We start from the raw sequence: 144,179 nt of genomic DNA on the forward strand, positions 1-144,179 counted from the left end.
TATTTTTATTATTTTGGCGAACGCTGTCAGAAATAAAATATAATAGATAATTATTTGTATATCACACTTTTATATGAAAAATAAGATATTTATAGATTTTAAATGTCGGTGGCAAAATATTCACTGACTCGCTTATCACGAGATTTTCGAAATAATTGGATCTATGGACTTAAAATTTGGAAGGCATGTTTCTTTTGCTAAGTGCAGATCCACTTAGAACGGGGTTTTTTGAAGACTCCCAAGGGAAGTTGCTATTGTAGTTGGATATTGTTGGTAAAAATCTCACATTTTGCTGTCTTGTTTTTATTCGAACATAAAATTCAATTAGGTACAATAAAAGATGGAGATTTCCTGTTAAAATTTCGTTATAAAAAAAATATTAGTAGATTATTAAAAATTTGTACTCACAAACAAAAACTTTATTTTATATTTGATGTTCCCTGATTCTTTTCTCATCTGGTGATCTACACTCGTGACGTGATGTGTGGTATATTACATTTATTATTTCTTACAGTATCTGTGAGCAGCGGCGACCACTTCCTATCAGGTGGCCCAGCTACAAGTCTGATAATATACTATATATATTTAAAAAAATAGATGTATGAGCAATACTTTAAATTTATATATTTACAGAGAGAGCTCCGTAGTGGTATTATTTTTTGTCGAATTAGGAACATTCCAGTTTACTTGTCTCAAATTAAGCTCAAGATATTAAATATTCAATAATAGGAAAGGTAATTGTTTGAATCTACTTAGACCAGTTATGTTGGTTCTTTAAATAAATCTCAGTTCTTGTTTTAGTTTGCACAATAAGTTGAGGCAAGTTCAAGAAATTCCTATCATTGTTCCGTTTATAACATTTATTTAATGAATTACATTCAGATGAATCTAAAGGTTTGTATTAATTACTGACTGTTAAATATGACTATTATTATAAAGCCAATCTTCACATCAAAACTTAAGCTAGGTAAATCATAATTAAAAATTCAAATAACAAATATTTAGACCATGTAAACGCCGTTGAGATATTATTTATTGCAAATAGTTCGTTTATATTTCAATATAACGGTAAAAATTAGTTAGAATATACTGATATTATAAAATATGAGTGATATGAAGGAGTTTTTAAGCCAACGCAATGCAAAACCAAATTCTAGGTTGTGGAATTTTCTAAGCTTACTCAACCTGAATATATCAGATACATAAAGATTGTATTTGAGAGATTGTTTAACAAATAGGCATAAATTAACGATAAATTTATTTCTGACACAGTGTTAATTCAAATATAATGTTAATCTTAAGCGTTTTCTGTTAATAAAATACACTTTTAAGCTGCACGTCAATACTTTAAATACCATTACAAGATATTAGACGTAAAAAGGCATGATAGAAAACCTCGCTGTATAACTTATCTAATTAGCAGAGTAGGTATGTACTGGCGAAAAAAAACTTCTGGTTGGTTAAGAATATTACTTATATATAAAACACATAGCCCTTAATTTATTACTTATCCGGGTGAAGTTGGAAAAGTATATTATAATAGTTGAAAATGATATCACCCATTCTCAATGTAGATATTTAGATTTGAAACGATTATGCTACAAAATGTCAAAAAGCAAAAGCACGTAGTTTTTAGGGACGGCGACCGCGGCTTGTGAAGGGAGGAGGGAGAAGAGGGGTAAAGGGGAGCATGGACGCCAGTTTCTCGCCGACTGCCGCGCCGCGAGCACGCCTTGTGATGCGCCCCGCGTTTTGACGCGACATGGCCTCGTCGACGACCGGCAACATCGTAGTCGAGTGGTTGCGTTCGCTCCACCTGGGCCAATATTCGGAGAGTTTTATAGACAACGGATATGACGATTTGGAAATTTGCAAACAGGTCGGTGAACCCGATCTGGATGCTATCGGTGTTCTCAATCCAGCACACAGACAACGGCTGCTGCACTCAGTAAGAATTTTGAGAGAGGAGGGTGCAGCAGCCGTGTATTTTACTCTAGAGGAAGCTGCTGCCGCTCGGGACTCTTGTCGATGCGAGGAGGAGACCCGTAAAGAGCAAGCAACAGTGTCTGTCGAACCTGCAAAGTATGCTGATGAATATGAGGAAGGGAAGGCTGAATTGGTGAAAATACCGCGAATCCAGCTGAAGCGCCTGCTTCGTGAGCGCCTTGCTCAAGACGGCATCCGTTTGAGTCTCCAGCCATATTCAACCACGGTCAGTGTTTATTATTTGTGGCAACGGCATTGCTTCTAGCGGTTAAAGCTCGTGATTGGTGAAAGTGTCATATAAAATTTTAAAAAATAAATAAAAGTGTACATGCAGTGTGAATAAGTAAAGAGAAATATGTTATAATACGATGTGAGGCATCCGCTTAGAGGCACTGCCCGCGTCTTGTTATTTCTTTTGATCGGCTTGTGTGTGGCATAGCATCTCGGGCGCTCCGGGCGGATCACTTCTCGGACGTGTTGCTATAAAGTTTTTTGCGTGCGTGATTTCCCTGGAGATGAGAAGTTTGCGCGCCTTCTCTGTCGTGAGAAGATTGTAATCGCGTGCCTCCCAGCTCTAAATTAGGTTTTGCGATAAATCTCATAGCCTGTTTTAGTGGCCTTAGGCGATAATTAGATGTTCAATATATACATAAAGTATTACTTAAAAAAATGTTTAGAAGGGTGTGGACCTACACTATATTCTTATAAAAATACAGAATGAAACCTAAGTTACTTAATCTTATAGCAAAGACTAACAAAATACTTATACACTCTCTTTTATGGCCAAATGCGAATAGAACTTACATGAAGTATATGTTTTAGTCATCATACGTAAACGTGCAGATAAACATGAAATGATAATATGTATTTATTAAGTGGATACTAATCATTGTGAATCTAGTATAATATTAGTACATACTCAAGTTTTCTAGATATTATCAAATCGACACCTACAATTTATACTACGCTAACTCGAATTTTAGTGAAAATCGTTTTTTTGTGCCAAGTTGCTTAAAATATGTTATTTTATATGTATTAATAAAATCGTGAACAAATATACAAAATTAACGAAGTTAAAAATTTATACAACGCTAACTAAAGGCAATTTTTTAAATCAATCGATTTATATTACGCTTACAATTATTAGCGGAGTGTGCGCACACTTTCGAGTTAGCGTAGTATAAATTTTTGGTGTCGAAATATCAAAATGTTATGGTGAAATAAATTTTCAAATATACCACACAAATGTAACAAAATGCATACAATGCAAAACTCATTCTTTTGTCGAATTTAATAGTATTAGAAAGAAAGTTACTTTTTTATGATATTTATAGCAAAGACCTAAAAGCATTAAGTTATGCCAAGACTACATATATAAAAACTCACTTAGAAAGATTGTCTTTATCACTAATATAGCTCCTCGCACTAGTAAAAATTGCACAACGGTCCGACGTACGTATTTATTTGTTAATTTTTTGTCGCGTTTCGATTCAATTCATTTTATCAATTCAATTCATCATTAACAAGATCTAAAACATCTAGTAAGCTATATGGTACATATACATACATATAAGAAACGATCGACTTATTTCAAGTTAAGTTGAAGTAAACTTCTTCAACAAAAATATGTGTTATGTCTGTGTTCAATATAACAACACCAAGTATTATAAATTATATATAATTTATATGTAGGCGAATATTAAAAGAGTAATTTAAATGAAAATCTAAATTTAAAATTTGAAACGTTAATTGAAATAGAGGTTCTATCACCGCAAAATCAATTTAATTGATAAATTTCAATATTCTTTTAAATAAGATATTGTTGGAAATATTTCGATCATATTTTTATTAAATCCAAATGATATTAATCCGTTCATATATTAATGTTATTGGTATTACGATATTAAAATATCAAAGTAGACACGTAAAAAATATAATCGTTGTAATTATTCCCTAATTGCTTGTTGAGGTTGGCATATATTATATTTAATTAAAATTGTATTAATTATTCGGGTAGGTGGTCAAGTTCTTAAGAAGGCGGAATAATTCGAAGAACCACGCCCATTATTGTCAATTATGACTTATGATATCTTCTATCATTTTATCATTGTCGTAATAAAAGTGAGCACGTCTGCCACGTGTTACGTAGAAAGATAAATAGACAAACGTTCTAAACGATATAACTTTAACGTTTTAATTATCATTCAAATAATAAAAATAACATATATAATAAACTATAATTATTATCATTTGCACTAATAAATTGCGCAGATCAAAATCTTAAAACTGTATTTAAAAAAAAGGTTTTCACGTGGAATATCTAAACAAATTCCATGCATTTGTCTTAAAACTTAAAAATATGAAATGTACATTATTAAAACAATTCATAATGTACAATTATAAAGGTATACTTATAATCAATGGTGTAATATACCAATTTGTTTCTACTATGCTTCACATATATAGTTATAAGATTTATTTTTAGATTCATCAAAATTCTTTAATTGTATTATAATAGCAAAACAAAAAACTAAAATACTTAGTATTGTATCTGATAATTTAATTTAGGAGTTTAATTACACAACTAACACAACGGCGTCATGAGAAAACCTGTAAAAGAAAGCGTGCTATTATCACATAGCTTACTTCCTGGGTAACACGCAAAGCACTCAAGCAATCTACCGCGTACTTCTTACTTTTTACTAGCTTACTTCTTTGTTTTGAATCCCACACAATACCCTGTTTCTAATAATTTTGCTAACGAGAACTTGGTAATGGCGTAGCCGTGCCGTGAATACATTGTGGCTTGTACGAGCTAGGTTTTGAAAGGAAAATAAATGTGACATGGTCAGCGTGATTTACTGCCAAAGAAAGGATGTCCGTATTGTATACACTTCACAGAAACCGAAGCCAATAAGAAGTAAAATTATTTAACGTTACACGATACATCATATGCACATAAAAGTGTTTCCCGGGATGGAACTTAACGTCGTGAAATTTCTCAATCGTGAAATAAAATATTAAATCTAACGATAATTAATGTGTTATGGATAGATGTGTCCATTTTGCACTTTAATTGGTTTGTTGTTCGTTTCGAACAACATTTTCTTTTTCAATTATAAATACTGTTTTATCGTGTACTATATCAAATCGTAACCGATGAGTCTACCGTAATTGCCTGGGATGATTTTTACCGGTTCCGAGCTTCGAGCTTGAAACCTGTTTTGAGTTTAACGTTGAACACCGAACATGTGGTATTAGTATTAACTTACAAAGATGCAGATATTCTTACTTATAATAAGTGAAATATAGAATAAATCTGTATTTACAGTTACCAATATTATAAAGAGATAATATATAAGCAAATATTTCAAATCAAACATCTTACGCATCCTCTCAGCTCACTGCTGACGTCTCATTCTCTCAATATCATTTACAATTTCAATACGTAGCCATAATAAAGTATGTTTACAAAATTTTGACAGTCAATAAGCAAGTATAACGTATTTATTTTATTATTATGAATAAAAGTGTTGACTTTGACTTTGAATATGTTCGTGACGGAATAAGTCGGTATGAGTATAGCCTCTGTATACAAATCTGTATATTCGTAGATTTTATACCCTTTTTTTGCTTTATTTAATTTAATACTAATTTAAAAGCAAGCAAGAGCGCTTTTTATTAACTAACTTAATAGCTATAAAAAAATAACTCCTCTTTGTCTATATATTTCAAAAAATAATTAAAACTAGATTAAAATATAGTTGCCATCTATTAAAACACTTCACATTGGTAGATTCGGTATAGGGCATTACGTGAAACTATTTGAAACGTTGTTATTTTTCTTACATAAAAATTATATCTAACTATATACTTTAATAATTGTATATATATTTTTGACTTGCATTTTAATTCTTAATTTTATTACCTAACTCGTATAGGTTTTACAGAAAAAAAATGTTCAAACTGCTTATTGTGGCGCCTTAAATCCGCCATTTTGATTATTTTTGACATAGGATACGTCATTTTATGTCCCAAGTATATTTTATGAAATTTGTTATCTTTCGCTGTATTGAAAAAAATGCACAAAACAAGATAGAATCTTTGTTATAATTCAGATTTTTTTTTTTAATAATATCTTATCTTAGTAATAAAATAAAATTAGGGTTATGGATTAGGGTAAAATGTTATTGTTGTTTGAGCATGAAATAACTATATCTCTCGTGCAAATTTATCAGTAAAGTAGCATCTTATTTTAATAATTATCCTCGTGCTATTTGTAAAGTGTTACAGTGTTCGGATTCAATATCTACCTGGGTAGTTCCTTTAGATTATTCCAAACAAAGGCGTTTTTTACTATAGTTCATTCATGGAGCGGTTTCTGCCGGAACTACTCACAAAGGCCCTGACAGATTCCATTGCCGTATCGATATCACAGTTCCGACTATTAGGCCAATATTTATGTCGTGTTGACGGGCATTGTATCAAACATATGTTACTACTATTGAAAAATAATTTTGCAATTGCACTGATGCAATCAAAATTACTATTATGATCTTTCTCATCAGTATTTGACATTATTGATAATTGTATTAATGCTAATAGTAATAATAATATTTTTCATACTACGTGATAACTGAATCTTGACTTATGATGATTGCGAATTTGTGTAAATCTAGAGAGCAAATCAAATGAGTACGAGTTCCTAAGCGCAACTAATACATCGCTGTTTCGTATGCTATTATGATCTATCATTTCCTCTATGTTGCTAATTCCGTAATAGAGGGGTTTGTGCACGGATCCTACGGATCTAGACACGCGGTAGCGTGTCAGCCAAGTTCAAGTAACAGAACTGGCGAGCAGCACCGTGTGTAATATTACACGAACCATTTGGAGCCACTTTTGACCTCCTCATAACTCAAAAACTATTTGTTGACATGAACGTGTCAAAATACTTATAGTTCCTGTAATACTGTAAAAAAAAAATGATGTAAGAACCAGCAATCAAAACTTATGACAGCCGGTCTTAATGTGGATTTGAAGGTCTTCACGTGAATATATAATGAGTTGAATACCACCCTTAATTTTTTTTAAATCCAAATATTTCCGTTTTAGTACGATTTTGAGTATAGTCGGCTTTCGTATTTATTACGTTATTAACTGGCATTTAGCGCACATCAATGGTGCAAAATCATTATACTTTAAAAAATAATAATAATAGGCATTTCGGTACACGGCGCGCGACGCGACGCCGGAGCAGCGGGATAGGAGCGTTGCGATAAAACCTAGACGGGGACGTGTCCGACCGAGTGGAAACCGCGCTCATAAGAATTATTCGACTGCCTTCCGATGGAAGCTGCCTAGTCTATTGATTGCATATTCTTTGTTTGAGTATTAGCCAAAACAGACCTTAGGCTACAATATATTATCCTAAATTATAAGAAGAAATGATATTTTATGAAGTTATAAATAAATTTCAGGAAGGACCATTGAACTTGGCACCCATTTAGATCTCACTTCTTTTGTCGTTGAAGTCAACAACCAAGGTATATATCATAATATTAGACTTGGCTCTCATTTTTACATTTATGTTTTTGATGGGATTATATCGACGTTAACACCCTTTAATGGATCGAGTTTCTATGCCACTGCATCAATGACAAATGCTTTCTTGTTGAATAAAAAAAAAAGTATAAAGTAACCATACAAATTTGCCGGCAAAATTAATGGTTATCGTGACTCCTTCATTCACCATTTTTAATTACAGTTTTATTATTCTAAAAGTATCTTTGTAAACTAATCAATATTTGATTCTTTGAAATATACGATTAAAACTTTGTCATATAGTTGTCCCCCTATAACATAAAAAAAAATCAGTAGATTTTTTTTAATGTTATATTTATGCAAAAGAGCAAAACCAATTACTTTAAAAAAAATTGCACGCTTTTAAAGTTCGAAGGTCCAAATCATACAGTTTAAAGAGAAAAAAGGTTGAGTGCTTCAGAACTCATCAAAATAGATTTATGCAAATAGGATAAGCTACGTAAAGGTCAATCGATGTTTAATCATTCAATTGAATTGGACAAGAGGTTGGTTACGTTTAGTATTCATGGGCTACTTTTATATTAACTCTTATTACTTTTAAATGATTGCACGCAAACTAAATGTAATAACTGTTTTAGGGCTCTTAAATGTAAGAAATCCGTTTATAATTTTTTATCGCCCTAATAGCCTATTAAAGAATTATAATACGTTTAATCAGTAGTGACTGAATTCAGGTGCTTGTATAAAAATAAAACATTTTTAGGTACATTAGTCAAAGTTTAATTCTTGATAGATTGCTGCATATCGAGTTGTCGAAAAATCATTTAGGTATTTCAAAGTGAATTAATAGTTTTGTATTTACAACGTCGCTCACTCGTTTTTCTGCTTCAACAACGTCCCGTGTGTTCATTAATCATAAGCGTTTGGAAGCGCTTGTTTAATATGTTTATTATTATTAGTTCTCGGTTCGGTCTTTGATTTGTAAATATTCTTATAAACCATTTATTTACATATGTTCAAGTATATAAATACGTCAATGTAATTGAACCTAAAATTGATCGATTTTAACATTAAGTTTTTTTACTTTCTGGATTTTACGAAGGTTATGGCTTGAAATATTGTATGATCTACATTACTTATCCAAATGCACATTTTAATGGACTCGAAAATAATTATTCACACAACTATGATATGTTATTGATAGATAGTGTTCCTTCGCAATTACAAGTTATATGTATTAAGACTACTGACGTTCTCCGGCGGTCACAGCATAGTTGAGTAGTGAGTACAATTTGAAGTTTGTCAGGTGCAAGACGATAAAGTTTGTTCGAAGTGTTTGGATATTTGTTTAGGATATATAGACCTAAAGTTGTAATTACTCTTTGATTCCCAAATGTGTTACAACTTTCTCATTTTCACCTTTCCTTTTAAATTTGTCTTTTCGGAGATGTTTATTGAGGAGGACTACTTATGTGCCTTAATATCAAATAACGGCTTTCTAGGTACATAATTATTGTAAAATTTAATTCTAAAAATGTATATATTTAGGTACCGATATTTGAGTTTATCGAAGTCACAATGTTCAGTGAAATTTCGACAAAGTGCGCTAATAACTGAATCAATTCGACATGCACTCCCTTGTTCAGCAAAGTTAAATTTGCAGTGATAGATCCGCTTCAGGCCTTCGGGAAAGTGATCTATGCAATCTATATTAAGAGGTTCTGTGCAACTAAACTTTTCCTGGGCAGTACGAACTTCGTACAGCGGACTTCGCTAGTGATTTACTTTGTATCAAAAGAAGTAAGACAGATATGAATAATGAATAATAATTATTTATAAATTATTCTCTTCTTTTAAACTTGCTCATTCGTATTTGAAATTTTTTATTTACTGGAATGTTTTATCAGTTTTTTTTTATTATATAGATAGACGGCCAGGCAAATGGGCCACCTGGTGGTAAGTGGTCACAACCGTCCATACACAATAGCTGTGAGAAATATTAAACATTCCTTGGGATCTAAGATGTTATGTCCCTTGTGCTTGTAGTTACACTGGTTCACTCTTTCTTCAAACCGGAACACATCAATACTGATTACTACTGTTTGGTGGTATGATGAGTTTGTGGTACCTACCCAGACGGTCTTGCATAAAGGCCTACCACCAAGAATTTGTGTTTAGTTTAAGCTATATTTGTAACAGTTCCCAATCAAACGAATCAATCTTCCAAGAAAGCAAGTTTCACAATAAACTTACGGAGATTTTGTTTTGGCTTCTTAGGTGGCGTACTGATATAGCCGTTATCTTTTATTACAAACAGTTTTTAATATAACTAACTGCTATACGTTTATTAATATAAGCTCCAATATGTTTAACCTTTTTACACATCTGGTTATTGTTTCATTCAAATATGTTATGGTTTGATATTTGGTTCTATTTTACTTTTTTCAATTTTTTATCTCGTGTTATCGTTTTTATATTCGTTAAAGGTTTTTTTTTAATTGCGTTATTTTATTAAATTGACTCTTTGGTCCTAGATAAAAGCTTTTAATGTCAAATGAAAGTTATTGAGTTTGTGCACAAACTTACCCCGGAAAGAACATAAAGCCGTTGCTCCTGCCTATTCTCTCTTCACAAATGTTAGATTGCCGTCCCATCGGACTACAAGTATGAGGGAGAATAGATAATAGTACATCTGTGTTTGTGTAGCACTTGTGCACTTTATGCCATTAGGCAATAAATGTTAATTAGGACAAAATTTATATATAAAGGAAGAAAACGTCAAAAGGAAAATTAAAAATAGTTAACATGCAGCGAAATTCATAAACGATCCGAAAACTCTGCGCTAAGCCATCGTTTCACACTTCGTGTTAGCTTTAATGTTTTAGTCGGACGATTCAGTAGCTCAAACATTGAACTGTAGCTAACATCAAATAGATTACATAAAGTGGTCCGTTCAAATTTGTCGTTCATCGACAAATGGATCGTACGATTCCAAAAAACATATTTGTATCAAAATTTTCTGAAAATAAAATTTAAATTTCGAAATATCAAATATGAGGTAGCACTAAAATTTCTCAATTATTGTGACTATAACATGATATGCCATTAATAAATAAAAACCGTGAATCAATTTGCCAATATTCTGTATTTGAAATCAGAGGATTCATCGCTGTGTTGATATCATTTTGTCTTCTAGGAAATGAAATAATTTTCACAAATTTAGTTACAACGTAAGTTACAAAATTTAAGCGAATTCCTTATTAAATTATTGTCTATTATTTGGACAACGTGTGAAAAACGTCTACATTACAGTTTGCATTTGTAATCTCGGATGCGAAGTGCATTTTAACTTAGTTTTGGTTCAAAGGTTGCAAAAAGAATGAACTCGTTATGTAAATTAAGGAATTTATTCATACGTGTAAATATGAAACAGTGTGATTATAAAAACTTGTTCATTCTAAATACAATAACCTTTTTTCTTTTGGAATACAAAACTATAAATGTTAAATAAACTTTATTTTCGATTTTTTTTAATAGATTAAATTTATCACGAATAATACGAGTATGTATTACAATAAGCTTTCGCTGACAGGTTGGTAAAGCATACCATCCTTTTTATTAATTCAATTAAATATCTTTGTCGGTTCTAGTATTTATAATTTATATTTTGTCTCCTAATCTCCACAGAGGTGTTGTGCGTGGCTATGGTTTATCATCTTATTTCTTTGAGTATAGTAGTTTGATGTGTTTGTTTCTAGTATCATAATCACAATTTTTGGATAGCCATTTAGTTTGGCTTCCGCTTGAACCCTCCGAACTTAAAGTATACCCTCGTATTTAAAAAAAAATCCGTTTGTTGAATCTTGTAACTTTTTTCGGTATTCATAGTATTATATAAAATTTCTATCAAAATTATATCAAAGAAAAATATTATAAATTTAAAAATATTCACAATTCCAAAAAATGTAACGCCATCGTTCAACCTTCCAAGTAAGTAACGAAAGATACTTGGAATATGTCGGAGGAATAGATAAAATCGTAATTTATTTCCAAATATTGTGACTAATGATATTGAATGAAATGATATGTATAATGTTTCGTATATATATTACATTTATATACGCACTTCTTATTTTATGTGGTATAAAATAATACTGTTTTTTATAATCGAAATTTCAAAGTTTGTTCTATATGTATAATCAATTCTCTAGATTAATTATTCAGATAATGAAATTACACAAATCACATAATAATTCCATGTATAGTCAAAACTAGTGAAGCTCGAACCCGCAACTATTTTAATCATGGAATTTCAAATTACTCCTCATTTGGTACTCCATTAATTTCCGTTCAGTGATTGCAGTGACCTACTCCAATTTAGCATTTAAGCGCATCCAAATTACATTTCCGTTTGTAATAAGCGACAAGCGAACTCGATTATTTTCATATTAACTCTATATTGATTCAGACCACTGAAAAAATTACTATCCCGCTTAAATAATGATAGGTTTCCGGTCGTAATCATTGCAACCTACCTGATCATTTTAAATTACTTTTGGGATTTCGAAGATATCATTATGTTCCTTAATGTTGCCTGGTTGGTTCATTTTTTTCGTAGAATTTAAATAAAAGCAACGCTTCAATAACAATTAAAATAAATATTGCTTTTTTATCCTTTGGTTATTTGACTGCATTTTCACCTGATAAATTGAGTAGATTTGGATAAATGTTGTTATATTTTTCAATTCTACTGAACACAAAAAATATTCTCCATAATATATTATATTATATTGCTAATGCAATTGTATTAATTTTATTTACATATTTCATAGGTGATGACTAAGAAATTTTATCATCGAAATATTTGCTTCATTGGCCGTTAGATGAGCGCTTACATTTTTTTCCGTAAATAAAAACATAAGTTTCGTGTCTTACACAAACGATTTATAATATTTTATTCATTTGAATTTATTATTTTAATAATCTACTAGTTTATTTAGATTTATTGAATAACCGTTTTCACCAAATGTTGGTACAACATCGTGTCTTGTTATTGCTATCAAAAATTTTTTGAATTTCGTACATTTTTTTGTAAAAATATGAAATAAAAGTTATAAAAAATTATAACCGGCTAACTGACCGGTAACGGGTAAACTTTTTGAACCAAAAAATTCGATATCGATAAAATATTAAAATTGAGTATTTGATTTCCAGATAAAATATAATAACACACAACTATCAGTGTAATTTTGGTATAATGTCAATTACATACTCGTATAATATAGCATTTTCTACCGCCAAAAAGCAAAACTTAGTATTCTGTTTTTAAGGCAAAGTTTTGTACTGGTATAAAGGGTGAATGACCCAGTGTTACTACATGTATAAGGGCCGTTATATATTATATCCCTTTGTTGGCGGAGTATTTATTAAAAATGGTTAATATTTCTTACAGCGCGAATGTCTATGGGGGGCAGTATTGACCATATACCTCTACCAAGTGTACCAACTGAAGTGTATCTTATGTAACTTAAATTGAATCTTATTAAATTTTCACGATAATTATAATAATCATCATCGGTCCGTATTTGTCCACTGCTTGAGATAGATCTTTACTACGCCAAACCATAAGCTCTTCCGTCTTTTTTTTCCAACGTTGTCAGTCATTTTACGTATGGCGTGGAATGATGACTGAAAACTAGTTTGAGGACGATCTTTCAACACGACTTCCTATCTGGAGTTATTTTGTTTCTAGAGTTCTACCATAAAATAATACGTACAGTTGTTTGAGAACGACTATACTTTCTGCTGTGATTATAAAGAGTGCATAAGAAAAGCCGAAGATCCAAGATACACCCTGGGATGTCACCCTATCTAATATGTATACGAGATGTCTCAATTTAATAGCTCTATTATCTTCTCTCTGTCTTCGGTTTTTCAAATACTATTATAATATTTTTTGACCTTCTAACTGCGGAAAATATTTGTCAAACTGTAAACTGTACATCAAACCTATGCAGAGTTAGTTACCTATGTTTTATAAGTGTTATTCAATGCATAGTACTGAATAGTTTTGCTAACCTTGTTACTGGATTTTATAGCAGTGTATTTTAAAATGTTAATTATAATTTAATCAAAAATGGTTTTTGCGAACTATCTTTAATATCGTTGTTTAAGTCTTACAGTGGGAATTGGGCATTGGGAATTGGGCATTGGGCATTGGGTATTGGACGCTGGTAAATATGTAAATAAAATAAACAACAATACGATGAATATATCACAGTCTAAAAGAATCTTGATGTTATAGCGCACTGGTATGAATGGGGCGATAAAGTTACAGAGTTAATAGCGAACGTGGGTTGGCTACGCACGTACAGGCAGGTTTTTTATACGCGTCAAGCAAGGCGCCTGAGGCTCGATGCTTCTCAGCGGGTGTCAAGCAAGTACTGGGACCATGATTCATTTAATTTATTACTTACTTGTAAATTGTCTACCCTTTTTTGTCCCGACTTTCCAATTTGTTCTTCTTGGATATTGATAAAAACATCCAATTACTTGACGTTACTTACGCGATGTAATTAATATTTAAACAATTTCATTTTTAACTCTGAAAAAATGTTTTTTTTACCCGGAAATCTGATTAATATCTAAAATTGGTCTTGTTATCATTAAACATTTTTTTTTTCTGAATTAACTGTCAATTTTACTTAAGTATGTTATAGGAGAAATACGCTGTAAAAACTAAAAAAGGTAATTAGTTGATCAGTAATACATAACGCATATATTGGGTTAAATCCATGAGGGTTGAAATCATATGGTTTGAAAATCCATTATGATGATGTCGTTCATTTTGTGCATTGTTGCGAATTATATCAACGTGGCTAGAGATAAAATCGTTGACCTGTACCACATTTAGGTTTCAAAAATTAGAATAATATAATCGCAACTTTACTTGATTTAACTGTGACCCTATCCTACCCTCTCTATGTACCTACTTAATCATGTGATTTTTTTTTTTTTTTTTGTGAATACTATTTTGGTTTTATCGTGTTATTTGTACTAGTAGATTTAGTCAAATTGAAAAAAAAAACACGGAAACTTTCTATGTAAATGTATTATATATTAAATAAAAAAAAAATCTTTGCATAGAACCTTACATGCGAAGTCGGGGCTGATTTTAAATATAACGTTATTCTTTATAAAATCTCCGAAGATTGCTTCAGATTGCCAATTTCATATAACTCACAGAATTAAAACTCTCTCGATATTGATTAAAGCGAAACTGAAAGGAAATTTTTCTTTAATATTTTGTTAACTCATTTTTTAAGCGTAATAAGCTTCTTATTTCTTATTGAAATAATAAAATAAGATGCTATTTTTATTTGTGTACAATAAAAGCAAATTATTCCGATAAAGACCGTTTGAGGAATTTTAAACTACAAAATTATACATATTTTCGTTTTTATTTTTTATATACGCATAGTAAAGAAATATTAACGGGAATGATGGCAACCTTGGGAAGTCAGGTATTATATCCCTTGTGCCCTTAGTTACATTGGCACACTGACCCTTTAAATCACATCACAATAATAATAAGTATTGCTATTCGGCGGTTAAATATATGATGAGTTAGGCAACCTACCCAGGCTGTATTGCATAAATGTCGACTACCGACTAAATTTTTATGTAGTACAATATACATAGAAGTCTAAATCAAATATCATGAGTCATAGAAAATTCTTATTTTAAGTGACATCAATAAACTCTGAGTCAGGAACGAAACAAAATATAGACTTTTTTTATAACCGGGGACAAAATAACAGGAACAATGCATTCCTGCGTTGTTACGTTCGGTCAACAAAAACCCTCAACACAGCTAAGGTTTTTTGTCGACAACCTCCGCTAAATTAAACATGGAAGCTGATTTTATTTTAGTTTCTGTTTTTATTTCGCACACCACGAATGCCAGGCTCCACGGGAATGAAAATAGGTGTAGATGCTTTTAGAAAAGTGGCTAGCTTTGCAGTTTTAAACAAGACGCTACGTTTTTCACAGTTTAAACAACTACGACATGAACGTGAGCGGAGTTTCGGCTTTTCAGTATTATCATTATACGAAATTAGTACTTTTAAATGTATTAAAGTTAAATTAATTTAAGAAATAAACAATATTGGATTTCTAGTATTATTATTTCCTACATTTTGTAACTTAAAACATTTTATTAGAATACATTTGTTATATATTAACTATGGACGTTTGGTAAAGAGTAAGTTGAACAAAGACTGAAATCGGTATTTATATTTGTCTTTGCAATTATACAAATCACTAAGCAAACGTTTGCTAATGAACACACGACACCATAATGGTTTAACCACTTGTCCCAATGACCATTCGGTGATAGCATGTCTTAAGTGTCCGATGTTGACCCTGTCGAAGGGTTCAATTAACATTCCACGCTGGGTACGATCGCCTCGGGACGAAACCAATCTGTCTGAAGCTCACTTAATTGTTTGCGGACATGATTTTACTGGAAAATTACAAGGTTGATCAATGCTAAGATTCCAGTGTCTCGAGTACCATTGATTTTAATATAAGTAATATTATAACTTTCTTAAAACGTTTTAACTTCACAGTCACGATTGGTAGATGAAACATTCTTTACTGGTTTATTATATTCAACTCTGTCAAAGAGTTTTCAATGAAAGGAGAACATCGATGTAATTTTCTATCGACTTGGATTATGTTATAAAGAGCCGATATAAAGCATATTAATTTAACGGCTGTTAATTAACAATTTAGATGTACTACTGTTTCTGAAGTTTTTGGTAGCTTTCTCTTGTAAGGCACACATTTAAAAAATAACAAAATACTAAGATGTCACATATGCGTGTGACTATAGAAGGAAGGGAGAGCGTGATTGAAGTTTTGAATTCTTATCCTTAACAGCCGAGGGGACCTTAATCACGCCGTAAAAAATTACGACATTTGTTTAGAAACTGTAAAATTAACGTGAATGCAAATTCACTTTAATGTATTTCAAAACCGCGCTTCTAAAGTTTGGGATAGGTGAATGGAATTGTTTTGCAACTCCCATCGATCTTGTAGTTCCACGCACCGACCATGATATATCCTATGCAGTGCGCCTTAATCCTACAACGACCGTTGAACAACAAAACTCATTACCCTGCTATTTCTGAGCGTGGTACCAACTAGTTTCCTAGCAAGCTATAATTAGTGAATAGTCAAATTTCTAATTAGTTAAAACTGAGAGGAGACTAAGCTTTATCCGCAAATACGACTAAGTTCGAATACTGCTTTTATACTCTATTATACTGTTATCAGACTTCTTAAATAAAGATTGTTGTGTTACGAAAAAGAGAAATAAAATAATCCCATCCCCGTTGTGACTAAAAATAAATTTTTACTCACTATGGTTTTCTTATTACTTTGTAATGTCGTGTGATTATTAGGTAGTACAAATTTTTGTGGCTTATATTAATACGTCATTAATATTTTGGATATTATTTGCGACAAAATATAATGAAACTGACGTTCACTCCATCTTGTACTAACAATAATATTACAGTGCTAATTAAATTAAATTTCTGAGGTTAAAACGTATTCGAATGAGTCGTTTGAAAAGTCAAAGTAGTAAGTCAGTTTTTTATACTAAAGATCATGGTTTTATCTGATAACAGTAATATATTCGATTTAGCTTACCCGCGCCACTAAATCTAACAAACTTTCCCTTGGCTTGGGGATTTTTAATTATGTCATTAAACTAACCCGCGTGCAACCAAGAGATTAACAAGGTTTATCGCTATATAAGGGCACGCTTTGTTGTTATTTATAAGGCAAGGTGGCTTATGCGGCATGAAACTTGTGTAATATGTGTGCCGTACGATGACGTCTTTCAAACAACTCTTGGTTTTGGGGAAACATTTTAGTGCCAACATATAGAAGCCAAACTTGACGTATATTGTTATAGAAGATATTTAAACTATTTCGCGTCGTATATTCATGCTAATTCTTAAGTCCCGTCATTTATGTATATGAAACTATTAACGTCGCTTAAAATGACTATTAAAATGTTCTATTTTTTTTTATTATGTATTCGAAAATTGATTCTGTTTGAAAGTAAATTTCAAAACTGGATAGTAAATAATAAATTAAGCCCGAAATAGTCATAGAATTTAACTTTATGGCTCGTATAATGGATTTTAATATAGTTTTTTTCGTCAAGTATTGTAAAACAATAGATTAAAAGCTTTTACGAGAAATAAATTGCTAATATCCATTTAGTAGAGGATCCTATAATCGGCTTAAATCTGGTTAAATCTTATGAACTTTTTTGATAAACCAGTTTCAACTATCATAATAATTTAAATGGATTTTGATGAGTAATAAAATGTAAATGACTTTTAATAAAATTTTATATTAATGTATTCTGCTCCTAGGAAATAAAATACTTTTGTTTTCTATATAATGTTATAAATAAAGCATCGTTTATTTTCAACGTTTCGAATGAAATCGCGTCCATGCACATTCGCCAGAAGAATAAATTAACCCTTTCGCGCGAACACATGAGCAATTGCGCACCACGTTAATATCTGAAGTAACATTTTAATATAATTAACGTAACTGGTTCCGAGCATATGCTGACCAGGTGAATTGACACCTGCTACGTTTTCGTCGCGAAACTTAATACTATGAGCTAATTATGAATCCTTTATTTAAAAAAAAATGCAACCCGATAACTCGTGCGACTGCGGAAGACAGATGAGCCACTTACTTTATGGTCTATTGAGTTTTTGGATTAAGGCTGTGTTAGTACAAAGGGTGTAAAGAAATCGTCCCGAGGCTTCAACTACACAATCTTCGAACAACAATTGATTATATTAATATTCACCAGTGATTTGAATAAGACATTTTTTTGTAAATATTTACTTCGTGATTCAATTCATTACATGAAAAAAGTTATTAAAAACGTAAATTTAAATTAAGTTTTTTAATAAAAGTTTTATTTAACATGTCGTCTAATTGCATTTTTCATATTATGCTTAGCAATACCATCAAGTGAAGATGCTCGACGATCAATTAAATTTATATAGAATACTAGCTGTTACCCGCGGCTTCGCTCGCGTAGAATATGAATATATTTACAAATTAACTTAAAATATTACGTAAATTTAAGAACTCTTTGTATAGCACATTGGTGTGTATTTCAGCCCTTAGGGTAGAATATCCAGAATCGTTTAAATGCGAATCAATTCATTTTTGATCGGTAGCCCAAAAATAAAATTTCGAGCTTGTAACTTCGAAATCACATACATTAGTCTGATCCCAATGTAAGTATTTATTTCAACCCCTTAGAGGTAGAATATCAAGAAACGCTTAAACACGTATCTACTCATTTTTAATCAGTATCCCAAAAATAAAGTTTAATTTTTCTAACTTAAAAAATTACGAACTTCCATACAAACGTTCAACCCCTATTTCACCCCTTTAGGGATAGAATTTCCAAAATTCGCTCTTTAGTGGGTGTCATGATATGTTAGTTTATAAGTATACAGACTAAAATATAAGTTTTATGCTTCTAGTTCTAAAAATGATTCTTTCAACAACTTACAACCTTTCATCCCTCTTTTCAACCCTTTACAGCACTTTTACCAAATAAAAAGTAGCCTATGTCCTTTCTCAGGCTCTAGACTATTTGTGTACCAAATTTCATTTAAATCGGTCCAGTAGTTTTGACGTGAAAGCGAGACAGACAGACAGACAGAGTTACTTTCGCATTTATAATATTAGTATGGATGAGGAACCTAAAAAAAATATCTTCCAAGATGTTTCTGTACATATTTATAAAATACAACTTAGGGTGGAATCATATATAATACAGCTTGTGACAGAAAATATATCTCATTGCTTGGTTAACTTATTGTCAAAGGTGTAATGCTTTTTTTTTTGTTTTGCGAACAAAGTGGCACCGAGTCAGAGTTAAGGGAAAAGAAAACTTTCATTTTTACGCCGTCTAACGGATTCAATATCGAAACTGCTTGAATGAGTTCGAGGGTGGAAAATCGTTAATCATCCCTTTGTTGGATTTTTGTTACAGCTTAACTCTTTGCTCGCTTGTTTGGCCGCCATTTTTCCTTTCAAACAGAAGTAGGGCCGCTTTCGTCTTGACGAATTGTTTTTGTAGGAAAACGTCTATCCCATTTGAGGGTTAAGTATGTATTGAAAACACGACTTGTTGTTTTAGATTACATTCACAGTCAATCTTACTTTTGTTTTTTTTTTTAAACATTCAAAGTGTATTCCTATATGATATTGTCATTTTGATTCCATAATACATACTTAATTTATTATGTAAAAAATATGTTATGATATTGTTAAAAATACATAAACTTCAAAAAAAACTTTAACAACCAAAATAAATAAATGATGAAACGAACTTCCGAGTGAAGTTTGTTTATTATGAACCACATTATTCGAAAATGTACAGGAAGATACATGTAAGACTTATATGTAAGTATTATTTCAATTATATATCTGATACAGTTTATTTACTAAAGTATTGAAATATAATATATGAATGTATTTCGAGTCAAAATGAGTAAATCAAGCAGACTAGTTAATATAACAGTTTAAAAAAATAAAATAAGTAGCGCACCGGTCGTAGGTTATCTCCGACACCAGTTTACACAGCACTATTGAACCGAAATCAGAGTTGGACAAATAAAATGACACGTCCAATATCGCTCGTAAGTAAAAAGCGCAAGCGTTCTAAATCTGTAATGTTTTGAGCGATTAGAATCAAAAAGTAATCTGCTTACGTACAATATTACAGATTAAAAATCGTTATATGTATTAACTAATCTGTGGGCTTTACAAGTTTCTACGTGGACTACTGCGCGGAATGCTTGTTAAACCGGGCTAGTATTTTAAAATAGGTATGATAAATTGTTTTTTTTTTTTTTAATACTTGTACTTAATACTTTTTACATTGCACAAAAATAAATATATCGTAAAATGTTAGACTAAAAGAGTCCTCTAATCAGGCTCCCCTTTGAAGTGCAAGTAAGAAAGTTTCAGGTGTATATAAAGAAAATGGGTTATTATACAAAAAAAAATAAAAATAGCTTACGCATATACATATGTATACAAACATAAAAATATATGACTAGCTTTATTCAACACTTTTGGAAATTCGATACATAAAACACGCAATATTAATATGAAGTTAAATACTTAAGTAAGAAGTAAAAATAATTTCTTAGATTTATTATTAACAATGCGTTAACTATTGGATTTAATCTGATACGTATGTGTGTGGTGTGCTTGTGTACGTGACACACGTACGTGTGTACGTGTGCCTACAATTTATAGTAAAAATATCCAATTGTAGTAATGTGTACACATGTGCACATTTTAAATTTGTGACAATTATTGCTATGATATTCTTTCGTCCGAACAGGCTGAAAGAATATCATAGCGCAAGTTCGCCTAGATCGGTAAACCTAGGCCAACCTGCGCAATGATTAAAACTTAGTTTTAGTAGTTACTTTTTGTAGTTTCGCTTAAAACTTGATCTCAGTTTATCCAACACAACTGTGTCAACATTGAAGATATAATTCGGATACTCGATGAGGAATGTGTTTCTTATCTAGCGGCCGGCGATCGGTCGCTTTGATGAACTTGTAACGGACAGCGTTTGATTAGGTACATAACGTCGGATAACACCTAATCTATATACGTTAAAACTGGTTACTTCGTTAGCGTTGTGGCGATACTACCTTTAATATGTCAGTGTTACTACTGGTGTAAGGGACATGACATCTTTGTTTCCAAGGTTATATACAGTGCCAATATTTGCTTAGTGGTGACCACTAGTGATCCATTTGCCAGTCAGCCCTTTACTGTATAAACAATAAAAATACGTTTCTTTTGCTGTGAAATAATAAAAAATATTTGTAATAAATCGCAAACATTTCATCCAACATTGCTATTTTTATGAGTAAAATAAGAACTAAATGTTTCTGTTAGTAACACGTCTTGGACGCGGGTCTACACGGTTGGCGGAGACTTATACTATTCGCTTGGAATAAAATCCATTTTCATTTATCGAATTATTTTATGTGTATGCAAAATATAAAAAATCGGGACATTAGTTTGATTTGTTGAGGACAACAACGCGAACTTTTGTATGTAGAATTTCATTAAAACACTAGTAAAACCACTTAAAAAGGTTTTACTAAGTTTTTTTATCCATTTTAAATAAGTGTAAGAAGAAGTTGTAAGAAGTAAAACAAGATTTAGTACAGCCCTAATGGGATAATTACATAATATGGCGTTGCGTAAGAAATTCAACACCTGTAATGATCTATGCAAAGGTCAACGATCTCTTGAGGCCAAGTTCAAAGCCTCACCGCCCTGCACGTACAGTATTCATATCGACTACGCCGAGGGGAAGACCTTGTAAATTGCGCTTAGTTTGAAGTATTTTGTTTGCACATGCGCTGTGTAAAAAAATATAAATAGCACACACTTTTGTTGAATTTAACTTTAAATAAGAGAAATGTTATCCGCATTAGTTGAATGTATAGAGTGTTGTACGGTATTCTAGGTCAACGCTATTTTGTAAGACAGTTTCATTAAAATAAGAGCTAAAAACGTCAACTTTATAAAGCTAACAAGGGACGGAATTGTAGAATAAGGGAAATGAAAGAAGCGTGACCGTGTAAGAATCTATTTAAATAAATACCGTAGCTTTAATTAAATATCAACACGATACATATCTAGTCAATATATAAATTTTTATATACTTAAATTCCAAAAAAAAATGCATTTGTAAAAATATTCAATGATCGATACAAGTATTTAATAAAATGTCTAAACGAAAAAATGAACGTTTCTTTGTATAAAAATATAAAACAATCCGTAAATTTTAACGAGAAAACAATTCGATCCTCGATATATACCTACAACCTATTAGCTTTTAGTTTTCAACCGTTCACTAAGGTTTATTTTTTCGTTTTTTCGCACGTAACCGCAGGCTATTGTCCCCGCGTATCTGGTATAGGATTTTGCGCGCTTATATTGTATTGTATGCGTACTAACTGGTTTAGATACGTTTGATTGGCGTTGGCTTTACTATTCTGCGCTTCACTTTTACCAAATGGATATGGTGCAAAATAAGATTATTCTTTGCACCATCGCCAATAACTTGATTTCGTTCTTTTTTCCTTATTTCTCGTTTGTTGCTTTATTCTTGTTTTCCGTTATTTCAACTGGGCTCTGCTTTGTAAGCGTTAGTTAAAATGAGTTTTGGTTGAATAAATTATATCCAATCATTCGGTACTAAACTTTTTTTTTTTTATAAAAGTTAAGCGGAAAGTAAGAGGTCATACGCCCAAATACCTTGGCGCTGTAAAAAAATGTAAAATAACAACTTGTTTAGTCCCACTGCTTGGCAAAGGCATCCTCTCCCCTTTCAAGGCACGGTTTGGAGTTTTCTCCACCGTGCTACTACAATGGTGGTGATGTAAGAAATATTAAACATTCCTTACATTACCAATGCACGACCAACCTTGGGAACTAAGATATCTTGTCCTTTGTGTTTGTGATTGGCTCACATAACCTTCAAACCGCAACATAATAACACTAAGTTGTGATATTAGTAGTAGAATAATGGGTGATATCCATCCAGACGGTCTTGCACAAGCCCCCACCACCACGAACATCCTCCTCGTTTCATGAATAGTATAGGTATAATTCATGTATATCTTATTAACGTGTCTGTTTGTCCAGCGTTTACAAAGCTAATATTCTGTTAGTGTAGTCCTTCATGACTACGCAAACAATACTTGACGGGATACGTTTACAACCGTTTGATTGGTAAATACGTCTTGTAAGTCTGAATGACGATTTAAATAATGTGAATAGAAATCTGAATACTATGATAATGAAATATTAACATAATTAGGTTTTAACAATTGTTTGTATGATGTATGTCATCTCATCGTCACAATCAGTCAGTCAGATTTTTTTTTATTCCTGATGTTTCGTTGGAGTGGCTTGTTGTTATTGCCGCGGATCAGCGTGTTCTGGTTTCAATCTTCAGGTTTTCCCTCGAGCAGTTCCCAGTAGCAGCTCGGAATGCGGGAGTGGTTATAGTTGCGGGCATGAAAAAGAACGTTGGACGTGCGTCTGATCTCTTTCTGATCGTGTTGGATTTCTTCGCTTCGGATAATGAGTGTCAAGGAAGAGAGATTTGTGTTTGCGCACAAGCTTATGCTAATCTCTCTATGAAATACCACTTAGACCAAAATTACTCCGGAGGACATTATTTTTCACCATCGTCAATAATTACTAATTGCATTGGATTAACAGATATTGAACCTGTTTTAATTTTACAAAGAGAGCTGTCTGGTCTATTTATAATCTAGGAGTCTTATCCTAGACTTCCCTCGGGATATTTTAACAGAGTAGCAATATTTACAGTTTGCACATTATATTTACAACAATGTTATGTATAGTCACAATAACATTGAATATTTTGATAGAATCAGTGATAAGTATTGTACGAATACGAGAATAAAGCTAATCTTATAACCCAAAGTTTCCGACTCTGCAAAAACAATAAATCCTTCTTGGGGCAAGTTATTCGGTAACTTTGTAAATTGCCAATTCTTAAATTAAAATCGTTTATTAAAAAAAAATTAATTGTATTTGAATGACTTTGCATTTCAAATGTTGAAAAAGAGTAACTACCAAGTATCTTGCTAGTTCTTGTCGGTAGATTCGATAGTTTTACTTGAATACAGTCTATTTTGATTTTTAATAATGAAAGGAATAATTTACAAATTAAATTTACCCGAAATGCTTAATACTACGTATTATATTGAAATCGTATAACGTAAAACCCAAGTTTAATATTGCTCGAATTGCTTACTGATTGCCTTTATAAAAAAATAGTGCCTACCTAACAACATAATTCAAATCAACGTTGGGCATAACAGTTAGGAAGTTTGTGTGGCTATTTTGTTTTTGTTATTTAAATTTGACCTTTATTTTCAGAAAGACAAGGGTTATTTTGGAATATATAAATTAAGCGTGTAGGGCAGGTAAGAAGCATCCCACTCACGCGATAGGAATATAAACATGCCACTGAATGGAGCAAAGCCTCGGAACTCTATAATATTTCCTAATAGATGAACGCGTATATTCTGTTAACGGTCAAACTTTTGCGACAAGTATAGTTGTGAACTTCTCAAAACTTAAACTGCTCTATATTTTTGTTGGCACGATATTTAGTAATGGTTCGCTAGTGCTCGACGTGTTCCTTTAAAATATCACTAAATATCAATAGTATATATACATACATATATCTGTGGTTAACGTGATATATATTATATATACAGAAAAATTTTAATATGGATTTCAAGCTATTGAATTGCATTGGTATCGCTCGATTAGTTTTAATTTTAAACTAAAGCATGTTGTATAAAACAAACCAGATTTATAAAAATACCCGATGTTTGAACATTAGCAGGAGTAGATTTAAATTAGATAGGAGACCTTTAGCTGATGATCATATGAATGTTCATTAAAATCTTTACATAATTGATATTCCAAATTAATTGATTGATAAATTATTCACTGAACTATTTTAATAAAATAATTTCAATTATAAAAGCAGAAAAACACGCTTTAATATGTATCATAGCAGTTCTGGCAGTGAATGTTATATTTTATTCGTTTTCGAATCGATTTTGAATTTGAGTGTCTGTCAAAATTTTCATATCTCTCAATATTAGGTATACTGGCAAATACAAACAAAAAAAACAAAACAAATAAAAAAATATATTGTGGATGTTCTGCTCATAAAATACATACATATTATGATTGTTTGTTTGTCACAGTGTCCTTGGCATCGATGTAGATACTGTCAATAATTTCATGTAATATATATTTAGGAGATTCTTTAAGGATTTCTTTTGAAGAAAATAGCGAAAGTTTAATTTATTCGTAACATAATAAAGCATACAACGCAAAGCGTAGTATTTTTTTCAATTTTCTAGTTTATTCTGGAATGAAGAATCCGGTTTAAGGTTCATTGGCTGTTTTTCTAGCCCGTATAGACGTGCTTCTTGGTTCTCACATTCATACATTTATCGTATACATAATGAACAAATGCAGAGATAAAGAGGAATATCTACCGGTAATGTATATGTAACATTAAAATTACTGAATCACTTTGAAAAACACGTTTTCGATATTATCGTTATCGTTAGTTCCAATTATCGAAATATTCAGATTTTATTGATATTTAACTCGATTTACATAACAATTATTTGTAATTTCACCTTAATGAAATTCGAATAATGGAAGTTAAGGTGAAAACATAAATTATGTTTACTATACGTCCATAACAAATATACTACTTAAATATGCAAACTGTTACTAGGTAAAAACTATTACAATAATTAATAAAATCGAAAAGAATTGCAAAAACACCGACAACCAAACTAGAGTTAAAAATAAATATTGTAAGAATTTATGCAGAAATTTAATAATTCATTAATTCTTAAAAAAAAATTCTTTAAAATCATAAAAATAATGAATAAATTGATGTATAATATATTCCACTAGCATGAGTAACGAAAGAACAGAAGATCTTTTCATTACGTCACCTTGATATGTCTTGAAAAGATAGTGATAATCTTTTTGCATATCCTAGCTTTAAATCTACACCACAAAACCATTATCTACAAAAAACAATTCTGACGTCACAAATCCACTTCAAATTCACATAAAAGTTTGGAGAAAAACTTTGACCATATTTCAGCAATCAGCTATATTTTAATATAAATTAATACTTACTTAAGTACAAGTGACTATTTATAGAACTATACTGACTCCTTATTATTGTCGAATCATTGTTATTTCAACCATTAGCCTTTTTAGCATATCTAAAATGCTTATAATATGTTTTTATAATTCTCATTAAATTGTAATTAATAATATTGTTACTTTATTAATACTTTATTTTTATTTCAGGTAAGTTGCTGATTGGATGTTAACGACTTATCAAAAACTTATTTCGGTGGTATGTATCTTATAACTAAATAAAATTAATAAACATCAAAGTAATAAAACAATTGTTTATTTATAATTAATTAACGTAGAGGGCGATGACCTTACATCGAATCTTATAATATAAATTACCTATTAGTTCTTCAGTATCGCACGGAAAAATTAGGGTTTCACAATTTAGCGCATTAAGATTTTTTTAGTCGGTTTCTTTTTTTTTTTTGGTATATTACTTAAGCGCTTCTTCGATATCATGCGATCCTGGTAATTAAAATAATATTTTATGTTTTATTTTTTCATTTAAAAATTAAAATTTTGTTTTACTAGACTCCTTAATTTCGAAAAGTTACAGAAGATAAAAAAATATAATTAAAACAAAAGTTCCCGAAATAGGTTCTTTACTCTCACGATCCAACATTCTAAAATATCTTGATAAATAATAGTTATGACAATACGTCGTGTAATTGTTGCGAAACTTTACAATATATCTGGATAAAAAATGTAGTAGAAGTCAGTTACTGCTAAAGCAAGACATGGAAAATCTATTTAGATATGAATACATTATAAGAAAACGTCTGGCTTGCATGTTCGACATGAAAACCGTCTCCTTTCGAGTAGGTTAAAAGTTTGGTACATGTCTCGTTACTGAAATCGTTTTTCGGTTTTTGTAAAATAAAATAAAAAAATGTTCTTAAACCTTTATTCCTTTTCGATTCGATCTCCAGAATATCATTCGAATGCACAAATCCTGAATGGTACAGCCATCAGCTTCAAATCAGATTCAACGGTAAGTATTAGTTAGTAGAAATTGGTATTAGTTTCCAGATAGAACCTACTTCATTCAAGAATGTCTCTTGGATCGTAATATTACAAGATGAAATTAAATGTAAATAATTTACTGGTTCAAAGTTGTATGTACATTCTACCGAGACCAACTGTAAAGAAATTCAATTGTTAGTTTTTCATTATATAAATTAAACACATATATATATATGTTAGTATCATATATTCACGTTTAGACTTCATAAGAATAAAATTCGAGTTTTACTTCACGGTATTATTTTTATATGACAAGCTACAAACAAGTATTCCTGAACGGCCCATGTCTTGTTCTCACGCGAATATTAAATTGCAAGGTGTAAACAACAATTTTCATTTACGGCCGAAATTACAATCGAATTTATTTTTATAGAGATTATAATTGTGTGATTGATCAATCGTCTAAACTTATTATCTAAAAATATAAATGGTTACCGCGTCTTCTTTACTTAGCAGATAAGATAGATACAAGATTTGCTCCAATGTTGGCGCAAACATTTTGTGGAGATGTGCTTATAGTGTTGGCATAACATTTACATTATGAGATATGATAAATTAGAGACATTGGTTGGTAAATTTATCAAACATTTTGTGAAATCACTTATCTTTCTGTTGTGGTTCTTTGGGCTATGTACGATAACTGCAATCTTTATTTGTAATTTTTTTATTCATTATCATTCTAGTGATAATACTTAAATAAAGTTAAATGTAATTTTCCTAAATATTAAGAAACAAAACCTGTCTGGATACCGAATACCCACAGCGTTTTCTGAGCCCCACAATGGCACAGTTAGAGTTACCTCCTGATTAAGCTCTTCCTCGAGGCCTCTTTTAGTGACCACATCTTAAATGAGGCCGTCCACCGGTACTTGTCGCTGTGCATGAGCATGACACTTACAAAAATGGACAGCGTCTCCAATTTATTCAGCAGAAAAACGCGCTAGTAAATTTATTTATAAATAACAAGGTTTTTTTAGTACGAAAAACAAAATTAAAAAACAAAAAGTTTTAGAATTTTGGCAAATATTTCTAAAAGAACAATTTGCAAAACACAATCTCTCTGACTCATTGACTGACTGACGGAGTGACTGATATGCATTGCAGAATTATCGTTCATTCGGTCGATGATGTTGTGTACTATTCACGAAGAATTAAAATTCATTCATAGAATACGCTACCAATGATACGTGTGGATTCTCCTTTGAGTCTAGTGAGGGGTTCGTTAAAAGGGTAGAGCGGTCGTCACATTGTTTATTCAGTCGGGTCGGCGGACAGAAGCCTAATCCAAATCGATCGTCCTGTGGAATGTTTTGTACCGAGTTTTCGCGATGTAACGTAGTTTACACCAAACTTTTGCAGTAGTACACGAAACCTGAAGAACTTCGCCGGCATTAGTGTATCCGTATGGCGAAGATATATGAAATATTATGTTGCGAATATTTATCGACGTCGATTAAATCGATCTGCATTTCGTTTCACACAGAAATATTTAAAATTGTATAAGAAATATTTATATTAAAATATGTTTACAATAAGGTAATTTTAATATTTCTCATAAAAAAATTATTATTAATGCCAATGAAGACAACAACAAACAAACATACCTAATGTACAATTGTATGATAGTTTTGTTTTCTCATAATTGGACTATAATAAATACTTATAATTTGCAAATAAAATATGAATTTAGAGCTAAAACTGCATTTAACAATCAAATATATCATTTATATGACTACCTCGTTGTTAAAAAAAAATGGTAAATTTATTAAAACGAAATTACTGTTATTTATTTTAATTTTATCAATTTACGTGTCTTTCTTAAATTATTTTGAAAAGGTTTTCGGTTATTTAAAGTTGTCTCTTAGAAAACTATTTTAATATAATATTATTTCGAATTTTGGTTGGCCCTGCGCCTTAACTATTTCAGGAGATATTTTATAGATAATAATCTGACGTATATAAATTGCTGGTACGCTTTTGACTCTTATGATTTACCGATTTTATCTCAAACCTGTTGTATCTCAAAGGACAGTTTAATGCAGTTTAAATTATTTCTCTATCATTACTGTAATGGTTAGTTGATAGGTCCATTTGTTTTGTCTTAACAATGGTGGCTTGCAAAACTGGTATCGATAAATTTGATTGCAAATAACAAATAATTCTAATAAGCTTCCGAGCATCTTATAATTCATAGTTACTAGAATTATCCAACAATGACTTTAATAAATGGCAATGGTGTTTTACTTGAGCTTATAATAATCAATAGTTCTTACAAATTAGCCAATATTTTAAATAGAAGGAATTATATATGTATAAAGGTAATTCAATCTGTCATACTCATTATTAAAAGTAATGGCAACACTCGAAGCGGACATTCAAATAAAAACATCTCTAAACAGAAGCGGTCTGGAGCAAACGTGGTTAAATTTGCTAAAAGTTACGAGAATTAGGGGACTTCTGAGTAACATATTACTTACCTTTAAATTCTCCGGGTTAACAAAACCCTTTATAATTTAAATACCCAACCCGACTTCATTATAATTTAAACTTTTTAAACAATATTTTTTATAATAACTGGAAATGTCAGATTTTTTTAAATTAGTAATTTCTATTATATAATTAAACTCTAAGGGACAGTATAGAGTCAGAATCGAATTTGCGATCACAACACTACAGCTCGTAGAATGTTGAGAGATATGTATATGATGACAAATATTTTATTGTATAATCAATAGCGTGATAAGAAAACCTTTTAGAGTCTTATGACAATCGTAGGAGCACATATGTTCCTAGTTATACAAAAATTTCAAACAAATATTATTGGGCAATACTTTTGTATTTCAATGAGAAAATATTAAGTGCTAGTCTATTTTATGACTAGCTTTTAATGAAATCAGTTTTAAACAACTTCATGCTTTAATATTGTTTTGTTGTGAGTGTGTGGATGAATATTACCATGTAAAAGTCACCCCTGACTGTTGAGAAGGAATCCCTTTGATCTCTCATTGTTCTCTTGACCGTTGTTCAAAAATTTGTTAGCAAGAGAACACCCTAGGGAAAAGTTTTAGTGTAAAATATTCACTAGAATTATAATAAGTTACTCGCTGTGTTCAGTTTAATATTAATGCGAAAGGGTCTGTTTTTATTTTACATTCCTCTTCTCCTAATTAAATGTATAGTAAGATTGTTTGTTCAAATACTTCTTCGGTTGGGACGAACGAAGATATGGAAGTAAGATGTCGGTCACCTCCGTCAGCGGTTCTTTAAAGATTAAGACTTCTAATCGTATTCTCGTCCCACGATAAAAGGGGAGCTTGCGGCAAGATAAAGTACCGTCACAAGAACTCCTTCAAAACTCGCTCCCCTACCATTGTAAGGTGCATATTAAACCAAGGCGTCTTTCTTACGAATTTCGCTGATTGAACTTTTCTTTGGATGCGAATTCGTTGGTACCGAATTTAAGAGTGTTCTTATATTACTATGAATATGAAATCAGAATAGTTATGCAAAGTGGATTTGTAAAACCGTAGGTATAAAAAATATTTGATCCAGTACACAAGCCGTCGAGTAAAATTTAGTAAAAACATTTTCCTCTAGCAAATTTCACGCTTTGCATTAATTTTACCGGTATATATAGTTAATGAAGTCAGTACGCCTGCAAAATATATTTCAAACGTCGATTTCAACTTAGATCTAAATGTCGTATGGATTCAAAACTTTGAAATAATATGTAATTCGAATACTAAGTATCTCTGGCGATAGTGATGACTTTGGAGCCAAGAATGGATATTTAAACTTATCACATAATTCTTTGTTTGGTTTGGTTTGTTGTCACATCGTTTATGCACACTTTTTATTATAAATGACTTGCTTAGAAGAACGCGACCTTTACTATTCTGTTGACGTGAACACAGAAAAACTCGTGTTAAATATAAATTAGCATTGACACATACTAAAAGAAAATATATATAAAAGTATTGCGAAATATATCTTTAATCCAGTGTTCGCTAGTTTTGAAACAGTATCAGTCATATCGGATTAGTTAAAAAAGAAACAAAAGTAAGAGTATTCAATTCTTGCAAACGTTCCACAAGATAGAATCCGATACATGATAGCCACCTACGTCGAACGCTTGCTTTTTATTTTTATTCGTCCAGCTTGGACAAAAAGCAATCTATGAATCGGTCGTCGCTAACCACAAACGCCTTTGCTATTCGAGAAAAAATGAAGTTCTTACCAGGTTGATATAAGGTTTAAAATCGATGGAATTAAGTTTTTTATTACATTCGTAAGACAGTGTTTGTAATACGATATTTGCGACCATGAAAGGTAGTGTCGATAAGCTTCGTGTATAAGATTACCCACTCTTTGCGGTTTGTGGAGACGCCACGAGCGCTGTGGTTAAAGTGCTTCTCACGCTATGACTGTGGTTCTAGTTACTATGTTTAAATTGTACGCTCCGTGTCTCGTAGCGTATAAATGTAAATTGATTTTTTATCGAGGTAAAACTTACCAACCGATATATCATGTTTTTAAAAAATGTTTTTTACGAATACACCTAAATCTAGCTAAACAAGTTTTCGTCATTAACCCATTTTGTATAGCAAGTAGGCAGCCATTGTTTTGAAAGTTGTTTAACTTCAGAATTTTTAAGCAAACGCTAACTTTTTGCACATTAGATGCATGCAAGACGCAATATTTTAAGTAAAATTGCCATAATATAGTCGTTATTCTTTTGTCTGGACGTTCACTATGCCGTCGGGTGTTTTAAATCAAGCCTCTATAGAGATACACAGAGATTGTGTGCACTACTCTCGTGGTCTCGGCTGTCTTTAAATTTATTCGTTCCCCAAAGCAGTGCATCACCAAAGAGTTTTCACTGTAGCCCTCGAAGTGGGCGGAACGCACCATTGTGACAAAATAATGTCTCCAGACTTTGGCCTTCTTTCGTTTTTATCTCATAGAAAAAACAACCTTATTTTTGCAGTAATAAGAACAAAAATTGTACCGAGAAATAAAACAGATGGTCCGCTGTGATACTGCTGAATAATCAACGCTTAAAACGTCTGGAAAAGAAAGATACGGTAATGTTATATGAATAACAATACGACGGAGATGTATTCTCATTTAATTCTTACTCTCAACCTACAACAGAGTTTTATTCCACATTAATAATATGATTTTAGTGTTAGTGTTTGGTATACATTCAAAAATAAATCGTTTCCGAAATTGCTTTATGTCTTTAACATGTCGTCTAATTAGATAATATTTATATATAAATATAATATCAACATAGTTGTTCATTTATTTGTTGGCAAAATAAATGGTTTCAATTCATCAATTAAACGATCAGCTAACATGAACATATACTTATGCAATCTGTAAATACAAAAAATGTATATTTTTTAATTACACACAATATGTAAATAATCGTTACTATGTACGTTTATAATAAACGTACACAGAATAAGTCTTGTCTTGACAGTTCTCTAATATTTGTTGGTTGACAATATCGTCGAATAACATATTTGAAACGTTGAACCCTACTCGAATTGCACCTATTTCAAAGTAACAATTAAATTTTCTTTTACTTTTCTTCAATGTGTTATTTAAAGTAACAGAGTACTTACTTATTTGTATTGTAAGTAGACGCGGATAGATAATTTTATAATTGTAATTATTACTATTTTTATACTCAATATAACCTTCTGATAATTGTTATTTACTTTCGAAATGTCTCGGCTTAGTAGCTAGGTAATGAGACTGCTTCTCCTGAGGTTATAATCCTAAGTATAGTATTGGACAACTAGTTATTGGTTTATTTATAACTATATTCTGAAATATAAGTTGACGTTGTGTACAAACCTGGGATTCGGAAAGAAATTAAATCGTTGGTTCCTCGTTTACCTTTTTCTGATTGTGTGGGATTTGCTGTAGTTGCAGATAATGAGAGCAAGGAAATAATGAGTGCACTTGTGTTTGCGTAAACAATGTACACTATTATATCTCCCACACATTAAGCTAGACTCAGCTTAGAATGGTCGTCGTGACCGAAATCGGTCAAGAGGTCATCATATTTGAAATGATAACTATATATATAAATATTATTTTCAACGATTACTATAGTAGTATGTATAGTATATATGTGTATTTAGCTTTAAAATAAATGTCGAGCTGATCTATGACATGAAAATTTTCGATTCTTATTATTCGTCGGTATGTGAGCTTTTTTAAATTTTACTTGGTGTTAGGGCTTTGTGCAAGCTCGCCTGGATAGGTACCACCCACTCATCAGATATTTTATCGCCAAACAGCAGTACTCGTATTGTTGTGTTCCGGTTTGAAGGGTGAGTGTGCCAGTGTAACTACAGGCACAAGGGACATAACATCTTAGTTCCGCGGATTGGTGATGCTTACATCACTATTCCTTAGGAATGGTATTATTATTAATAATATTTCTTATAGCGCCATTATCTATAGGCGGTGGTGACCACTTACCATCAGATGGCCCATTTGCTCGTTCGCCTACCGATACAATATAAAAATAGTATAAAAAGTGTAAACTTGAACATGTTAAATTTGTTTGAGCGCCACGAAATAAATACTGGACCGATAAGAGGACTAAGTAACGAACTAAAACCTACCGATATCAATGTATGAACCTCGCAATTTCGAAGACAAACATGTTTGATATTGTTACACTGTATCGGTTTTTAATTGGATGTAGTATGTACACAGTGTTCCTTGTTTTAATTTACTCATCTTAAATAAAATCTCAGTTTCGATCTTCGTTTAAAAGTTGTTAATATTTTCAAAGAAAACGCATATTAAATCGCACAAAACGTTAACTGGACAAAAAGGCACATCAGATATGACATCGTGTGCTCACTGCAGCTAGCGAACGGCAAGGTTATTTCGCAGCGCAGTCGCTAGTTCCAATTTTCCAGAAGAGTGCGCGTCCGGCTGATAGTCTGACATGGTGACAGACACCCGGCTCGCGATTAATTACTTTCGCTAACTCACTCCTGTAGGGCTTCTTTCAACTGTCGGGCGCGGTTTGTGTTACAGGTTTTTGCATGCGAAAGTTTGAACGGAACGTGACAAATTAAAGGTTCAGCCGTGGTGCGGCACTCGATCCGTTGTCTACGTAATTGTCACAGTTGTGAAGTTGGGCCGAGAGCCGGATAAAAGTGAACGAAATTTATTTTATTTTTAAACATTTCAGAATACTTTGTCTCAAACAGATCTCGTTAATACAGATATCATTTATATATATATATATTTTTTTTATAAAACCCGATTCTAGCTTGGGCGGCTTTAAATTGAATTCCTTCACCATTTATTGAAGTATAAAAACTAAATTGAATCGTACGGTGGAAAAAGCTTTGGATCCTTGTTTTTCACCGTCAAAAGTTTTAATTAAACAGCGACCTCTAAAATGTGAAAATTGCTTCTGTTTATTGAGTCATTAAAATACACAATAAGGAAAAATATGAAAAAGTTAATTCTTCGTACCTTCAAAAAATTAACAACTACATGAATGTTAAAACAGGTTTTGCATGTTAATAATTCCCTAGCTATTTGCTATGCTTAAAGAAAATTCAAAATTTTTTAAGCATCATTACAAAGCAATGTTGCAATGCAATATTTCGATCAAATACACTTATTTATTTTTTATCCAAATTGTTGAGGTGTAAAATTACTTCACGGTAAGTATACGAATTCCTAACTATGTATATAAAATATTAATTAATTGATCTTCTTGGATAGTTAAAAGTAAATCTTTCCGTAATTTGGCGTAAAGCATAGTTAATTCCATGCGGACGAAGCCACAAGGACCGGCTAGTGTATCGAGTATATATCACATAAACCTCATATAGCTAGATAATTTACATACTGTGTGGCGTCCTGCCAACAACGCGGTTTTCACCCCGCTGCCTTGGTCGGCCTTTTAACATATGCTCGGATTCAAAGTTTCAGAAATCAAGGAAAGCATTTTATTTAACTTCGTTGTTTATTTTTTGGTTACCTTATTTGTTCTTTGCGAACTACAGTTAAGAATGCTCTGTTTAGCTATTCTTATATAGGTTTTGTGCAATTCGATTTTCACTCAAATATCTGACATAAAGCATTTATTAGCTTTGCGAGAATTTCGATTTTTTTTAACTCTATAGGAGTCTTTCCATCCTAAATTTAAAGCTGTTTATTATTAAATTTCATCTTAGTAAGTAACCAACTAACAAGAACACATTTACCTGAGAATGTAATTGAGAGTTACTTATGATTATAAATCTTGTATAATTTTTTTACACAAATCTTATTATTATATTCTAGTGATAGTATAATTATTCATATATTATTCAACATACACCGTGTCACTAAAGCGTGTAAAGAATACACACACTGTAATTGAGTATTAGGATTTGCTTTGAGATGCAAATGCTTGTGGGCAAGCAACACGTGACGCGCGCCTACAACAGCCGGCCCAACTAAACAATATTACGCTCAGTTACACAAAACTAATGTATATGCAAATGTAAACACAAGTAAGTGACAATTTACATAATATTTCTTGATAAAGAATTCTGTTTCAGTGTTCAACTAACGTATCAAAATAACACATTGCTTAACGAAGTTTTTTGTAATGTTTTAAGTATTTATGAACATACACATATGCTAATTAAGAGTTATAATAAATAGTTGATTATACTTGTAGTGGATTAAAAAAATATGAGCAAAAAGGCGTTTTCACATGCAATTCGTCTTCATGTTCTAGAATGTTCTTAGAATCCGCTGTACATTTTTTAAACGGGGTGGAGTGTCTGTATGAAAATTAAAATTTTCCAAAATCCTTTCTTATTGCACCTTTATATTATTTATAAGATGAGGGTCTCCCCCAACTCATCATTCAAGTCAGGGATAATAATCAGTCACTAGTAAATAGTCTTCTAAATATGTATTTAAATATATGATATTCACGAAGTCATTTATATTCGTTTCCAAAAAATATGCGCCTTTCATAGTGTAATTTTGAAGTAAATTGATTATTATTTTTGTAGGAAATAAGGTCAAAGCGTCCTTATTATTGGGTTAACGTAAATATCATTAGTCTTTTCTTGCACGCAACTGACACATTAAAAGTTGTGATCAATCAAGTAATGAAATCACTGTATGTGTGAAGTTTCTTTAAATTTCAACTTTAACTGTTATTGAATAAAGGTTACATTTCTATAGCAATTCATTTTAATCAACTGGGTCCAACCCCTTCAATCAGTTTGACTACAAATTGACAGCTGGCGTTCGCTTTGATATCATTGACGGGCTAATTCTTAGGCGTCACGCCTCCCAATAATTATTATTCAAGTATCTTTTTGAATTCGCATACCTTAAAGTTCATTTCAATACATTACAGGGACTCGAAAGTATATTTTTTCAGTAGTTGGTATAACGTTGTTGCATTTGACGTAACACGTAATACTATATTGAACATAGATTCGACTTTTTTTTTTAAATTAATTATTATAAATTATTATTTTTTTTTTAAATCTAGTTCATTATTTCAGTAAAAATTTGCTTTTATCTTTGATTTATAATTATTGATGGAACTCTCACTATTTATGGTTCTATATAAATTGCTTATCAAAATGTTAGATATCTCAAATTAATTGAAAAACGTTTTTTTAGTCAAGTTATTAAAAAATAACTTGTAAAATTAATATTTAAAAGTTCCTACAATATAAACAAATACAGTTAACAATTTCCAAATTAAAAAAAAGTATCTATACAGGAAATAATAAATGATCGTTTGTTTAGTTGGAGCGAGGTGACTGTGCGTCAAGGACAAAGTACTCACGCATTTCCGATTAAACCTTCCATATTACCCCTACATCCTTACCTCTTATCCTGTCGCCCTCGTCTCGATTTTTCATACGCGTCTCCCATCCGTACTTCAACGCACTTGATTTGCAGAGCACGTCCCGTATACAAGGTTATTATAAAAAAGATTATACAAAATTCAACCTTATGTTTAAAGCAAAAGACGTCATTCTAGCTGAAAGAACTATTTCTAACCCCGGGTACTAGGTTGTGAGGGCGATGTTATGCTTTGTGGCGACAACGTTCCTTTCACCATATTGGGAAAATAAATCGAACAGCATCGCGGTGCCACATCGTTAGTTGTAAGAATGAATGCACCAACTTGACGTGGTCTGGTCGCATTTCAAGCGAGCCTATTGATATAAATGATTGCGTTGTTATACAATCGGTACAAGTTGTTTAGGTACTAAAACGAGACTATAGATTATAATTTTGTGTTTTATAATCTAACTTATCGAGTTTGTTCTGTCTACTCTATCTTGCACTGCGTTATTTCTTATATTGCGAATTTATCTATAAATAGTTTTAGCCAAGTATGTTGCGTGAGCTGTTCTGGTTACTTAACTTGAATATTATTTCTAAGAAATAATGTTAATCAGGCAACGGTTATTGCAAATAATCGAAAGCAAAGTCATGAGCGTTATCGGTATCACTCACACCCGTTCTTAGTATCTCATTGTACCTGAACTGGTTTCGAATGGCCATTGGTAACGATAGTAATCTTACTGATTACGTCTTCATTTTGTAGAAATATATTGAAATGGAAACAGTTCAAGAAATTAATTTGAAATAAACAATTATAATTCGCATAATAAACTTAATTGAGCATTTCTAGAGTTCTTCGACTGGAATAATATTATAGCGCTAATTAAATAATAAAAACAATTTACATTTATTTCTTTAGTGCTGTAGCGACCACAATTCAATGTAATATGCGACGTGGGTGGCCAGAGTACATTGTTTGTGTATTATTCTTTCGGTTACCTCGTTTTACTGTATAAAACTATTCGAAAGTAAAATTTCAGTAGAATTTCTATTTTCTTCTGTGAGTTTACACTCTTTAGCTTATGAACTGTCTTTGTTAGAATAGATGGATGAAAGTACTATGACTGGTCCAAAGCTGCGGTCTTTAGCTGAGAGCAATCATTTGTATGTTATGGTTCTTGACAAATAGGAAGAATATATTATATAAAAAATGTACTGTTTTTAGAGAGACGCAAAGTGCGTTTTTGCGATGCGTGCATATCTCCATTAAGCCCGCACACTTCACCGCCTAAGGGCTCTTTCAAGGCTTGTCCTTTGTACACGCAGACACGCTGCACCATGCTCCCATTAATTGTAGTCACGGCACAAAACAACGGCACATGTTAACTCTCAGCACACTGAGACACCAGCGTCATCAAGTAAAGGGTTTGATACATTATATTGAAAGTGATAGTATGAATAATAAGCTATCAACATAAGGTGCAATTCAAATCTAAGTTGTATTTTTAGTTAGATTAACTTATATTATTTGCTTTATTTTCCTTTAGAAGAATAGTCGATGCTTATGCTGATAAATGTGCAGCATACAGTAAGGTCCAGTGGTTAGGATACTTGAATATTAAGCGAAAATATTGGTTGGAGTTCGAAATGTCCACTGAATTTTTAAGCGCAAAATTTTATTTTATAATGAATTTCGTGTTTAGTTTAGTCGGATGTCATATGTGAAACCACCAACTCGCATTTAAGTACTGCGTTGGAATAAAATCCAAACCGTCTAAAAAAGAGGCCGTAGCCTTGAAAATCATTTAAATTTAAATAACGAAGCAACGTGTTAAAAATGTATTTATCTAAATATATTATATGTTTTAAAAGCTTCAACAAAATTTATAGCATATACGTTTTAAGGAACAAAAAATAACAACACAATAATAATGAAAATAATGCGGAAATTGGGTCAAATCCCCTAACCGTTTTTTGTATGGACAATATCGCGCAAATGAAAATAAAACTTCGATAAAACGAGAGCAGAAAAAAAGGTAAAATAAACAATAATCTAAATGAAATAAACTATAACTAAAATCAAACATCAATTGAAGTATTGTTCGAAAAAATAACAAATATATATTTTTTATTCTGATTGTTGATATTTAAGCAAATTGTTTGTAATGGATTCCCCTGCTGTTTGTCCCTTCACGCGATTGTTTGATCAAATAATTGTTGTACCTAATATAATGTCAATATTAATTACATCCCAGCTGTCTAAATATATGTTGGTATATTTTATATGTGGAAATAGTTTACATCTTGAACATATCAATTAAATTTTTAATGTCGCACAACAGAAGTTTTTCAAATGTAAAAATGAATGTAACGGAAATTATACTTATAGAGAGCACGTTTAAGCGCATTCGTTGTCACAAATATCTCGTAAGTGGCCACTCTAAAGAATAAAGTTATTCTTGAGGAATAATTTTATACATAAATAGTTTAAGATGTTAATCACACACATATTAGAAAAATAAGTGAATTCTAGCCGTAGTTAAGAAAATGCTTAGGAGTTTCGCATCGCATAGCAGCCTATTTACCACAACAAACGCGTAGCAAACTAAAGTAAATAAATCAAAACTTACTGACCTGTCAGAGCTTAAGTTCCCAAGATAAGCAGTGAGGTGTTCATTATGTGGATAAAATAACTTCGTATTCTGACTAATGACCCTACAAAGCTAATTATGAAACAGACGATTATAACATACTTATCTATTGAATTAATAATTCATCTAGAATTTTTGCGATCATTGAAGAATTGAATGGTCATCCAAAAACTTAAAATGCTATATTTGTAAAATATATGAAATTTCATCTCGTAAAATTATTTTTATAATCTAAAATAATTTGGTTAAGATCGTATATTAATGATGTTTGCGTTTCTGTAATAATCCGAAAAGACTTCAATACGTCTGAAAAAATATCAGGGATAGGACCGTTGGATTTCCCTATTTTAGGGAAAACTATTGCTAACTTGCCAACTCAGGGCTGCAACTGAGAATTTTTTGTCGTTATAGCCTAAGAAGTTATAGAATATGACGTGTCAAATGAAAATTTTCTAAGAACATTTATTTTAAAAAAAAGTTTTTATGCATTTCCATGCATTTGTACGAGTGAATAAATAGTCATGCGCATTGTCGAAGTCTTTAGATAGTTTATTTATCGATACTTGATATCGCAGCTAGTCATAATGTTTATCGTATCGGTACCTATATAGATTGTATCGATCGTGGCAATGTCGATAATAATGATAATATGGAAGAATATGGGCATACTTTGATACTACGTTTTATATCGATAGTCACAACATCGATATCGTGTCTGGGTTTAATAGAAACAGTATTACCGATTTTCAAGATCACTGCTCAATACTGATCGTTCAAGGATGTATTAAGATTTAGTATATGAAGTGGTGTTTGACAAGCACTTACTGAAATTACCAAGTTGTTTGTCCTTATCACGAGTGTGCTTCACATACGATTTCAAGTATAAGATGTTATTTGATTTTTTATTGTATCTTTAAATAGAAATTTTTTACAGTGTTCATATAAATACTATGTAAAGAACTCTACACTACTCCTAAACTTTTGGTATTAAAACAAACATTTTGATAAATTAAATACTAAAACATTTTACTATTAATTCAGCATCACGGAATTTAATTATTTTTCAAACAATGCTTGTTTGTGTATTAAATTACATAGTATCAAAAACTTAGGTTTTATACAAATTATTATTGTTTATTTAGTTACTTTTGATACGATTATTTATATATTAAAGAAGAATCGAATAACTTTACAAGTTAGAATTATTTTATTTAACGGAGATTTAAATTTGAATTGTTGAGCGACGAAACTGTAAAAGAACAAATGATACGACTTAAAAAAAATAATTACACGGGATCCGCATTCAATAAAATTGCAAATCACGAATCAGTCACGGCACGCAAATTTGCAGAAGTTATTACTTAACATAATTTGGAACGCAAAGGTTTGTTAAAGTAATCAGAATCCTTTTTCATTTCGTGCAACACAACCGCCGAAGTGTGTAAACGTGACAGGCAACAACCGTTACTGACAGCTCATCCATCATCGCAAATAATTTGAGCTGCATCCAGTAGGCCATTACTTATTTGGTAACAATCATGACTGCATATGTATAAAAGTAGATACACATTCTCGTGAGAGTTCCGCTAACGCAGGTTATAAACTTACAGCGAGTAAATATTTTACATTCATTATTAACTTTAAAGCTATTGTAATTGGTGAATGATGTCCTGAGTTTGAAACGAGAAAATATTTATGAGATAATTCCATTCCATGATATTTTTTCCAATAAATAAATACAAATAAATATAGTAAAATTATAAGCTTAAGAGTCAAGAGATCACTGTGCATAAGTCACACGTACAAGTTCTGTCACAAAGTTCTTTTGTCTCAGTGCTCACGCAAATCTCATGTTAAATCTCTAAATACTGATCAAAATTGATAAACGCATTCATGTTTACCGATAACGTTTAATATTTCTGTATTATTTATATTTAGATAAAGATGAATACTGTGTCACAAATAAATTGAAAAAAAAAAGTTCTTTTCACTTATATATATTTCCATTTATTTAAAGATTCAAATGTCTATTTTATTTTTTTGAAAAGATAAATGAATGCTGTTTAAGCTCTATATCTATTTTAGTGACGTATATTTTTTTTACACAATATTTTCGTTTATCTGTTATAGTATAGGTTTGGTGTAGCGGTCAAACTATAAACTGACATAATAAAGAAGGAAACTCACTATGTTCCAGAACAATCGAATTTTTTGTTTTTTCGTCAAAAACAAACAATTATGCAGACTACCTTCTCCCCTTCTCCAATGATCCACTGTTTAATGCACCGTACGTTTATTTTTTATAATTGTTTTGAAATAATGAGAGTTAGATTTTGTTTTATTAGAAGGATGTAGGTACTTGTATGTGTTCATATCTGTTCGTGCATTGACATTACTTTCATCTTTCGAGTACAAGTGATGGTAATAAATAAAAAATAATTATTGCATCTAAATCGTAAGAACATTCAGAAATTCTAAACAAGTTTTAATTGAATATTATTAAGCAGTTTTTTTTATATAAAGTATAAGATAATGTAGAAAATAAAAAAGTATAGTCTCTAAAACGAAATTTTAAATTCACCAAGGAGAATTTCTGTTAAACGAATATCGACAACGGTGGACAATCTTACAAACTAACTTTAGGTCTAATCAACTGATACCACCGGAAGGAGATCAGGAGCAAAGTCCAAAAGTCCACAGGAGTTTAACACTGCCAGGGGGCGGTAGAAAATGTTAACTTCCCAAATCCAGTCTAAGAATTTCTACGCAGTCGGAAAACAACTAACCTATTTTGCCGCTCTAAAATTTGAACCCAAAACTACTGTTACTAAAACGACGAGGCAGTCACATAGTACATATTCTCTGGACGTTAAATAGTAAATTGACTGTGTGGGCAGAAAGTACCCAGCCCAATTTATTTAATATATGCATGTATTATCATTATTTTCAGCTACAAGGATCAAGTATTTATGTAGGCGTTGCTCATTTACCAATTATTTTATCGCTAAGACAATGCCTCTTGTTGATTTATTCTTGCTTTGAAGGTATGAGAGTTCATCTAATTAAAGATCCAATAATAAAACAAACTAATCATCAAGCCGTTAATCCATTGATGGCAGCGCCTGTGTGAAGCTAGTTCCACGTTGTTTTGTCACCAAAAAAATAATTGAATAACATATTAAAGATGGTAATGACGAGATTATTACATACAAAGAAGAAGTTTGAACATTCAGCTCACGGTTACACGATAAAAGAATACCAGGTTAACGGTATCTCTAGTGAAATCTTAGCATACCATATATAATTTAATAAACATTTTCATCTTTCGTAAATTCTTTTCGAAGAATGCCAATGTCTGTTAAGAGTTTGTTTCAAAGTATTCATATTAAGCTTACAACTTGCACTGCTGCCATAACTGACGTGTCCAATTACATCGAAGCGCGCTGTTCGTTACAATAATTTGGCTGAGATCACAGTAATATTTTATTCGTAATACTACCTTGCTAACATTGCCTACGGCTTACGATTGCTAATACGAAAAATAAGAAAAATACAAATGGAAAATGTATGTATGCATGTATATCCTACGGTTATTTTTAATGAGTTCACAATTTATTTACATTTTGCTTTATCGTGATCACATACATGGTGAAATCTGAGATGCAATAGTGACTAGAAATTGGAATACATAAATCTTAACTGAAGATCACATAGTAGGAAACCAGCATATTAAGAGTGAAAATCGACCTTTGCGTGTCCAACAAAACGCATTAACCTTCTCCTCAACAAAAGACAAGAGGCCTTAGTCCCGCTGTGGGCTATTTGGTACCTATTATATCTTTAATGACAAAAAAAATAATTAAATGATTACTTTCACAAACGTTCTACATAAATTTACGAGCGACTGTAGATTTAATTATTTTTTATGTTTAATTAAAATTAAAATGTTTTTAATTTATAATCACATAAATTATACCAACAAAGAACTTAATAATTAAGGTGTCACATATATTGTGCTGACATTACGGACTTAATAAACACAGGCCCGTGTAATTACTGGTAACATAATTTTGGTCCCTCGGTCGGCAGTGCATTGGCAAACTAAGGTATGCCTCATATCTCTTACAAAGTTAACGTTTTAACAAATACTACTTATCATGTGATGAACTTCAACCCCGTTCAAGCTCCAACCCAAGGTCTTAACCCAGCAGTGGGATACTTACAGGCTACTTTACCATATGGTCCATGTTTGATATAAGGACATAATCACGGTGTCACATATTAATATTATAATTGCATGTGATTATGCAAATTGCGCGAAGTTGTTGATTAATTAAAACGTAAACAAGGTTATTATCACGATTATTGTACATTGTTATCAAGAAGTATATTGTATGTGCATTATTTTTATTATATAGACAATATATATTACATACATATTTTACATTTATGCCAAATGTTAAAGGTATTTATATAAGAAATTAATTGATAAATGAATGTTTATTACTCCATCACGCCACGGCCAAACGGATCTGAACGAAATTCGGTTCAGAGATAGATTATAGTTTATATTTTTACTTTTTACCTTTAGTTTACTTTTTTACTGGTGAAAATTACCTAACGCCTGACTACCGCTCAGGCGAACCCATTGGCGGAAACTAGTATACTTATACAAGAACACATGTTTGAAAATGCCGTACCTTGTAGATATTTAGTTCATCTCCCCTGTCCAGAGTACGAGATCCGGACTAACTCATTAACATTTAAACAAGTTTTATGTAAATTAATAAAAACCGGTACGGATTTGTAGTCTGAATAAAACTTTTTTTTTGTATGTATAATTTTTAATCATAATCACAGATTGAATGACAATATTTTCTTGTCGCAACTGTTGCCCGTGATACCAACTGACAATGGTATGACAATGGATATTAATATTTATCTTACATTCCAAGTATTAACGTTACAGTGATTGAATATAACGTTGCTTTTAAAAATGTATTTTCTGTTTTAAGAGAATGGAATTTTATTTCGATCGTCTTGGAAAGATAATATCTTTATACGAGTAGAATTAAACCAGTAAGTTTTAAAATTTTACATGAAACATGGATGGTTATAAAAGATTTATGCCGACGCAAGTGCTATAAGGTTTATTTTTGCTTTGACCCTGTGAACCTTCGGATCCCGGCATGTGGCTGAACAAATACAGGTCAATTCGCATACATTATCATTTGTTTTTTGATATTATTCAGCGTTTTTGAATCGTATTAACTTCATTTTATTTGTGAATGGTAAATTTAATCTCAGTTTAACCAGTAAAATGTAAATATATACGTAATCTTATCATAATACAATTCCAAGTAAAAATATTTATCATATGTCGTGATAATAATGGAATTCTGGTTAAAATTTAATTAGTACTTTAGTATTGGCCTTTAGGTATTATTAAGGCATATTCCAACCAATAAGGAGTCGATATAGGGTGAGGTACAACCCATTTCAATGGGTTTATTGGAATGGGTTGGGCCCATTTTTCCTACCCTCATTTTAAATATGAACAATTTAATACATATTGTATTTCAATATCGGTTTTATCAATCGCTACCTCATCGACTCAGAATATATTAGATTCCAAAAGAAATATTTATAATTTGTATTTACTTATACTTAGATATAAGCTTACTTTGAAACCGTTTAATGATATGTCGCGGCGGTGATGTCAAGTGCTGTAAACTACTTCTATTTCCGACACGAAATCGTGCAAACAGAATTGAATCGGAAAGACATTTTCAGTCAGTTCATTCACTACATCCGAGCTATCACCTTAACTGATTGGATTTCTCCTTCCTTTGCTGGCGTGTGAAATAACACGTCACTCAAATACAACCGATAATAAATTCAATTTTCTCTTTCCACGCCGTCGAAACGAGACGGCCGGACAGGATTAAATGCGTCCCATTCGCCTTTTGTTTGGCACAATTCCGCATTCCCCTCGATGCCTTTTACGTTTTTTTTTTCAACTGTTTTAGCCGAATATCTGTCGGCCCGAAAACAGGTTTCGCTTAAATAATGAAAACCTGCAGGATTAAGCCTAAATGGTTACATTTTCGGTAACCAATTTGGAAGTGCAATGAATTTAAAACTTAAAGCAGACTGTGATATAAATATTCTTACAACAAGCAACAAAAGATGAGAAAACAAAGAATTTCACAATAAGAGTTAACAATCAACAGCCGTATGTATCACTGAGATACGATAGTTGTGCCGTTCCTGATGTAAACACCTCATGAATGCTTGAATAAATAAACTTAAGCAGCGCCATTAAAATATATCTTTGCATTCATTCCAAAGGATTTTTTTCACTAACTCAATAGTAAAATTATATACGTATAAAATAATAATGCACAATAATAATTAATAATAGAAAGTAAATAAAACAGTTTATTTTATTTTTGCTATTCGAAAATTAGCAAATTAATCTAGTAATTATGTTAAGGATTGTACATAATAAATTTTTTGTAACCTAAAAAATGTTTTACTTATAAAAAGCCAAAGTGTAGACAACGCAAAGATATTTCGTGTTCTCAAATATTGCTCATTCACTTTTCTCCTGAAAATACCCGAGCTGTACGTGTCAGGAAACAGAGGCGCCGGAAAGGAATTCCACTCTTTAGCTCATGAGAAAAGAAAATGTAAATTACTTTATACAAGTCGGTATTATTCTAAAACTACAGCGAGTCTTTTCTGGTGTCTAGTAGTCTGATCGTAAAATTATAAAATAGAATTTTGCCACGTCTATCTAGATTCCAAAAAAATGGAAAACATGTCGTGGAATACTGACAGTAACAAGACACTTTCCGTCGGGGTTATTCGCTAGACAGATTTCCCAGTACAAACATTTTTATTTGTTTTCAAAATACGAGAGATACGTAAAAATAGAAGTGTATGCAATCATCTGCAGGATATTACAAAATTCCCTCAAAATCCGTTACGAAGCGTCTCCCTGACCGTCCGCGAGGATTTAATTCCAAAATTGGATTATCGCTTCAACTTAGATTCTGATTTTAAGAGAACGTATTCGTCACAAGTACCTTTATGTTATGATTTTATAGGAATACGAGAAATGTGACACTAAAGCGTTTCAACTCAATTTTATTGGTCAATATATAATAGAAAAAAAATGTTCTTAATTTGATTTAAATTTATCATAATATGTACTTATGGGTTGAAATGGATTGTGTCTTAAATATATGATATAGGTATCTGGGATTCACAAAAGCAATGAATGATAATTATGGTTAAATAAACAGTCATTCCTGTTTGATATTTAACCGTTTTGACAGTAAAGCAATTTCACGTTTCATTTCAATACCACGCGGTTGTCTGCACAGTGATCGTACTAACATCTCATGTTATAATGATCGCTTATTCGCTTGAAAGACTGCATACGACCTGATTTCAAAAACTTGACTTATGCTTGGTGATGCATTACAACTGCTTATTATAATTTTTTTCTCTCTCGATATAAGAATACATGTTTCTGATACTAATCAATTATACTTAGTAATTGAATAACTATGCCTTCATTATGATAAAATACTGGTAGAATTATCATACACAAGGATCACATCACCCTTTTTATAAGTTATATTGTAGGTAATATCATTTTAGAAAATGTTATTGACTTTACTATCTCTATAAAACAAAAATGACTTAAAAAATAACAACGCCAGTCAATTGCTAATTTGCATGCGTAACGCGGGACCATAACTACCTCGCACGGGCCCGAGTAATTCCAAATAACGCGCTGTAAACATTTTATTTGGTTATATATTTTCACGAGAATTTACACTAATACTTCCGAACAACCTTACGAAATTTCTTTTTATAAGCTTTACAGAGCAAATCTGATGAGCGAAATATTGCATTTATTAAATAAATTAAGCTTTGTGCGATGGTGAAATTTTATTAATGGAGTAAATATTTATAGCTATATATTTCATAGAATGTCTCTATATACGTCAGTTTTCGCATGGTTTATTGGTTAAAATACAATCTAAAATTATTTATTACCATCGTTCAAAAATAGAATTTTAAAAATATTTTCTAACTTTTACAACGTTGGTGTTTTGTTAGCTTATAAATAAATTGAGTCAGTTACATAAAAAGTGAGCGCTCGGCAGCTTTTAAATACGAACACCTTAAATGGGACTCCGGCGGACTCGTTTGAAATCTAGTCTAAGGACGCGTCGCGACCATTCCTGGCCACATCTTGATACCACTGACAATTCAATACCGAGTTTAAAGATAAGCCCCATTACAAATATAACCTGACAGTATGAACGACAAGGCACATAAAAATCTTTGTGGGAGTCCGGGCTCGGAATGTAATCGAATCCAATATTGAACGGGATTATAAAGTTGGAAATTGACCGTCGAGGTTCACGTTTAGTAGCTACCTACGTGTGGGTTTATAGCTTAGTAGTTGTGATAGTGGAGTGTTATGGACATTTCGTTATTATGGACGTTTGTCACTCGTTTAGAAATGTATAAAATGACATGTTTTATTTGTATGCTATGGCAATAAAGATATTTAATACACTCCATAAATACAGAGAGCAATGGTTTGTGTTCATTACTTGAATTAACGCAATAGAGCTATTATGTATCACACGACAAATTATTACAATGTAATAGACCCAATAAGTACATTAAATGAGAATCTTTCTTTCTTTGTTGCAGGTAAGAAACCATACATTCAAAAGGATCGTTCTTCTCTTCGAAACTTTATCCCAGAAAATGTAATGGAAGTCTATAATGGATTTTCCTTTGATCTTAACATTCATGCTTATAAGTACCGTAACACAGGATATAAAAGAATGTTGCATGCATTAATGCGTTAGATGAGACAATTGCTAAATAATTATAGGTCTTACTGAAGAGTGGATCAAGACTAAAAGCTGTCAAGTACAATTTAAATAAAGTTAATAGCAAATTACTTTTATGATCATTAATATTTTCTTATTATATAGTACGACACAACTTAGATGCAGCATCGGCAAAAATCGTCAAACCGGAATTAAGTGACTTCAAAATCATCAATCCTTATTTATTTCTAATGCGAAAATTATCATTACGCAAACGTAATAATTTGTAATGTCATATATACATTCGCATAATAGACAATGGATTGTTATTTTTTATAATTTGTAGATGTTACATTTAAATTGTGTCGTACTATACTGTAGGTACTTAGTTAAACTGTAGGTAGTAGGTACGTATCTTAGCTATTCTTTTTTTATATTTAAAACCTATATTACACTGTCAGCAAAAATTAAAACCGCCTTACAAGATTTTATAATTTCAATAAGTTGATATGTGCTCAAGTGCACTCGACTGCACTTCCTCCGCACTCCTATGCCATTAAGCGATAGTGACTATAATTTCTCTTTTAATCTTAAAATTATTCAAAGCTTAGCCTGATTTTTTCGTTTTAAAATTCTTAGGTCGATTTGGTATGACTATGACTAATGGTTGTTATACCTTCATTATGTGAACCCTTCATGCATTAATATTTCAGTTGGTCACGATAATTATACAGTCCGAGGTGTACCGAGATTTACCTTTGATGTCGTCCGCCTTCATCGGTGGTCCACCAGAAAGTTACTTTCTTTTATTTTCTACGACATCTTACATATGGCTTCCGTTCCATTCATATAGGTATAAGGTAACGTCCATAGCCGCTGGGCATTGTCTTATTATAGAAGATAGTTAAACAAACCAACGTGGAAATCGTTTATCTGCAAGTAAATAGATTCTAAATTATAAATACGCTCATAATTTTTACTTTGTTTTAATATAATAAGTACAGAATTAAAATATAAAAACCTAGGTGATCTTTGTTTCAACTACAACAGTTCGTCGTATTTTTACTGTTTCGTATAAAATAGTTTTTGGAATCTCTGTTAACTGCCCTATTAGCGTATTTGGAGCTTCGCCAGTGGCAGAGTTCTTGCCAAGATTTTTTTTAATTCGACAAAAATTGAGACTGATCGTCTAAAGAAATGTGTTGAAAATATTAAAAATATATTAGCTTTTATACCTAGTGACCGTATTTATTTCATAATCTTCTCATTCGCTTATTATAAAGATTTTGCCAAATTTTAATTCGAATAATATATTCTCGATTTTGTGTCTCGAGTTGAATGTTCATTTGTCATTCTATTTCTAGTATATTCTGTGAGCGTAACATTAAAAGGATTTCGATGCAGTGAGATGTTTACAAGACTAGTAACAATGTTATTCTTCACTCTGACAAGATCGAAAAGGCACAAGTTATCAATCATTCGAATAGGAATAAACCTAAGTCTGAACTGTATTTTCCATGTAGATATTGATAAAAAATACTTAATTTGTTGCAGCACAATGCTAGAGTAAAAATAAAACATTTATTTGCCGTTATTAAAATGCTATCAATTTTTATAATTACATTTATCTTGTGTAACGAATATCATTTTGTATATAGTGACTGCGTAGTAAGTTTTGCAATTGGTCTAAAATCGACTGAATAATACCCTACGATAGTACAGACATAAAGTGAATTTAAAAAAAAAAGATACACTCACATCACGTATAAAATAAATCGGATTGCAAAACGAATATTTTAACAGATATAAATTTCAGTAAGACTGCAAAACACTTTCTCCCTTTTATAGTCAAAAAATATCTTATAGATCTTGGTATAAAAAATAAACCGTTAAAAATAAATCATCGATTCGCAAGTATTTTTAAAAGAAAAGAAGTATCCAGAGACGGTTGTCATGTAAATATATTTCTATATTTAATCCTCCTTTGGGATTTAATCTAGATAATACGTATGTCGCATCTTATTACCGATCCGGGATTGTGGCAAGTAAACAGATTGAGGGACATGAGTCAACACGATATCACTTACTAGACCTATTTACTAAAAGTATATTGGTATTGATAAAATCGACCTTATTTATTCAACCAAGACGTTCCTGAACTATTTTTTATATAAATATAAATGTTGTTATAAATTGCTCGTTTAATATAAATAATGTAAGGTTCCAGTCATAACGTTAATAATTTTTAGTCCGATTACGTGTAATTATTTTATTTTACTAAATGCATTACGAATAAAATATTTATATATTATTCATTATAAAATCGCCAATTCATGACGAGTCTGTTCGTTTCACTAAAGTTTAGATGACTTCTTGTGGTGATTCCTATAAATATATTATAAAATCGTGAGAGACAAAAAGGAAGTTGGGATTTCATTTAAACACTGATACAAAAGTAACCGCGATTAAATAAACATTACAACTATACTATTGTTAAGATTAAATAAGGTTAACACGAATAACAAAAGTACCCACAAAGAAATATATCCAAAGAAATATATACAAAGAAATATAAGAAGTGAATGCCTGTGTAATATTTGTAATAATCGTTTGTCAATAAAAATAAACGTTTAGCATTAACATACTTTAAAAACAATTTGAATTCTCATTTCGTTAATAAACATGTCCAATTTTATTACCATCCTCCATATGAGTGACAAATGCAATAAATTCCATACGGGGAACACATAAAAAGTTGAGTGTGTAAAGTTGTCCGTGTACCGTTTGCCTTAACGCGGCCGTGAATTAGTCGGTCTTAACTTTCGAATAAATAAACCCGATGCGAACGAGGACGCTATGATGACTTTTTTTGTTTTCATTAGCCGAATGACAAATGATCTGTATTCAAGGGATTATAACTTTTTTAATTAATATTTTATTCATACGATAGTTAATTTGTCATTTTAAGGTTTGATATATGGAAGTTATATTTGTAAGTGTATTGTACTTAATCACTGTAGTAATGTACTGAGAATGATTACCTGTTTTCAAATATAATAATAATTTTACTTTTTATCTTATAGTAGTGATTTGGTTCGGGTTATAATAAGTTGAATTCCCTTCAATGCCTTTGGTGAGCATTTAACGATATAAATCATAATGATTCAAACCTGAATGTACATATATATTTATAGGCAAAGACAGACCAGTGCATTTTTCTTGTCTGTATGTCAAAAATCGAAACATTCATATGTTTATATTAAATTTTCAACTATGATTATGATCGAATTTCGACTACGAATACATGTTATATTAAACGCGTATCAAGAATGCAATAAATTTGTTCGTCGCTCGAGTTTTCAGCGCTTCTGTAATAAGATGCACTTTTCTAAGATATATTACTACCCCTTAAATCCTAATTGCTATTTTATGACCTCTTTGCAGTGCTGAATATTTTCACTACCAAACGTAATTGTTTCATTGCATTTTCATCTGTTAAGTTGGCTATTGCATAGTAGGTATATATCTATTTTTTTTATTACAGTAAAAATAAAATCCTTTTAATACTATCAGAGCAAAGACCTCCTCTCCCCTTAGACGAAGTTTCTATTTATATATTATTCCATTTATTACAGAATTTTATAGTACACTTGCAGGCTTCTACATTATCCAACGAGAGGGTATTATAAATTGAACCGAATTTAAACCTGTGATTTTATCCTGTTCTATGTACTACACCATCGTGGTTCCTAGTTATTAATATATAATATACTTTTAACTATAATATATATTTAATGCGAAGATATAAAACTCGTGCAATATACTAATTGAAAGTAAATTCTAAATAGTTTGTGTTAATATTGTATTAATATAATATTGAATAATTTATAAAGTAACTCAGAGTACGGATTATTCTACCGCGAAACACTTTACTTTTGAAACCAATTTATAGTAAATGCGTACTTTGTATATCATCTATATATATATATTTATAATATAATACACAATATATTTTTTGGTGTTTAATCCGATTCGAGCGTGCTGAGGTTAAAATGAATACTAACTTTCCTATAAAACCGATGTTCCATATAAAAATGTCTCAAAGACATAAATATTAGAGATTAATTTAATTGTTATATTTGAAATTCCGAATGTTCTCTTCGTCCGTTTAGAGATTACTTTTATGAGATTATTTATTTATTATAATTAAAGCGGATAGCATCTCAGCGTTGATGCGCTTCTTAAATCTTTTAGGTTTTCTTAAGATTACTTTCCTTCCATTGGGGTTTGGTGCAAGTTAAACATTGATCTGAATTATTATATTGAACAAATGTTAACAATAATATGACCTAAGATTATATATGGTGCAATATTATATTTTATTGGTATTTGTACATTTATCTTATTCATAATTGTTGTTGTTGTTAATAAAAGCCTATCTAGGTAGGTACCATCTACCATCAGATATCACCTACTCATCAGATATGCTACCGTCAAACAGCTATTATAAGTATTATTGTTTTAAGGGTGAGCCAGAGTAACTACAGACACAAAGGACATTACATCTTAGTTCCCAAGGTTTGTGGCGCATTGGCGATGTAAGGAATAAGTTAATATTTCATATATCATATAGTAATGATAATAACTTGTAATTTAAGCCAATTATTTTCAAGTCCAGCACATCTTTTTTCTTTGTTGAAATAATATTCAGTTTTCATGATTACTTAAAAACATAATTTAAGCGTAAAAAAATATATGCATAAAAATAAAATATAAAACCCACTTATACTTTTAAATAATACGATAATGTTAGGTGATCTTTGAAAATATATTATATTACTAATAAAATTAATGATTTAAAGATATCTTGTGATCCGAACTAATAGGTTTAGATATTTCTTCTTTCTGAAATCTTGCGCATTTACATTATAAGAAATAAAACCCTATATACGATATATATTATATATCTATATTACGCTATAAAATATATATATAAAACTAGATATCATATAAATTGAGTCTTCATATGTCCCACTATTGTGTTAAAGTCTACCCTCCTCTTGAGAAGAAAAGGCTTGGAGCTTTGTCTACCACTCTAAATACCACTAATTAGTTATGTACAAAGTAGAACATCAAAATAGTCATATTTTTATAAGAGGTATGGTAGTTCGCTTTCATTTATATCTTGGACCGGCTTTTAAAACTACCTCAAGACATCCCATTTATAGCAGAGCTAATCCTACCCGTCAGAGCTAACCTTGTACGCTTGATCCCTGTAGATGTACGTTTTTAAAAGAAACCACTTCAACCGTAATTAGAAGGGTTGCTTATTTTCATTCTTCTAAAATGTAACTTCTAACTTTTAGAAGAAAGCCATAAAGACGTAATAACGGTCAATTTATTTGTATTGTTTTGTTCCCGACTCCTCCAAGTCAATGCTCCTTCCCGACAAAATGTATTCGATTCTATATCCTAAAAGTCCGCTAAAATTCTTCCATTTCATAAATTTATACGTAAATCATATACCAGTCATATTTTTAATTAAAAATCATATATAAGATAAAAAAGTGTAAAGTTAGCATTTTATAGAATTTAATGGAGAATTTATACAAAATTCTTCTCCCTTCATTCCGAACTGGTAATATCTTAAGTTTTACTCTATCTTGTAACTATTTATTTTATATTAAACTTTATGTATTAAAGTATCACGATAAGTTCAAACGAATTTATTCTAGCATACTAAATATAAGGTATATTCGTCATATCCTATGATCGAACATGAAGCGATTTATACAACTTCAATATTATGAGCGCAACAGGCTTCTTAGAATATTGGTTATTGCCAGTTATTGCCTTCAAATACTTCCTTCAGTGCTTTCAATAAAGGTCTATTGAAACTCGAGCGTTCAATGAGGCGTTTTTCAGAATGAAGTTGTCGGTCCTCGGAAGCAAGTAATGACTGTGGGTCTCGGGTCATTAGTGGTACAACACTCTGTCCCGATAAGATAAGCTAAAATTTCGGCCCCTTTGTTCTTATCGCCATGTCAAAATATTTTATGTCCCGCGATTACTCGGGTGTACAAAAACGGGGCACTAAAGTTTAGACTAATTATGTTCTCTGTGGGAATTAGTTGAAAGGCGGGTCCATGTTACTTATTGTTTTCGAAGTTTTTTTGTTGAACAGTTTATAACAATGGTTATTGTTCAAGCAGATAAACTTGTTTATTAGTTGGAAAATCGATTAAACGAAATTTCTTAGTTTTTCTGTTTCTTCGGTTAATGGATAAATTGTACCTGTCCAAACTTGTTACGGGTAAATTAAGAATTTAATGTTTTTAAAAAGTTATTTTTTTTTTAAATACTATTACCATCGATCCTAGTATTTTCCTTAAAAATAGTCCAATTCCTTGTGTCACGACGTTTTTCTGGAACGTTGAAATCTTAAAATAGAAAAAAGCTCCTCTCACTTAAAATCAAACAGACAACTTAAAGTAAATATGACAATAAAAACCTCATTACGTTAACAGAATCGCAAAACTTATGTACGACTTATTCTTCTTTATTCGTTAAACAAAAACAGTATGACTGTATGCTGTTGTAAAATTTGGTGTGGTAGGGATTTGAGAAAACCTGTCTAGATAAATAATCCAAAACAAATCAGTCATCACTAAAACCAGTCAATAATCGTAAAGAAATACTTAGTTTTGTTGTGTTGCGGATTGATGGGTAAGTGAGCCAGTGTAACTACAGACACAATGGACAAAACATCTTAGATCCCAAAAATGCGGGCGCATTTTCCTTGTAAGGAATGTTTAAAATATCTTAAGTCAATGTCTATGTGTAGCGGTGACGACTACGATCAGATGGCCCAGAAGCCCGAACGCAACAGCTATAAAAAAAATCCAAATAAATTTAATTATTTTTGTGTTACTATAAAATTATAACTGTATAATTTAACTAGTATTCAGTATACTACTAATAGTTTATAACGTAATACTTTTGCCGCACCGACAATTAAATAACAATAATAAGAACGACTACTTACTTTAAAGAGCATTCAAACTGCGGAATATTAAAAAGAGTAAAAATCCATAGCAAATATTCGCACAGATTAAAAATACAATCACTCACGACACTTGACAGCAAATTGCGTATCGATGTTACCACACTGTGATTTCACGCCCACTTTGTGTTAATTTATGCCGATATGCGGAAAGGTGACAGTATTCAGCGAAATACAGAGGAATTTTCGACGTTTAAGGTAAATTCTGCCTTTAAAGGGAGGTCGGAGGGATTTTGATTGATGTATTCGTGTACTTGCGGCTCATATTAATATTACGAGTTTATTTGTTCTGGTAATTGTTACAATTAAATCACAAAATTACATACAATTTGGATGATTTAATTTCAAATATGGAGGCCTTTAAAATAGAGAGTACACACGTTTTTGTAACGGAATATCTACTTCCATATTCGTATTATTAACTTTGTTATCATTTCAGCTTTGTGTATGACACTGTAATATAAAACTAAACGTAGTGTCGTTTGATGTCGCATCGATTTCAAAAGTCGCTTGATTCATATCTTCAAAGTAACAGATTGTGATATCACTTCAGAGTCAATTGTACATCCATACTAATATTGTAAATGCGAAAGTAAAGGTTCTCTCTGGGTAGGTACCACCCACTCATCACATATTCTAGAACCAAGCAGCAATACTTAGTATTGTTGTGTTCCGGATTGAAGGTTGAGTGAGTTAGTGTAATACAAGCACGAGGGACATAACATCTTAGGTGCCAAGCTTTGTAACGCATTGTTGATTGAAGGAATATTTCATATTTCTTACAGCGCTAATTTCTATAGGCGCAGGTGTTCATTCACCATCAGGTGGCCAATTTAATCGTCCGCCTATCTTTTTCATAAAAAAAAGTTGTTTTTGACAATACTTAGAAATTTACAAAGTTACACTGATTATCCTAATAAGATAGTATTAAGAAAATACAAGAGTTGTAAGTAGTTCTAAAATTTATATTGAGATAAATTTATAAAATCTCGTCACTGTACATAAAATTAAAAACAAAATTGAACTCCAATAGAGTACTCCATTATCTTATGAACATGTACAAAACTATGGTCGAAACTCCTGAAATCTCTATTATGGATGGCAAATTTGCCACGCCCGCCGGTACAACGTTCACAATCTGCTAACTAACGTCCCCTCGGAGATAGATCGACACTTGTTAATGTCACGAAGTTCCGGTGCATCTTTTGTTGATCACGCGATCCGCTTCCTCCCCTTCGGTCTTAATGAGCCAATCACGTCATTGTTTGATTTCTGGGAATTGTTTGTAGAGATTATTACAAGTTAAAATATTGGTTTTTCAAAGTGCATTTTCTTTTTTAAATATATTTTATAACGTTCTCGGGTACATTCCAACAAATATTTATATTTGCAAGGAATCTTTGATGAATAATAATTTAAACATCGTAGGATTTATGACATCAATTTGTTTTGGCATAAAATTGATTTAAAATATACCTGTTTTATAAAAAATGTTACAATAATAACGCTATATATTAAATTAAATCTTTACATGACAGCAAAAATCGCTCACGTATTTTCTACTTTTTAGCAAACAATTTAAACAATCAATATGTACGCCAACAGTGAACGCTTGACAAAACATTTCGACAGAATTTTAATTAAAGCCAGTTGTAAGAGGAAGTTCACAATTGATGTCCGCGTTTAATCGATTCGTTTTATTCCCGTCAAACCTTTCAAATTTAATTAACCACCTGGCCGTAAACAAAAGGAGTAAACGGGAAATGCTCGAACGGTTATCTAACGAATGTAAGGTTATTGAAGGAATAGAAATCATTTTACGGAGCTGGACGGAAACGGCAATCGTCCGTACATCCGTGTCTGTTAAAGCTGAGGTAACTATTATCAATTAAAAATGTGAAGCCTATAATTGCGATCAAATAGACAACGTTACATCACATTAAGTAAAACTCGTTTTGTTTATATCGTGTGACAGTATAATATTCATTGTAACAGTTTTTCTGCAAAGTTGTTTGTGTTACTATAGGAATAAAAAGAGCCGAAATGGCTCAGTGGCTAAAAACTTAGAACTTAACCGAAGATTAAATTCGAGCCCGGCAACCAACGAAAACTCAGTGGGTTTTCACGTATTTTAAAATCTCTTCACGCAATAGAGTATTTATCAGAGATTACAAACCTTTGTCTCTTCCATAGGTTAGTTCTTAAGTAGATCATCTTATTGTTAGGGTAGTTTGGCGGTAGCCGTAAATGACGCGTGGAAAGCAACAAAGCAATTTGGCAACCGTTCCTATTCCATTTTACTACAATAAGACGGCGTCTATCCCCAAAATATTATTGGAAGAGGATAATCTAGATTAAGCGAACCGTTTCGTGGTTGTTTATTTCAAATTTCCTTTCGTAACCGTAAATAAATGTTTATAATTTAATGAAAGTAATAATTAAACGCATTGTAGAAATACGCTTTGTGGTATCTATACGATTTACACGTAAATATTAATTTCAAATCCAACGATTGGTAGAATGATGTTTTAAATATTAGATCGAATTCAGTCTTATTTTAAAGAATAATAAAAATAAGGCCGCTCGACTTGGAAAGTACCGAGTATTGCTTACACAACTGCGATAATACAGTAAAATTGGCCAAACAAAACTATTACCGCAAAGTTTATCCATTGCCATATATCCAGGCTTAAGTTGGTGACTGGATCGAGTCTATACACTCACAAAACAACTCAAGGAGATTTGGCATGGCTTACGCTGACTAGGGTTTGGCGGTATATCGGAGGACGTAAGCGAACATCGAAGGCTGCCAAGTTATTCTTGCGCAAGTTCAGAAGAGCATCGAATTAGGCCGCATGTTGCCCACATGACAGATAATAAATTATTATTATTATTCATCGAAACAACGATTTTTGCAATCCGTTTTTGTAGTGTCATGCTCTTATGTAAAACATTCACCTCAAAACGGCAAGGAAAATAAATTGATAGCATTTTTGTTTAAAAGTAAATTTTTTATCATATGTCATACATCGTTCAGATCAAAAAATAAATATATTTATATGAAAAACTGTAAAAAGTTTCTTAATTTGTAAAAAAAATACCGTTAATTCTTAGGTATTTTTCATTTTATGCGATCTTTTAAGATTAATAAATGCCATAAAAAGAAAAAAATACTTCACAGTATGACCTATTTATTTAATATATAAAATATATCATTCACCATTGCGAACCTTCTAAATTAATAATGCCATCAATTGAAATTTTGGATACGTTTGAAGTAAATTATTAAAAAAAAGCCATTGATATGCCAAAGCCTTAAGTAGTAGCATCTACTCCTATTAGTAATAAAACCTGAATATGCCATTGGCGGCTAACTAATTATTATAGAAAATAAGATGGACGATCTTACTCGACCTTAAAATGCAGTACCTAGTAGGTAAAGAAGTAACTTACAAAAGCTTATACTTTGTCTTTCAAACGCGAACACAATAAATGGTTTACGAGTCAGCCCAGGACTGAGTCCGACACTTTTAGACTACACACGACAAAAATTCAATACATTTTTTATACAAGTAGGATATTTAAATTCTGATCGTCAAATTTCAAGATAATTAAATGTAAATACTATTACTATTGGTTTGAATTATAAAACAGAACTTCAATAGTTACCGTTTTTAATAAACTAAAGCTATTTTTTTATTTTGCAAATGACAGAAATGATTTCGATTATGAATCTATTTTAAGCTAGGAGCTTATATGCTGTAAATATATATAATCATATAGACGACCCTTTAAATATAAATTATACTCTGAAACAAAATAAAATATATTTGTAGAAAAAACTAATTCTTTCGAAAATCGTTACCTCAAATATACTATAACATTATCCAAATTGTTATTTTAAGCAATAATAAAGTTGATGGATCGGCAACAGTAACAAGGCGTAGTTAGCAATTCTCATAGTATACATACATATACATACGTGCGGCAATTCGAACGGTCGGTAATATCAATAAATAATGTTAACACAACTTACAAGCCGGCTGACTGACAAGTTAAACATGAATATTGCAAGCTTTTTACTCTCCTGATACATGAGTTGAACGAGGTCTACGCGCACTGTGTACTTTCGAATAGTTCACACATATTTTTTTTTTATATCTGCGACTTATACCTGTATCTTCTTTCTTTAATTTCCAGTGTGCAATACAATCTTAGGGTGAAGTGATCCGTGATCAAGATCTATTTTTATCATTAATATTTTATCCCGATATACTATTTTGTATTATTGAAAAATTAAACTGAAAAATTGCACACTTCATTATAATATTATTCATGTTACGTAATTAAAGACGATGGCCTAAATATTCGTTGGTATAAAACATATCGGCAGTGCGTAATGCTACCTAAATAAATATTAAATCTACCCAGTTACTTGAAGCTACAGTTTTTATTCCATCGAGCCGTACTCGAGAAGATATAAAACGTACAATAATATTGAAGTTAGTCACTGTTACCACTATTCTGAAAAAATCAATAAATACAATTGTATTACTACCAAGTGGTGGTAGCCCGTTGTGCAAGTTCGTCTGTTACACGACAAATATTCTACCACCAAATATAATGTAAATATATATGCCATATTTACAATGGCTTTTTTTAAGAATTTGCTTTAAACATATCCAAATAGTTTTCAATATATTTACTGGCATTCTTAATTTAGTATGGTTGTGTTCCGATTTAAAGGGTCAGCGAACAAGAACTATAAGCATCTTAGTTCTCAATATTGATGGCAAATTGGCGAAGTGAAGAATTGTTAATATTTCGTGCGGTTCCAATGTCTATACTTAACGACCACTTGCCATGAGGTGGCTGTTGGGCGTGTTTTTTCAATAATATAATTTTTTCTAATGCAATCGTTATCGTTACCTTGGAGTAAAGGTGCAAAAAGCTTCATCTTCTCCACTGGTGACAGGAGGGCTGGTTCGTTTTTAGCCCAGCGGATCGGATTTGCGATTCAACGGGGAAATGTTGCTAGCATTCTTGCCACCATTCCACGCGGTCAAGATTTATACAGTAACTATTTTTAATTAATATCTGTATGTATTTAAGCACTTAATGTTATCAATTCTTATATTAATTATTGATCGTTATCTATTTCATTTGTTCCTAAAATTAAAATTTTATTATTTTTTAAATAAATACCATCTGACAATATTTCTGAAAATCTGATCTGAACTTAAAATATAAGGTTTTTGTTTTTGTAACTGATGCAAATATCACTAAAATATTATTAATAATAATATTATAATAATTAATTAAAGTTCATGTACGAATTCACGGGCAATATAAGCAATATAAATCTCAATAAAATATAATTTCAAGATACCAAGGAAATTATTAATTCCAAAGGCATTTGTATTTAAACTACTTAATATTTTACAGCCTTACCAAATGCTATTTCTCACTGATCGTTATCTTAAACGTTATGGTGAACTAAGCAAGAACTGTACTTAGATAATACTGAATCTTATCGAGTTTTGCAATTCAGCCGTCGCAGTAAATAATTATTGTTGTTCATATGTTGGCTTGTTTGAATATTTCGCTGTTCATTTCATTATTTATTAAGCGTGTAACTTCTATGTGTGCTTCAGATTTTGTAATGAGTTTTACTAAACATTTAGCAAAGTCATGTTTATTAACTGCGGTTATTATAATAATGAGCCCATTTAATCGTATGCTAAGTTCGTCATTGTTGTTAAATAAGTTTTAAAATTATATTATTAAAATAGTTTTAAAATCAGTCATAGAAATTAAATTCAACTTTTGAATAATGTGACATTTCAAAAACTCCATGGAATTTCGTCATTTTAAGATAATAAGAACATTGAAAATATATAACTTTTCAGGATTTTAATATCTTATTTATTTTCGAACCTAATGCGATATAAGAGTCAGTCACAGTTTTAAATACTTTCTGGAGCAGTATCAATTGTCAGCCTCCAAGCTGCTACTAAGCATATGTTACAAAAAACCTTAATAATCACACAGACAGACAGACAGACAGAGTTACTTTCGCATTTATAATATTAGTATGGATTAAATAACAAAACAGAGTGATAAAATTGAATTTGATGAATCCAACCATTATTATATTAATCATTATCCATACTTTATCCTCGTAACAAGATTAATCAGTATCATATATACATATTCGTGATTATAAAAATTTATTGTTTTTTGTAAGCTTGATTCTTATAAATCTTTGCCCGCTTTTTTATGAAAAACAATTGCGTATTATCATTTTGTAACGTCGCTGTGTAATAGTAAACCGTCATAGTCAAAGAAATTCTAGAAGTTCCAAAAATATGAATACGATGAATAAAAGAATAGTGTTCTGTGATTTATACGACAGTATTACAATCATAATTAGATATTAAGTTATTCTCAATGTATCATTCTTCTCTGTTGCGAAAGATCAAATTGATATGAATGATTAATATTGACAAAGTACCATAAATCTTCTAGATTACAATAAGAATAAAAACATGGCAACGACTTTGAAGTCTCATCTCCAGAAGGATAAATTTAAATTAGTTCTGACAGATTATGCATCATCAGAAAAGGGTTTTGTAAAATAAAACAGTATACGTACCAAACAATGATTACTACTGGTATAAATTTAATTTGCTTTAGTTCACGGTGACACGACTACAAAAAACCTTTTCATTATAATATGACGTTTGATATATTTCTTTCTATTTATGAGATTTCTGTTTCGCCTCTTATATTTTCAATACATTAATCTCCCATATTATACAGAGAGCTAAAATAATTTATTAGTACTCTTAACCTCAAACGTTTTTAAATCTATTTAATGTATTCTAAGATAAGAACGCCTCGAACATGCAGACTACCGCCACTTGAAAATAATAATGCATCATTTTCAAGTAGCCCCAAAATGCCATAAGGGACCTTTAAAGAGGAAACTCATGAATATTTTAATTGCACATCTCTTATGAACTCCTCTAACTACATCCGCAATTTAATCAGAATAAGAAGTTACACGCAAGCATTAAAATACAATGTAATTGAATTTCAAATGACACATCGTCGAGCGTTATACCTCCACATAAAACCTGGTAGTACACGCATCTATTATAACTAGGTAGCAGGGGAACGTCATAGGTTTATAGTGGTATGATTACGTATTGTGATGTATTTTCTCACTTTTTTCTATTTATATATTCCATTCCGTCAAGTTTTTTGACAGTTATGTAAAATAGTTCGTTGTTGAGTTCACGATTCCGTGGATACGTTTAGTTATGGTCGTCATAATATGCGTGTATACGATTGCCCGTAAATATAGCTAGTACGCGTAAATAGCGTAAGCGTCGCACGTAAATCTTTTGAGTGGTCGTAAAGTGTAACCGCATTGTGTACGTCAAAGTATTGATTGCATTATGTCGTCCTGAAATGTGACCGCTCTGCGCTCGCAACCCGAATTCAATTATTCAAGCGATACAACCCGTAATGTATTTTTAATCAATTGCCTCTCACATTCGAAAAGTTTTAAATCTGTTTTAAAAAGAGAATCGATAAAACGTCAGCGGAAATTTTACCCCGAAAATAAGTTACGTTTGACGTTTCTGTCTCAGCAGTTAAAACAGTAATTACTCGTCTAACGTTACCCCGGGGTATTCTCCTAAACATTATTTACGCCAGTCGAAATTCGAGGGGTGTCTACAAAAAACGATCCGTATCTACATGTCGCTTGCATTCGACGACGCGACTCATTTCTCGGAAGACAAATTACGGAATCCGTGGCAGTCGGGCGCGGAAAAAATGCGGCAATTAACTACTATAGTCGTCTGTACAGAAATAACTGCGTCTATTTCGGGCAACGATCATTTTACAATGATTGTTATTATTATTTTTAAAATACGTTACAAATTATCTCATAGGCTGAGAACATCAAAGACATTAATGTTTGTATAAATACGGTAGCCTCTATCATGATTTCTTCCTCATTAAATATTAAGAATGTGCATTCAATTCTCAACAGTAACAAATGGCCGCTACTAATATAAATGAAGTAGCTTCCTTAAGCTCGAATGCGCGATCGTTTAAAGTCTACAGAATTTATTACCGTGAAACCGGTTGAAAAGTAAACTATAAAAAACAAAAGCCACTTTGAGATTGCAATTCAAATAAAAGATATAAAATAATAAAGAAATAAAATAATGTTCGAGCCCGCGGGGTGCATGTGGAGAGCACGGGTTATGTTTCATTTGTTTGCGTAATAATTGCGCGGTATATTACTAAGCATGGAAAAATATCGAATTGAACAGACCATAATTAAAGTCCGATCCGAGATCTAATTGCATATAGATAACTATTTTCAATTAATTATAAAGGCAAAATGCCGTGTAACATAATCAGTTATTTATCACTGCTGTGACAGAAGGAGTCGTTTGTCACTGGCTTCGCCCACGATGTCGTTCGGGCATTCGTCACATCGAGGGTATACTCTTTATTTATTTTAGACTTAAAGTTCTCAACTGTAAGACCCGTATTCCATTTGACAGGCCCTATTAGTTAATCCGATGACAGTTGCGATCGCCGCTTATCTGATCTCATCTTTTCGGAGGGATTATTTAGGGCCGTCAAAAACTAACATAATCTTATCATATTTATCAGTTGCTATTTTTAATTTATAATATCTAAAAGATGAATTAAAATAATATTATAAAATAGCTAAATTATTGACTACAATTTTAAATTTATTCATACTATTTATACAAACGATAGTGGGCGAATATTTCGTGTGATCAAGTATCAATAAATTTAACATAAAATATCGTAATTGTTTTCAGATGTTTATTATTATTAACTTAAAATGGTAATCAATGTATGGGATTGTAATGAATGATTCACAATCAATCTCAAAGTCCCGCCGCGGTTTGTTGGAGGCCGCCATCAATGCGCCCGTCTTGTGCGTTGTGTAAATGCAATCCATGCAAAATTCAACGAGCGGCAAACGACGGAATAAAGGAAAAGAATCGAACAACAGCTTTTTGAGGCTATGCACCATTCAAATTAGCTTAATGGCGGAGGACAAAGCGCGACGATAAGCGAGGATGGGAAGCGGACTCCTTCTTTTTAATGCAATTGAATTCTGAAAACAGTCCCCAAATTATTTGGTCAAAAAACTGGTCCTGGAAATTAAGGTACCTTTTACGGAGGTTTACGTGCTCACCGTTTATAGGATTTCAATTGATTGAGGTATTCTTTTTTTAAAAAGCCAATGAAGTTTGGTATTTTAAAAGTACAATCATTTTAAAGATACTCAACTGAATTACTTTCGTTCAATTCCTTTATTTTGCCAACAATCATTATAAATATAGATCAAAGTGAGTTTAATCGAATTAAAATTATGGAAGTGTAACAATAATAAATTCAACGACTTTATACTCTCACCTTGGCAAAACTTGGTATTGGCAATCTGTTGTGACATTTAAACAAACACAAACTTACTCGTCATTAAGATAACAAACAGCGTATAGTTGCTGGTACAGATTTAATTAACTACGTTGATTAAGTAATTAACAATACCAACTAAGTTTCGTGACTATTGAACGTAAATATAAACTTGTTAGTTACAGTAAAGTTATATATTTACTAGCTGTTACCCGCGGCTGCGTTCGCGTAGAATATGAATATTTATAAATTAACTTAAAATATTACGTTAATTTAAGACTTCTTTGTATACCACATTGGTGTGTATTTCAGCCCTTAGAGTAGAATATCCAGAAACGCTTAAAAGCGGATCAACTCATTTTTAATCGGTAGCCCAAAAATAAAATTTCGTGCTTCTAACTTCAAAAATGACGGACTTCCAGACTAAGCTATATAAGAAATGTCAACCCATATTAACCCCTTAGAGGTAGAATATCTAGAAACACTTAAATACGTATTTAATCATTTTTAATCAGTATCCGAAAAACAGAGTTTCATATTTTTAGCTTAAAAAATTACGACTTCCATAAAAACTTTCAACTCTTATTTCACCCCCTTAGTGGTAGAATATCAAAAAACACTTAAATACGTATTTACACATTTTTAATCAGTATCTTAAAAATAAAGGTTCATGTTTTTAACTTAAAAAATGACTGACTCCCATAAAAACTTTCAACCCTTATTTCACCCCCTTAGTGATAGATTATCTAGAAACGCTTAAATATGTATCTACTCATTTTTGATCAGTATCCCAAAAATAAAGTTTCATGTTTCTATCTTAAAAATGACGGATTTCAATACAAACTTTCAACCCTTATTACACCCCCGTAGGGGTAGAATATGCAGAAACACTTAAATAAGTATCTACTCCTTTTTAATCAGTATCCCAAAAATAAAGTTTCATGTTTCTATTTTAAAAAATGACGGACTTCTATCCAATTTTCACCCTTATCTCACCCCCGTAGGGATAGAAATTATTTTGTGTGTGTTAATCAGATATAGTCAACGATAATTATGATTTGAAAAAATAAAGATCAAAGGCCTTAAATTAAAATAGTATGCAATTATATCTATTTAGTTGAAACCATTATGATGATGCATGATATTACATTCAAAATAAAACTTGAAGTCAAAAATTATCGTTGTTAGCTAGGTTAAGATCGTATCGAATGGGATATAGTGATTTAGATATTTAATATAAAAAAAATACTTTAAAAAAAGGGTCATATTAAATTCCGGTGCAGACAATCGTCTCAACGGTGACAAATCTGAAAATAGACAACACATGTCGGTGTCGTTTGGAACCGTTCGCCGTCGCACAACACACGCGCTCAACCGTTGACAGATTGGACGATTCAAATTTAGAACGTCTTACGTTTTATTTGAATTTTCGGATGAATTATTAAGTGTCGAATTGGATACCGGTATTTATTCTTATCTGTACAAATAAGCCTTCCGTGACACTTGAATGTAAGTGTTGATTAATTTATCATGACAAATTACTTAAGAACAATGTTTTTTAAAAAGCTGACATCGTTTCATTTTATGTTTGCATTGAAATAGTTACGTATTGTATGTTTGCAACTCTTCAGAAAGTTATCAAAATTTACATAAAATTGTACCAATTTTGGTGAAAACTTAAGGTTAAATATTTTTTTTTTTTTAAATAAGCTAAACTTGTTACCAGTGTGTGTTGACAACACAAACGTTGTCAATCCAAAGGTAATTAACATTGGATATTACCGAGTGTGTCCGATTGTTCGAAGAAATAATTCTGCAAAGGATATTTGTTACGATCCTGACCGCTGATATTGGCGATCTCTTTTGGAATCCTTATCAATGAAAATCCAAAATTACCTTATAATAAATGATAAACAATAACAATCCTTGTTTTTAAATACTTTGATAGACATTTTCAACAGGTATCTAAGAATTTAAAATAATCGTACTTTTAAAAATAGTAAGCATGCTAGTTGTATGCTTAATAAAAAACAAGAAAAGTATAGCTTAATATTATACATATTTTTTTTATTTTTATTAAGTCAGATGAACAAACAGGCAACTCGAGAGCGAGGAATTAACTTCGCTCTTAGATACGTGCACCATAGATTCATATATCTTGCGCAATAAAACACTGACTCACTGGCCTCTCAAACTGTAACACACCCAAATCCGAAGAGTAGATGTTTGGCAGTAGAATAATTGATTACCGTGTGGTGTAAATCAACTTCGAATGAAAATATTTTTGCTTTTAAGTAACTAAAGGGGTACAAATTAATGAAAACAACTTTTCTCATTTATTTATTTTTCGGTTTAATAATTGACTATGACAATACATTGTAAATATACATTTCTAATGTTGTCGGAAAAAGTATGACCTGCCGAACCAAGTTGATAGTATCAAAATGTATGTCATCTACGTTCATGACAAAATTCAGCATCGACTAACTTCCCAGAAGCAATTCGTCATTGTCAATCCGTTCGCTTGCTCAATTAAACTCGACAGGCGTTTGATTTTGGGGACTTTACGTGGAAATCTAATGCAGCCATAAAAGTTAAATATTTGTTCGTTTTTAGATTGACTATACATTAAATAAACTTGTTGTATTTGCCTACATGTTTTTGTAATTATTGACTTTATTTAACATTCTGAATTAATTGTCACAACTCTTAACGTAATTATTATTAGATATGTTAATATATAGTGTATTAATTATATGTCGGCTCATATTTTTAATTAAAATTATTATTAAATATTAATTAATATAAAATATACAAAATAAAAAATGCAATTCGTTTCATACATAAATGTTAAGTACCGTAATTTAATTTAAAGAAAATATCACGTCTTGATACATTTGAAAACATTTAAATATTAAAGTGCTGACAAATAAAAAATACCTACTTACGAGTACCTTTCGTAACGTAGTGAGAATAAAAGATTATACAATGACTTGTAAGTTAATTATCTACAGTAGTTCATGTACGATTAAACGATATACAGTGCAATTAAAAATAGACGTATAACAGTAGTTTTATAATAGAAAAAAAAAAATTACTTTAGAGCCATTTCGACATTAGTAGTTATATTAATAAATAATTTATGATGTATAAGGCGCAACAACGTAAAAACGCGGCGTTAAACTTCGCTACAAACAGTTATAGTTTGTAACAAAGTTTAACGTAGCATTTTTAAAGTGTCTGTAAGATTATATTACTTAAGCCATTTCAGTTTAAAAGTGTATTTCCCCGTGTCTATCGTATTACCGCTGAATATAGAAGATGAGATGCGACGAACGTATAATTTTATTATCGTGAGAATACTCCGTGCATCATCTAGAATTTCAAAACTCAATTTCCCCCGATACATTTCTTATAGATTTTACATTTCCGCTTTACTTGAAGTACTTTTACAATGCGATTTTCTGGATATTACTTTAAAATAGAACTCGAGGCGACAATATTCGCCGTGGCATTTTGGTTTATGATTTCTACAACGTTTTTATTGCTTATTTCGCGTAATGGTTGTTCGATGTTTTTATCGACACTTATTTTTATAACTTAATTTATGTTTTTTTTTAACCAAATAACAAGATATACACACATTAATAGGATCAGTATATGAGTTGCTCTCAAGAAGTTGCACTTTCATTTTAAAATATACGAGTATCATCAAAGTTTTTCAAATGAGGTTTTCCTATAAGAATTCTATAATATACAAGGATTTAAATAAATTATAATGTTACCTTATACTTAGAACCAGCACATTAAGATAACTAAAACTAGACGTATAATATATGGAATAATACATAACATAGATGATCAAAATTTCTTCATATTCAGACTAAGTAGTGTACTATGTAGTAAGTAATATATCATAGTTAACGGTAACAGTGAGTGATCGTTAAGTATGATATATTCAAATAAATTGCATTTACCTTGTCATTCAGGTTTTAATCGAATAAGTTAATAAAACTTACTATTTTAATATATGTTTGTAAAACGTAAATGATTATACTCTAGTTTTTGCAGGGGTGCAATTTATACATTGTCGGGGGTTCAAGTTATTAACTTGGCCTATTAAAAAATTTAAAGCTTATGCCAATAAATCATTGATAAATACAGCATTTTACGCAATGCAAGTTTATATTAAATATAAAAAAAACCGTGGAAATAGTATTAATTGATGTCTAGACAGGATATAAAAAAAATATTGTAGTTTACTGACATTCTCTGTTATTGTAACTTTACGTTTAACACTATAAATAACCCGACGATTCAAAAGTGCTTTTTTGAGCCTACTTGAATAAAGATTATTTAGATTTCGATTTATTAATGAAGAAAATGGTCTGATATATATATATATATATATATCCTATGCTCAGGAATAATGTACCTTTCTGCCCTATTCATACAAAAATAAAATAATATTAACTCTTTTTAAATTTAGTTTATATGAAATGTTATTGTAATATTACTCATAAATATTATCTGCTATTTAATTGCACAACATTGATGTAACTCACGAAGCTTTAAAGGCAACTTAAGCGGAGAATATAGGAAAACTTAGTCAAAGAATGTCGATAAAAGATAACCATAAATTGTCCATCATGGCGGCGAAGGCACAGTAACTGGTATTGAATTTAAATGGTACGCTTAGATCACTAACATACGCTTTGAGAATAGAAACGATAACATTTAGCGACAGACTACACCAATGTCAGTGATGTTACCAAAACAAAACTCGTAAAACTACCGATATCGGTATAAAATTTTAAATTCGCGAACAGACTGAATACATATGTATGTACCTAGATAAAAACTTTATTGCACTCGATTATATAAATAACAACTAGATTCCATACATTCGTTACTCCCTGATTGATTTATTTATTTTATGTGTTTTTGTACGTGAAAAACGGTTAGATAAACTTTTTTGATTGCTTTATTTTTATCGACCGAGTATTCAAATCCAATACTAATATGTTCAAAATCTGAATATGACTAATAGTTTCAAAATGTTTCCAAATTAATTGTTAAAGTTTGGAATTATTTTCATCACTCTTTCTTGCCAGTTTATACTCTTTTTTTTTCAGTTTCATTAAAACAAGTTTAATCGAAGACCGCGTCCGGTACATAAATTTAAACCTTCGACATGCATTTTTAATCCCTTTATTGTAAACTGCTCTACGTAACCACTAAACGAGACTCCTAGTTCACTAAACATTGTATTAATTAATATCGGTAATTTTGTATGCATAGGGGTTTAAATGAAAATCTGTATATCGATTTATAAGTGTTTAAATTTATTAACCACAACACTAACTGTTTTTATTATTTACATTAGTAAACCCAGATGACGTATTAGATATATAAGGTTTTACGTGAAATACGAATTTGAATTTTGTGTTTATATATTTTCGTCTCAATTTTGAAGAAAACATCTTGAGGAAACTTGTAGGCATTGTTTATAGAGCTCTAACCCATCTCTTTAAAAGAAGAGAAAGCCAATTTTCATGAGGTATTTTTACTTTGTAAGAATACTTCATAATAAGATATAGGAGAAACAAAATTAAATCCAAAAATTTACGTTGAAAATTCACGGTTCATATCGCTGACAATCTAAATGTTAATGTATCAAAGTGCTCGCAGGTGACGCCTGAGCATAAGGGCTTTAATTAAATGTCATACCCATCTATGAAAGTTAAGATATGAAATATCTAAGTATACAAATATTTTAGTAAACTTCTGTTACAGCTGCAACTACTATGAATAGTATGGGATGTTTTCTAGCCATAATTACATTAGCAGCCTGTAAATTTCCCACTGCTGACCTAAGGCCTCCTCTCCCTTGAGGAGAAGGTTTGGAGCATATTCCACCACGCTGCTCCAATGCGGGTTGGTGGAATACACATGTGTCAGAATTTTGTTGAAATTAGACACATGCAGGTTTCCTCACGATGTTTTCCTTCACCGCCGAGCACGAGATGAATTATAAACACAAATTAAACACATGAAAATTCAGTGGTGCCTGCCTGGGTTTGAACCCGAAATCATCGGTTAAGATGCACGTGTTCTAACCACTGGGCCATCTCGGCTCTAGCCATACATAGCCATACATAGATTATACAATTGAGTATAAATAAAAGACAGCCTTTTTGAATTACATACCTAGTTATATATAGTCACAACCGCCCATGGACATTGGTGCTGTAAGAAATATTAATCTTTTCGCAAAAATTAAGACATTTTCCCTTGTGACGGTTATTACACTGGCTCACTCACCCTTCAAACCGGAACGACGCATACTTAATGCTGTTTAGCGGTAGAATAAGTGATTAGTGGATTGTACGCACCCAGACGAGCTTGCACAAAGCCTTACTTCCAAGTGGTACTTATAATTACTGAAATATGTTTTCGGAATTATAATAAAAAAAAAAATTGCTTACACTAAAAGCTTTTTGTTGGTTGTTTGAAACCAACGGTTTATTCATATTAAGTTTTTTTTTAACTTAAACTATGTGTTTTCGATGAAATTCTTTGGAATAAGAAATGACTCTAATTTTTTTTGAACTTCAACTAGAAGAACTGACACAATGCAGATTATTTAGACGCAAATATTATTTCTAATAATAACATACATTCACCTTGTTTTCTTTGACTACTATACAATAACTATGAATTAAGTCCAATAATTATTTAAAAAAAAAAAACTTTCATACTTTTTCAAATGTAAATTTAAATTAATGACTAAGAAGAACGATTAATATCTATTAGTGTTTATTTTCAATTAAATTTATTTATTTATTTATTTATTTTTTTTTTTTAATTTATTTATTTGTTTAAATGAGGATAAATTAAATTCAAATATATCGAAATATTCACAATATCGTTAACAATATGTTCTTGCAGGTTGTTAAACGTAACTATGAAGTTTTAATTATTATATGTATCTGTTTAATGTTTTGTAAAAGTACCGTTACTTGAAAGGTGATAACTATGCTGCATTCTTAGGCATGTGAGTCATAATGAGACTTCATGATGTGAAAGCGTTTTGAGGTTGAAATCGACGTCGTTGTTGTTATATTTTATGGTATAATAAATTTATGATATATTATTATTTATCAGTTAACAATACTGATGAGAGGTTCGTTGTAAAACCTTATTTCCGAGTCAAGTTAATATGTATAAATTTTGTATATTTTAAGCATAGTTATAGGATAATGTAGGCTTGTGATTTTTTTCAATACACTCATGCTTCGTTCAACCGGTTGATTTGAAACTTTATAAAGTCAGAGTCGATTGGTCGTGTATTTTTCTGGCACAGTACTCTCAACGAAATGATGGTGGCACGCGAGTTGTAAGTGATATGATTTAGTACAAAATTTAAAGAGGCTCTGCAACATCTGGCGGAAAATACATAATATAAAATAAACTAATATTGCCAACATTATGCTTACAAAAAATAAAGGGACAATATATGTATATAAGATTCCACTTGAAATCGTTCCATTATAAGTGATTTGTATGCCTTAAGGATCGTTGCCTTAAATAACAATCGTATTGATTTATTTTTATGAATACAGAAGACTCATTTCAAATAAAGAGGCAATGATATTTAAAAAAAAAAATCTTTTTAGATTATTTTATTGTATACATTTTTATTCTTATTTGAAGTTCATATCTTTAGAGTTTACAAATACTATTAAATAACTATAATCATATAATAATAGATTTGATAGTAGCGACGGCACGTAGGTGAGTAATTCATTTCTCAACTTTAATAAAAATTACGTAATAAAACTTGGTTTTTCGTTAAAAACTAATTATCGTTTAAAAATAAAAGAACCCTCAAAGGACAACAAACGAGAAAAGTTCTCGGTATTGCACTTTAAGATAATATCAGACAATTAAGTTCGTGTGGCGATGCGTGGGCTCAAAAGAACATTGTGTGTGTAAATTATTCACGACACAGGAGTAGAATCGAAATTTATTTCAAAAAAATAAAATCCTACGTCCACATAAAATATAAATAATTTCAACTTTCGACTTTGTATTTTAAGGTACGGAGTTAAAATAACAAACGTTATGCTTTCTATTCTTGCGTGTTACAAAATTGCTTAGTTGAATAAGTCGGAGAATTGAAAACCTACTATAAAATAATAGAGCAAATACTAGTCGATTACTGTTCAGTAAGACCGAGTAAAATTAATTTATAGCCAATACTAATCACGCCGTAGCACTAAAAGTCGTTCCTCCCGACATTGTAAGGCAAGTTTATTCAGCAGTCCAAACGGAATAGCGAACACTATTAAGAGATCACGATGCTAAAATAGCTTTGTACGCCGGCAGCCATGAACAAAACATGAAAACTGAGAACACAATGCAGAATATGGAACTACTTGATTTAGAAAAAGACGAAGACAATAGAGGTTTCAATACAATTGATTTATATCAAAAAAATTAATACAAGCGGGTAATAAGCTTTAGAGGTTCATAGCACCTCATACCTCCGAGCTGTTATTATAAGTTTTTTAATTTAGCTGAGAAACAAATATGGTGCATATTTGTTTCTCAATATAAAAAAAAATATTTAAAAAAATCTTTCATTTATTTATATTATCTTTCTCAATAAATCAGGTCGTTTAAATTTACCGTAATATGTATTATTAAGGTCCATCAGCTTGGAGAATGTACCACATACATAAAGGTTACGGTTTTATCCTCATCGAATTGTTTTAAATAATAAGATTTTGAAAAATATTGTAAGGATATCGGTATCGATGTGTCTGCTTGTAAGGTTGAGCCATCCATCTTACCTGTCGTTGCATCTTTTACAAGCGCTAATTCAAATATCTTGTAACATAATATATTATTTTTGATCAGAAATAAATTGCGTATATTTTCTTTTGCAAGAAACTCTTAAATTGCCTACCTGCTCACCTACGTTATTAGTTTTGGTAAACATTGATTTGGAACAATTAATTTGGCATACACAGTATATTGGATATACTCTAAAGGGAATGAAAGTTAGCGATAGATAACTGTGACTTGTTTGTAAACGATATGTTGATGCGATCTTTTTAAAGCAACAATTCAGTCGTATTATTTTTTATTTTATTTATATTATCATGATATTTTGTCAGCATAAGCCATGCTCGCACCATTAAACTGAGAACCATTAAACTGCAAGTCCATATTATACGTTAAACAAATTTAAAAAAAAACGAAGTTTGTTTTTATCATTTAGTCATTGTTAAAAATACGGTTGATTTAATTCAAATGGCATTTCTAGCTCGAAAACAACGTTTAAGAACGCCTACAAAGCTTCAGTGGCGCATCAAGTGCACATAGAACAAGTACAATGAGACTGAACGATTAAATCGGATAAGAGAATTGCTCCTATAAAGAGATTGCAAATCCGAAATAACGCAGGCGACGAACAAAACAAGAACCAGTAGCACAATAAGACAATGTTCCGCGTGCCGGGCAGAGGCGACGTCCAAAGAGGATTTATGTGCGGTATCACCTGCCCCTTATTTTGCTAAATCTGTCTTGGTTCATTCATGTGTACTGTTCTTACATTTTGCTATAAATACTTTAATAAGAATTTGTCTTATAAGATTTTCCTAATTTTATTGAACTACAAATACTTTTTTTGTTATGTAATACAATTAATTCAATAATTATATTACGTTTTTTATGAAAACGAATTTACTCGCTTCTGTATATTTCGATAAATAATGGCTATACTTCATTCGAGTTGAGACGAATGATCACAATTTATGGCAAATTGGAATCTGCCGACATTGTTTTCAATTTGAGCAAGAAATACTATTCGTGTATAACAAAGCCTTGTTTGTACGATTGACTTTTGCTTCTATTATAAACAAACACTGTTTCTAAAAGAAGTATAGATAAAACGAAAATATGTAAGAAATCATGATATAAGTAAATAACATAATCTCTTAAGAACGGACAAGTCGTTAATCCCAAAAGAGCTTCATTGGGGAGATAGCGTTAATGAATTTCTTTCATTGAGTATTCACAAAGCAACAGCAGCCCGCTTAGATGTGAATCGGCCACGATTTCCACAGAGAAAAAAAAAATAAACAAACTCTGGTCGCATCAAATTGCGCAGAGTAAGTGCGAAGCGAGGCCCCGCGAGCACTTTCTCATGCAAAAGTCGAACGGTTACTTGAATTCTTAGCTGAACCACTTGTCGGTTTTACGAGCGTAGAGCGATTTAATCCACTTAAAACGCGAAGCACAAACTCTGAGCCGACAAAGCTCTCAGCCGCTCTCATTTAAAAATGGAAATAAACCCTCGGCCATCTTTGACTCGACGCGCGACTGGTTGAATTCTAAGTACGCTTCTCCAGTGGCTAGCTACTGATTCCTTTTGGGCTTGATGGATAACATCCTGTTGTACGTCTAAACTTCTGAGCCATCTTCATTTAACCCTATTGACTGCGTTTCCATTGCATTGATAAACTACTTTTATTTATTAAGTAGACGGCTTTAGTTTAAATGGATCTCGTGATCTTACATTTATGTTCGATATTTAAACATTGACTACAAAAAACGAAATGAAATTTGTTTTTGATCAAGAACACAACTTAGTCTATGAATGTTTCCTTTAATAATATTTTATGCTTGCATATTGGACCATTAATAGTGAGTTAGCGTTTAAGATGTTTCTTGCCGTATCGCTTGTGTTTGTCGAAGGAAATGGAGGAATCTCGCCGGAGGTCGATGTTTTTGGTTTGCAGGTCGTAATGAAATACTTTGTTTACCGAGATGAATGTTTTTGATGTTTATTTTCTTTTCCAGTCTACGATGTTGTCGATTAAACTTGTTTCGTTTTAATAACTTTAATTTAGTATGCTAATGAATATTTTGGATATGATTTGGAATTTTAAAATTCAACTCAATATTTTAATTTATTATAAGATACATGCCATAAATTTAAATAAAGATTAATTTTTATGTAACTGTCAGTACACATTATACACAAAAGTTGACATTATTGACAAAGTACGCTAACTTTCATTTAATTTTGAAATTCGAATTGGAACTTTTAATAATTCTTACATAACCCTTTTGCAGATTATCAAATACAATTAAATAATTTTCCAAAAGTTTTATTTTGTACAATAATCATAAATTAAAAAAAAGTTAGTTCGTAAGATATCTTGTCAATTAATTTCATACAGTTATGAGTTGTATATTTTTGAAAAACATTACTGAACTCTACGCTGGTAAAGCCGCGCGTTCGACTATATGAATTACCAACGAAGCTTCTACAATGTGACTTTTAATTAATTACTCTCATTTAAGAAATCTTTTTACCATGGCTAATTTAAATTTTCTTCTATAATTTAGACCCGCAGTATTTAATTGTCCGGTATTACTCTTCTGTTTTTTTCTTTTTGTGACTTTGGCGGAAATTGCGTGGAAGGAAGGACCAAATAGGTCTCTAGGCGCCAGATAATTATGGTTTTTTATACTTTGCTCGAGTTGAGGCTTTAATAGGCAATGTAATTAGCAAAATGTTACTTTGAATACCAGTTACAGTAGCCACTTCTAATTTTTAAACAGACCTTGCGTGTAATGAGGAGTTTTATCTTTGTGAAATACAAAATAATAAAAATATAATAATTGTGTTTGTTATCTTTTTCACTCACCAATGATACACTGAGTTTTTTAATTATAGTTTCGAATGTATGAAAATGTTTAAAATAAAATATCAGTATTTTAAAATAAAGTTTCTAAAATGTTCTAAACACATTTTATTTGTTCTTTAAAGATTTTGAATTACATTATTTATTGCAGGATGGCGATCGTGGCTACTTAGAAGGCTTGGCATCACGATACGCGGATCTATTCTCAACTCACTACGGCGACGTATTAGACCATCTTGAAGAGCTGAGGAGACACGAATGGGACGAAATGTCGCCAAGGATGAGGGTGCTAGGCGGAACAGGAACACCACAAACTCCACCGTCGGCAAGTCCTGGATCTTTAGCTTTGAACAATTTGACAACATCACATTCTCAGCCTATTTATGTGCCTGGAAAATATTCGGTAAGACCGCAATGTCATATTTTACGACACACAACGGAAACTATTAAAAACTAGTTATAAAATCATATAAAGTAGAATTATTAATCCGTTTTTGAAATCGGATGAAAGCTTATCTCAAAAACAGGAGATCCAACTAGTGATGGAAATAAACTACTAAGGAAAGGAAATATCGTATCGTGGGAATAATACGTTATCCAAGCCTTTAAAACATTACCTAGTATCTTGAAGATATCTATTGTTTGTATCACTGTTTGTGGTGTATCAAATATTTTATCGAACTACAATAACCTTCAGGTTATCACCATGAAGTGGTTCAGTGTATCGGTGCAAATTTATTATTAGCTTTATTGACCAATTATAGATAAAGTCATTGTACATTCACAACGCTATCAGTAAATAGAAGTTGTAAAGTATTTAAATTATTGTTGAACTTGTATTAAAGTGCACTCTGCATTTATTCACTCAGTGCATAGATCGTAACAATTTCAGATTACAAACCTCTTAAGGTAGTAACTGTATTTCGAAAACATATTTACTTCATCACAAATATGGAATTATATTCAAAATTAAAACAGATTCACTGTGGTGACAGTTTAGGAGTGTGTTGACTTAACTTAGGGCTCTTATCGAATATATGGTATGGGTCGCACAGATGAAAGTGCGATAATTGAGATTCTCATAATATGTGATAATAAACAAAATAAATATACAAAATAAATAAGTATATTAAAGTTCAGCGTTAAATCATAATTTCAGAAAAGCAAAAAAAATAATGATTCGTTTGTTTCACAGCCTTCAAGTTGTTTAACTGACAAGGAAGAAGATGAAATTTACGGATTTGGTTACGGCGTGTTTGGGAAGCAAATGTTGCAGCGACAACAACAGCAAAAGCAACTTCTACTAGCCCAGCCCACGCAGCCTTTGATCCACAACCAACAACACAATTACCAGAGGTAGGCGTCAGATAAACATATTAATTCCATGAAATGATTCATCATATTGATAGAGCTGGATAGAGCGATTTTTATATATAACTTATATTATCATTAACTATGAATGAATTATAGTTTTGATTAGGTAAATATTATTTGATTTAATTAGAAATTACTTTGCAGCTAAAACTATAAATAATATACTGATAGCAGAAAAAAAACAGTAAGCAAAAAATCAATTATGAAAGATATTATATTTTAATACATTTATATAAATAACGATGTTAAGTATTTTATAAAAAAAAAATTAAGATTTTACTGTCCCTTGTGCCTACAGTTATACTGGCCCGCTCATCCTTCGAAGCGAAATATAAAAATAATAGGTATTGCTATTTGGGAGTAGAGTAGGTGGTAAGTAGGTGGTACGTACACAGACGAGCGTGCACAGTCTTACCTCCAAGTATATAGAAAAATCATGAAATGCCAAAATCAATATGATTCTATCTCAAAATCTATTTCCCTGATGCATATCGTTAAGTTGACTTCTCTGCATGGAATATTTCATTCGAACTTAAATACATGTTTATTTCACATCACATAAGATATTGAGTATATTAAAAATGAAATATATATTATAAATTATTTTGAGTGAACAGGTGTACTGGATAGATAAGCTTTTACGGTGCATGTTTAAATCCTAATCTAAATTGAAATCAGACGTTCGATCGGCGACAGAGGCTAAGATGGAGAATTATAGAGAGCTCACCATTGAGATTGCGAAATGCTTTTATTGAAATTCTTTCGCGAAATATTTCTTTAGGCAGTATTTTCTTTCATGCGATTTAAAAATAAAACTGCGTAAACACGCGATTTGATCGTTAGCCAAGACGAAACGTTCTGAAACAAATATATTATTTAAATTGAGTCTTCACAATAACCCTTAAATGTCGCGGTGCTGGACAATTACAGCTTATTTCATCACGCTGCTCGCCTGCGGGTTGGTGAATTTGTATATTGCAAAATATGCAGGTTTTTTCGGGATGTATTCCTTCATCACCGACCCTTGTGCTCGTAGTATGAACTAAATTATGTATAATATGTACTACCATGCAATTATTTTATTAGCTGATTTTGTGGATTATTTTCAATTAAATAGCTTACTTTAATACTTTTACTTTTATTTACATTAATACTTTTACTTTGAGCGCCATCTCTCATTTCAATCTGACGAATCTGACAATATTTGCCTATGTATTGATATTTGTTTATTTACCGGTTTAATTATTTTTCATTGAAGAGACTACTTTATTTTATTGCCAGCCAAATTAAAGCATATAAATAAGGTATATAAACACCGAATCTAAAAGTAATGCATAATTAATCTTAATTAAATATCGAAAAAATAAAATTTTATGAGTGGTTTTTATAATCTTTTATATATATTATAGTATTATTTGTTTTATCGAATATACCTCTAGAAATTTCGATGAAATTAAACTTGTTTGGTTTTTAAGTGCATTATTATAATTATTTTTATTTGATAGATATAAAATGATTAGGTTATGCTGTCAATAATCTCATAGAAGCTCCGGAGTTTGAAAGTTGTCAGTCGTTGCACTCCCGAGCCTCGAACAGCACGTAAAGCTGTTGGCACTGCACTTACTCAGGTATTGCTGGAAAGTGATTGTAAAAAAATAAGTAGTATGCGTTTGTTTGAGCACATACTTGTGCTCTGTAATACCTACTTTGATTTTCGAATAAAATTATTTATTCTTATAGTGTTATATTAAGGTAAACATTCATATAAATGTAATACAAAATATTAAACATCTTCATGGCGTATTATACTCATATGTATTTAAACGATACCGTGTGGCTTTAAAAACCGTTAATATATCTTGTTCGTTTTCATGTGGTACAAGAATAAACTCGTTTTAATTATCTCTTTGTAAGCAGTAAAATAAATTTAAATTAACGAACCGAGAAATGTCTTACGTTTCGAAGAAGCCGATTTCGCAGTCATTATTTTTTTGAAACTAAGCACAAGTTTATCTCATATTTGTTTATTAAGTATTATATTTTTGTTAACAATTACGTTCTATGAAATTTAATGTTTCCAAAAAATAATAAAAAAACGAGCGGTGTCGTGAGACACCCGGTTGGAACAAAGTAGCTTTCGCTTTATAATTATGTATTAAATAGCAGATACAATAAAATAAATGACACAAGAGACATAATGCCTTTGCTTCTAAGGTTGGTGGAGCATTGGTTATGTAAGGAATAGTTTCATATGCCACCAATGTCTATGGGCGGTGGTGACCACTTACCATCATGTGGCCATATCTTACAGCTACCTTAGGTGTCAGATATTATTATAATATACAACACTTACATAGTATTACTATAATACCTCGAAGTGAAACCTTCATTTTACATATAAAATCTCTTTTCCAAGGAATTTGCGACTGATTAGCATAATTTTTATACATACTTTGAAATAAAAATAAAAAGTGTCCTAGAATGCAGAACTCTTTTTTAAAATCAAACCAAAATATTCATAAATTAAGAAATGCTTTCTTTGTAAGCATAAGAAATTGCTCACAATTTTGTCAGACAAGTAAATTTTATGAGAATACTCGTTGACAAACAAAAATCACTCCAATTCTAATCAGCACTTTCAATCGCCAGAAAACTTTTTTTGGCAATCACCGAACTCGCTTCGCAACTCGTAAAAGTTGCGAAGCATGATATGATATACTTAATAATTGTAAATACAGTTAGATTACAATCTATATCGCGATATTGTAAACTGTCAAAAGATCCTCACCAGTAAACAACTGCTTACAAATTAACGTATTATTTTTTGGTAAATTACAATTTATCACAGTGAACTTAAGTTAAATTATAAAAACTTTAACCTAACCTAATCAAATTATCTGAACTACGGAAATTTTATATATCTTAATGTATATTGAATATCCGTTCACAATGTTTTAACAGTTAACAAGTCAACGCGAGATAGATTATAATTTAACGCTATTTACAATTTTACATTGATATATACAGCTTAATAGTTTAATATTTAACAATCCATATGATCAATTCTCATAAATTTGTTAGCAGGAAATCAGGTAACACGTTCTTTGTCACATTTCACCCACGCGCCCTCTGGCGACTTGTTTGATGCTAATTAGGTCTCCACTACAAGTTAGTCTGCCTAATGAATTACCTCGTAAAACCTACTCGATGGCGTGCCTTGGTTTTGTATTATTTAATATAGATAACATGTAAATTGCTCTTTGCTAACAGCTATTTTATTTGTAAAACGAAGATGTTCTGACAGATATTTTCAAACGAGATACATTTTCTATATATATTTAAATATTTTATTTTGGCCTTATGAACTTTCTAAAAATACAAATTTATTCGTTTTTTTCTTTATATCGTAAACGCAAGCTAATTTAAAGAAATTGTCAAGAACAATATTTTTTTTAATTTCTGTTTAAGCTTACTCTTTACATTTAATATGAAAATACATTTCAAATGAGTCACCTATCTTTTAAAGAAACAAGTGACAAACGATTCCTAGTTATCTATCTTTAAATTCCAATTTGAGTATTTAAACCCTTTGTCATAAGCATAGCAGTCTTTTAACTAAAAAAAATATGTACGAAACAAGAAGTCTCCACACTGAACTTCTGCCTATTATTCTACTAAAATAAAAAAAAAACAATCGAGGTGATAACCTAATTTTTTTCAAGTTTGTTAAAAAAATAAATCAATAGGTATATATTTCTATAAATGTTTTGTCTTTATTGATATAGGTATTTATTATTCATAATGAATATAATTAATAGCGCTATACGCTTTCAATATTTCTAGCTCCTGGCGAAAAATACTTTTATCTGAGTGGGCGTCGAACGTATATTGAACTCTGGGAAAATAAACAGTCATATCAAAAGTACTTCATCTCAACGATGTTCTCTTGGAGCGTATTGTGGGTGTCGTACAAGCTATTATACAGAAACAAAATATTTTTATACGTTGAGTTATAGAGATACTATTGAAGTCTAAATTAAATATTTTCAACAGTATATTTAAAATAACAGTTATAGTGTAAGTTCTTGTATTGTATCTTCTCTATATCTTTTATACGTTCATGAAGTGCAAAGTTTTATACTTTTATTATTTAAATTATTTTTAATTTCATAATTGTAACCTCAACATATTGCGAACACGAAATGATCAAGAAATATTATCCAAGCGTTCTGGCACACATCAAACTGAAGATTTCTGTCGCTTTGTCAATTAACACAGCTAGAATGCAACTAACAAGCTAGTAGAGATTGCAATTGAATGGCGAGAACCTAAAAGATATGAAGTTTCCTATTCACAGCGTTCAGCTTAGATATCGCTTATATGGCAAACTAAGATTAACACTATTTTCTAAATAAATACAAATATCTTATGACGGTTTTTGCTTGAATTTTTATGTGAGTTATTTGGTTTTTCCCCAGTGATAATCGTATATTATTAATTTAATTATTGAATCTTAATACACCAATACTTATCTTTTTTAATATTCGCAAATTATTTGAAATTGATAAACGGTCAATCGTTCGAAATTTGAAAAATATTATATTATTAAATTAACTTACTCAAATAGCACAAACTATGCATTAAAAAGGTTTATAAAAACTAACGAAGCATTTTTAATTAACTTTCCTATCTTTAATGAAAGCTAATAACTCATAGATAGTAATAATATAAGTAATATATTATTCAGCTACTTGCGTACCCTTTGTACATGAGTCACGATAACCACTTTATATCCTTTTAAAGTAGGAAAAAAAGATGGTAACTGTAGGTTGATTTTTGTAATACAATATTTTACTTTACGTAGCATTAAAATAATCATTTTAAATACATATTTCCAGTACGTCTTTTTTTGAATTTAGACCACCAACTTGAGAGATCTTTAAAGAAATATTCAACATAAAATATTAAGAAAGTTGGATAAGACTAGAACGTCGCATCGAGCCTTATTTATTTTTATATAATATTTCTTTAGCTGAGTATTATTTTTGTGATCATTATATTACTGAATAAAACCTCCGTGCTTGAAATACAAATATGTATAAATATCTAGCGTGTTAAATGCCATAATTATCTGCGTACTAATTGGTAGTAAAAATATATTATTAAAACAACTCCGAATCAATTTAAGGGTGTATAAGTTGGAACTTTATCTCATTGGTCATTAAGCGTGGTATCAACATGAAAGAGACCTAACTATCCGGAATTTATCTAAGTGCCTGCATAAATGCGCAATGCTTCGTTACGTTCATGTTGCTATCTGCTCCTCGTTTAATTTGACCATAGATAATAACAAGCTCCGTCACACACTCCGACTATTTCCAAGATGGATAGGATATTGACATTTATCGGAAAGTGTAAATATGATCAGAGATAGTCAATGTTGAACATTAACTTGGCTCATATATGTACATGTTAATAAATAAAAATGTTAGGTTTATTGAAAATACTTATTTCGATAACTACTCTTAAGATTAGTATTGTAATGTTGATTTTTGCTCTTTATTAACGTCTTGTTTTCATTTTATATTGTATTTTAATGATACGCACGCGCAAATAACCTAGTATATATACTTATTATAAATTTTATTTGTAGAGACATAGGCATACATAAATACATTGCCTGAAGAGAAGTTGGACGACTCAATAGTAAATAACTATCTACCTTTGCCTTTATTTATTGACATTATTAACTCTCCTATCTCCGAAGCCATCAATAATTAATGATTAATTATTTTAAGTCACGTCGTTAAGTAAAAAAGTTATTTTTAGTTTTTGCTCTTAAACTATTTAGACTTATATACTCATAGCCCGGCTTCACGGGCTTAATTTAAATGCAATGGCGTTGATAAAACAAGTTTAACTTTGCGCTCAATTGTGCGAGAGCTGCACAGTGGCTGTGGTTAGATGGTGGTTTAAATCGGGACCGGTTATAGTTACTTGCTTGTTTTAAAAGCAATTACCCGATCGACCATGTTAAAGAACCATGCTAACACGTTTCATATATGGGTGGGATAAAAATGTTACACGCGAGCATTTTTAACGAGATTAAAAATTTTAATTGTTTACATTAATATGAAGATAAAACAGATACTTTGTTAAGTATATTTTTAAATTAACTAGTTGGCGTTGGTTATGAATTTAAAGTAGATGGAATATACACAAGGGCTCAGTAAATGAAACTCAGTAGTTAACTAAGTTTCTGACCGGTTCTTCTTTGTAGAATCTATATTCTATATAATAATAAAAATATTAAACAAAGTCACGTTCTGTTTCTGTCTGTATATACGCTTACCTCTTCTAAGCTTCTCAACGAATTTTGAAACGACTTTCACTTACAGAAAGATCGATAAACGATTTAGGTTTGAATGTAACTTAGGCAGATTTTATTACCCTTTTACCCACAATAATTATTTTTATCTATAACAGATTAATAAAAAACTATACGTTATTCGTGAAGTCATTTTCTCAGTCAGATAAGTATAAGCTTAAGCGTCAATATCTCAATGGTTTACGGGCCACCCAGCGATGTAAAAAGTCGCAGGATCGATCCTGACCCCTTGGGCTATTATCGTCCCCAATCCTAACACAAGTGATAAGCTTTGTAAAAGGAGGGGTAAATAGGAATATTAGTAATACCTTTATTAATAAAGGGCATTGCTACTAATCTTTTCTTTTTTTTTTAATGTGTTTGTTGGGCAATATACGGTCGCCTTCCTGTATCGAACTTACCGCGTTTCTGTCTATTTTAATCGGCTTGGTTATCTTCGTGATTCGTGATTCTACAATATTTTGGGTATTGAATATAGATAAAATATTTCTTTTACACTATTTTTTTTTTCATTCGTGCTTTAGTTGACACACATAACATTTACTACATGCATCTAAATCGTTGGCTACGAAAGGTGTTGTCGGATTATGGCAGTAAGAACAAAATGTTGACCTTGACTGAAATTTAAAACTATACGACGTGTACAAATTTTGATCTATGTTTCACAATATAATTGTGACTCAAACTAATTTTGATATTTCTCATACTTATATAAACTTATATAAAATACATAGATGGTTTTAATTAAATATATGTACGTAGTTAATATATTGACAGTAAGAGCATTTTTTATTTTCTTTATCAATAAATTGCATCCGTGCAAAGCCGAGTCTGGTCGCTAGATTAATATAGTCCTGTTAAAGTACAATTCAAAGGTGCTTGTAAAAGTCTACTTAAATTTATTATTTTACCTCTGTATCAATAGTAATATCAATTTAAATGTATTAAAACAATATACATATATTTTTAGACTACAATTATAATTATGACATAATCAAGAATAATTTTAAGCTGTGTGTACATAAGAAAGCAATGTGTATATTAAAATGTGATGCGAAAGTGTTGCTATCAGAGCCTCATTAACCTAAAGTCCCTGACACACTGATCAAAGTGAAATTAACTAATTTGGCTTTAATCTTAATGGTCATTGGTTGGTGGCGTCCGCTATTGCAACAGAGGACCAATAAGCGTTCAAATTAGGGCAAAATTAGTTAATCCGACTTTGACCAACGTTTCAGAAACTCGAAGTTAATAAGCTGTTGGTGTTATGACGTATGATTTAAGCAGAGATCAATTGAGCCAATCCAGTGTCAACTCATAGGTGTCTCATAGCTAAGAGTACAGGATTTTTGTGTCAAGCTTACACATTACACGTGTACTAGGATTCATGTACACCGATCATGTATTTAAAAGATATGTCATCCAATAGATATTCTGACACATTTTGAATATAAAATTATAGTATACCCTCATTTCATTGACGATTCAAGTTATTCTGAAAAAAAAAAGTGGTAAAGCAAGATTTTAACTGAATATTGTTACAACTTGGGCAGGCAATGCAAGTTTTTCTTTGCTTAATTTGCATTTATAATCTCGTGCCTGGTGATGTAATAAGCAGAATGATGGAATATGCTCCAAACTTTCTCAGGAGAAGAGAGGACCCAATACCCAATACATTTACAGGATGTGACTTTGTTGTTTATACATAAAAAAAATTTAAAAACTCAAATAATCATTTTTCATATTTCATTCCTTTATTAAGTACGATATCTATTGCAAAATTGAGTTATAAAATATTTTAGTGTATGTTTCATCTGGTAATATATGGTCAATATAAATTAAAAGCTCAGAATATTAATGTTAAATGGGTTTTCGTAGAAATGTAAAATATTATTACGAGTTAAAATTTTAAAATAGTGAATTATTATTATTTTTTTTATTTTGTAGGGGGCAAACGAGCAGGAGGCTCACCTGAAGGAAAGTGATTACCACCGCCCATAGACATTTGTAACACCAGGGCGTTGCCGGCCTTTTAGGAAGAAGTACGCTCTTTTTTTGAAGGTTCCCAAGTCGTATCGGTTCGGAAAAACCGCCGGCGAAAGCTGGTTCCACAGAGTAGTTGTGCGAGGCAGAAAATGTCTTAAAAATCGCGCTATTGTGGATTTTCGGACATCTAGGTGGTGCGGGTGATATTTGGAATTTTGACGAGATGTCCGAAGGTGAAATTCAGCGGCCGGGATTAATCCGAACAATTCCTCGGAACATTCCCCGTGAAAAATTCTGTAGAAGGACCGCATCCAATCCCAATCTGCTGACTTGTAGTGCCACACTCGCCGGCAGTCCACGAAACGAGGTCGTGAGTACCGCTCAACTGGCACTGTAGTCCAGACGAGACAGTAGTCCGACGAGCCCAGCGATAACATAAGAGATTGACGATAATATGGTAGCCATAGCCATAGGAAGGTGTATGATCCTCCACGTCTGGTATTCGCGTTGGCGAGGTGACTAGTTGTGTCAAATCATATGCTAAAGCGAACTCGAGAACAGATTTACCCGCATGATCGGTAGTGCGCGATCCAAGCCATTCGGCATGGTGGGCATTAAAATCGCCAAGAATTACGATCTCTGCGGATGGGATTTGCTGCAGCACGGAATCTGTAGCCATTTGGACGTGCTCAACCAGTCGGTCGGCTTCGGCATTACCGTTATAGGACCTATAAAGGCACGCGTAGATTCGCGGATGGCCGTCGCAGTCTTCACCCAGCCAGATAATCGATAGGTCCTGCTCTTCAAGGCTGCCGAGGCGTCGAGAGCAGATATCATCACTGACGTAAACGCACACCCCAGCTCGTGGTACAAAGGAATGTTCCAATTTGTACCCGGGGTAAGAGAGAAAAGTCGTATCGGCAGGATATCTAGGTCTCGGTAAGAAAGAGCAAGGCCGGCTTCGCCGTCTCAAGGTAAAAGTGGACGGCGTTCAAGTTGGAGTTGAGTCCCCTTATGTTGCAGAAGTCCAGTGACAAAAAGTACAGTGAGGGTGGTAGGGGTTGCCGTATGATGCCTGCTCCGCTTGCCCCGAACAGTGGCGAGCGCAAAATTGCCCCCCCCAGAATTCGGAGGGCAGCCTGGGCATCCGTGCTCAGGTGGTTTACGTCCTGAGCATGGATGCCCAGAGAGGGATTCTCCACCGCAGTCGCTGATGGTACCCTCCTGGGGTAATAAAACCAAATTCTGCACAACCATTATGTTTTGGGGGGGGGATCGGGCCTCCGGGACTCTCACATACCGGACGAAACGCGGTAGCATAACTACCACTTTACGCCGATTTTAAGTGAGAGAGTGGTACTTCCCCGGACGTGCCGGCCCATTCGGCTGCAACCGTAAGGTATGCAGTGTGGCACTACCACTTACCAAACGTGAACAATTAAAACATTTTAAATATCATTGACGAAAATCACACATGCTTTTTCGCAATCAAAATAGTACAAATCCTGTCCGGTTTAAAGTGACTTTTTATATCGGCCCCAGGTTGTGTACAATCAACAGTTGGAAATTGTGAGGATTGATTTTTATGCAGTGATTGTTCATATTATATTTGGCGTACTCAATTAAACTGAAAATCAATATTCAGTACAATGTTTCATACTGCCAACCTGATAACGCTCGGCTTAATTTATTGTCACTATTCGTTATTCGACTACATTCCCTAGATTTTGGATAACTGTCTCCAGGTTTCCCGGGAGGAAATAAATCCTATACATAATAATATAATACATAAAAGTATAAGTTCTTATTAATGTTAATTCTCGTTATATTTAGTAGTGTCCGCAGATCGACCGATGCGCTTGGCATTTTCTTATAGTTTTTTTTTTTTATGAAATAGGCGGACGCACAGATGGATCACCTGATGGTAAGTGGTCACCATCGCCGATAGACATTGTCGTCTTTAGAAATTTTAACCATTTCTTACATAGTAGTTGTTCATGGGCGATGGTAGTCACTTTCCTTCAGGTGAGCCACCTGCCAGTTTGCCACCTATAGTATAAAAATAAAATCACTAATATGCCACAAGCCCTGGGAACTAAGTTGTTATGCCTCTTGTGCCTGTAGTTATACTGTCTCACTCATAGTTTAAACCGAAACACAACAATACTAAGTATTGCTGCTTAGTGGTAGAATATATGATGAGGGAGTGGTACCTACCCAGATGTGTTTGTACAAAACGAAATGTATGTAAAGTAAAGTCTAGCCGACATAACTTCCCACGAGTATACACTGTGTAAAATTATCTATGTTTATTAAATAAAGCACTAACCCGTATTAATATAAATAGGGTCTTATCTCAAGGTTTGTTTTAAATAAATATGCTTTTATAAACAAATTATAAAAGCATATTTATTTAAAACAAACCTTGATATATTGCGAGTATTATGTTTACACATATTAGTCGCAATATTTAAAATAAAAATAAAAGTTTAATTCTTTGAAGACTTTAATTATAGTATTTATTAAATAAGAAAATAAAAGTTTATAAGTATACGTAACGTTTGTACAAATCTTTCTGAGGTCGCTTGTACCTAATATCATACACATCTAGGATACTTTTGTCCACATTCCTTGACAAGATTTTATCTCGCAACTACTAATGCTAAAACTATCGTATTAAAGAAACTATACGCATAATGCACACCTCGCATGTGAAAGTCTTTAATATATTTCGAGAATGTGGAAATAAAAACAAAACGACTTAATACACCTTTTTTATTTGATATTAGAGTCCGAGATGGTCCGGTGGCTAGAACAGGTTAATTATCATGAGCTTAATTTGTGTTTATAATGCCTTACGTACTTGGCAGACAAGGAAAACATTGTTAGGAAATGTGCATGTGTCGGATGAGTCTGCCTTGTGTATCTGTTTATCATTTTGTGGTTATTTGAGGGACTAGTAAAAATTGCATTTGAAAGATCAAATCATTTTTTTGATGTCTTCATTGTTTGATTGATATACACTCGTTGAATGTTATATTAGGTTTTCTAATCTACTAGGAAAACTTACTAGAGATTCTCAAAGCTTCAGTTCTGTGTTTCGTTGTTTGGTTCTACGATTATGTTATTTGATTACTTTTTACCTTGAACCTGAAGATATTATATATGTATACATATTTTTTATTCAAGTACCGAAAAATAAGGCTTATCCATTTTTATTAGTTTATTGTTCAAACAATCTCGTAACCATTGATAGTTACCCTACTCCGTCTTACGAAACTCTTTTATTGCGAAACAGACTCAATGTAATACGAAAATATAATTTATCTTTTGTTACAGTTGCCTCAGTCCAAGATCTGCATATTTTTATGAGTTTCCTCCTAGCGGTGAGTAATGAAGAATTTATTATAATTACAAACTTATCGAGTCTTAATATCAAAATAAAAGATAAATATTCTCTCGTTGCGATCTACGCAGCAAAGCATTTAATATGAGCATTAGAATTTGGAACTGTATTGTGAACATTACAAGGAATTTTGAATGTTTCTGTAACGTGTACCTTATATATTATTTGAATATAAATAGTGAAGTAATAACCGTGTACTATATCGATAGATGCTGATATCGATTGTAAAATAAAATAATTATTTTACTATTTAGACAATTGCCTTGGAACGGCGAAGAAGAAAGTGACGACGTTTTCAAGACTGTTACGAGGATTGAAATCCCATAGAAAAGAAAAGCACGGTTCCTGTTCGCCAAAACATTCCCATAGCCCTCGACAAACGCTGCCACCACAACGGGTAAGGTTCACGCCTGCTAATTCCGATATTATTATGTATTAAATCGTGTGTGCTAATTAGGTGATGTATAAATATAACGTAAACGCATTTTTAGGAAAATGCTAGAGACCGGACCCAACAGTCATGGCTCTTATTATATTAGAATAAAAATGATACAAATTATTCAACTTTTTAAGATAACCTAAAAACATTTTCAAGGTCTTATCTGATCGAACATTAAATCAGGTAAACATTATTTCTGTCAGCTATAAAGTGTGAGTAATTATTATTAAGATTTGGATAGCAAAGTATACACTTAATGTTGTGCATGGTTCACCCGAGAATATTGAGCATGCCCTGAAGTGTGCGGTCTTAGACCTTAAAAGGGCTCTAAGGACGGAGCCTTCATCGAGTGTGTTCAACGTGTGTTAGTGTTTAGTTTGATTACAATTAGTTTTTGTCTTTTATGGTGTTAATATTTAGAATAATAGACTTATCATAAACTGTTTATAATACAAAAGCTGTGTATATAATTTAAATAGATGTGTAAGTTTTTATGTACAATTTTTGATAAATATTTATAAAAAAATGTTATGTTATATTATTTCTCTTTAGATTATGGATTAGAGTATATTTAAACGAAGTAGACACCTACATCCTCATAACTAAGACATAACAAAGGTAGGACGGGAAGTACCTCGGTATCTTCAATGATATAGCAGACAAAACACTCTCACAACAGCAACGTGTAACCGAATCTTAGCGAAAGTACGTAAGCTCGGCGTCTGCCTTCCTTTTTTTTCATACATTCCCTTTCCCCCATCCGCCATTATGTTGATCCGGCGCGACGCCGGTCCTTCTTTGACATGCACTCGGTGCAATTAGTATGACGCGTCGTGCAACCCATTTGTATGCAATACTAACATGACCAGTTTTTTTAGGCTGGAGGGGCATGTAGTTAGATAATAGTTTGTCTAAGAGATGATTTTGAATACAATGTCCTCTTCCGAGGTATTTAATCTTTGTGTTTTTAGTTTCTGTCATAAATGTGTGAAAAAGATCATTGTACTTACTACAGCCAATTGAGTAAAATTTGTTAAATGTAACAAGTACGGTTAAAATTTCTTCTGGTGATAAAATTTGCTTAATACCGAGTGGAAAGTTGTAGGGAATCTTAATTGACATTACAAACTGTAAAACATTATCACAAGTTATCTGATGCCATATATCGAGGTTAATTCTATTATCAGAGGTCGTTCATGTACTGTCTTTATTACAGACACTACATGAACTTTCGCTGAATACGCAACTCATCGCAACCGAATTAAGTGCTACATTTTTCCACGTCCACGTATATTTATTAATCTCCAGACGTTGGGGTACGTCACCGCATGCCGTTGAGAAATGACGGCTGCCAAAGTTAAGTCGGTTGAGCCAAGACGGCGCCTGAGTTATGGCCGTTTGTTGGGAGAAGGGATGAAGGCCATTAGGGCGCGAGCATAATCCTTATCGGGCAAGTTGCACTTAGGATTAGCCCTGTCAGAAGTTGCTTTTTTCGACTGTTCAAGGGGCTTTGTCCAGCTGTGATTAGAGGATTAAAGGAATACTTTATGGATCGCCAAACGAATTTTCTCCCAGAGATTACTAGGTGCTCCATATTTGTCTGATGGGAAATCTTTACATTTTCTGAACACTTTATTGGCGTAAAACATCGGCACACATCATTATTGCTATTTGATGCAAACATATATTGTCAACAATATATTTTAAATATGATTAACGATGCAAATCCTGAGGTTTATTGAAGATATAGTGTGTAGCATATACAGTGCAAATTAACCCAGTTAACCCTCTTGCAACAAAATTTAGGATATTTTGTGCAAGCGGTAAAAGCATAGATTATCGCCTTATAAATTTTTATTATCGTATGACTTATATAAAATCCTTATAAATAAAGTATTTACTTCTTGAAAGGCTTATTTTATTTGTATTGTACATGTTTTTGAATTTTGTTTATTATTTCGCATACTGCAAATATTGAAGTTTAACGACTTTGCGAGTTCATAAAAGTAATAAATCTTTATATCGGCTCGTGGCTTCCACCGTCGTATATGTAAGTCACAATTTATATTGTAATATTATGCGTTGTAGTATTTATTCTACCTATTACTGATAAATCAGATTGTTTTCTGTCATAGATAAACTAATGAACTAAAATAAAACAATATATCATTCTATTTATCAATAGGTGTTACTGTAATTTTATTAAATAATATTTTATGCTGTCAAATAAACCAAATATTATGTTAATTGTGTGGTTTGTTTAAAAAGAATATACATTTTTTTTCTAATAAATGAAATTATGGTCATTTTTCGGTAACGGCCATGCTTGATTACTTTTCACATACGTTTGATGTGTGTTCATGTAAATAATATTATGTTAAAATTTAAATTTTCAAATAATAAACACAACAAAGGATATCTGGACAAAGTGAAGCCTTTAAAGTTGCGCAACTTATTCCTCGGGGCGCATTTATCACGTTTACTGAGGTAATATTTTCATAGCTATGCTTCTGACATAGATTACTTTCTTTGCACGTCGGCTACGTGAGTTTATTGTATTTAGGTTTGTTTTGTGTTAATATTAAAACTTGCTTTAATTTGAATGTAGCCAGGTCAAGTAAGCATATGCAATTAAAATGTTACATTATGTGAGCTGTGATTGAAACAAAAATATGTTTTTGGAATCATTCGCTCTATTGGATGATATTTTTAATGATGTGACTGTAAAACACTAATGATTTCGTTCTTTAATAATACAATTTTGATTTTCACAATTTTAAATTACTTTATTTTGTATTCTATAAGCCTTCGAAAAAAATTATTTAAATTTCACAAAAATAATGACTCGACCAATTTTATACTATTCAAATTTCTCATTTATGATAAATTTACTAAAATAAATAAAAAATCTAAGTAAATATACCTTCTTCTCATTTTCTTTATTAATAAATTGCACCCGTGCGAAGACAGGGCGGATCGCTAGTAGTAAATCAAAAGATTCGCACAATTAATGAGTCAAAATTAAAACAACAAAATTCGATTAATGAATAAAAAATAATATTAAACAGGCAGTTCATTAATCATCATTAATCATTCTCAGTTAACTAAAAACTCTAAGGATATGCATCACAATGATGTTTTAGAGGCACGAACCGATTAATCATAAGTCATACAAAGCTCGCCCATTAACTTCGCACTTGATAAGGGAATAATGTGAATAGACGACAAAGAGCGATTCTATAATACGAACCCGGAACCTTACTCGGACTGTTCAAAATTTATAGCCCTATCACTTTCACATATATTGTCATTACAACCGTACCATTGTGGGCTTCATTTTCATATCGGCTTTTTAGTATTAATAATATTACATGTTTCTGTCCGCGGTTTCGCCTACTCGGGCTGCTGTTAGTTCTTCTAGTCCCTATGTCGTTTTCTGTACATCTGAAAATGTGTATGTAAAATTGCATGAACAAACAAACAAACTTTTACATTTATAACAATAATTAGGACACTTAAATTATATTATCAGCCCTAGTGCTATAGGCCTTTTAAAATACCACGAATTCAACCAAACATTTTAAACCCCGTCTCGCGATACGTTAAATAATAATATGACATGTGTGTTCCACCCACGCAGACTGAAATTGTAAAATAGTAGCGTTTAAGTAGAACTAAAATTTATACAGCTTAGCGTGTTGTTAGACTGCTTTATTGTAAATTTATGTTTCAGGTAATGCAGATAAATATACTTTAGAGAATTAACATACATTTAATTCGACTTCTATTGACACAATTTCTATTTCATTTACAATAATCAACGAGATCCTTCAAGGCGTGACTTGTAAAAAAAAGTTTTGTTTTCGTACAAAAATGAAGTCCATTAAGTAGGTATATTTGTGAAAAACTTCGAAGAAAATCCTTGCCCTGCATCAGTATTGATTAATGTTCGAAATATTTTAGCTCCATAAAGTTGGAGAATGACTTTACTGAATTTATTTTATAAGTTGAAGGTTCCGTTAACGTTCCTAAGGGTTTTATTTTGTTTTTGTAATTAATAGAACTATTTAGTAAATAGGTTTTGTGTGGTGGACCATTAAAGGATATTCTTAGTGTAGTAAAAATAAAATATTGTATATTTGTCTTTAACTATATTTTGTCTTCCATTGTGTGATACTATTGTTTGAAAATTAGATAATAAATGTTTATATGAAGTTTTCCTATTATAGGGTAGAATTGGTGATATTTATAAAATGATTTGTTACGTTATGTACTACGGGATGTTTCCCGTAGAGGAGTAGTGTGATAATATTTAAACTTTCCTCCAGGTTGACACACCAGACAGCGTGCTCCAAAGTGGCTTGGGTTTAGGCCCTGGACCTGACACAGCTCTGAGGTCCATGGTTGACCCAAGAGACTATGACCGCCTCCGCTTCTTTCAAATGAGTGCCGCCCAACCAAACACCTTCGAAGAAACTATACATAGGGTGAGCCAGCGTTTTCCTGCAATGTCTTGCATTTGAGAGATTCTGTTTCGGTTGTATATAACAGGAGGTGATGCTAATACATTAAAAAATATACGCTTAATACGTTTTTATCTTGGGATTTTATAAATTTCATATACTTTTATATTAACCTGCTTAAAATTACTTCTATTAGTTATTCGAATAAACTCTATATACAATGTTTTACGTAAAAAATAAAGTCGCCTAACTTCCGGCTGTTACAAAACCATACAACAGATATACAGTATCTCTCAAACGATCAGCGCAGGAAAACTTTCTGTTACACTCTGGATGGCAAAGCGTCTAAAAACGTTTACGGGAAAGAAAAAAAAAATCATAAAACACGTACACTTCAATTAAGTTCAAATCGGGCGCCGGACATTCCTTGTTTTATCAGTCTTTTAAATATGAAATATTTTTATGAATTCAATGTAACAAATTTTCGAAGTTTTTTCTGATGTTGGAATACAAACTGCAGTTTTACTTCAAAGCAAATAATTTGCCAACAGAGTCGTAACAGAATTCAAAATTCAAAATTTCTCATTGCCTACATTGTTTTGGTTATATTTGGTATGCTCAAAGAACAGGAGGTGGATCTTTATAGAACCCATACTTAATTTGCCTATTATATCTTCAATTTCATTTACATGTTTTTACTACTATAGTTATAAGTGTTCTGTTAAATAACATTGTGGCAGCACGCATTGCACTTGTATGTAGAATTCGGTATGCACGAATTTGCACGAGCGATTTTTCGAACGCATGTCAGCATGATTGTTTCGTTTTAGTTACATATATTTAAATACTTGGAATAAATCATGTAGTGTTGATTTTTTGTTTTGTTCTATGATTAGTTTTCGTTTTTAAATGATGTTAATGCATTGGATGAATTGGTTTTATTGTATTCTATTTGTAATTAGATATAAGTATAGTTTTTGAGGGTAGAAATATATATTGTGTATTTTTGTTTTAAGTGTTTTGTTTTTAAATCGTACACGACTTATTGTTACCTCTGTATTTTCAATTATAAATCTCTTATTACACCTTAACTAACTACAATTATTCACTTCGCACTAAAACTCGAGTATTTTAAATTAATACAAGTTATATCGGTTTGATTAATGAGTTTGTGGTTGTTGCAGTTAAAAGTGCAAGAAGCCATGAAGAAAAAAGATAAATTAGCGAGGGAACAGGAAGAGGTAATTCTACTATATATTTTGTTATTAATTTGTGAGACATTTTTAATAAATACAACCGTTTTTATTTGTGATTACATTTATTATTTTGGTTTTAGAATATATTTATGTTATTTGTCTTTCTGTGTCAACTTGCAATTTGTAGAATTTAGATAGCATCTTAACACATTAAATTTAGTGTAAAACAACCTTTAATCGTCGGACGGGGTTGGATATATAAGCTGAGCCTTCGGCTAATCATGCCCTAATCTTGAGCTAAGCCTATTAGAGGCAGTTGTATCGCTTCTCAACGAAACTTTGGAAGCCCTTCACCGAGTACGTTTCGCTCGTAAATCAACTGCTCCTAAATATCGAATAAGTATATAACTCTCTATGTTCACTGAAAATTATGAACCTTAACGTTGGGCAATAAAAGTTATATTTAAATAACTCGGTTACATTCGAAATGAAAATGAGACTCATCGCTAAAGTCGATCATTGAAATTTTACAGCGGTAATAAACATTTTTTCCTCGGTTACATTAACCTCAAATAAGATAAAGTTCAGCCTTTGAACGAATCCCTGGAAATTTTCGTTGAAAATAAATTCAAACTTATTAACGTCAAAAATAGCTGCTTATTTTTATAAATTTTTATTTATAAAACACATATTTCTTTCAATTTTTTTTCTATTTTGTGCGGTGTTTTTTATTTAAATAATATTAAATAAGTAGAAATTGTTTTGTATTAGATATATTAGTATAGACCTATATAGTCTAAATTTTCGATAACAGCTTAGACTTGTTTACAAAAGTAGGTTCATAAACAAATTTGTTGTGTAATTACCAAATCCCATTCTGTTCGGATGTAAAAACTCATTTGCTGGAGACTCGCAAATCCCCCATTTGCTTGGCGTGTTGGCTCTGTAACAAAACGTGCATAAATTAACTTAACGTTCAATACTTTTCTACTTACGTTAAAGTGGTCGTTTTATTACAGCCTCTGAATATTTATAGCGTGTTCACGTATACCTCGGCAAAAGCACGTTGAAATATATTATTATTGAATACTCTCTATTTGTCCATGATGTTCTACACTTAGTTCTTTTGTAGCTTATTTTAAAAATATACTTGCGAACTGCATACTTGGTCTAGTTGCTAGTTGTAAATCAGTAGATCCTGAGGTCTACGATTCAACCCTGAGTCGGGTCATTCAATGTTTATTGGGTATTCCTGTAGAGGAATTCTCGGTCCCGGAGTCTGAAAATTGTCAATGTTTACCCTTATGTGCTTCGAAAAGTACGTAACGTTGTTGGTCTTGCGGTTGAGCTTTTTCCGATCGTGTCAAATTTGCGGTCCTAACGGATTATGTGAATGAGCTAATAGAGAACACAAATATTTGTGCACATACTTATAATATGTGTCCCGCGCGACAGAGAACATCATACTTGCAAAGCGTAGTACAAAATACTCCATAAATTACGTTATTTTTAAAAAGCAATTATAAAAAAAGAACGTATTCGAATCAGAATTCATCCTCTAATTATAAATTCTCGCAAATAAACGTAATGATCGCTAATCCTTCGACGTTCAGTGATTATGCAAATACGATACCTTCTGGCTTAAAATTATAACGTCATTATCGAAGAATTTTACGTAGCTTACAGCTTCGCAAATTATAATAATCGATTAAGGTTACATTGTTTCTTGGCCAAAATAAAATATAGGTTTCGATTATTCAGAAGTTTCTTCATAACGTAAACTTGAATCAACTTAGCCAAGAAATAAAGATAAAAATATTAAACTGAATACACGTTGGCTTGTTCAAAATATATAATATTTTTTCCTAACCTTATATATCTTTGTTGATACAGTAGGTTTTTATGAAAAAATATTGCTACAACTAAGGTAATTGTTGCAGATATTACGAGACATTAGACACGGCCTTATGAACATGGGACGAGATGGGGTTCGCGGACCTTTTGGGGGTAAGTTATTGTTATATAATATATAAATTTACGTTAAGCTTTATTGAATAGATTTTAATAAGGTATTCTATTCAATAACGATTTAATGTATTGGTTTAAGTGTTATAGATTAAATCGACGTTTTATAACTATTATCATAACAAAATTAATCCGTCAAAATAATATGTCAAATATTGTTCATACAGTGTTGTACAGTAGTTGCTAGATTCATAATCATATTCATTAATACCGTCCACTATAATTACTTAATGTTTTATAATAATTAATCACGTTACACAGATAATTTAGTTATAAAGTTATACAACAAAATAAATTATATAAAATAAAAAAATGTCAAATGAATTCGTCGCTGTCATACATGATAAAAGAGAAGAAGGAATAAAGATAAACAAAGTTTAGATTTACGTATTCTATACGATTTACTTATAGCTCTGCTATATTATGTACTACATACGATTCTTTATATAATACAAACACTATTCCATTTTACTACTTATAATAATTTAATTTTACTTCAAAATTTCCGATATAAACTTTGTCGACTTCGTCATTTTTACGCCATAGATAATTCAAGATTTCGACCAATGATATCGCGTCAATTCAAGGTCAAAGATATTTATTTTGCTTTATTTCTCCTGTGGTTGAAATATACTGTACATATTTTATGCATTTGAATGAAAAAAATACCAGTTTCATTATAATTTCGTTATCATTTGTTTATTAATTAATTTATAAAGTTAAGCTATTGTTAGTAGTTTAGGTTAGTGTATATGTGAAATTACTCATTAACAACATTAGAATATTATCACAGAATAAATAACATTAATCATTGCTTACAAAAGATGATCAGTTTCTGACCACTACTGTACGAGAATTGTACCCGTATCTAGTCATCTTGTTATATTTTGACTTATATAATTTTTTTAAATTGTTTTTTTTTTCATATATTTAATTTTTTATTTCCAATTGTTATTGTAGGTGTTCTTTTTGCTTTGATGTCAGCTATTACTTAAAATTAATAAAAAAAGTCAAAATATTCAAGCCTCTAGAAATGAATTATTATTTATAAAGCATGTTGCTTGCACGATGTTTTTTGACACTTAATTTATTGATCATCGTTGCGGAATGCTTATTATTGACAATGTTTATTGATTTATCGTCCGGCATCATTCATTCGGTTTGCTTTCGATGTGCATCTTCCATCAATCATGTTTTAATTTCAATGCAAATAAGTTATTAAAGAATTCTGACTCAGAAGACAACTCGTATATTTACAACAAGTGATTGCTAAATAATTATGTGTTGCATAAAGTAAAGAAAAAATGTTAGTGACTTCATCTACATTCATCAAGAAATATATTTAATTTGCGACAAAGTGCTGTATGCATGTTGTTTTAAAATATTTTGCATCAACCACGCACGGCTTTCCGATGTTCGTAAACAGCTTATTCGCAGTGTTGTCAGTGAAAGCGCCACATTGTAGGAGGGATTAACCGGTAAACTTTTTTCGACTTTATGTTAGCACGTATGATTTTGTTTGCACTTTAAAAACTGCGCCATTCAAGCCTAATTGAAGACTCGTTTACAGACGACACATATATGTATGATGATGAAGCGAGAGGTCTCTCCGGAAGGGGGCACTGGTATGACGAGCCACCGTACGAGAGTGACCCTGAAGATTTTCTTATGGGAAGCGGAACACCAGCAGCATCGTTTCAAAACGGACGTGTCTGTTTTACGTTAAATCTAAGAAACGAGCCAAGAAGTGAAGGAGTTATATCCCTAAGAACCGCAGGCGATATAAGTTTAGCGAGAGCCCCTCGGAGAGGATTAATAATACCGCAAAGCGGCCCCTACCCGACCACTGTGATACCCTTGCGAACAGCGAGAGATAGGGAAAGCGGGGATTACGCTGCATCTGATATCCAATCTATAGGTTCGCGGTTGTCTGGTATATCGCTAGAATCAAGTCGATCGGAACGGGACTGTAGAAGAGGTTATAGGCAAATGTCGGGATATCGGATAGGAATCGACCCTTTATCGCCGGCGTCATCAGACTACGAAGATCAAGAAAGTGAAACAGATTCACAACATATAGCAACTGTACATAAGGTAATATATGAGTTGCATTAATAAAAACAAGTGTCGGGAATAAATAAATAAATTATATCAAAACAAAACTATGTTGCATTTGATTTATCTACCCGCTTAATGCGTTTTATCAACTATTCCAGTCAGCCGAAGAATGTGAGGGTGTGTCAAGTTTAGCAGGCAAAGTAAGAGGTCTCCGACAAGATGTTCAAAGAAAGATATCAAGATTAAGACAAGAAAGAGGACCAGATGTACCCTCTGATCGTCGAACAAGTGGCGATCAAGCATTTCCCTGTTCTAATAGTTCTTTCGAAAGTCTTCCCAGCGGCTCAGGCAGTAGTGAGTGGATTTATTAAGTTTTTGTCTGTGTAATATAAAAATATTTGTAAATAAGTTTGTCTTTCCTTTCTATGTACCATAATGCCCATTATTTATGTTAACGATCTCATGTATATATTTTCCCAACAGCTAATATTGAATTTCCTACTAATAAATAATATTAAAAATAACAGCGTGTAATAGCGGTGTAAATGTGTGACAGCAGGTATTTCAATTTGATTGATAATTTTGGCTGAAAATGGCATGTTATTTAGACCTCTAAGCAAAATAATATTTATGTACAGGCACCCAGGCATTGGTTCGTGCCGGTAGTAATCATTCGTCTCTCTCGGCAGAAGAAAACATAGAATTAAGTCCAGCGGGGCGGAGTCTACTAGTACCGCAAATGCTGTGTCGCGCTCGAGCACTCGTGGATTACATCCCCAACATTTATGAAAAAGATGCCTTAAGATACAAGGTAGCGTTTTCGTCTTTAGTTTTTTATTAACTTGTCTATTATATCCAGATTCATATAACGGTATATTTAATAATAATTCATACAGTTATTTTTTTATAAAATGTATAGTAAAAATTACACTGCTGAGTTAACGGTTGGAGCTTACTAGACAAAGCTGATCCAATGCGGGTTAGTGTATAAATATAATTTTCATGCAACATGATGTTTTCCTTCACGAGTTGATTTATAAATTAAAAATAAGAACACGAAAATTAAGTGGTACTTGCACGAACGAGTTTATAACCGCAATTTTAGGTTAAGATCTGAATCTTAATTTTCTATTTGATTTAATGTTTCAGCATTTATACATATATGTAACAACCTACATAAGGTTGAACTGTAAACGTAACACGTAATTTTAATTTTGTTTAGTCATAATAGTATTTATAGAGAATTATTGTCAACAGAAAGGAGATATAATAGAAGTAATCAACATGAATGCGTCCGGTATCTGGCGTGGCGTTTTAAATAACAAAGTGGGAAATTTCAAGTTCGCCAATGTTGAAGTGCTCTCTGAAAGAGATACAATTAGATCGAGATCATCAAAATGGTGTAAGAGCCGTGAAAGGCTCTGGGAAACTAGACCAAGAACTGTGGAAGAATTATTACGAAGAATAGACTTGCCAGAATATATGGTAGCTTTTTCAAGAAACGGCTATGAAGATATTGAACTTTTCAAAGAGATTGAGCCATCCGATTTAGACTATTTGGGGATTATGACCCCCGATCATCGTACACGCATCCTTGCCGCTGTGCAACTGCTGCACCAGCTTGAATGTAAGTTATAGTAAATTCTTCATATAAACTGGTTTTGATAAACGAATACAACCATGAATCCATAAATATCATATGTAATTTCAGATGTATACTTTCTCTTAGTATAACTCAAAATGTAACTTATTAATAAATAAAGTAGTGTAAACTATCTATAGGTGGCGAAGGTGAAGGTGAGGGCGAGGGAGGCGGCTCAAGTTCAGAAGGAGGAGAATCACCATTTGGACGACGTCAGTTTCCTCGCGACTCTGGCTGCTATGAAGCTGGAGTCGGCGTCGGCGGAGTACGCGTACGTACATCGCCACTCGTTCATAGAACCGACGAGCCCTCTCATAGACCACCAGAACCAGCTCCTCAAGCAAAACGCTCTATTCGTCGTCGACAACCTGATGATGCTGAATGTGACAGAATTGAACGATATCCTGGAACTATCGGAGAAAAGGCGAATGTTCGTAGTGGGGGTCTACCGGGAGGTGCGAGAGATGATACTTGCGAGTCCGACCATAAATTGAATGTTGTAAAGTTTGTAGCTGGAGGAGAACCATGTGCTTCGGAAAAGAGTAGTGATTCAGGAGTTAGCAGTTCTTCTTTGAGCTCAGCTCATCCTCATCGTCCCTGAGCGAGGGCCGCCGCGCCCGCGCTGGCCTAGACGCTGGCGCGGGCGCGTGCGCCGACTGCGCCGTCGTCCGCATCACCTACTAGCTCAGAACAAACCGCTTAAAATAAAGCTTAGCTTTGAAGCGGTGCGATCGAGATAGTACTTGATATTCGTTGGATGAATATTTAAACTAAACAAAATATTACATTTAAATGTTTTTACATTAATTTGAATTTAATAGACTTACACTTTTTTGTAAGGCCTTACAATTTAGTAAACATTTTACAATATGACTGCCAATTGAATTATTTATCCCTTTTATGCGGCTATTCAATGTTGCCAGAATAAGAAATAAATGTATGAAATATTTGAATTAGACATTTTAGACAATAGTTAAACGTATTATTTGCCAATATAAATGGTAAAACTCCAATAGATGTCCTAAACGCTTATGACATTTATACTTTTAGAAATAAGACTGAGGTTAATATCTGATCAGCTTTATATTTTACTTTTAAATCCAATTAATACTACTAGTTCGTAAAGATTTTTGGATAGTTACTTATTGTATTGAAATAAACGTCGTCCTCTTTTGCATGACTGTCAATCGTCTGAAATATATAAATAAATATAATAAAATAACTTGCATTTGAATCATTCCTATTAAAATTTACTTAAAGGTTTATAAATGTCTTTATTCATTAACTTCAGAAGTAATAAAATCCTCTTCATACAAGCACCACCTCGGGCACTTTCTCATAAAAGCTTTCCGAAAAACGAAAACAGCACCTTCTGGTCGTAAATTTTATGTTCAATTTTCATTCGACATTATTTCTAATTAAAATATAATTGCTTTGTTGACATCTCTTCAATCATTATGAAAGCATATCATGGTGAAGCCAATTTATATTATAGTTTAAGTTGCTATTTATAAGTACATATTTATTATCTGTTCAAATGAACAAGAGACGCAACGATTGCTACTATCGAAATATTTCAGTTGAGTGTATTTTCATTTTATATCCAAGCATCCAAATCAACGCTTATATTATTGTAAGATTTATTATGTAACGGGACTTTTTTCTTTGTCACCAGCAAATAGACTAATGGTATCATGCCCTTGTACATATGAACAGAGCGTAAATGTCAACGTTGCATTTAGTTATTGTATTTTATAAGTGTCGGCAATAAGCCACTTTATGGTGAAATTCGAGGCGTTTAAAGCGCAATTTTTCATAGCAATAATTGTATATAAACATATAGATAGGTTAATTATTATATGTTGAAAATTTTTGTAACTTTTTAAGAGAGCTTTATGCGGTTTGCCGCATGTACATACATTGTTAGTGTGTAGGTGACATTATTAATTATTAAGTGAAATTTAAAATTTCACTAGACATTCAATTTTATTATAAAAGTGAACTCCTAATATATATCGTATTGTATTAGTCAAATGTATCAATTTTCAATATTGTCAAATATCATTAATATCGTCTCCGTCAACATTATAAGGAGATTGTCGAAATACAACCTTGCATTCTAAACATTTTAACACGTGTCTTGAGACACCCAAATGGAACGAAGTTGCTTTTGCTATATTTTATGTATTAAATAACAGCCAAAATGAAATAAATTAACAATGTTTGAGAACAATATTTATGACAAGAAATAATACTTTTATCAAAAATCCCGCATAAATTATAAAAATAACAAAAATTAACCTTAAACAATTTTATATAAAACCATATATAATAGAAAGACACAAAGGAGAAAGAGAGAAAAGTCACCTCTGGGTATAATAACACGGGCCTTGCGTGACGATTTGTACCAGCTCACTCTTCAGTAAAAGAACTTCGTTCCAAAGAATAGTTAAATCTATAGATCTTTCTCATTTAGTATAAAATATTTAACGACCACAATGTAACAGAAGCTGTCCGTATTTTACTTTAAAGATAAACTTTTGTCATCAAACGATTACTTTAAACAATAGACGTTAAAACGTTTGGGGAAACTTTTAAAGGTTTTAAATCACGTTCATCGATATCGTTTCTCATTAATTGTTATATAAATGCATCTTTCGGTGTTCACTTTTGTAAATTTTGTAAAAAATTAAAACAATTCTCGATTACGACCGTAAACTAGTCCGAATATAAAATGTACATAGTTAATGTTTGTTACCTGTATATTGTAGATAGAATATTATTCTTTTGACAATGATTGTATATTTAGTGTTTCATTCTTTATTAAAATTAATGTTAAATCTATTATTATTTATAGTGAAATTATGTTTAAAACGCTCAGGTAGAATGTTTAAATATCCGATGAATTTGTATGTATGTTTTACAGTTATAAGAAAGTGATTACGATACTTAATTTGTAAATTATATACATTTTAATTTTTATTACTTTTAGCCATACCTTGCAGGAACTGTACTTTTTGTAGCCATATTTATATTTTTTTAAAACTGACTTTATGTGTAAGTTTCCAAATTTACAAACGTGGATTATGAATAAATAAATCCAAAATTACTGTGTCCGTGTAGTTTTATTCTTTTGTAACATTTATTATAACATACTTGACTACACAAAAAATTACATTACACTAGGCGTTGCTTATTCATTAAACGGTTTCCTAACCGAATTATAATAAAAACTAGTTTTCATCAGTAGCTTCGCCCGCCTAAGATGCGGGAGGTGAAGGGTTCGTAGGTTCAAAAAAGCCTATGTCTTTCCTTAAGGTTCAAGCTTGCTTCTTAACAAATTTTATCAAATTCGGTTCAGTAGATTGGTAGTAATAGTGTCACAGATAGAAGTACTTCCTCATTTATAATATTAGTATAGAGTTATTTATTATAAAAATGGTGATAAGTTGCGATTTAAACGATGAAGCTATGAATATAACTGATACTAGGACATTGAATCTTTGTACCAAGCACGAAGTTTTGCTGTACACCAGCACTCGTATAATAATTGTTTCAAGTTAAAGAATGTATAAAATGAACTCGCTCATTTAATTTTACGTCACAAATATTTCTTTGTTTTACGGATCTTTAATTTATTTTAATGAAGAACCTATATGAAATAAACAATGTCACAGTCTTTTATTTCACTTTATAGGATAAAATTAATAACTCAAAACTTTATTGTGATTTAATTATTTAAACGTGATGCTTATAATTTCTAACATCATGTTATTTTGTACTAGTTTCCGTCCTTATTTTTACCCGCGTTTGACGAGGAGGGTCAGGTTGTTAGGAGAACTCTGTCCATTTCCGTAAACCTGACAACTTTGCAGAACTTCATGACGATCATGAGTTAAGACGTGACAACGAAACAAATAAACAAAATCGCTTTATAAGACTAGGTGCTACCTGCGCTGGGCATTAAACAAAAAAAGAGGGGGAAGGATATATGGAATTCGAAGTATTAATAAATTACAACTAAATACGGACGATTCCACACCTTTTTCTCATAGTAACATACTGATACGTTCAGTACTTTTTAAAATAATTTTAAATACAAATTAGTTTTGATTAACCCATTACATATAGTCGCAGCTTGTCTGCGTGCGCTATACAAAATGGGAGCGAGAATGGAATGCGCAAAATTCAATTTAGTGTTTTGTTCTAACTTACCGTCATTCCAGAGATTTCTATACTTATTCCAAAAAACGTTACCGTCGTAACCATGCAGAATTTTCGTGGAGAAATTTAATAAATAATTTTACGACTAAAAATAACCGTATCGAGGCTGGCTATCGTGTTACGTTTCTGTAAAAATAAATGTATCATTACTTTTTAATGTTTTCGAACTTGTTGGTTTATGGATTATTTTTTTTAATATTAAGACAGATAAGTAGAGCTTTATTAAATTTGTAATGTTAACATATATCATAGTTTTAGCCTTAATAAAAAAATGATAGCTCTTTTTATCATTGATCTTTGTTTTACCGTTACACTGTCTTGTGACGACGTGTAAGAAAAAAAAGGTTCCTGTTATACATAAAAGGTAAAATAACAACCCGTTAATGGTTCACTGCTGGCAAACGCTTTTTTTTTTTTAAATAATTGTCTGTAGCTAAATCCACCTGACTACTTCCTAACGGGTAAGTGAATACTAATGTGGCCATATTTAATTCGAAACAGGCAAGTTCCTTCACGATGTTTTACTTCACCGCACGAGATGAATCTCAGCTTTGGCATTAGACAAATAGTAACCCTACATTTGTTGCTTCTCTTCATCTGCCTCAAAACAATTAACAGCCACACAATTCAATTTAATTATTAAATCTAATAATAATAATATATGTTAAGTCATTTTGAAGTGTGTTTTTTTTTTTAATATGAGATATAATATAAGAATGTCATGTTTCTGTTCATAGAATCAGCTATAGTAAAATTTAGTTAAACACAATAGTATTCTCTCAAAATGATATATATGAAATTATGAAAATAGCAAACAAATTGTTAAACTAAATTAATATTACAGTAGAGTATTTTTATTACCACACTAAAAATTATATGATTGTTTACGCCGAGCAATTGCTTCGGGGTAAACAATCATATTATTAAGTTTAACAATTGAATACAATGATTATACAATTTTCTTTAAGACCTTTAATGTACGCAGAGACAAACAATTTTGTTCTCGTTATTTTGCATCACGCTATTGCACGCGGGCAGTCGGATTCCTAGAATTAAATAAACGTAGAAGCCTCGACGCGGGTGTCCTCCTTGTTTACTTATTGGCCGTGTTGTAATTAACTTTTTATTCTCATACGACCGCCGGCGTTTTCCCACAGGTTTGATGTTTTAGCTCATGTAAACAAATAAATTATTTATATTCAATGGTTGGAGAATACTAACAAGAATATAGCAAAATGACGTCACGAAATATATCTGCGATGTGTACGAGAATAATAAGTATGTCGAAGGTTCGAACTTTAAACGGAATATGCTAATAGTTTTCAACGAAGTGATTCAAATTGCGACAAACTTTTCCCTATATTGTTTACGGAGAAAGGAATATTTTGTTACGACTTCCTTTATGTAAACAGCAATAGTCTTTAACGGTACGCCGTTAAGACGATATTATCGTTTTACTAGACATTTATTTCAAAATGGCAAAAGGCGTTAAAGACAAGATAACAGTTTACGGGATTTACTGTAAAATGGACCTTGAATATCAATGAGATGAAATGTTCATTGAATTTCTCTCATTAAGCTTCTCGTACTAATCAGAATTTCGTTATAAAGTCAATTTAAAAAGTATTTTTAGTAAATAATAGAATTAATACAGGTATCCAAAAATGTTTAAGTACTTAAATTGTGTTTTACTCGTTAATCTGAGTAGCAGAGCTTGGAATTCAGCACAGCAGGCTTTCTATTATTACTGTTTTTTCATGGACGTAGTTATAAATCAAAATAGTACTATTTTGAAGTCTCAAAATTTTAATGTTATTCAATATTTTATTGAAGCTGTAAAAATAAACAATATAAATAACCATATAGAAATAATGTTGTCTACAAAAGTTTTATACAGAAACTAGAGGGAGACTTGGTGAAAAATTAAGCCTTTATCTAAGACTGTATATATAAAACTTTATTTTTATGATACATACAACTAGAAAGCTTAGCGAACTACAATTTAATTCAGATTTAATAACTTTTGTATAATTTAATTATATTCATTGAATAATTATTATTTATGACAATAATTTAATCTAAGATAAAATTTCAATTTAGATGAAGACGAAAATAATTCAGATGTTACAAACATTAAAAATCTATTAATGAGCCAGTCTCAGCTTAAACGTTAGATTTTTATCATAAATTTTTTGAGTGCTTAGTTGTAATAAAATAATGAATTGGAAATCATTTGTTCCGAGCTAGTTAGTCGAGGTATAACTAATAAAAGGACGGTGAGTCGCAAATTAAAATCATCGCAGAGAGGGTAATCGCGTATTCCAAGCCGCGTTTCTTCGCAGGTGGTCTCGAGGAATTTTACTCTACCGAGTGCCATAATTTTAGTTCAAGATCTTAATAACCAATGTTTTAACGGCAACGCTGAAATTGTTTCTAGTAAAATGCGAAACCGTCAGTAAAGCGCTGTGTTTAAACAAAGGGAATAAATTTTGTAGGAGATTTAATATAAATCCTTATTTAACTTTTTGAAATATTTTTTTTTCGTCTGTATTTGAAGTTAGGGGGTGTGCTAGATGATTAGCAATCTCTTACCAGAAACATTAATTGACGTCGTAATAAGCATTTAGCATATATTTATCGTAAACGTGTTAACAATTATAATTAAGGCCGCGGTGTGGCAATGGAATACTTGCACTCTTTCATTTCATTTGTAAATCAATACAAACGAAAAAGTATATAAATGTATATATAAGTATTCATATATACGTGTGAGATACATATGTATATTACTTGGTGGTAGAGCTTTGTGCAAGCCCGTCTAGGCCACCCACTCATCACATATTCTAACCCCAAACAACAATACTCAGTATTGTTGTGTACTGGTTTGAATAATGAGTGAGCCAGTATCACAACATGCAGAAGGGACATAACATCCTAGTGTTGTAGGTGTTTTAAGCAAAGGACAATATTATGACGGTGCCAAAGTCTATGAACTACTGGTGACCACTTACATTTGCTCATTTACCTATTTCATAATAAATATATATATATATATATATATATATATATATATATATATACATTTTAATAATTCTTTGTAATAAATCATTCGTTATTAAAATATATTAAATATTCATGTTAGACAAATAGTTGCTACTAAAATGGTTTAATTTCATATTAATTATGAAATACGAATATGGTTCGTGAACGTATATTTGTTAGGTTTTGATGAAAAAGCCAAGTGTAAATCCGACTTCGAGGAATTTCCACAATAACAGTGTAAAATACACAAGGATTGAGAGCCTCGTGTATTTTACCTAGCCTAGCCTTTGTCACCTATACTACTTCAAACGATGTCGAGGCCGTATTATAGAATTCGGCGAACACGATTCTGAAATCATTTTAATAATTTAATAAAGTCAACATTTTAATAAGGTTGAATTAAGTATAATACGACACAACTTAGATGTAATGTAGCATCGGCAAAATTCGTAAAACCGATCATATCCGAATGTAGTGACTTCAAAATCATCAATTTTTATTTATATCTCATGCGAAAGCGATCTTTACACGAACGCAAATGATTTCTAATATAGATTTTTTTTTATTTATCGATGCTACATTTAAATTGTGTCATATCTACGATAATACGCTTTAATATACATATATATATTACATAAGGGGGTAATAATATAATAAGTAATAATATAAGCAAATAAACAAGGTGACAAGCATTAGAATAAATATCATTTTTATAGTAAACGTATAGTATTTTTTATATATTTATAAACCGTCAAAAATTTATTACCGACACAATAGGCAGATAAAGTTGCCTAGTATAAAAATCCAGAAGCTTGTCAAGTATGAAAATAATTACAAAACACAGACAAAATAAAAAAAGAAAGTTCCTTCCTTAAAGAATGAATACTATTAGAGCCTGCAACGGATAAACATCTAAAATGTGGAGAACATCTGCGTCCCGGGAAACTAAAGGATTACGGACGAGACTTCACGTACGAAACGATAACAATGGGCGCTCTTCTTTTTACCATGAATACCGTAGAGTTGTGAAAAAAATACAAACAATAAAAGCCAAGCGAAAGATACGGGAGACGAACATTTCGCGCCGCCCTAGTCGTAAAATTAAATGAAAAAGGGCTCCCGAACACAACTCGGTTTCGAGGGTCACTGTAGATCACGTGGTGATATGAAAAATCGTACATGTTTGTAACGCCTGCCCAGGTATTTCGTAAGTTATTGCTTGTTGCGACTGCCTACTGTGAGACCTCGTTGGTTTTAATTGATGACTTAAGAATAACAACTTGAAAATACTTGGCTGGAATCGATTTCGATTGCAAGAAGGTATAAGGTTCAAATTTCAAATATAAATTACGTGAATGACAGAAGCACTTTGCTATGGAAACGTTATATGGGCGTTATTTATAAAATAATATTTTTTTTTTATTTGAATGAAGCATCTTATTATTTTGCAAAAAACAATATTATAAATGTGAGTAAATAAATTTATGTCATATAACCATCTAAACGTAATAAATAAATGAGAAAAAATATTGCTCGGGGTATGTATTAACGCCATAGATCACATTAATATGATTTTTAGAATTTTTGTCTGTTTATTTATTCGTTTACTGCTAATCTCGGAATTGGCTTAATCGATTTGGATGCGGCTTTCACTGATTTATACTTTAGTAACCTTGGGGTAGCATATAGCGTTTGTTTTATAAAAATCGAGATGTCAAGAAACCAGGGCTGATGAGGTTGATGACCTATTTAAAGAGTTCCAGTGGTGTTACATCATCCCTTTGCATTTGAAAATAAACCTATACATATAATAAAATTGGAGTGTCCTTTTCAATATAAAAATAACCGCTTTATACTATGTACATATTATTTTGGTATATATACACGGCACATATACCAAAATTTTTTTTTTTTAAATTTTTGTCTGTTTGTTCCGGCTAATCTCTGGAACGGCTGGACCGAGTTTGACAGGAATTTCACTGGCAGATATCTGATGTAATAGGGAGTTTAGGCTACAAAAATAGCTCTTTTGTTAAATTCAAATGTGCACGAAGTCGCGGGCATAGCTAGTCGTATATATAAAGAAAAATAATTAACGTAAACAGTAATGACCCTATATGGCCCACTACAGGGCAAAGCCCATTTCTTTAGAGGAAAAAGATTTGGACCTTATTCTAACACATTGCTTACGATGATTTTATCACCGTCGTGATGATACATTAATCCAAGTATGACAATCTAATAAATCTCGCCTGGATTTGATCTCGCTATATTTTGTTAAAAACGTCGTTTCCCTTCGTCGCCATCTTGGTTGTTTTAATCAATAAAATTTAAATCTCATTAAAGCGTAAATGAAAATAATATTTTAATACTTTAACAGGACACGTAACAAATTCCCTTGTATTTTAATCTGTGTTACCATCCGAAATTAGAACGATGGAAACAATTTGTCGTTATATAATGTCAGTAACCAATTAAACTTTCCAGCGTAACGGTATGTCAGGTACACACACGCGCATCTCAAGGGAATCGATTTTAACTCTGCGATATCGAGTGTACGTTGGAATCGAATAGTGACAGTGCTACGGATATTAACCACTCGATGGCTAATTGTTCCCAGTTCGATTATCGAACAACTGTCAACGGGACATTGAAGGGTTGACGCCTGAATCGAGTCGTACTGAGGTTCAATTATCAATTTGGCTCCATTGTTGCCCAGCACTAATTAATCCACACTATTTTTAAATGTAATTCTTAATAATGTAATCTCCAGGTTTATTAAATAATTAAATTTAATCTTAATTCCTTAATTTTATCTAGGCTTTTCACTGAATAAAACTTTCTTAGCTCTGTTACGAGTTAACAACATTATCTCCTGATGAGATTAAAAAAAATATGGTTACATCAAAAGCAGGTCAAATATATTTAAAAAAAGTTATGTCCAACTCAAATAACTTAAAATTAAACATAGCTATAGTAAATCATGATCGCGTGGAATGGTGACAAGATTGCTAGCATTTTTTCGTTGCATCGCAATTTCGATTCCCTGCCCGAAAAATGGACCTGTCTTGCCAGTATACAGTTTATGCAATCGTTGCCGGCGGTGCATGCTCTGACTTAAAATTCGTCAATTCTGGTGTTCCACAAGCCTGCGTTCTATCACCCACTCAGTTTCTTCTGCATATCAATGAGCTGTTGCAAATTAGGAACATTCACTGCTATGTAGACGACCTCGCTAATATTTCTCGGGAAAACGTCGACGAAAACCGGAACTAACTTGTGTCTAAAATCGAGTCTTCATTAAACAAACTCTTGGACTAGGGCCGGCTAAACAGTATTTCACGTCGGATAAGACTACACAAGGCGCAAATTCGGCCTCATATGGAGTAGTGCTCTCACCTCTGGGGGTGTGCTCCCAAGTACCAACATACCATCTTCTATTTGACAGTATCCGACGCAGAACGACTCGAATTATCGACGATCACTCCCTTACCGATCTGGTTGCGTTGTTGATCACTCTGCATCTTCTACCAAATTTTTCACGGGGAATGTTCCGAGGAATTGTTTGGTTTAATTCCAGCTACTGAATTTCATCTTAGGACATCTCGGAAAAATTCAAAGTTTCACCCGCACCACCTAGATGTCCGAAAATCAACAAGAGCGCGATTTTTAAGACATTGTCTTGCAAAACCACTCTGTGGAACCAGTTTGTCAGAGCTTGAGAACCTTCAAGAAAAGAGCGTACTCATTTCTTAAAGGCCGGCAACGCACTTGCAAGCCCCCCGGTGTTGTAGATGTCTATGGGTGGTGGTAATCACTTTCCATCAGATGAGCCTCCTGCTCGTTAGCCATATAAAAAAAAATACAGATATGAATAATAATATGCGGTTCTAATTTTATTATAACTTTCCGAATTTTAGTATAGCTTGAGTAACATTTAAAGAGTTCAACTATAATATAGTAACCCATTACTGCCCAGGGAGTATTCATGTTCGCCTCGCTGAAGTAATAACATTTTGTGAAATAGAAACTTCAAATTACTCTTAAGAGCCTAATTTAAGGTTTTTAATGACATCATGGATGAAAACTATTGAAATCGGTGCCAATAAATGTTCTTATCACATACGGGTTCAATACAAATGGGTTTTGTGAGTAATTCATATGGAACCACAAAACAATCAATACTGATAAATACTGATAAGTATTGATTGATTTGTGGTACGGCAATCGCTTATACATAATTTGCTTGGATTTCTAAGTGGCCTGAGTGTTCATAGCAAAAGCGAACATCATTATCAACATTAGTATACTATGTCATTCATATACTTGACTCAAATTTAACGAGACAAATGTATGTATGTGGATATCAATTAAAAACTTAATAATTAAACGCAGGCAAACCTGAGTTAATTGGACTCGGTGTATTAAATTTGATAAAACCTTTTCAGCAGCTGATCTGATTTTTATGTACTTCTATTATACGGTAATATTTATTATCGTATAATAGAAAATTAAATTAATAATCATAAATTAATAAATTAATAATCTCCTTCTTTTTCACGTATTTTATGTATTTATTTGCGTAAAACATTATAATTTTTTAAAAGGTTGCACTAATTTGATTCATTTTATATGGAAAATAAAAATATGTATCAACTACTTTTCGAATATGATATACATTAGTATAGATATTTTGTGTATTTAATATTATTATTATTCTATTTCATGCGTATTTCCTCATTTTATTCGATATGGTATACAATTTTTGTGTCTTCAATACAATACCTGCTTATGCCCTTAATAAACTTGTTCTTATAAATATAATAACAGGCTTTCATTATGCAGAAACAATAGCTTGTAAGGCGTTATTGCACCGAGCTGAGCTGCTAGTACAAACACAAGAAGCGTAAAGCGGCAATTCAAATGAATCGACGTTGAATAATTGATGTGCCTGAGCTTCCAAGCGCGACTATCTCCTTAATGGTTAGTCTAGAACGAGAGGATGCTTTTAAGGTCTATTTCTGTGTATATTTTAATTTTTGCGAAATCTCAATAGTGCATAGGACTGTCTAGTGTTATGTAAGACTTGGTTATGAGGACTAAGTTTGATTCTTACAGGCCATTTTCGTCTCTATTCTAAGAAACAACTTTTTTAGTATTCATACTCTTACTATTTATAGACTTGGAAATAGGGCTGGTGTGGAGAATAAGGATGTGCTTGGTACAAGTTCTTAGTTCGAGATAAAACTTAAATATTAATCATATAAGTAGATATTCTTAATTGAAATAATAGCCATAGTCGCTTATGACCGTATAAGTGTATCAAGAACAAAAGGCCATACGAGGCAATGAAATTTATACTTTTATAACACGTTTACAAATTAAAAAATAAAACGTGAAAAGCTAAAATAATAAATGATATTAAATACGATACTAATTTTGATTATCATTTTCTATTTTAATAGGTACAGAGCAAGATTTATATTTTTATTTGTATTAATGTAACCTCCTAGACATCGTTGATCGTAAGTAAACTAAAGTGATCGCTAAGAAATTTTTTGCACATAACTTTTCTTCGCACCTATAGCATTCTCGAAATTTATTAAGCCTTTTTGGAAGTCGCCTCTGAGTTTGCTAATTGGATCAAGACCCCTTGTTTAAGAAAAACCTTCTGTTATCTTCAACGTAAACTGTACGCTTAGCTGTAATTTCATTAATTTTATTTGAAAGTTTCTTTATTAAGAACACTTAGTTAAATCTTAGCCTACCATTTTGGATATAATTTACTTTTTTAATTGACATTGTTTTAAGAGATTTAACGTTCTATCTGTTATTCAATAATATTACAAAAGTATACATTGTATTAAAAGTTAAGGTACATAACGTTTTAATGTCCTTGTTATATTTGTTATTAGTTGTCGCAATTGGTTTCGCTCGCGTTTTAGGGATTGCCAGGTGTAAGGCATAAAGAAGTCCTTTCTTGGGGTTAAAAAAAAAATCATCAAGTTTAGTTCAGTTCTTTGACAGCAAAGGGCTATACAGACAGAGTTAGTTTCGCATTTACATATATACTGTAAATATTATGATACCTAGTGCTTTACTCTATGTAATTAGGCACCTGTTTGCTGTATACTGCAGCTATTAAAATCATATATTGTTGACAGAAATAAAAAATAAATGTATATTAATTATGATAAAAAGCTATACTATATTAATAATTCATTTTTAATCGCGCGTGTATTATAAAAATAATATACTTTTTTAATGGATCGCGTATCATAAAAATACATTAAGACATTTATCATTTAATTAGAAACGTTTATCGTTTCTATAAAAATGAATCATACGTAAAGTAAATGAATGTTGTTAGGTAAATGTGTTTCCAGTAGAAAACAACAATTGTGTCGATAAAAGTAATCGAGTGAATGCCCTTATTAATGTCATCGTCAAGTGAAGGACGATTTATTCCCCTGCAATGCGATATTGATTTCTTTATTTTTATTTCCGTACGAATGCCGCAAGCTTATCGACCATTGGTTAACCTGTTTGTTTTGTTAAAATAACAACTTAATAACTTCAACGTAATATGAAGTATATAAATTGAATAGTACGTTAAAGTACCATTTCATAATGAAGATGATTTTTCAAACATTGTCAAATTGTCGCTCACATATTTTGACTATTTGGGTGCAAAATCATTAAATATATATAGGTATTTTTTTTAAATATTATATTGTTATTGGTATTTATAGACATCATTTTCTATCTTTAAAATTATTATTAGCAAATGAAACAGAAAAAAGAAACATTTTTAATTATTGGTCTTAACTTCTTTACGTAATTAAGATTATCGAATATCCGCAAGACAATTTTGAAAGTGGGTACTAAAATTTATATCGAAGCGCCGTGCCATCACAGCGGTTAAAGGGTTTTATCAAAGAGGCACTCAACAAATGTCTGTCACGCAACAACGATGTTACGTTGTTACGTCAAGTTAGAGACACAACGCTTAATCAAGTGGCTAGTAAAACAATTTATAAAAATTGGTCTGAGTGCAAATTGGTCTGCCCACACTATCAATTCCCTACTTGACGTCCATAGACGTCTTTTATTTATCTGCTTATATTTATCTGTTTTTGATCTTTTAAATTACGATAAAGTTGTTGGTTAAAATAAATTCTTAATCGATTTTAGTAAAACAACTCAACTAAATGACTGGAACTGGTGATAATATTCGAAACGAAAAAATACACACATAAATTTACTCTTGATACACACATACTTTTTCGAAAAAATATATAAAAACAATAACATAACAATTGACGAACACACAAAACGTTGTCGAATTTGAATAGATAAGAGCCTCTATTAATTAATGAATTTTACAAATTTATACTTTATTTTACATAATAACAATTATTAAACTGAACATTGCCGTATTCAATTAGAAAAATATGTTATGGCAAACCATTAAAAAACATAACAGCTAGGGTTCGGGCAGACTGCCAATAAAACCGTTATTAATTTGAATCGTAATCATCATCATGGCAACTATTGAAAACATATATGAATGTTCTTAACAATATAGTTACAGCATGAACCAGGTATCATGTTTTTATTGGTATATGGTGTGTATTGTTCAGAAATTCCAATAATATGGACAAGTATTTTCTATTTATGGTCTTGTTGTAGTACAACTTATTTGAAAGCGAACCGTTTGTCGCATATACGAATAGCTTTAATGTATTAAGTATTTCCTATGGAAAATAGTTAATTCCAATACAATAATGTACACTAAGATTAGCAACGGAAAAGGAACAGGCTTGTTTAGTATCCGAATTCGCTGCCATTTTGTTTTTTTTTTCGGCCGAAAATCTAACTCGGCAATCCGCGGAATCGCCATTTTTGCGATCTTCGCCACCTTGGCTGCATCCTTTTTTCTGGATCTTGATGGTCTAACAGACGTGATCCAGGGCATCCCGACACACCTGTGGAGCATCGCCGAAACGACTGTTCACAGACTCCACCTTTCGGCGTCCCACGTGGGACACCTCCAGCGTCTGCTGGGTTATTTGATTACGACGATGGATGATGTATAACTTTGTTCTGCAGAAGAGGGTATTATTATTAGGGCGACAATACATTAATATACAATTGCTAATATTTTTTTATAAGCTTTTACAACAGGATTCCAGAAAACGTTCGATGCTTAATGAATGTTTACGACCATTTGTGCGTTAAAGGTTATTAACAAACTTACGACTTTAAAGATGAAAGCAAATGTAGACCAAATGACGTTACTAAAAAAAAAATATTATAGTGCCTAAACAAAAAAATATTGATATTCTTACGCCGGTCCCTATCAGGTTTGATGTTCTCGCTGAACCTGTGATATTAATAAAATATTTGACAATCAATAATAATCTTCTATAGTGTATTATAAATAATTCAAATTTTGATTTCATTAGTAGAAAATTTATAAGTATCCTCTAATAAGACGTTTAACGATGAAGGGTATGACCGTATGTCACAATTTAAAAAAATTGTTACGCATCACGCACAACACGAACGATGCACATCGCACGAAATGATTATTATTTATTCCACTCATTATAAGGTAATTACCATAAATGCGTCTGTTGCATTATTTATATCGACATTTATACTTTTATGGGGATATTAAATTTATTTGTATATTAATTTTTATCTACTGTTTTTTTAGAGTTCAAAAACAAACATTGTAAGATATTTATTTACCCGATATAATTTATTCTATTTTTATTGAAAAATTAACCATAGGTTCGAATATTTTTGGAAAAATTTGAAGATATATGATTATAAGACCTAATAATCGAACAGAAAAACCGCTACACGTAATGTATCGGAGAGCGTAATTATAATAATTTCTTTGTAAAACCAAACTTGTATTTGGTATATATGAACAAAGCTTAAACTTTATCTTTTAAAAATTTATCGCAAAAGAACGAGTAAAAAAATTTAATACATTATTTCTCCGTACGAAGCGAAGTTTTCGTACGAAGAAATCTAAAGATACTGTCTGACCGCAAGCGATAAACAATCGAGACTTTATCACGCGAAATGGATTTAAGTTGTTTCCAAAGTAGAATTCCTTGATATACATAGATTACTGGACTATTTTCAATTTCGAATAATGTGATGAGTTGTATACTTGGTATTGAATAGAAAATTAAATAAATTTTTTTTTTACATTAACAGACTGTAAATGTTCCACTGCTGGGCTAAGGCCTCATATCCCTTTGAGGAGAAGGTTTGGAGCATATTCCATTACGCTGCTCCAATGCGGGTTGGTGGAATACACATGTGGCAGAATTTCGTTGAAATTAGACACATGCAGGTTTCTTCACTATATTTTCCTTCACCGCCGAGCACGCATAAACACAAATTAAGCACATGAAAATTCAGTGATGCTTGCTTGGGTTTGAACCCGAAATCACCGGTTACGATGCACGCGTTCTAACCACTGCGCCATCTCGGCTCCAAATAAATACACATTCGATTAATTTTTTGGGGCTATTATTTTAGTTTCGTTAATATTCTTACAGACAGAAATTGAACCGAAGCGATTTGAGTGACTGCCTCGTTCAGTGGCTAGCTTGTAAAGCTGCAGAATATAAAGTCCCTGGTTCGGACAAAAGGTTGTTAGTGTTACGTACCCATGTCTCAGAAAGCACATAATTATGTTGGTTCTGCGCCTGACAGGCGTGTTGAATTGTCCATCTTATCCCAAAGGACTATAATAGTAAAAGAACAAAAATGACACTTAGTGTGTTTGCCCTTACAACGATACCCTTTTTTATCCTCGATAGAAGAACTCTAACGCGTTTCCCCCACATAAAATGGGGGTGAGTTTATGTGAGACTCGTTGGTGCCCAGGACGCCTAGCACTTATTATACAGGAATACCAACTAAAATACTAGCGGTACCCTCTCCGTCTTCAGTGGGCATCAAAGGGTCGCTCTCACAAGATACCGTGATGACATAATTAAAAACTATTCCAATCGAAGAAAATGAAAAAAATAACCTAATATTCTGTTGTTTTATGTGCTCAATACAGCTTTTCGTTAATATATCTTTCTATATTATAAAACACTACTTCACTTCACTACTAGCATCATTTAATTTTCTACTTCGAAACTACATACCTCTTGTAGCTGGAATATACTGTAGGTCACTCTATTAATATGTCAAAAGAACATGCTCTGACGAGCAGTCTTAGTCCACGGGTCGGTCAATTACTTCAATCTCCTTTCTGATAATGCCACGGCATATGTAAGCATAAGCACTTGTTGTCACCCCGTTATAGAAAATATATAGCTTTAACAAAATCTAAGTATAGCCAAAGTGTATATTTTTTCAAATAAATTATATATATTTTACATTAACACAATATATCTGAAATTATTATTTTCATTCATGATGTTTTTATAATCATGTACGTCATGAATTACAAATTTGTTAGTAATTACCGATATAGTAAAAATAAAATTATCTTAGATAATATAAATAGTTTATGCCCACAGCTACAACCAAGAATGTCCTATTAAATAAATTTAATTTAAGATACGACTAAAGCTTTATTATATAAACAAGCAAACAACAAGCTTTCAAACTCTAATGAGACCGAGAGTGCAATTTCTTGTTCCAACTACGAAGGTATCACACATGACAGTTTCATGGCGGCCGTTGAACCCGACCGAAACATTTTGTATTTATAGATATTATTAACATTTATAATTTAGTCAGTATTGAAAATGAATTAAATTTTTATTCTTATTTGATTTTTTTAAAAATATCCTAAGACTATAGTTAGACAATATTTAGATAGGTTTTTGTGTTTCATCTGTTAATAAAATATTTATATTAACGTTATGCAAAATATAATATATATTTTCTTATCAAAAACTTATTTTATATCTTTTATCTTACATTATTTGATTTATTTATATTTTTATCAAACGAAAATACAGTTTTGATTTGTATTATAAATACAATGCTTATCTTTTATTCAACAAAATCGATGCACACGATAGTCAGGGGTCAATGAATGATAAGACGTTTGAGAATATGGTTTATTGTAACATAAAAAAACAACTTTTGCGTGATGACCAAATTTACACCATATCATAATGATAATATATGAGTTAAACATAATATGTAAGATAAAAATTATATAATTGATTTGTTTATATTTGTGTTCATGTTTTTGTAAAACAATCAATGTCGTGTCCAGCGAGCAGAGATTTTCTAACCGATTCTCCTCTACATAATCTAGATTCCGAATCAGTGGTGACTTTATAATTATTTTGTAATATGTCGATTCATAAGTGTTTGTAAAAGCTTTGATTTTGATTATACTGTATGAAACATTTTTTGACAGTTAAATTTGTTGTCATTAAGGCCCGGTTTATTATGTTTTTTTTTTTTTAAATATTACGGCTCATTTTGTTAAACGCTCTAGTTGACATAAGCTATATAAAAAGGCTTTAATATATATTAAGCATCGTATCATTCATCTTATAGCTGCACTGTAACCTAGTATAATGTGAAAGATTTATATTAATCGCTCCTTTCATGTGAATTCGGAAAAATAACATAGCAAGTCTATCTCAAAGAAAAAATATTATTCCATTATTTAAAGTCATCGCCACCAAAAACATTGACTATAAAGGGTCATTGAATAAAATAGTCGTATAAAATAGACATATTAAATCGAAAGTCACGAATCGGGTAAGCTCAAAACGGGGACATTCACGGGCGAAAGTATCGGTGATACGACAGCGGCTGGCCGTAACGTATTGGTTGGCTTACCTCGATCCCTGACTGATTTATGGCACGCGGAAATACCCAATTTACACGACAACGTGTGCTTGTGTGATCTAATCTATGATAAGGTAAGGCAATTAGGGATTGAACTGGCTTATCAATCAGTGCAGTACATCGCTCAATGCATTGGCGTTTTGCATATTACATTCTACATATATACGTCCGATTATATATTTGTAGTATCTTACATATGATAAGGGGATCAGTTTAAGATCTATTATTTTGTTATTATGCTATCTTGTTGTTAGTCTTGAATATAGTCTACGCATTCTATGCGATTTACTAATAGCTCGGCTGTATTGTACACTAGCGACCCGCCCCGGCTTCGCACGGGTGCAGTGCTGATACTAAATATACTAAAGAATGTCTTTCAGAATGTCGTCGTAAATCTTTAATATCTTCGAAAATATTCATTTTAATTACTTGCTGTAAATGGCCATATTGATTTATATCAAATGCACAATGTATTTAATGTACTTAATTGGATAACGATTAATGCTGTATTGTTTAAAATCGCTTCGTAAATAAGCTATTATTTTTCGTATAAAGTAAAGGATAAAAAATTATTATCGTGGGTTATCCCTACGAGATAGACATATTTGCCATTGCGAACTTAGAACATTATTTTGATTTATCTCGTAGGGTATATGTAAGCGAAAAAAAATGTGTTTACTTACGACATCACATTAAAAACCTCTAAAATTATCAGTGTTTTTCTATATGTGTTGTATATTTTGTGTTCTACGTGTTTTATATTATGCAAGTATTATACATATAAATCTTCCTCTTGAATCATTTTATCTATTAAAAAAACCGCATCAAAATTCGTTGCGTAGTTTTAAAGATCTAAACATATATAGGGACAGACAGACAGCGGGAAGCGACTTTGATCTAGCGATAATATCATAGATTATTCAAGCTCTCGACCAATGATATCGCGTTAATTCAATGTCAAATGTTTACTTCGTTTTTGTTCTCTTGTGGTCGGAATAGACTATATAATACTTTATTCTCATACTCAGTCGTATTTAAATACACACATATATATATGAATACCTATTATCAGATTTATAGATTCCAAAATTGTTGAATTTTTAAAATTGCATATTTAAGTTATTTATAATATTTTAATTGCAAAATCAATTATATTTACGTTTTATGAAATACATCTCTGTACAAATATCAGCTGACACATTTCGTTGGACACGGATCACTCTAATCCATATCGATCGATCGATGTCTGCCAGTAGGGTAATTGTAGGCGAGTGACTCGATACAATACAAAACGATTATTGGATGTCCATTATACTGATGTTTTACTCTTTCGTTTTATTTTACGATATAAAACTTAATTACAAAACTGCACTATTTTCTATATTAAAATGTTAGTTATTAAAAAAAAAAATCGTTTTTTTTACCATTTTGGTTTTTGTACTACTATGAAAACTATACTACGAAGAAAAAACAGCCTGCAAACGTATATCCTTGCGTTCTCTATCCTGGAGGTTTAAAGCTTACTTCACCATGCTGATTGAAAGTGGTTTGGTCGATACAAATTTAGCAGATTTTCATCCCACACTTGCAATGATGTTTTGCACTACCGCCGAGTACGAAATGAATTATAAACACCAATTGAGCACAAGTAAACTTTGCAGTTGCATTTTTTATTAACATTGACGTGCTTAGAGCACCGGTACATATCAGTCCGTCTATTAGGAAATCACCATGACTCCGTGAAAAATTGTTGCAATTAAAAATACATCAATACTGGTGCCTCGTTTTTGAAGGACAAACATCTTAACGCCCGTCGTTGAAAATATTGACTGTAGGAAGGAAGATATATGTATGTTTATTCATATAATATTTCTAAAATGAGAAGCTTCTTTAATTTAATCGCAGTAAATGCATATTATCCGTATACAAATGTAGTAAGCTCCCTCTTGCTCAATATTCTTGATATATTTTCCTTCCGCTAAACCAAGGTAAGACCTTCTTCCCCCCTCCGAGCTGAACAGATTACAACGGATAAAGGGGTGATTGAAAGGATAATCATGGCTCCACTTTACTTAGATAAGTTTACCTGAAATGCTTGTAAATCATATTTCGTATTGCGGATTTAGATTTTGCAAGAAGTGATTTTGAAATAAGACTTATTAATATATATTTAAAACCATTTCCTATTAATTTCTATCAACTTCCTTCAGCTGTTTTGTGATTGCTAATACTATAAAGTGTATAGATTTTTTAATTGTTTTATTTGTCAAAGAAATATTATTGTTTTAGTCTGATTTATTGTGTATGGCAAATATTTGTGTTTCTTATATATATATAATTCAATATATTCTATAATAGTTATACGCAAATTCATAGATATATTAACAAAGGTACCTACCCCAAAATACTTATTTGAATTTTTTTTTTTATGACATAGGCGGTCGCATATAGGCCACCGCGTGATAAGTGTTCACCACTGCCCAAAAACATTGGCACCGTAAAAAAATAACCATTCCCTATATGGCCAATGGGCACTGAGAGCTGTGATGATGTCCCTTGTACCTGTAGTTACACTAGCTCATTCCCCTTCAAACCGAAACACAACAATATATAGTACTGCCATTTAGCGGTAGATTGTATAATCTAATGAGTGGTTAGTTTCTACTCGAACGGCCTTTCACAAAGCCCTACCACCAGGGTGTACTGATGTGAGTGAATCAATTAATGATAAAATAATTTAAAATATAATAAATACCTAAAGAAATAGCATAATAAGTAAGTAAGTATATCCGATATCATACTATGAGAATTTTGTATCAAGCTTATGGCTACAAGTCTTGTTTATAATAATATCTGTGTTCGTATAATATTTTAAGACAATGACGTTATTATTATTAAATGTCGTTTCTTTTTATTCTGAGTGTTTGTTTTATTTGCATTCAAGAGACGGGAGCTGTCATCGACCACAGTTTATGCAGGACTGACCCATGTTTATAATAACTATGCAAATTATTCCGATATCGTCCCCAATCGGCCTCTGTCTGGCTAAATTGAATTTGTAACTCTAATTAAGGACACCCTTTCATATGCCGATTCCATGAAAACGCTTGACGGATGTTTTTTCAATGAAATTCTACGAAAGAGACGATTGCTGTTTTTAATTCATTTCATTTCGAATAAGGATTTTAAAAGGGACTAATGAAAATTTGGATTAAACATTAATACTGCTAAATGTGTTTGTAACTTGACAAAATACGGTAGTCATGATAAGAGAAATTGTATGCAAAATCATCGACGAACGACTTCTCTTGAAAAGAATAAATATTTAAATTAACGGTACAGACTAAGAAACTTAATTAAAAAGTCAAGTTACTGTATCCATAAAAAAAAAAACAAAATAAACATATTGGATTTTTAAAACAACACACAACAATTAAAAACAATTTTTAAGGTTTGTTTCACGAGAAAAACTGTTCCTCAGTCAAAACTCATACTAAAAACTAACGTCTAAATTGATTTTGCAGTATATCCAGTTTTAACAAGCAAAAACTAGTTTTAATAAAGATGTTCAGATAGAACAAGTTCTCTCCCTACACATATAAAATCAATACGAGTTTGAACTTCTATATAAATATTTTATAAATATATTTATGTCCAACAATGTTTATGGACTTAAAATAAAGTAGTACGTTTATTACGTTTCGTTTATTGGATTTTATAGTTAGGGTGCATCTACACTCAAATCTGCTTAGCTTTACCCTTGATAATGTTACATACTGACTAAAAATATAGCTCGCATAAATTGTAATATATCTTTGGTATTTCTTTGGCAAATGTACCACCTGATGGAAAGTGGTCACTGACCCATACAATTTGGCGCTGTAAGAAATATTATAATGCGCCACCGATTTTGAGAACTAAGATATTATGTCGCTTATACCTGTAATTAATTTATTGAGACCAAATAAAGTTAGACTTTTTTTCTTTTATATTAAACAAGCCGTTGACCTTGCAAGTCATCCTTGTAACTTCCCGCTAATATCGAGTTCAGAACTCTTACATTATCTTTTTCTTCTGCTTCGTTAAACGTAAAATCTAAAGATTTTAATTTTACTTCTTAAATGTTTTCGGACCAACTCGACCGATCGACTCCAAACTCTAATCAGATCTAAGTATTAATGAACCGCGGACCACAATCTGTTTATTCGTTCTTGAGATACGGTACAGTAGATACAGTAATTTTTTTCACAAATACACCAAGTCAAGCTGTAAATAGTCAGAATGGCTTTCTAGGACCCTAAAACTGGAGAACCGATAAGTACTAGGTTTTCGAAAATCGAAGTGAAAACAACAACTTCCCAATATTGTTTTTAAATCTTCTATTTCTTATATAAAAAAATATTCTTTATATAAGAAGCAGCATGAAATATACCTATTGATGCTCTCGGTTATATAAAATCTCTATAAAATTTAGAAATGTTTTCGCATCTAACCTTCTTAAACATTAGAACAGGTTTTGCCCAGTAACACATTTACGGGCTGTTTTACAGTATTGAATATTCTCTAACAAAAATAAATCAAAAAATATTTGAATATTCTATAAGTAATACAGTGACAGTATTGTTCATTAAACATCACGTCCGTGTGACAGAGCTCCGTCACGCACATTCCGAAGCGATTAAACTAATACCGCTTTGATTAAAATGCATCGCACTGCCCCTTTTTTAATATTGCATTTTACGGTTAACTGGTTTTGAATTCTGTAATACCACGAGTAAATACATTCCGTCACAGGGAATCAATTATCTTAATGTTAAGTAATTGTTTTTTTTTCGTCCTTACGAGAAACATTTCTTGGGCACATTTCTAAGAATTTCTGCTTTTATAAAAATCAATTACTTCTGTGCCATTGACGATAAATAATCTATGTACACGGATTATTGAATTATAGATTCTTCTTTTGTACTAATACAATTGTATAAAATTCAAAAAAAAAACTTTAGTGATTTAATTAAATACTTAAATAAATTTGTTCAACGAATAGAAGATCAAAGTATGTATAAAGTATAATTTATTGAGAAGTTAAAGCTTAATTTCTTTGTCGACAATATTAATCAGGTTAAATCATTAATGTTCATATAAGAGATGACAAAATTTAACTCTGAAATGAAAAATTAAGAATTCATATAAAATATGTGTGATTATTTACGAGACCAAAATCTTTCGGATCCCTTCATTGTCACTTAGTTTTCTTTACCATGCCAACATCGATACCTATATCATATTACGTCCTACTGACTGATTACATCAGGTAGCTTCACAAAGGTAGTCTACGAATGATATTGTATATTATATATTATATAGGCATAAGTGCGTATGCAAAACAATAGGATGTTCATGGGATTATACGAAGAGAGAGAGAGTTAAGTTCATATAACTAAAGGAGATCGAGGACGAACACAAAGAATTTCTTCAAAGAAAAATCTAACCGCTTTAGTGTCCCCGACCTGGATTCGACCAACTAGACGAGATCAACGAGGACATATATTGTGACTTTGACTTCCTTAAGCCGATACTTATTTCATCTATAATTTACTACACACAATGCTGTAGCTCTATCTATTTGATCGTATAGATGAACTATCGTCTCTACGAAACAATTAATATTGTGTCCTTAATCGGTCACGTCGTACTGAAGTTACACGATCGCTAACAGAGCCACCAACATCACGTTATATTTATACAGAGACAAAAGTAACCACATCAAATAAGGAACGCGTTTATAATTTAAAAAAACAAAAAGTTATCATTCTAAATATCCAGCTCAAAAGGCTATCGTTCTAAATACGACATGTCGGATTATTTATACGTCTTACAATAAAGGTTGTCACATACCATTTACGCAACGTTTCATATTTATTAAATCAATTGTACAAATCTTGTTCGAGCGAGCTGACCATCATTGTATCTTTGTGTCGCAGATAACATCAAGATCGGCTTTGTACAGTGTCAATGTTGTCGATGTAGTTTGAGTGACGGTTCAGTGATGAGTGGTGATAATGTCAGGCGGTCTACCGGAACGGAATAATGAGGGAGACTACAAAACACTTTGACTTCCCATTTATTAAATACGGTAAAGGCTTTACCAAATAAATGTGTTAACAAAGATAATCAAAAGGAATCTACGTTTTATTTGTAATAAGAATAAATCGACAGAACATTTTGTTAATAGTTTTAATTGTGTAAGCTTTTTTAAATAATTTCTACGAATATAAAGGTAATAAACTAATATAAATATTGCACAAAAAAACATTTTATAAAATTAGTATTAAAATAGATAGGCCAGAGTATTATATTCAATCGATTGCTTTTTACATATGACATTAGGCTAATGGCCAAAATTTTAATGATTATATATTTAGCGTTCCAGAAATGAAATAGATTTAAAAACCAAGATTTAATCTACTTAAAAAATTTATTAACAATCTAACTTTTTTCTAACTGGAATTTATCTAAAATATAAACAAATAAACCACAAAATATTGAAGTAAACTACTTACTCAGTTAAGCTTACAAATCCAAATAAAACACAACAAATGCTTTTAACAAATTCGCAAGTCGCACTAAAATCGGCTTTGCTGTCTGAGCTCAAATAGAAAAATTAAAGGCGGTTTAATTCAGATTATCACGTTTTTTAAAATTATTTCTAGCCAGTTGTATAGATACAGGAATCTCCTAAATCCATATTAATATTACAAATGCGAAAGTAACTCTGTCTGTCTGTCTCGCTTTCACGCCAAAACTACTGGACCGATTTCAATGAAATTTGGTACACAAAGAACCTGAGAAAGGACATAGGCTACTTTTTATTTGGAAAAAAGTGGTGTAAAGGGTTGAAAAGGGGGATGAAAGGTTGTAAGTTGTTGAAAGTACTGTCATTTTTAGAACTAGAAGCATAAAACTTACATTTTAGGCTGTACACTTATAAACTAACATATCAAGACACCCATTAAGGAGCGAATTTTGGAAATTCTACCCCTAAAGGTGTGAAATAACGGTTGAAAGTAAGTATGGAAGTCAGTCATTTTTTAAGGTAGAATTAAGCTTTATGTTTGGAATATTGATAAAAAATTAGTAGAGTGGTATTTAAGCGCTTCTGGATATTCTACCCCTAAAGGGTGAAAAAAGGGTTGAAAGTTAGTATCGAAGTCCGTTAGTTTTAAGGTGAAAACACGAAACTTTATTTTTGGGATACTGATTAAAAATAAGTAGATATGTATTTTAGCAGTTCTGGATATACTACCTCTATGGGGGTGAAATAAGGGTTGAAAGTTTTTATGGACGTCCGTCATTTTTTTAAGTAAAAAATATGAAACTTTATTTTTGATATGCTGATTAAAAATGAGTAAATATGTATTGAAGCGTTTCTTGATATTCTACCTCTGAAGGGGTGAAATAAGGGATAAAAGTTTTTATGGAAAACTGGCATATTTTAAATTAAAATCAGGAAACTTTTTTTTGGGATACTGATTAAGAACGAGTAGATACGTATTTAAGCATTTCTGGATATTTTACGCCTAAGGGGAGAAATAGGGGTTGACATTTCGAAGTAAACGAAGCCGTAGTAGAACGTTACCATTTATGAAGGAGATAATAATAAAAAGGCCCTTTTCAGGGCCACAAAGAGTTTCGATAAACAATAAATAAAGTTTCAAAAGATTTAGCAACAATACTACATGTATACAGGTTAGTCTGGAAGTCTGTCATTTTTGAAGTTAGAAGCAGGAAACTTTATTTATAGGCTGTTTCTGGATATTTTACGCCTAAGGAGGGAAATTGGGTTGACATTTCGTATATATGTAGATTAGTCTGGAGCTCTGTAATTTTTTAAGTTTGAAGCTAGAAATTTTATTTTTGGGATACCGATTAAATTTGATTTGATACGTATTTAAACGTTTCTGGATATTTTACGCCTAAGGAAGGAAATAGGGGTGACATGTGGTATACAAAGAGGTTTTAAATTTACGTAATATTTTAAGTTAATTTGTAAATATATTGATATTCTACGCGAGCGAAGCCGCGGGTAACAGCTAGTTTTAATATAATTTAAAAATAATTATTATATGTATCCCTACCAAGTCAAGACGGGAAGGGGTGAAAATATTATTGTATATAAATATATATTTTAAATAACATAATTCATGTTTTCCGAATCCGTTGCTCTTGAAATAGAATATCATATGAAAAAGATAAATTATACATAAACGCGATGCCGTATTCGAAGTTCACTTGCTAGGTAAATTATAAAGCATTTTAAGCAAAATATTTAGACGCGTGAAGTGTAAGAATATTTTATTTGAATCTACATGAAGACATTCCATTTACTTCCTAGGCGCTAATGCGTGAAAACGAAATATGAATAACAAAACAAGTAAAGACATCTGCTCGCCTGTAAGAGCGTGGAAAGCAAAATTTAATATTAAATTAAGGTGTTACGTGAAAATCGAGAAAGGAGCAAAGGTGGTTATAAATCCCCATGATATATGAGCCTCGGATCGGGGAGCGTTGACATTTTTGAGGTAACATTTTTAGGTTTTCCTTGCTTACGTCTGTATAGTTTTGTATTATAAATAGGTTTACTGCAGTCTATTATTCTTTCGCTACAAACCTCCTTGAAGGAACTAAATGCAGTTTATGCTTACGAATGTTTATAGAAGTTTATATTTATCCGAATAAAAATGGAGTATAAAGGGAACGCTTACGTATTATTTTAAATTTGTTACAATTATTTTAGTTACATTTGTATATCAAAATGTGTCTACATCGTTACAAAGTTCTATACATCGTTGTTTCACGTAAATACAACCCTGAAACATTCCCTGCGAATTAAACTGGAAACTAAGGGCGGCCTACGTCTGGTGAAACGCATCTCGCACAGGTATTCACAAGCTCGGGTCCATTCCGATTATCAAGAAAGTCTCGCGCCTCTGTACAACACTCAGCTTATTTACATATTCCAATATGTTATAAACTAAATGATTTACTAAATTTCTTGAAAAAACTTTTGTTTAGGCATGTTGCTAATCTTTTTATAAGCTCGTTATAAATATACGTATATAAATATTTGTATTTGTTTTTTAAAAATGAAACTTTATTTAGCTCCCTTATCTTTGAAACTACTGACACTAAAATTTTGATTGAAATAATTATAAGGTTTTATTAAAAAAATATAAGAAAAATATAAAATAATTTAAATTTATTGATGTTTAATTTTGCAAACTTGTACGAAGAAATACGTGTTGAGAAATTTAACCGAATAATATAGTACTTTATTTTTGTATTCGCGTCGAACGCAATTGTTCTTATTTTTTTTTTAGTATAGTATTATAATGGTAATTATTTATTCTTTAGATTTTTTGTATCGATGTATATGTAATTGAGAACTATAACATTTTTTCGTTCTTATTTTCTATCGTGATAATTCGAATCCCTCTACGCGAGTCCGATTTACGCTTGACCGGTTTTATTTAATATACAGTTGGACAGGTTCATGAAAAATTCTCGTGATCTTCTGTTTTTGGTACTACAACTAAAGAGTATGTTTTTTTTAATAATGAAATTGTAACAAAATGCATCTAAAATATCACAGAAATATATTTTACAATATTTATATTAAAACCAAAAAATATAAACAATATTTAAGGAATCCATGAACATAAAATAACGTTTTTTCATAAAACACAAAAAATTTAAAAGAGTAAAGAATTATTAAAACTACGATATTTTTATTGGTATAAAATATTTAAAACAGCGGAAACAAAACTAAATTGCACGTAACACATTTAGCTCAGAAAATGCACCACGGAATAACAATTTACACAAAATAAATAACATCGAACTGTTGAATTAATTTAGTGATGCGATTTTGATATATCTGTTAAAACAATACGGTTTTTAATGGTATGCACTAAAATGATATCTGAAAGTTAGTTGTAAGCTGTATAAAGTGTTCAAAACAACAGCAATGCATATACCGATTTCATGAATAAAGCATAACGCGCCAGTTCAATTTTCCGCCGGTCCACCCTGGCCTCTTAATGTCTTCTGACTATGTGATATCCAATTTCGGAACTATACAATATTCATTTTAGACTGGTTTACACTGTTTTGAATAAATATAGTCAGGTATGATAGTAAAACGGCACTAAATAAGATACTTTCCAGACTTCGAATAAAATCCATGTTTAATCAACAAGGCTTTTCTAGTTGTCGAATGGATGAGCAATTTCAACTGATTCTAGTGTAATTTCAATGATATTATAAAAACAAGGTTACCCTGACCTGCAGCATTATCTGGGATCAGCAGAATCGGTAACTCCTCATTAACTAATAGCAGAGATATCGTGGTTGAACTTTTTGGGATCAACTATTGGAATGTATCTAACTTATAAGATAGATTAGATAGAAGTCATCGTGGTCTTTTCTATAGGCCTTTTTAAGACCTTAAATTTTTAGTGTATCTTTGCATGGCTTAGAAGAAATTAACAGAGGCAGAAAAGTATTTTGTTTTTTGGATAAAGGTGATTTTTGAGTCACTTTATGGTTTTAAAATTTAGAATTTAAGTTTTTATTAAATCTTTTAAAGTATGTTATATAACGTATATAAATTATTCCGTTGATAAAAAATAGGATATTTGATTACTTTTGGTCGTAGCCCATTATGTCATACTCTCAGTTACATCGATTGAAACTTGAAGAACCAAAAAAAGCCTTACAAATATTCTTCAATTCCCTGAAATTTGATTTAGATAAGATCTTTTTAATAGCAAAAATACGAAAAATACAGTGCTATAATAGATACTCACTTCCAATATTCACTTCGTAAGATTATTTCTCGTTGATCCTGACTGTAATAACCCTTCATCATTTACATTAAGTACAGGTCTATTTAAAAAAAAAACATTCAAGTGGCAATAACAAGGACTTTAAATTTATATTTTTCAGCTGTAACGTTAATATATCCTAAGTTAATTGCCTCGCGTTTGAGGACGATGATGATTGGGTATTTGTCACGAGGAATTCTCGTAACAGCCCAGAGGAACGAAACCGGCAGGGTAGGCCACCGGTGATCCTGTGTCTGATTTATTTCAGTCGTATTGAATGCATGTCTCATCGGACTATGACAATAAAGAAAATAAATTACACCAATGTTTTTATACCCATTTAAGGTAGTGTTTAAACAGCAGCATATAGCAGCTTAATAGAGCACACAAAAGTATCAACAATTGTATAATAAAAAGAAACAAAAAATAATATTTATATAAATTCAAAAAAAAAAAAAGAAATTGTGGTTAGAGTCAAAACAATTTAGAGATGCTAAGCGATAGACAATACTCATTTGCTCGAGAAAGATGTACAAATGGTGAATCATACTACATCAATTTAAACTAATATTAAAAATGCGAAATTAACTCTGTCTGTTACCTCACGCTTAAACTGCTTTGTATGGAGATGGTTGAAGTTTTGCAATTTTTATTAATTCATCCAGGAAGTAATATTGGAGGTAACGGTTTGTGTGCTAAAGGTAAAGTTTTATAAATTTCGCGCGGGTAAAGCCACAGGTTTATCTAGTACTACAATTGGATACTAGCTGATAGGCTGATAGGCTAACTCAGCATGCGTAACATTATGTTTAAATCCTATTTTTAACCATTTGTAAAAAAAGTAGATGCAACAAAATGATGAGTCAAAAAAAGTAATATATATAAAAGATTTTTGGACTACTTGTTTCAGGCCTCGGCTTTGCCCACCCATATTGAAAAATGATAGATCCCTATGTATTTAGATACCCTATCTATTTATCCTTTGTTGTTAAATTTCACGATAATCAGTTGAGTGGTTAAGATCTGAATACGTAACAAACAACGGAAATAATCTCACTTTCACATAAATAATATTAGTAAGGATTACTTTAGGTATTTGAGATCGGCCGTGGCCGAAATCTGTCATGTCTAGCGGATAATGTGAGTTATACCGATTTCTCAGAAATAACTCTTAGATCAACTTTAGATTAACTTTATGCCAAATGTATTAATTTTAATTGAATTTTAAATTGGAAATGAAGATATACTAGTTTCATATTTTTTATTATTAATCGAGGAATCTCGCATGAGGACGTTTCCGCAAAGTAACAAACGTGGCCGCAAAGTGACGTTATTGAAATATGCAGAAATCTAGGAACACGTAATCAATTTTACGTCTACAGCGAGTTGCCGTGCCGGCTAACTTAATTTGCGTAGAATATTGAGATACATAATATAAATTATAATCTACAAACTATGTTTTCGTATATCTACATATATATATCGCTAGAATTTAAGCTATAGTCGATGAGTTATATTAATACTCTTGCAGTAGGTTCAACGTAGTCCACGCCCACCCGAAATCATATAAAAAAGAAATCCTTGTCTGCACTTTTGTTATGATTAACAAATTAAAACTTTATCATTTGTATAAACAGCTTGAACAATAGTTATTTCTAGAAATTTAGTGACTTGTGTACAGTCTGTAAGACATTTTATATTATATAGGTAGGTGGATGAGCAATTGGGACACCTGGTGGTAATTGGTCACCACCGTCTCGTGCCTGTAGTTACACTGGCTCGCTCATCCTTCAAACCGAAACACAACGATACTGAAAACTGCTGTTTGGCGGTAGAATATCTGAAGAATGTGTGGTATCTATCCAGATGTGCTTGCACAAAGCCCAACCACCAAGAAAACAGATTTGTACAATTATTTAAATGAAGTCTTTTATGTTCAACTTAAATACTATACAACTAAAATTATAAAAAAAAAAAATTGGTCTGTTATTTTTGCAATCGATATTGCGATATAAATTTTTAAGATACAAAATTAAAAGATTAACAGAATTTTTAGTTCAGCAAAACTGTGTTTATTTTTATTTTACCTTCGTAGATACCTCACAGGAAAGCACTGTCAAGTATTCCTTTTGGTGAAGTTAAAAATACATATTAAAAGTTCGTGTGTGGTTGTGACAGGTGAAATATGAACATGTACTTTAATATATATAGAGATGGGAAAACATTTCTATTTATAAGCATGACTGCTTAAATAAATAACCTACAAGTCTGGTAGTTTAAAGAGTGCTTATTGCCTTTTATTGAATATCGGACTTCCTGGTATATAGTTCTTACGGAAATAGAGACAAAATATGTTAAATATTTATTAACCGACTAAATACATTAGGAGATTTTATTGTTCACTGATTCGTCCTAAACGGTTTTAACGAATTGGATGTTTTGAATTGTATTCTTTTAAAGGGTGTCATCCCTAAGTAATTCCATGTAAGTTTTTTTTTAAATCTGTCAGTAATAATAATGCTTGTCAGTAACTTATTCTTTGAATTCCTGGTTTCTGTATTTCCTATAAACACAGTATTAATCATTAAGTATTCAAATATAACAGTAATAGTAACATTTTTAAAATGTGATATATATCATTACCAATACATATATATATCATATATATCAGCCAATTTGATTCTTAGAGAAATATAAATGAGAAATTAATAGGTACAACCAAAAAGTTTTTGTTCATAAAATAAAAAAAAATTGAAATAGTTTTTTTTTTTTAAATATTCTATTAATAGATTTATATGATAATAATAATTCATAGAAAACAAACATTATTATTATATACAATATTTTTATCCCAATTAGATTTTTAGTAACCATATTATTATTGGACCTACCACAAGTTCAAGACAATACATGGATACTTGGGTAAGTTGGTCAGGGTCAATGGCAGGGCTGAAAATTGTTGCGCATTCCTTATGAAGATACTGACGTCATTTTTACTGAAAATAATCAATATGGGATGTATGTAAAAGTTACGAGGAGAACACGAATCCCACATAAACCCTTTAAATAAGATGCGGAGTAACTTTTAGGTATTACTATGTTAAAACATTGCTAATTATGTCTAAACAGAGTTTTCTGTCTACTTCATACTTAATCGTAGATTTTATTAATTTCCATGGTCAATTTTATTTTATTATTGTATGACATATTTCATTATGTATACCAATGCTAATAAACTGAATAAGTACACACGAAATAGATATTTATAATTGTAGCTATATGTAGTACCAAAATAGTCCGCTTATATGAGACCAAAACCATATATACAACACAATTATGTAATTAGTGCAAATTGCAAATAATAAAGGCTATCACAGTAAACGAACATATTACGTCGAGAAATTTTTTTAATCGCGAATGAAATGAAATCTTTTACAAATTATAAATTGTCAACCTATGGTACCGAGTAAATATAAAGTTACAAGCAGGTGTCATGTATAAACATTATTTTTTTTTACAAATGTTCAATTTATAATGAAAACTAATCTTATCAGTGTATTGGTCGACAACGCTGATCAGCAAGAATACAGTAGGTGTTTACGAAGGCAGCTAAGCGAATTGGAATAAATTTATTTTCGCGTTTACGAGACGCGGACGGCCCGCTCGCGTTTCTACACAATTAAATTTAATTAATTCGAATAGTTCGCGCGTCGTACCGGCTAATGGCTTGAATACGTCTGCCTTCACAAAGGGTTATAAATATACCAATGTTATGTGTTTTAGTGTCTGCGAATAGAGTTATACTTCTGTTTCTGGTTTGCGATATACAAGATTCCATATAAAGTGAAACTCAGGCGTTGATTCTTAAAAAAATGCGTTTAAAATACTAAAATTTTCTAGCAATAAAATATAGGCGTCTATGAGTCCTTGTAACATTTTGCTGTTTCGAAAGGATAATTTTTCAATTGAACAAACTTGTGTGTAAAATTTCAAGTGTGATGTTCTCCTGATTTCGGTCTACTCATTCACTTACAATTATAGTCAAATGGACAGCAATGTGCACCGACTAGATGTGAAATCAACAGCAATACGTGCTTTCCAAGGCACAGGGGTGTACTCTGGCAAATTCCCAACTCCGCGCTGCTCCTGAAATTTATTAACAGTAAAAGAGAATATACCTTAATGACCCGAAACAACATTCGAATCTGAGACGTTATGAGCTGCTGACGTACAATTTGACAAACGAAGCTGCTTCCTGTGATTTCAAAACAAGTATTAACACGATACTTTCACAAATTGGCCTTATAATCTACGATATTTTGGTCTGTTCGTAGTTGGCCACGGAACAACGCGTGCCGTGTCATCGTGGACTTATCGCTTTTAAAACGAACGCTGCGCCTGTCACTGGCCGTCACATCGCCCCTCGTGAAGCGATCCGAATACAATATGAATTTAAAAATGGAATAATTGTTTTTTGAAATATTTCGAAACAAATTTTACTTTTTCGTTTATAAGCGTCTAGTACGTTTTTTAATCTGCGCGCCGCTATCAGATTATATTGTTTCAATTGCCCGTCCGTGTTCAAACTACTTTTTAAATTGACTCAGTGTTATGTGTGTTTCCAAATTCAAATATTAATAGATAAATGATCATTAAATTATTTATTACATTATTTATATATAAAACAAAGGTAACATTTTAGTTGATGTGTTTTGTACACTTTAATTGTGCTATCTCTCGAACAATCTTAATATTGTTCATATAAAAAAATTGTATGTGAATTTAATACAAGCTAAGAAAACTTTCGATACTGTTTGCTAGAGTTTACAACAGTTTATTTATTTCAACTTGTTTAAAATTTAAATTAAAGTTTATAACAAGGCATGCGACTTCTTAATATTGTATTAAAGTTTCTGTGTTCATTTTCTTAGCAATTTAAACTTAGTAAAAGTAGCGTATGGGATAAATTCAAATAAATTTTTCTTTTAAACTCTTTTCGATTCAGCATTATCTCAGTATTATCATAATAATTTATATTATTCAATTTTTTTTTAACGTCTCTAACAAAACGCTTACGTCCCATTGTTGGGCAAAAGTTTGCTACACAACACTGCTTCGGTTCAAGCTTGGCGAGATACACATTTTTCATATTTCCTCGGAAACATGTATATTTTTTCACGATATTTTCTTTCAACTCAGCTCAACTATACCTAGTTTTGAAACCACAATCATCAGTTATTTTCATTTACTAACTGAGCCATCCTACGGTTAAAAAAACGGTTTTTATAGAGTGAATTAAAAAACAGCTTCAGAAGTCGGGTCAAATATCATTAAGTTTTCAAAAGGGGATTTATAAGGCCAGGGTGAATCCACTCCATAAATAACAGTTAGTAAAGTCATCTAAGGGCAGCTTTCAGGCCGGGTGTCATGTGAGCCCACCATCAATCTTGAGTCGCGAACGCATCAAAGTGATGTGGATATTTAAATTGAGAGAGCGGGAAGCGGTTAAGATTTCAAACGACTTTCTTATAAACAAAATATACGTATTTAAGTTTCTCCTCAGACATATTCACGTATCTATATATATGTAGGTATAATTTGCTTACATGCATTTTCAGAAGTTGTATTATGGTATTAAAAACATGTCCAAATTTACTTGTTGTTGGGCTTTGGGCAAGCCCTGGGGTCAAACAGCAATACGTAATATTTTTGTGTTCCCGTTTGAAGTGTGAATGAGTCAGGATAACTACAGACACAAGGTTCTTCACCAATCTTAGCTCCCAAGGTCGGTGGCGCATTGCCAATTTAAGGAATGTTAAATATTTCTTACAGCACTGATGTCTATGGACTGTGGTCCCACTAAGACGTGACCCATTTACCCGACCGCCTACTTATACCATACTAAAGAAAATCAACAGAGTGAAAGTTATGTAACATTAGTTACTTACCATGATAGTTATGCTTGTCATGTCTACTGTCTAAATTTAAAGAGGGTTACTGCACAGAAACTTATATTACTAATGCTAATATTATTACCTACTTAAACACCTTCTGGTATAAGTTTTATGAATGTTGTTTTAGTAGTTTTTCAGTTAGGCATTATGCTCCAAGTTATTGTATTTCGGTTGCCGATGTCAAAATAAAATGTAATGTAACACGTGATACGATAACTTCATTGCATTTTTCGAAGTGTGAAATTCTTAAAACCAACATTACCACACTCTTTAGGCAGCGTTTACAATTAATCATCACAAACTTGCTAGTATTTTTCACCTATAACACGATAACATAAATAGTTGTTAAACTTTTTTATTGTACGTGTTTCACGCCCCTTGTATCACGGTGTTATCTCTCAGTTAAAGGTCTGAACGGCTTTGTCTCTTCTAGACTTGCAATCCATTACTCGCGTACCAGGAAGCGGGGACTACACTCAATACTTAGCATATTTACGCAACTGATAAATGTACCCTTTTTCTTGCTATCGTGCTGTGACGTGAATGAAACTGTTGCATTTTTCTTTAAAGATAAAGGCGATAAAAGTGAGAGCCGTCAAGCGTTACGTGTTATAAAAGAATGAAGGGAATTGCTTGGTGTTTTTCACTTCAAATAGGGTTGCTGTACATGGAAAACGTAATTTTTTAAGTTTTTACTTTAATGAAACAGGCATTTATTTATTTTCATTTTATACAGATTACCAAGAACTTTTAGTTGTTACTGTACATTCTTCGAATGAGTTAGCCACATAATTCTGGTAGAGTAAAATATGGTCACGCTATCGGTGAGATGCGAGTGTCGAAAAAGCTGATTAGGGAATTAGAATTTAGAATACCAAAATACGTTTATAGAGCCGGAGAACTAACCCACCAACAAAAGCATTTCGTGACCAAATTGTACCAGTAATGCAATTCTAAAAGATTCGTTGTGATCTTATGGTCATATGACATTTTAATGCGCCTATTCTGTAAATGTTATAATTATTAAAATCAATGTCGCATATTACTTTATGACATTTCTCATTCGTAATCTGCGGTGACCTTGAATAGTTAGATAACCTTTCGTAAAAGTCTGCCAAATCATTTAAATGTAGATTTTAATCTGCACCAAGAAATAATAAATGCTATAAGGGCAAGCGAAAGACGATAACATTTTTCGTGTATGTGGAACCCTTACTTTTTAAATTTATACATTAATTAATGACCGATCTTAGCAGAGAAAGGTCACATAGTAAATTGTGCGGAAGATTTTATAGATAAACAAGTGCGTAAAAAAGCTGAGATAGCCCAGTGGTTAGGAACGCGCATCTTAACCGATGATTGCGGGTGCAAGCCGAAGCAAGCACCACTGAATTTTCATGTGCTTAATTTGTGTTTATAATTCATCTCGTGCTCGGCGGTGAAGGAAAACATCGTGAGGACCTGCATGTGTCTAATTACAACGAAATTCTGCTACATGTGTATCCACCAACTCGCATTGAAACATCGTGGTGGAATATGCTCCGAACCTTCTCCTCAAAGGGAGAGGAAGTCTCAGCCCAACAGTGGGAAATTTACAGACTGTAAATGTAATGCTAATGTAAAAGTGATCTCTCTCTAGTAGAATATCATCACTCACGTGGTCTGATAGGATGGTAATCTGACAATCGTGTTATGCCGCGAGGTTGCTCCTCAGAATTTCTTTACAGATAACTTATTATTGGGTCAACCCAGAATTAAATACCAATCTCCGAAAATACGTTTAAAACCAAAGTTTCAAAATTTGAATACTACTTTAATAGATCTAGTAAAAAATATCATCAAAACTTAATATATATAATCGAAAGGGGTGTCTTGTACTGGGTCCCTACAATGGTAATTTTAAGGGGTAATAACGCGGGGAGTTGTTTTGCTTAAGCCACCATTAGTTCACCTAATAACTGCTTCGTGCGAAGAGGGTTATAGTAGATTTAAGTTGTACTGTAAATGACAAGCTATAACAAATAAACCAGTCATTCATACAGTTGAGTTAAATTTTGGTGTTATTTTTTATTTATTATTAATAAATATTTTTACTAAAACTATTAAACTAATTCTAATAAAACTGTAACCAGTCCATGTTTTAAATATTAACTGTTATCTTAAAATCAATCGTGACTGATATTATCATTACAGTACCATGAACTCGTTTTTTTTATTATATATTATTGTTCTGTGCACGTATCTCATATGAATGCATTTCTATGAATGTGGCGTAACTTTTATAATGAAAATTAATGTGTTTCTCATAGAATAGTTAAAATAACGTATCACCATTCGAGGTTCATAAGTAGGAATTCATTTATACAGAAACTCGTCATAAAATTAATTTGAAAATAGTTTATCTACTATTCTAGTCTATATTTAACAAAAACTTCAATTGCCTGTTATCTCTTCACGCTTAAATCGCTGAACCGATTTCGATGAAATTTGATGTGGAGATACTTTGAGTCGCGGGTAAGAACATAGGCTACATTTTTCAAGGGGGTAAAATGGTGAGTGACGATTTGTGAGCTATAGGTTAAGTTAAAGGGTAAAACTAGAAGTTCGGCTGGTTTAAAATAAGGTTTTCGTAATGATGTGATGTTCATTATTTTTCCTGTATATTAATTACAAGCGTATTTGTTTATAAATTTAAAAAAACATTGTATAAAGTATTGTTTGATTTATGGACATTTAGAAAAAAATATTAAAGGCAAAGGAAAAAAATGTGCCTCTTTAATATTTTTTTCTAAATGTTCTTTGTAATCTGTAGAAAGCTTCTACCTAATCGAATGAATAGTACCAGGAATTTCGGATTTATAATAACTTGACTTTTCTTTTAATAAATAAATGTTTTTTGTTTTATTCCATATTTGATTGAATACTCAAATAAGGTTTATGATTATTTCACTGTTATTGATGATGTTCTCGTATAAGTAAGCCTATGTATGTCTCACGGACAAAGTACATTTTTTTTTTCTGAAGCAGTGGCACGTCGATTCACGGAATCCAGGAATTTCAGACCGTGAATGAAGACTAGGTGATCTCCGCATCCTCCCACCACCAGTCATTCGTCATATTTCAGAGGAGAGCTTACCAACACACTAATAGAGGTACCCTAACTTTACCTGTAAGCCGGTTAAGAGATTTCATTACAATGTTCGTGTTTTTATCTATTTTTTATTTGACATAAACTGTAACTATCGATAGTGTTTGGTATGAGATGATATTTAAGTGCTTTGCTAAAATATATTAAGCGTAAATGTAAATGTATGAGTAAAACTTTGCGTATAAGAAATCCCTTGTAAAAGACAAATGTTTGTTGCTTGATAATACTTTAATTGTTGAACGACAATTATTCTACAACAATTATCATATAATTCAAAACAAATATGAAGTGGACACACGTTCTAATATTTGAAAATAAACTCAATTGTATTGATCATGAATAATATACATTAGGCCAATTTGTCATAAAGAACAGTCAATTATAGGACCCTAGTTTTATAAAAAGCAGCCCGCGCTAATATCTATGTTTAAACAAATAAAGTTACGATACAAAGACCGCTTCTGTTGGCAACGGTTATGATAATTACATCTGATAGAAGAGGGGTCTTTATATATCGAAATACTATTTTCATGAACTATTCCCTATTATATGCTGACTGATTTTATAGTACCGCAAGCTTTCTTACAATAATACCGTCTTATATTTCTCATAATGTTATTTATTCCTTTTTGAAATAACAATATATTACTTCTTTGTAATCTATTTGCAAGGCTTGGCAATACTAGATTAGCCTTACTAGCCTATGTTCATTGAAAGTCAAGCTACCACCGAGAAGAAACTAATCAAAGACACGGATCCAATAAAATCATTGCCTTGATTAAAATAATATTAAATGTACATGTCCGAAAGAATAATAAAAATCCTCTTATCGTCCGTAGATTTAACTTATATATAATATGTGTTTTATCGTAAAAGAGGTTTTAACATTGAATCTGGATACGTTCTTCTCAGTTATATATTTGTACTAGTATTTATAAATTATCATATATGATTACATTTTTTTTTTGTATCGGTAGTTCTTGGTAATATATTCGTTATCAGCCTCGGAGTTTAACCATCTGCTACATAAACAATACGCCACTAACCTTGGAAAAAGAGATGGTAAGTCATTTGTTGCTGTACTGTCTCAAGCGGAGCTCAACAGACTATATGACGAGTGGGTGGTACCTATCCAGATTGGCTTGCACAAAGCCCTGCAACTAAGTAAATAAAGTGATCTAGTATTAAATAAATTACGTAATATGTTTAAACCTTAACTGTTTTACTTGCTTTATATACTATCCGTTTTTATTTTATTTTAAGCTGTCATTAAAATTGATCGATTTATGATTTTCATATATATATTTTTTACTAAAAATTGTTGTTATAATTGTATATTTCTCTATATACAAAAATATATATTATTCTATAGCAAATATCGAATGATAAATATGTGTAGTAATAATATTAATAGACCATCACGTTCCTTTTTGTCCCGCGAAGTGTAAAGAAACAATTTATTTTCACCGCCCATGACACGTAACTGCTCTTAATAATAACGATGTGAATGATACTCACGTACTTGGCTAATATAACACTATGTCAGTGTTTCTTCTTCGTACCCCTCAACAGAGTACAACCTTCTAAGAAATTGAAGTACATTCTTCAGGGCTATTTGTTATTCTATGAATGAGTGTTGGCTTTGAAATTTCATACAACTGAGCTGCTTTGTTGAGATACTTGATTCAATACACGTTGGAGATGTTTATTTAAATAACTTTTGATACAGTACAAAATGAAATTTATTCAAATTGTGAATAAATATAATCATCATTTAGTTTACGATGAAATCTTTACTTTGATAAAAGAGTTCTTATTTTGCTGTTTATTTCTCTATAAAGTGATCTTCATAAAAGTTACTGTAGAGTAATCCCTCATTGGTGATTTGCAATAAATGTTCATACGATGTGCCCACTCATGCCGGTCTTAATGAACTGCGCATCGCCGAAAGAATCGCGAGTCCGAACACGTAGAAGAGGGTAGACAGCACTCTCCCTACAGAACCGGTGCGTTAAAACGAAGCATTTTACTTACATCAATTATATATTTTTTTGTTATTATTTATATTCTTGTACAATTTCTATAGCTCAAAATAATTTTTTTTTAGTAAATACATATATAAAATGTTAAAATTGATATTCAATTTTCAAGCTATTTAAAGAGATCAAAGCAATTATAAAATAACTTTAAATTGACACAACATTGTTAAAATATATTTATTTGTGTTACAATGTTTTTATTTATAAAATAGGTAGTTTGTTGGGCAAGTGGGCTACCTGATGGTAAGTGCTCACTGGTCATAGACAAAGAAATATAAGCCATTCCATAGATCGCCAATACTCGACTGACTCTGGGAACTATGATATTACATCCCTTGTACCAGTTATATTTTCCTACACACCCTTCAAACAGGAACTCATCATATTAAGTATTCCTGTTTGCCGTTAGAACATGTTATCAGCGGGCGCCCACCTACCTCACTAACTAGACCTACTACCCAGACTGTTTTCACAAAGCTCTGCCACCAATTAAGAAAATAAATTCTACTCTCGAATATTCTCACCTTATTCGAAATCTACCAGAAGATTTCTCCGACAAATCAAATTAGTAACACGTGATAATTAAAATTAAAGAAAATATACATTTTAGGCATCCGGTATATCTTCACAATTAACTAGAAGTATTAATACTGTTTCCCCCGATGTTTCCGCGCTATTTCGCCTTTGCTTATTGCTTAGGGTGTCGACCACGCAATTTTATTGACGCCAATTGTGTGTCTTGTATTCACTGCGACACTTTCTCTTTTATGAACGTCATACTTTATTACACCATCCCCCATTTTAAGAGTTATAACAAACACTTACTCAACTATTTTAGCTTCGAAATTAATAAAAGTAGTTGGTATAATAGTGCAACCGTAATGGCATATTTAACTTCGTTTGTCTAGTGGCAAGATATAAAGCCGCAGATCTACAATTCCTGGACTCAAAGCCGATAAAAAGTTAT

The 144,179-nt window shown here is 31.7% G+C and overlaps 1 protein-coding gene across 8 annotated transcripts; it reads left to right on the forward strand.

The window, feature by feature from the left end:
• Positions 1 to 1,688: 1,688 nt before the first annotated feature.
• Positions 1,689 to 105,177, forward strand: LOC113401170 (uncharacterized). 8 transcript variants are annotated; one of them, XM_064215306.1, is made up of 14 exons: positions 1,689 to 2,212; positions 77,238 to 77,489; positions 78,282 to 78,442; positions 90,174 to 90,220; positions 90,495 to 90,637; positions 90,836 to 90,862; positions 95,008 to 95,166; positions 96,327 to 96,383; positions 98,279 to 98,345; positions 99,934 to 100,457; positions 100,580 to 100,775; positions 101,060 to 101,232; positions 101,679 to 102,048; positions 102,188 to 102,327. In XM_064215306.1, exons 1-14 carry the CDS (start codon positions 1,763 to 1,765, stop codon positions 102,190 to 102,192), a joined length of 2,631 nt encoding a protein of 876 aa, XP_064071376.1. In that variant the 5' UTR covers positions 1,689 to 1,762; the 3' UTR covers positions 102,193 to 102,327. The 8 variants fall into 8 exon arrangements, with proteins under 8 accessions (XP_064071376.1, XP_064071374.1, XP_064071375.1 ...); XM_064215304.1 differs by having other exon boundaries at positions 1,690 to 2,212; positions 102,204 to 105,177; XM_064215305.1 differs by having other exon boundaries at positions 1,690 to 2,212; positions 101,111 to 101,232; positions 102,204 to 105,177.
• The last annotated feature ends 39,002 nt before the right edge of the window (positions 105,178 to 144,179 follow it).

This window comes from Vanessa tameamea, chromosome 7 (assembly GCF_037043105.1).
Source record: "Vanessa tameamea isolate UH-Manoa-2023 chromosome 7, ilVanTame1 primary haplotype, whole genome shotgun sequence".
NCBI classification, from domain to species: domain Eukaryota; kingdom Metazoa; phylum Arthropoda; class Insecta; order Lepidoptera; family Nymphalidae; genus Vanessa; species Vanessa tameamea.

Excerpts from the sequence above, each read along its gene's own strand:
- LOC113401170 (XM_064215304.1), top strand. The coding sequence starts at position 1,763 with ATGGCCTCGTCGACGACCGGCAACATCGTAGTCGAGTGGTTGCGTTCG. Across the intron at positions 90,863-95,007 it reads CTGATCGAACATTAAATCAG|GTTGACACACCAGACAGCGT; the intron begins GTAAACATTATT and ends ACTTTCCTCCAG. Across the intron at positions 101,233-101,678 it reads AAGATGCCTTAAGATACAAG|AAAGGAGATATAATAGAAGT; the intron begins GTAGCGTTTTCG and ends TATTGTCAACAG.